Source organism: Zea mays, chromosome 10, assembly GCF_902167145.1.
Source record: "Zea mays cultivar B73 chromosome 10, Zm-B73-REFERENCE-NAM-5.0, whole genome shotgun sequence".
Classification (NCBI taxonomy): domain Eukaryota; kingdom Viridiplantae; phylum Streptophyta; class Magnoliopsida; order Poales; family Poaceae; genus Zea; species Zea mays.
This window is the reverse complement of record NC_050105.1, coordinates 24,212,776-24,356,954: the sequence shown is the minus strand read 5'-3', so window position 1 is coordinate 24,356,954 and position 144,179 is coordinate 24,212,776. Positions and strand designations below refer to the sequence as shown.

The window sequence follows — 144,179 nt, the reverse complement described above, 5'->3', positions numbered from 1 at the left end:
GCGCCACGACGTTCGTTTGTGCCAGCGCAGCACGTACATCGACGCCATAGCCTATGGCGGCGAGCTATGTTACCTCGGCGCCATAGGCTACGGCGCCGAGCAAACGGTCCAAAAATGTCATTAAAATTTTCTAGGGTCTAAACGTGATTTTTTGTTCGAGAAAGAACCAAAATGCAAAAAATTCGGCACCACGGGGCCGTGCTGTCTGCCAGGGCTCACGCTGTTGTGGTGCGCTCGCTGGTATGTGGGCCCACACTGGCAGGGCTAGCTTTCTCCTCCGCGCGCGGTGACCGCGACCGTTGTAATCGTCGCCGAGATTCCTGGCCCTAGAAGAGCTCAACAACCCTCCCCATGCGACTATAAAATGGAAGGGGTTCTCTCGGTTGCGCTCGCCGTGCCCAAGCCACCGAAACCTTCGCCGCCGGGAGAGACAGTGAGAGAAAGTCGCCGCCACCGATGAAGATCAGTCCCGGTCACCATTGAGCCTTGGGGTGTGGTCCCGGAGGACCGAAATCGTCCGCATATTAAGCGTGTTGGCGCAGCTTGTGTGGGGGTGGGCAGTGGTGCAGGAATTTGTCCTCGGAGTTATACCTTTGTCATGGTTGCGCCTGGCACCATGGTCGGGCCTTGCCAATGTCTAAGGGCTGATTTGGTGACCCGGGATCCCGAGAGGATTGAATCACATGCATGTTGTGCCCTTGATCTCGAGTCACGAGAAATCTAAAGACTAATTTGGTGTAGTACCTGGGATCTCGAGTCACATGCATGTTGTGCCCTTGATCACTCTTCTTTATCTAATAATATTCTCTGTTAATCACTGTGAGATGCTCAGGATAATTTGATGGGACCTAATAGGTTTCCCTAGTTCTGTTTACTCCACCCCTTGCAAACAAATGAACTATTGGGTAGACTTGCTATTGCTCTACCTGATTTTGGGATTAATGTTACATTTAAATTATGATCATGTTCCAATTATATTGTTGTTTTAATTATTGTTCATGACAAGATTATTGTGTTAATTGGAACATGGAGCTTGGTTGACTAATTAGAGGGTGGAATGGGATGCCCTTGGTTGACTAATTAGAAAAGCTAGTGGAGGACTATCTTATCCGAAAGGGGCAAGGGCGGTAGTGGAGCTGTGGTATAGGGAGGTTCTTGGGTCGATCATGCTACGATGGCTTTTTGAATGAGGGATTCCTATATTGCCCTTCTCAGAAACCATAGCGGGTTTTCTGAAGCTAGTGGAACTTTGTAAAGGCCTCGTAATGCTACCCTGCCTTGTCTCCTCGGTAGAGATGAATGGGAAGTCGTGATCCCTTGGCAAATGGGTAACACGACTTGTGGGTAAAGGGTGCAACATCTGCAGAGTGTAAAACTGGTATATCGGTCATGCTCATGGTCAAGAGCGACTCAGGACTCTCGCATGATTATTTGAGGCACTAATTGAACTCAATTGAAAATGTTGCCAACTATAAAGTTGCATAACTTTTCAAGATCTACAACTTCTATTTTGATAGTTTCTACATCCGAGGCCGTTTACAAAATTTAAAAACTTCATACGAATTTTTCTATGATAAGATGATTTCACTTCAAAAATTGTCAATTACAAAGTTTCATTACATTTCAAGGCCTACAATTTTTATTTTGGTGGTTTTTTCATCCGAAATAGTTTGAAAATTTCGAATTTTAAAATTCAAACATAGTTTTGCATGACAAGATGATTTCAAACCAAAACATTGTCAACTACATAGTTTCATAACTTTTTAAGACCTACAAGTTTCATGTTGGTGGTTTTTCCATTCGAGGTCGTTTTTAAAATATAAATTTAAATTTTTAAAATTCAGAGGTAGTTTTCGTTGACAAGAGGACTTCAAATGAAAAGGTTGTCAACTACAAAATTCTATAACTTATCAAGATCTACAAAGTTTTTTTTGGTTGCTTGATCATTTGTTCATCTCACATGATTGTTCTAACATTATTCACAAATCTTGTACATCTCTCTTGTAGTTTCATAAACTAAGAGAGAGATATAGGTTTTATGAACAAATTTACTTTTATTTTATCATATGAAGAAATGATCAAAATATAAATTGTACATCTTGGTGAGTTATACAAATTTGTAGTTGAAAACTTTTCATTTGAATTAATTTAGTGCTTCAAAATGTGATTTTTAAATTATCTTTGCCTAGTGTTGAAAAAAGGCACTCGACAAAGAAGTTCTTTGCCTAGTGTCCAAAAAATACTCGGCAAAGAGAAACTCTTTGTCGAGTGTCAAAAATAAAACACTCTTTGCCGAGTGTTTTTTTACTGTGGGTTTTTTTGCTTGGCACTCAGCAAAGAGCTTTTTTACCAAGTGGCTGAAACAAAACACTCGACAAATTATTTAGCACTCGGCAAAGAGCCAAATTCCAGTCGTGAAACTCATATTGTTTTTTGGTGCATCAAAGAAGATGGAAGGGGCAAATCAGCAGGGGAAATAAGACATAGGAGTGGTACTACTAAGATGTACGCACACATCAAAATTAGCCGAGGAGCATTTATAGTTGTAGACTCAATAGATGGGGACATCAAATATTAGCGCAACAATTCATAGATCGATATAAATTTAGAAAGAATCCAATAAAAATTCGTTGTAGCTTTGAAGATAGGAGTGGCCAAATGATAGAAAATTGAGACAGTCGACGGCAGCTGAAGCTCGTGCCTAAAATGGTGCACCACATATATACACGATGACGAAGAGGGAAAGGAGGGAGAGTAAGGAGTACCAATCAGGAGAGGAAGAAAGACAAACTGCTCCACCAGGGAGCCAATAAGCTACTAATTAACAGTTGACCAATGGTTGCCATACATGCGATGACTGCCAACTGGAAATGGACGGAAAAAGGTCATTGTGACATCCTATCGAGCCTGGTTTGACATTGAGAAGCACCTTCACTTAACAAATATTCATCATATGTGCCACCATGCATCTTCATTTGTTCAAGCACATTGACAATAAACGTGACATGGAGAAGCCTTCACCCACCATCAAGGATCAAGGTTTCCACAATTGTGGAGACATAGGAAACAACTAAAAACACTATAAGTTAAGCTGTGCTTTGAAATATATCAATATTGCACACACATGAGTGTTATAGCTAGAGAGGGAGAAAAATATAGATACCTATGGAAAAAATATGATCCCTCTATCCAACATTGGTAAGTGTATTTAAGCAAGGAGAAGCCATAAATTTTGATATGTAATAGTCAAATTATGTCAACTTTATGCCATGAACTTGTATGAACATATTTGTATTCGAAGTTCTTAAGAGATGTTATTTATTGATTGTTTTGAGCAATCGACAACATAAGTTCCATTTGAAATTAATAATCGTAGTATACTTCTGTATATTTTTAAGTGTAAAAATTACATTTAACAATTCCTAGACACATGGACAATGCAATAATTGTTGTTAAGTTATGCACAACTGGATATAGATTATAGATTCTAAATAGGTATTTGTGTTAGAAAATGAACAAGAGATGGAAAATAGAGTTATGTTTTTTATTAAATGTACATATTAAACATGATTCTGGTAATAGTATTTATGTTTCCAATACTCTACCCATACATGAGCACAAGTTTTTCTCGATACATAGGATAGATACGCATCATTTCATTAAAAGGAGGAGAAAGATACCGCCGCCTAGCCAAAGGCTTAGGCACCCACACCCCGACACACACACCGCAAGGTTGGATTTACATTAGCGTCGTTTAAGTCAAAATAGCACACCCAAGAACGAGTTGATGAACTAGTAACTACAATCATTAACACGAATCATAGAAAGAAAATACTTAAATTATCATATATTTGGTGGAAGAAGACATTCATGTTGTAATAAATTATGGAAATGACTATACTATTCATGGTGTAAAGGGGGACATTAATGCTACAATATAGATTATCAAATCTCGCACATTTTTAATTGTGATATTGAACAATGGAAATAATTACACAATTCAATCGAGTCATAAATAAATTAGAGCTTTCGTGCTATAAATGGTCTACCATCATGGAACACATACATGGTGAATATAAGTCACTTGTAAAACCGTAGTGGATAGAAATAGAAAAGAGGAGAATGAGGAAGTATGTGCTTATGCATGTGCGTGCGAACAGACCACATACAATATTGTTTCTTCCATTAGGACTGGGAGGTCTCGAGAATCAAAGGGGACACAATGTGGCAAGTAAGAAGCTCTAAGGTGTATGCTTGAACTGCTAGGATTCGTGTAGCTACCTTAGAGATAGAACCACATGTAGCCAGACATATGAAAGATGTACCATGTGTGGTCACCGACACTAAAACCTATGCAACAGTGTGTCACCTGGCTTTCATGCGACACCGCTATGATGATCTACACGTGACATCTTCAATCCAACGCGCATTCTTGGCCCAATAACCGATCGAGCACTTAGGAATTGTTCCCCAAGACGGCTGTGACCTGCAACAATGGCATTCCACTGATCATGAAGCCACACTTCATTTTTTAACAAGTGCTCTATTGTCTAGATGGTGCAATGAGTTGGTAGGTGTTGCACTCGTGTCGGTTATTTTACTTTTGTCTCGAGTTTCTTGAATTATGTTGATGCTCAAATGTTGTGTGATAACTTTTTTATTTATCAAAATATGGCACAGGAAAAATAAATTTGAGAAAGAAAACAATTTGCTTCTATCTCAACTTCACTCTTAAAGGATTAAAAATGTCCGCATGTTTAGTACTTCAGGTATATGTTGCCATAGAGGTTGCATTTGCAAAGAAAAAAAAGATAAAACCCAAATATAGCAAAAACTCAATGAATTATTCTAAAGGCTTTATGACATAGTGCGCTCGAAAATTTAATAAGATATTCCTTTATAAACAAAGGTCAATTTATAGATATCAATTGATAGCAATGATTGATCATAGATACTAGGACGATCTAGATGCTCCACCATGGCGCATACACAACACATGAAATACATGATGGGTGTCTCATGTCTTAGGCCCTATTCAAAACCTCTAGAACTAATCGTTAGCCAGCTAAAAGTTATTAAATGAATTAGTGGGCTAACTATTAGTTGGGGTGTTCAAACCTAAAGCTAATAGATTATTCTGATAAGCTAAAATCCTTACTAATCTTTTTCTTTATTTTTAGTCATGTTTCTCGCTAGTACGCTACTATTGTTGGTATGAATATTTAGATAATAAGTTACAAATACAAATTTAAAATATTATAAATATCATAGAAATGTTGACTTCTTCGAACTGGGGAAAAAATCGAGTGAACAGGCAAAAAAGGCCAAAGGCAATTTGGTAATCAACCACATATGTGCTAGTTTTAGCTGCGTTGGGGATGCTAACAACTAATGATTATTTGTGGGTATAGCTAACAATTAGCTTGGCCATTAGCTGACCTATCCTAAACCTTTTAGCTCTTTTTAATTGTTAACTATTAGTTTTAGAGGTTTGAAACATGGCCTTAGTTGGAAACATGATAGCAGTACAATATTCAGTCGTATTAACATGAACAACAAAATTGAAGGGTCAAGGTTTCCACAACTGCGGAGACATAAGAAGCAACTAAAAAACCACTATAATTTAAGGTAAGATTTGAAATATGAATGTTGCATGCACATGAGTGTTCTAGAGAGGGACAAAATTATAGGTACCTACAGACAAAAATATGATCCCTCTATCCAACAATGATAAGTGCATTTAAGCAAGGAAAAGTCATAAATTCAACACAAAAGTCAAATTATGTCAACTTTATGCCATAAACTTGTATGAACACATTTGTATTCAAAGTTCTTGAGAGATGATATTTATTGATTGTTTTCAGCAATTGACAACATATATTGCCTTAGAAATTAATAATTGTAGTATCCTTTTGTATAACTTTAAGTGTTAAAAGTACATTTACAATTCATGGACACATGGACAATGTAATTGTCATTAAATTCAGCACAACGGGATATAGATTATAAAGTCTAAATAGGTAGTTGTGATATTTAATTAAATGTACATATTAAACATGAACTTCTGGTACTAGTATTTATGTTTCCAATATTCTACCCATACATAAGCATAAGTTAATGGACTAGTAACTAATAATCAATAACATGAATCAGGGCGTGTACAACCTTGAGCCCTTGATCGGTTTTCCATGTATAGGGGACAGTTAAGAGACCACCCCTAGATCATAAATACAATTAAGAGATAATATATATAGAAAGATATGAAGAAATGAGCTCTTCGCGATGAGCCTATCTCTTGATATTTTTTTTCACTTACCCCCTAAAGACCCCTCAATAATTAATAGGGATGTACATGTCCAAATACTTAAATTATCATATATTTGGTGAAAGCAGACATTCATATTGCAATAAATTATGTAAATAACTATACTGTTCATGTTGTAAAGGGAGACATTAATGTTGTAATAGATTATCTCACACATTTTTCAAATGTGTTATTTAACAATGGAAATAATTACACGATTCAGTTGCGAGTCACAAATAAAATTAGAGCCTTCGTGCTATAAAATGGTCTACCACCATGACACATGGTACTGTGGCTGAAAGAAAAAGAAAATAGAGGGAGAGGGAGGAAGTTTGTACCTATGTGTGTGCGCGCACGCGAATAGACTGCAGAGAGTGTTGTTTCTTTCATTAGGGCTAGGAGGTCTCAAGAATCAAAGGGGCCACAATATGTCAAGCAAAATCTATAATGTGTATGGTTGAACTGGTAGGATTTGTGTAGCAATCTCATTGACATAACCACATGTAGCCAGTCATATGAAAGTTGTACTAGGTGTGGCGATAGAAAGAAAATCCTATGCGACACGTGGCACCTGGCTTCCATGCGACACTGGTTGATGATCTATGTGTTGTATCTTCAACCTAACACACATTCTCAGTCTAACAACCATCAAACCACTCAGGAATTGCTCCCCTTGAGAAGGTCATCACCTACAACAACAGTTTTCCACTGATCATCGAGCCAATAATGTCGCATCAAAGATATAGTGTGGCATGGTTGCACATTTTATTGCTATATAGTAGATTTCTTAGATCCCAAATTTGTTGACATTAAAATTTTTGGATCTGAAATCGATCCATTGATCAAATAGAAGCAGTTCTATGGAATTTGTAAAGTTGCTTTATGATAAATCTACATGAATTCAGAAACATTTAACTTGAAAAAAGTGGATCTAAAATTATTTTTTCTAAATACAAAGCTACCGAAACTCTCATAAAATATGTGTGTAATAATCTGATCGTCTTTGGCTACAATTAGTGTTATCCTCGATAACTCTAGAGACATAAAGCAGGGCAGATGTAGGATCAAGGCTGCCGAGGTCTAATAGTCATCTGGGTGTATAGCAGTACAGGTACGATAGTACAATATCTCTTTCAGCTCCACTGATACGGCAATTGAGAAGTTGGAAGCACTTGTTACAAAATTAACATGGCTTAAGATTAATTTAATAATGCATCATAAAACGTAAAAACTAGATCTACTGGAAGATAGTATCCATGACGTTAGAACAGAACAAGTCTGAACTAACTCAACAAGATTAACGCATAGAAGAAGAATCGACGACGGATCTAACCATAAGACCGTTGTCGATTCTTCTTCTATGTGTTGATCTTGTTGAGTTAGTTCAGATATGTTCTGTTCTAACGTTATGGATATTATCTGCCAGTAGATCTGGTTCTTATGTTTTATGCTATATTATCAAATTAATCTTAGGCCCTATTAATTTTGTAACAATCCAAAAACCTGATAGAATTAGCATGGCTAGACCTTCGGATGCACTGAAACTTGAGCAATTTGTCGGTGGTGAAAACTTTAAGAGATGGCAGACTAGGGTTAAGTTCTGCCTCATATCATTGAGGATCTGGTGTGTGATTTCCCTAGTACTTACTCTCACTGAGGAGCAGGACCGTAACTTTGCGTCAGATAACTCTACCTATGTTGGTTGTATCTTGACACTGTTGTCAGATCAACTATATGACATACACATGCACCATGAAGTGGCTTGTGATTTTGGGAGGTCCTAGACCGAAAATATAAATAATCAGATGTTGGACGTGAAAATTATGTTAATGAGCAATACCATAAATACAGGATGGTCGATGATCGTTCAGTCATGGAACAGGCTCATGACAACCAGCTTCTGGTGGGGAACTTGCACACTTTGACTATGTCTTGCTCTTGCCTAACGAGTTCGTGGTTGGTGGCTTCATTGCCAAACTACCTCCTACTTGGAGGAGTTTTGCCACGGCTCTCAAACAAAGAAGAGGCAATGACTATTGAAAGTCTAATTGCCACTCTTGATGTTGAGGAGAAGGCATGATCCAAGGATGTGCCTCGTTCTGGTCCAATGGATAGTGGCACCTCTAATGCCAACATGATTGAAGGGAAATCTGGTGGAAAAAACAAAAACAAGATGAACTAGAAACCAAAGGCCAAGCAAGACACTGATTTTAAGAAGAAAAAGCTTGCAGACCTGACTTGCTTTTTGTGTGGTGAATCTGGTCACATAGCCAGAAAATGCCGCAATAGGAAGGCAAGAAAGGTGATGGTCAGAAAACTGCAAATGTGGTTATTTTTATGCTAGGAATTTGGGGTATGTTCCTCAAATTCTCTTAGCATGTCAATCCACCGATTGGTGGTAAGACACTAGAGCCAATGTACATGTTTGTTCTGATCTAAATTTATTTTCTTCTTATTACGCTACTGACATTAGCGCCATCTTGATGGCAATGGGTCAAGGACTGTTGTAAATGGAATAGGAAAAGTCGATCTGAAGTTGACCTCTAGAAAGACTCTTTCAAATTGAAGAATGTGCAGCACGTTCCTGAAATAAATAGCAACCTTATTAGTGGTTCTCTTTTATGTCATGATGGCTTTAAGTTAGTGTCTGAGTCAAACAAATTTATTATTTTAAAATTTGGTTTGTTTATTGGCAAAGGTTATGACAATAGTGGTTTGTTCTGCCTTTCAGTGGTTGATAATTGTAATAATGTGGCAAACTCAGTTTCATATTCTGAATTGAATGAAGGAGATGCTGTTGTTTGGCACTCTCGACTTTGTCATATTAATTTTGATCGTATTATCCAATTGTTTAAGTTTAATTTGATTCCTAAAATTCTTGATGTTAGGAGATCAAAGTGTCATGCTTATGTGCAAGCTAAGCAACCACGTAATCCTTTTAAGAGTGTGGAAGAGAAGAGTCTTGCACCTTTAGATCTCATTCACTTAGATTTGTGTTAAATGAATGGAATTTTGACGAGAGCAGCAAAGAAATATTTCATTAAATTTATTGATGATGCTACTAGATATTGTCAGCTCTATCTTATTAAAACGAAAGATGATGCACTTAATTGTTTTAAGATCTATAAGGCAGAGGTAGAAAACCAACTAGAAAAGAAAATTAAACAGATTAAGTCCGATACAGGGGAGTATCTTTCTAATGAATTTGGTGAATATTGTGTGGAACATGGAATCATCCATGCTACAGCAATTCCCTACTCGCCTCAATCAAATAGGGTGGCTGAATAGAAAAACTGAACTTTGACAGACTTGATTAATACCATGTTGAATAGTTCTGGTTTACCTAAGTCATGGTGGGGCGATGCTATTTTAGTCAGATGCATTGTTCTAAACCGAGTTCCATCAGCTAAGGGTGATAAAATACCTTATGAAGGACAGAAAGGTAGAGAGCCCACTCTTTGATTTCTGTGTGCACGGGGCTGTTTAGCCAAAGTTAATGTACCAGCATGCAAGAAACCAAAACTGGGACAAAAACTGTTAAGTGTGTCTTTCTTGGATATGCGCACAATAGTGCAGCATATATATTTTTGGTGATTAAATTTGATTTTCTAGATGTGCATGTTAACAACGTGACTCAATCTCGTGATGCCACATTTTTTTGAAGACATTTCCTATAAAGGATAGAGTTGCAACACGTAGCGAGGCATCTATTAGTTATACTCCTGAACCTATTCCACTTTCTTTACCTCCTGCTTACACTAAACAACACATTGAGGATAACAGTATGGTAGGTCCTCGTAGGAGCAAGAGACAAAGGACTGAAAGTCCTTTAGTGATGACTTTATTGTTTATCTTGTGGATGATACACAAAAACCCTTGCAGAGGCATATGCATCACCAAATGCAGAGTGCTGGAAGGAGGCAGTCCATAATGAAATGGAGTCCATTCTAACAAATGGTACTTTGGAAATATGTTATTTGCTAGTTGGGTGTAAAGTTGTGGGATGTAAATGTATATTTAAGAAAAAAACTGAAACTAGATGGTAATGTGGATAAATACAAGGCTAAACTTGTGGCTAAGGGATTTACCTAAAAGAAAGGTGAGTATTGTTTTGATACCTATTAACCGGTTGCCAGGTTGATCACAAGTCATGTGCTAATTGCACTTGTTGTGAGTCATGATCTATTTATCCATCAAATGGATGTAAAGACAGTTTTCCTTAATGGTGAGCTTGATGAGGAGATCTATATGAAGCAGACAGGGGATTTGTGACACTTGGACAGGAGAACATGGTGTGTAGGTTAAGAAAATCCTTGTATGGCCTTAAGCAGGTGCCAAAGGGCGTAAAAGCAATGGCATGGGAGGTTTGATAAAACTTTGACATCAGCAGGCTTTGTGGTAAATAAAGCTGGCACTTGTGTGTACTAACAGTTTGTTGGTGGTAAGGGAGTGATATTGTGCTTGTATGTGGATGACATTCTGATTTCTGGGACTAGTATTGATGTGAAATCATTTTTATCTCAAAATTTTGATATGAAGGATTTGGGAGAGGCAGGTGTTATATTAAACATAAAAATGGTTAAGGGTGAGAATAGGATTATTCTAAAAAATCTCATTATGTGAAGAACTGTAACACCCTGAATTTGGGGTATAAAATTTCTTTTCTAATATCGACCAAATTCAGGTGTTACTCTCTCTTTTCTTTGCTTTCCTTCTCCTTTTCCTAAAAAATGGAGAATTATTTTTGTTTTATATCGGCATAATCCTCGTAAAATAAAACCCTAAGGGGGTCCTTGATTGTTGCATAGCATGTCGAGGCATGTTTTTCCTTTGTGATGGTGCATTTATTCAAAATTTAGGAAACATGTTTGAATTTAAATTCAAAACTAAAACGTGTTTTCAAAAAGAACAAAGGAAAGAGAGAAAACAAAATAAATAAATAAAAAGGAAATAAAGAGGCCCAGCCCCCTCCCTTTCCCCTGGCGGACCACCCAGCTCCCCCCCTTGCACGGCCTACGCGCGCGGCCCAGCAGCGCCCCCCCCCCCCCCCCCCCCCCCGCGGCCCACCTCCCCCAGCGTCGGCGCCCCTTCCCCAAACCCTAGAGCGCGGGCACGCCCCAGCCGTCGCCGCTTGTGTGCGGGTCCCACGTGTCATCCCTCCCAGGGAACCATCTCTCCCGCCCAAGCCTCCCACGTCTTCCCCAACCGCCCCTGCACAGCCCCTCTCTCTCTCTCCCTCTCCAACTCTCTCCTTCTCTTTCTCTGGCCGCCGTTCTGTGCTCACCCCCTGGCCGTCATGCCTTCTTTCTTCCCCCCCCCCCCACGCAGTGTGCGGCGTCGCGACGGCTCGTGGTGCGCGGTGGCCGGCGGGGCGGGCGCACTGCCCTCCACGCCGGCGCGAGCGTGTGGCCTTGGTGCGGCCCGCCAGCGTGCAGCTTCGGCGCGGGCGCGCGGCCCCGGCGCGGGCTCTACGGCCCGTGGCGCGGCTCGCGGCCATGGCGTGGCCAGCCTGCCAGACGCGGCGGCTCGCGGTCAGCCTGCCGGGCCTCTGCCCGGCGCGGAAGCTCACCGGCCTGACAGCGCGGTGGTGCGCGGTCATCCATCCCTGACCGGCTGGCGCGGAGCATGGCCCTGACATGGCACGGCTGGTGCAGAGCGTGGCCCTGACATGGCGCGATCCCCGGCACAGCGCCCAGGGAACGGTCGACTCGGCCCGCGGCGTGGCTTTCCGAGCCCTGCACGGTCTCGCAGCTGGCCAGTGTGGCACGCGCAATCCAGCACGGCTCGGCCATGGCGGCTAGTGCGTCCTCGGCACCCCAGCGCAAGTCCGACCGCCGGTGGGAGCAGCCACCAGGCTTGGCCGGCTGAGGCCTCGGTTCGGTGCGGTGCAGTTGTGGGAAATGGAGACGATTGTGACCACATGAGACCTCATTGTTTTGAACTATGAACTAGTACGTATTCAACATGTGTGCATCGCAAATACATTTGATCATGTTCTGATTGTGGTAACTTTGTAATCATGTCAATTACACGTTAATAATAGTATTTTGTTGCATCATAGGATTTAGCTATTTAATTGATTATTTGTTTGTCCAATGATTAATAAAATAACATTCTAATTTAGGTATAGCTCTAACTTATTCTCGTATAAATAACCGTTAATGTGATTATGTTGATGCAAATGTTGTAATTAACACTTTCTTAATAGAGATGTGGGAGGTTAGCGATTCTAGCTTATCGTCGCGTTGTTTTCGCATGTTGTCGCATGTTGTTTCACATGTTGTCGCGCGCGTCGTCGAGTGTCGTCTGTGCGTGTTGTTCGCACGCGTTGTCGCACGCCGTTCGCGTGTGTCGCATGTCTTGCCGTGCGTCGTTCACGCGTATCGCGCATTGTCGCGTGCGTTATTAACTTATTTTCGCTTATGACCACTCACATTAATTAATCACATGTGTAGTTGTTAACTATTAGAATATCAAATTAATTGAAACTAAGCAGTGGCGTTAATTTATACTTTATAAATGTCATGACTATTACTTGCGTAACGTAAACGTTATAACTTCTCGACCGTAGCTCCGACTGTTGCATTCATTTTTCCTCACGTGATCGTAGAAGCGAGCTATATTCCGTATTACATACTTTTATCATGTTTTCCTTGGCATGGTGTAATGTTCTTATGCAAGTATATGTTTGCTTGTGCCTGTTTGTATTCGTTGCGTGTCGCGAATAGATTGCGGTCTGTTCCTGAGCTTCGAGGAATCAACGATCAAGATTTGGTGAACCACTGGTCCCGAGATCAAGCTCTTTGAGTTCTACAGGACTGAAGATCCTGAGCATCTGTTTGGTGAAGGCAAGTGTCCCTTGACACACTTATGTCCTCTACATTCCTTAATTTACTTTCCGCATTTACACAGTTTATACCTAAGGATTGACTAGCTTTTGTTATCCATGTCCTTGCTTACCTATTTGGGTTGGATTATTATGGTTTAGCTTCATGCTAGTGCTTCACATTAATCAATGAACATGATGATATTTATCAATGATATGATGTTTCCCTTCTTTATTTTGATGATATACTTTTGGCATTTAAGGGGACTCAAGCGGTTTCTCGAGTGCCTCTCCGTAAGGACCTGTTCGTTGGATGACCGCCCGAAAAAACAGTGCAACCATGAGGGTGGAATGGGACGCCCTTAGCTGAATAATTAGAGGAACCAGGGTGTAGTTCGCTTCGTCGTCGTGCCGTTAATGTGGCTCGGTGTATGCGGCTCCCTCTGCCAAGGTTGGTTCGCCCCTTGGGGAGGAGTGTGGTGCATTTAGGAAACCTAATGGGCGGCTACAGCCCCAGGGAATCTTTGTAAAGGCTATGTAGTGATACCGTACTGGGTCACCTTGGTAGTGATCAATGGAGAGTCATGATCTCCGAGCAGAAAGGGAATCACGACTTGTGGGTAAAGTGCACAACCTCTGCAGAGTGTTATGAAACTGATATATCAGTCGTGCTCGCGGTTATGAGCGGCCAAGGGAGCTCCATTGATTAGAGATACTTGATCAAAGATGTTTGGATTACAGGTGGTGATGAGAATGATAATTTTGGTATTGACTATGGTGATGGTAAGTGGTATTCTTTCCATTTGGAAAGGATACTTTTGGGTTAACAACTTGGATTAATACTAAAATCTGGCTCTCTTTACTAGTAATAATAATCTGACCAACTAAAAGCAAATGCTTGACTTACCCCCACATAAAGCTAGTCCACTACAACCAAATAGGACATTTGCTGAGTATGTTGATGTGTACTCACCCTTGTTCTACACACCAAACCCCCCTTCCCCAGGTTGTCCGTGTTGCAACCACAGCTCAGGAGAAGATGAAGCCGTGGAGGAAGACTTCTAGGAGTTCCAAGATTACGACGAGTTTTAGGCGTGGGTTAGCGGCAACCCTAAGTCGGTTGCCTGTGAAGGCCGCGTGTATCTACATTTCGTTTTCGCACTTTGATTATTGTTAAAGACTATGTGGATGTCTCAGACACATGATGTAATTGACTATTATCACCCTTTTATGTTATTATTTGAGCACTGTGTGATGATGTCCAGTTATGTAACAGCTGTGTACGTGAATTGCTGATCCTGGCACGTACATGGTTCGCATTCGGTTCACCTTCAAAACCGGGTGTGACAAGAACATTCTAAATCGCTTTGGGTTTTCTGATTCCAAAGCTTCTCCAACACCTTTTGATCTTAGTCTAAAGCTTCGCAAGAACAGAGGACAAGGAATTGATCAGTTGAGATACTCACAAATTATTGGTTCACTCATGTACCTTGTTGGTGCAATCAGACCTGATATCTAGTTTGCTGTGAGCAAATTGAGCATATTCATTTCTAATTCAGGAAGCGATCACTAGTGCACACTAGAACATGTAATGAGATATTTGAGATGTACTTCTACTTATGGACTTCACTATACTGGGTACCCTGTTGTACTTGAAGGGTATAGTAATTCCAACTGGATCTCAGATGCAGCTGAGATCAAGACCACAAGTGGATATATATTCACTATTAGTGGGGCTGCAATTTCTTGGAGGTGTCCTGTGGCGGAACTGCCCGAATTATTCCAACTTAAGTGCCTAAGCCCCGCCTTAGAGGCTAGACCACACTTAAATGGGAATAACCCGTCAATCCCTCGGATCTAGTCCGACACGGCCATTGACAGGATCAAGTACCACAATCTCACTCGAAGGTGAGTCACAGAGCAAATACAATAAAGCATAAAACCATACATGTCAGAGTATTAAATTATTACATCACCGTCATCATCATCGGAGTTTTTGCAAAAGTAACCATCATTGTTCGAAGTGCAGCGGAATAAAACTAACGGTAATTAAACAGAGAGATGGGGAAGCCTGTCCCATCACTCCTCATGCTCCTCCTCAGCCGAGGCAGGGTCCCACTCGACAGTCCAACTCGGTGGCAAGGTGGACGGCCAAGTTATTCCAGCAACCATTTCCTCCAGAGAACCTGTAAAAATTATGCCACAAGCAAGGCTGAGTATACTAATACTCAGCTAGACTTACCCGGTGTGAGGAGTCTACTCCTCTACCTCTAGACATGCAGCTCTTTGGCTGTAGGGTTTGGTTGCCAAAAGCACTAGCTGAGTTTCTAAATCAAGTTTTTAACTTTGTCAAAATTAAGTGTGACTCTCTTAAGGCTAAAAGTGTACTATCTACTCATACATAGTAGCAAGCATTATTAGCAATCAACATCTTATATCAACTCATCATATTTCCACTTGTTACTCAATGCAGTACAATGGATCAAGCAGTCTCATTAGCTGCGAGAAGCAGACGATTCGAATCGAGTTTTTATCCTTGCAAGGTAAACCTAAACACACGACATGCAGGGGCACTCCGTCCCCACACACATCAACCGTCCCCATCGATTCCCCGTCAGCAGATCAGGGCTCACCGCCTTGGCGTACAATGCCTCACTGACCCCGACTGGCCGTCGTGCAGTGACCGCACTTGTACCCACCATAACCGGAATGGGAGACCTCGTCTCAGGTCGCGTGAGGGGATATGTCCACTGCCCGGTTCACTCAGGTACTAGGCTTACCGATTTACCATATTTCTCGGCATGTGCTTAGTACGTTCAAACGCTTGACACAGGTATCCGCACGTTAATCCTTATTCCATTTTCCCATCTCGTAAACAACCAATCCCCATGGATTGTTGTCCACCAACTAGTATCATGACAGTGTGAAAGTGGGTACAATCAATTTCCTGATCTCGCGCTAGTGCTAGAAAAATCACTCGTCTTCTACCGAGATCCTAATTAAATAAAGCAACTACTCGACCTGTCATACTAGTATTCATCTCAAAAGGATTCCTGAGATCATGCAACTAGGGTTTCAAACAATTCCTACACCTAAGTGCACAATCAATCCTACAATCATTAAGTGAAGTAAAATAGCATAAATAACAGGTTATGCATAGAACCGGGGCTTGCCTTCCAAAGCAGTGGCAGGCAGGTCCTCTGGTGCAGGCTCGGGTGCTGGATCTGGGGCTACCTCCTGAGCAGCACCTTGCTCCGGCACGAGGATGTACTCTCCGTCAGCAAGGTTACAGTCTATCGAAATGCAATGAACATGTATGTCATGATTATGCAAGATTTAATAACATTAAGCTAAAAGAAACTAAGTCAAGAAATAACTTAGGGTTTCCTGGTTATGTGGGGCTTCTAGTGGTATATATATATACATAGACTTATTACCTTTTAGGCTTAGGTTTTTCTTTTAGGATAACATAGTGGATTTGTATTGTCTTTATAGATTTCAGTGGACAAATTTATAAAGGTTTTAGGATGACATTAATTTACATTATTCATTTTCCTTTCTTTAATTTCCATTTAGGGTTTCTAGTGTAGGTTTGAACTACGACAGTGTTTTAATAATTTCCAAAAATTCTGTAAAAATTACAGTGGGCTGTCATTTGCTATTCTAGCTTGTTTTAAGAATTTGAGGCTTAAAGTACAAAGGCTAGGCTTTAAACAAAAATAACAATAGTTATGTAAAATGGGCCACTTTACACTACATCTCTTAGTTAATGGTAGGTTCTGTCCTAAAGGTTATTTTTGATGGCATCTACCAATAATAATAGGCTTCTGTGTTAAAAATCACAGAAAACTAAGGGGTGGTTATTTAGTTATGATTTTCTTAAGCTTAATGTCAAAAAGGCACTTTCTACTACATTATTATTTGAAAAATGTCAAACAGCAGATTTCATATTTTTCCTAAGTTCTCCTTAATAAAACCTTAGTTATCCCAAGGGTGGGGGTGTTTTTACCTAGGGGTTATTTTTGTAGAGTTTTTCTAAGTTATCCTTATTTTATTAAAATAAAAGGTATCCTACTTATTTTATGCTAAACCAGGGTATGATATATTTTTCCAGTGAATTACATTAAATAAGTATCCTAACAAAAATAGAGGTGCTCTCTGGTTCTTTGTTTAAATTACATTTTCTATTTTTCTTACCCTTAAGCATATTATAAAATAAGGGGTAAAAACTAACTTAATGGAGTGGACAGAGAGGTTTAACATTTTTATTTGGGTTAGTAGGTAGATACAAACTTCTCAAAATTTTTCTAACCCCAGTCAAATAGTGCAACTAATTTTTGCCCTATTTTTAAGCTTTTGGTCAAAACTATAATTAAATCAGAGCTTTAAAGTTTTCTATAGTACATAGGGGGTTTTATATTTTTATTAAGTAGGTTACATTATTTAGAGTCTGACAAAACTGGTTTGACCAAATTTGGATGAGTTAAACAGAAGCTATGGATTTTCAAAGTTTCTGTTCAAATTAAAAACAGATTTCATAAAGGTTTTCTGGAAAAACAGTTTACACCGAGGTCCCTGGGTTTAAGCTAAATCAACCTTCGCAAACCTACCCTCGCGCCACTATTCCTCTGTGTCTCTGACATTTCACAAAACCCCCTGACCTTCTCTCCCTCTCACCCGCAGTCCTTCCCCTTATGCAAACAGTAACCGCGGGAAAGAAAAGGGCGGCGCGGCTTACCGGCGGCGAGGGAGGTCCGGCGGAGGGTGGGGTTGGCTCGGGGATGCTCTGGCGGTCACGTCGAGGTACGGCTTGACGTCGGGGATGGCCGGAATCGCCCGGTCCACGCGCGCAGGCGGGTGTCCTCGTCGGCGGCGAGTATACCGGCCAAACCACGGCGAACTGGTTCAATCCGAGGGCACGGTGAGCTTCACGGGGTAACGTAGCGACCGTGTGCACAAGGAATCGAAGGATGGTGGAGTGGTTTACCCGGTCCACGTACTCCAGCGGGGTTGAGAGCTCCGGCGAGCGTGGACTGGCCTCTCCGGCGAAGCAAACTCCGATTCCTCGCTCGGGGAGCCTCACGGAGGTGTGCACAGTCTTCTCCGAGGGCTGGACGGGGTTGGGAATGGCTCTAATGGCCGGTCTACGGTGACAGGGGGATTGGGCGGCCGCGGACTCGCTGCGCACGGGCAAACGGCGACGAGCTAAACTCCGGTGAGGTTTGGGGGTGCGCGGAAGAGTGTAGTCGAAGCCTGGGAGGGTTTTATAGGCGCGGGCGCGGGCCACGGCGCTGGTTTGGCTCAGGCGCGGCGCTGGGCATGTGGGGGCGCGCGTGAGCGTGTTCTGGCGCGGGCAGAAAGCGTCGAACACGTGGAGGTGTGTTTCTTCCATTGTTCAAACGTCTCCAGAGATCGCAAACGTGCGAATCTTGCCATGAATCTAGCGCTGACCTCCTCCTGGCACCTAGGGCTATCTCACATGTGTGAGTTCCAAAGGAGGATACGCCCTAGATCAGGAGATAGACGGGCGCCAAATCTGGCTTGTCTCACTGCCCACATTGCGACAAAACTGATGTCAAGAGCTGTCAAATGTCCGAGTCTCGGCTTCCACTTTTTCCAGGGGGTGCCTTAAGTGGTATACCACATTTTTGGTATAGAACCCAAGTGGTTTTGGCGCCATCTTCAAAGTGAACACGGTTGAACTTTAACTTAGGTAGAATTTGACTTAGAGAGAAATAGAGAGCTCTAGCTCTCTCTCCACTTGGAGATTTGATTTAGGGTTTCTCCAGGGGTCTTTTTGCAATAATTCTCTCCCCTAATTGCTGGTTATAAAGTTGCTTAGGGTTTGGGTAAAAGTTACACATGCTTTGCACACTTGTTCACTCTCCTTCCCTTCTTACCTAGGGTTTTGGAAGATAGGGTTTAAGAGAGGTCTAGGGTTCTTCTCCCCTCTTATCCAAGGTAGTAAGTGAGCAAGGATTTAGAGTAATGCTTCTTAGGTCATTGGCAACTTGATTAGCACTTGATCTCCAAGTTCTTATGTGTTGCCCTAAGCCTTTACCCCCTGTGATCACAGCTTCTAGTGCCAAGGTGGGCTCTAGCCAAGGTAACACCTGGGGTGTTACAGCCCTCCCCCCTTAAAGGAATCTCGTCCCGATATTTTTGGTACAGCCCCTTGGAGGGTGCTTGAAGGTGTGCTGGTGCTACTCTTCCTTTACGCCCAAGTTTCACTTACTAACTGCTCTTCGAATGTCATCCTCTTTGCAACTTCAGAAGGAAGCCCTTCTTAAGTTAAATCCACAACTTAGACTATCCTTGTTATCTAAGTTTTTCTTATAATTGAATTCAAAGGGCAGATGGGGGTGGGGTTTTGGGGTTACATACCGACTCCTTTGGGCAGAAAGTCGGGGAAGCGAGAGCGTAGAAAATCCTCAGTCTCCCATGTAGCTTCTTCTGCTGAATGGTGACTCCACTGAACCTTGTACATTTTGACCGACCTTGCCCGAGTTGATCTCTCCTTTTGATCTAATACCTTGACGGGGTACTCTTGGTAGGACAAGTCTGGTTCTATCTCAATGTCTGGTTCCGGTAGCACTTCAGTGGGTAGGCGAACACATTTCGCAGCTGAGATACATGGAACACATTGTGAACTGCTGACATGTGGGGTGGCAATTCCAATTGGTAAGCTACGGGTCCACAACTTGCCTTGATCTCATAGGGTCCAATGTAGCGAGGAGCTAACTTGCCCTTGATCCCGAATCTCTGGACACCCTTGGTGGGTGATACCTTAAGATAGACATGATCTCCCACCTCAAACTGTAGAGGCTTCCGCCTCTTATCATGATAGCTCCTTTGCCTGGCCTGAGCAGCTTCTAAGTTCTTGGTAATAACTCTGACTTTTGCCTCTGCCTCGAGTACTAAGTCTGGCCCAAAAATTTCCCTTTCTCCTGCTTGAGACCAATTTAGTGGGGTCCTACACCTTCTCCCATATAAGGCTTCAAAAGGTGCCATCTTCAGACTGGACTGATAGTTGTTATTGTAAGAAAACTATGCCAAAGACAGACACTTGTCCCAATCCTTCCCGTAGTGTAGTGCACATGCTCGCAACATGTCTTCCAGAATCTGATTCACCCTTTCGGTCTGGCCATCTGTTTGGGGATGGTATGCTGAGCTTCGGATTACTTGGGTTCCAAGTGATTCTTGCAGCTTCTCCCAAAAGCGTGCCACGAACAGTGCTCCTCTGTCAGATATAATGGTCTTTGGAATACCATGCAATCTTACTATCTGATCAACATAAATTTCAGCGTACTTCTCTGTCTTGTGGGTGGTGTGCACTGGCAAGAAATGAGCAGTCTTGGTCAATCTGTCCACGATAACCCAAATAGAATCATGGTGCCTGGAGGTATTGGGTAATCCCACTATGAAGTCCATGCAAATATCCTCCCATTTCCAAGATGGTATGGGAAGGGGTTGCAAGGGGCCTGCTGCCTTCAAATGACTAGCTTTAACTCTCTGACAGGTATCGCACTCGGATATGTACTTGGCAATTTCCCTCTTCATTCTGGTCCACCAATATAAAGATCTGAGGTCATGGTACATTTTGTTACTACCAGGGTGCATGGAGAATTTGGAAAGGTGAGCTTCATCCAGTATCTTCTTTCTGAGCTCAGGGTCCTTGGGAACAACCAATCTATCTTCAAACCATAGAATTCCCTTGTTGTCCTGACGGAAACACTTGTATTTCTTTGCCTTTTGCTTGACCATTTCCTTAATTATTTGAACACCCTTATCCTCAATCTGTGCCCTGACTATCTGTTCTTGCAATGTGGGTTCCACCGAGATATAACTTAATTCGCCGGAAGGAACAACTTCCAGGTTCAGCTTGCACAACTCATCGCACGGGGTGGTGACCCTCGCATCCATGCTCATACAATTGCACTGGGCCTTTCTGCTCAAGGCATCTGCCACAACATTGGCCTTACCTGGGTGGTAATGCACCTCCAAATCATAGTCCTTGATTAACTCCAACCATCTCCTTTGCCTCATGTTCAGATCTGCCTGAGTGAAGATGTATTTGAGACTCTTGTGATCAGTGTAGATGTTACAGTGAGCTCCCATCAAGTAGTGTCTCCATATCTTTAGAGCATGAACTACAGCTGCCAATTCTAGATCATGTGTAGGGTAGTTCTTCTCATGGGGCCTGAGTGCTCGGGAAGCATAAGCAATCACTCTGCTCTCTTGCATCAAGACACACCCCAATCCTGTACCAGAAGCATCACAATAAACTTCAAATGGCTTGGTGTTATCTGGTTGAGCCAGCACTGGGGCTGTTGTCAAATGCCATCTCAAAGTGTGAAAGGCATTTTCACACTTTTGGCTCCACTCAAATTTGACTCCCTTCTTCAACAGTTCAGTCATTGGTTTGGCAATTCTGGAGAAATCTGGAATAAATCGTCGATAATACCTTGCCAATCCCAGAAAACTCCGAATCTGCTTCACTGTAGTTGGGGGTTTCCAATCCATCACCTCCTGCACCTTCTCAGGATCAACGGATATCCCATCCTGGGAAATTGTGTGACCCAAGAATTTAATCTCCTTCAGCCAGAACTCACATTTAGACATCTTAGCATAAAGATGATGATCGCGCAGCCGCTGAAGCACGATGTGCAGGTGCTCAGTATGTTCATCTTCATTCTTGGAATAGACCAGAATATCATCAATGAAAACGACCACGAACTTATCCAACTCTGGCATAAACACTGAGTTCATCAGGTACATAAAATAAGCCGGGGCATTGGTCAGCCCAAAAGACATCACCAAAAACTCATACAACCCATATCTGGTAGAGAAAGCCGTCTTGGGAATGTCACTGGCACGGATCTTGATCTGATGGTAACCTGAGCGAAGATCTATCTTGGAGAACACTTTGGCTCCTACCAACTGATCAAACAGAACATCAATACGGGGCAGTGGGTATTTGTTCTTGATAGTCACCGCATTGAGAGGGAGGTAGTCAACACACATTCTCAAACTCTCATCCTTTTTCTTCACAAATAAAGCTGGACATCCCCATGGTGAAGTACTTGGGCGAATAAACCCCTTATCCAACAGTTCTTGCAATTGCTTCTTCAATTCTGCCAATTCCGCGGGAGGCATCCTATATGGTCTCTTGGAGATAGGAGCAGTCCCGGGTTGCAACTCAATTGCGAATTCAATGTCTCGGTCAGGTGGCATCCCTGGCAATTCCTCCGGAAAAACATCTGGGTAGTCACGGACCACTGGGATCTTTTCCACTAGGGATTCTAACATAACAAAGGCACAAGATCGGGTACAACCCTGGTCAGGCAAAAATAGTGTGGTCTCACCACAAGTTGGTGAGTGCACCTCAATGGCTCTAGCTGCAATATCCATCACAGCCTGATTTCTGGTCAACTAGTCAGTTCCCAATATAATATCCACACTCTCCAAACCCAAAATGAGGAGGTTGGTTTTAATTATCAGACTACCAAACTTTATAGGCACATTCTTGTTAATTTGATAAGTGGCAACCCTGCCTCCTGGGGTTGAAATTGTGATACCTCCATTGGTGTGGTGAAAAGGCAATTGGCACTTGGCACTAAATTTTGTACTGATAAAACTATGCGATGCACCAGAATCAAATAGAATAATAGCAGGATAATTCAAAACTGTAAAGATACCAGTCATGACGGGTGCTCCCTCTGGAATATCAGCCATGGTGGTGAAGTTCAGCCTGCCCTGCCTCACTTGCACCTTCTGTCTCTTGCCTTGGTTCTGATTGACATTCTGCCCCTGCCTCTGCTGGTTCCTGGGGCAATTCTTGGCATAATGCCCAGTGTTGCCACATGTGAAGCACCTGTTGTCATTTGCCTGGCGGTACTGCTGCTGCTGCTGATTGCTCCTCTGAGCTAGAAATTGGGTGCGGTTGGGTGCCTGCTGCTGCTGCTGCTGAGGTCGGATCACCCATCTCCCTTGCTGTTGTTGGGGTCCCCTGTTCTGAGTGTCGGACACAATCCTGAAGCGCTGTGGCTGAGATGAGGGTCCTGCCACATGGGTCTTCCTCTTCTTCTCTGCCTGCCTAGCTGTAATGCAGTCCTCTTGGGAGATAGCCATGTTGACCAACTCATTGTAGTTGTTGGCCCTGACGGTGTTGAGACGATCACGGAGCTTAGTGCTGAGCCCCCTCCTGAACCTGTCTCTCTTCTTCTCATCTGTATCTGCATGGTATCCCGCATACTGGCACAAGTCATTAAAAGCCTGGGCATACTGCAACACTGTCCTGTTGCCCTGAGTGAGTGCCGAAAACTCATTGAGCTTCCGGTCCATAATCCCGGCTGGTATATGGTGTCCTCTGAAAGCTGCCTTGAACTCCCTCCACTCCACCTCTCGGTCCTCTGGCTGCATAGCAAGAAAATGATCCCACCAAGTCCTTGCGGGTCCGCGAAGCTGCTGGGTGGCGAACCTGACTTTGGTGACCTCTGAGCAAGCTCCATGGAGCAGTGGGAATTTGGATTCCACCACTCGCAACCATACATCTGCATCAAGTGGGTCCTCTGCCCTTGTGAACAATGGAGGCTGGGTGCTGAGGAACTCCTGATAGGTAGCCGCCGCGGGGTGACGCTGATGGTCTCCACCACCATAGTGCTGAGGTGGTGGCTGACGCTGAGCCAGCTGTCTCAAGATCTCATTCTGCTGAGCCATGAGCTCCTGCAGAGTGGGAGGCGGTGGCGGTGGAGGAACGTGCTCATTCTGGCCACGACGCTGCCTCCCGGCCATCTGAAAAACCACATACATGCTTAACACCACATCTCCAAGTTCAAGATTTTATCGCGGAGAAAAAGTTAAAACAACACGATAGACTCCGGCTTCAACAAAAGGATTTTAAAAGGCACAAATTCTTCCTTCCAAATTTAAACTGGTGACAGCATCCATCAAACAAGCTTTCAAGAGAGTTTAGCATGATTACATCAATTGTCCCAAAATGACTCAACTCTATCTAGCCTAGTACCCCAAGGGTGCAAAAGCTAAGCTAGCTGTGAGGAGTCCGACTATCCAACTTCTAAGCCTATCCTGAACACCTAGTGAGCGAACGAAGCAACACTCGACTCGGGGGAAGGTGGTCTTCCCGAGCCAACAGTGTCCACACTGGAGGCAGGCTCATCTCCTCCCTCAATGTCGACATCCTCGTTGGCCTCCTGGTCCTGGATCTCCTGGTGATGCATGTCCATGTGCTCGTTAGCCTCAGCAAGCTGCTGCTGAGTGTTAATGAGCTGATCCTCTAGAACCTCGATGGTGTTCTCCCTGGTGCCCACTAGCTCCTCCAACTCCTGAATATCAGTGGATAGCTGCTCCACCTGCAAGTCCTTCTCCACCATTTCTTGAGACAAATCGACCACGAGTTCCTCTCTGTTATCCAACGTAATCTTTGTTGCCTCCAGCAGTGCCATCAGATGGGACATCGCCTCACCGCGCATCACCTGCAGACGGTACAGAGCATTCATGCACCGTACGGTCAAGTGTGCGGTCTGTCCTGGGTAGATGGCCTAGATATCCTTGGCATGCTCCACCCGATCCTTCCACATTGGGTCGTCCTCCCTCTCAGCGGGGAACAAGCCAATGGGGTGGGTAGCCAGCTCCAATGGATGGAATCCGCAGAAAGTAGTCAATCCATGCAGAGCGATCGCCTCGATCGTGTCCTCTGCTCGGTATCCGAAAGACTCGGAGTCCAAGGAGCGCCAGCCTGGCTGCAGGGGATGAGGCTCCAAGGTCATCCTCACTCTACAGCGAGGCACCCGGTGCTTCTCGAACTGCTGCACCGCGTACTGAGGGGGTGTCGTGTACCCGGCCCCCTGAAGTACCTCCCACAAAATGCGGGGAAAGCCCTCTCGTGCAAGTCCGTTAGTGTGGGTCAGTGCATTTCCGTCATCGGAGGATCCGTGGGAAGTCATCTGTGTACGGTTAAGCGTAAGTAAAAGAAAAAGAATTATAAAAAGAACAAGGAAAAATAAAACTCAGCCCTTCTCTAGTTAAATGAAAAGGCACTGGGGACCTAGTTGGTTGTTATCTTGTTTTTAAGTCCTTTACTCAATTATCCATTTGCTTAATTATGAATGCATGCATGCTCGTCCTGAACGGCCTCACAACAAGATAAAAGGGAATAGGGAAGAACTCCCATCCTGTAAATGTGGCCTGTAGGGCCTAGTTACTTAGCCACCTAGCTACCCTTCTATCATCCTAAGGCTTCACGTCCTAGGTCTATCCTGCTCGCCCTATCTATCCAACATTGTTTCTATCAAGTTTTACTTTGGAAAAGGATGGTATTCATGTTTTATTGATTCCTCTGTGGTGGTACAAGCTCCGATACCAGCTGTGGCGGAACTGCCCGAATTATTCCAACTTAAGTGCCTAAGCCCCGCCTTAGAGGCTAGACCACACTTAAATGGGAATAACCCGTCAATCCCTCGGATCTAGTCCGACACGGCCACTGACAGGATCAAGTACCACAATCTCACTCGAAGGTGAGTCACAGAGCAAATACAATAAAGCATAAAACCATACATGTCAGAGTATTAAATTATTACATCACCATCATCATCATCGGAGTTTTTGCAAAAGTAACCATCATTGTTCGAAGTGCAGCGGAATAAAACTAACGGTAATTAAACAGAGAGATGGGGAAGCCTGTCCCATCACTCCTCATGCTCCTCCTCAGCCGAGGCAGGGTCCCACTCGACAGTCCAACTCGGTGGCAAGGTGGACGGCCAAGTTATTCCAGCAACCATTTCCTCCAGAGAACCTGTAAAAATTATGCCACAAGCAAGGCTGAGTATACTAATACTCAGCTAGACTTACCCGGTGTGAGGAGTCTACTCCTCTACCTCTAGACATGCAGCTGTTTGGCTGTAGGGTTTGGTTGCCAAAAGCACTAGCTGAGTTTCTAAATCAAGTTTTTAACTTTGTCAAAATTAAGTGTGACTCTCTTAAGGCTAAAAGTGTACTATCTACTCATACATAGTAGCAAGCATTATTAGCAATCAACATCTTATATCAACTCATCATATTTCCACTTGTTACTCAATGCAGTACAATGGATCAAGCAGTCTCATTAGCTGCGAGAAGCAGACGATTCGAATCGAGTTTTTATCCTTGCAAGGTAAACCTAAACACACGACATGCAGGGGCACTCCGTCCCCACACACATCAACCGTCCCCATCGATTCCCCGTCAGCAGATCAGGGCTCACCGCCTTGGCGTACAATGCCTCACTGACCCCGACTGGCCGTCGTGCAGTGACCGCACTTGTACCCACCATAACCGGAATGGGAGACCTCGTCTCAGGTCGCGTGAGGGGATATGTCCACTGCCCGGTTCACTCAGGTACTAGGCTTACCGATTTACCATATTTCTCGGCATGTGCTTAGTACGTTCAAACGCTTGACACAGGTATCCGCACGTTAATCCTTATTCCATTTTCCCATCTCGTAAACAACCAATCCCCATGGATTGTTGTCCACCAACTAGTATCATGATAGTGTGAAAGTGGGTACAATCAATTTCTTGATCTTGCGCGAGTGCTAGAAAAATCACTCGTCTTCTACCGAGATCCTAATTAAATAAAGCAACTACTCGACCTGTCATACTAGTATTCATCTCAAAAGGATTCCTGAGATCATGCAACTAGGGTTTCAAACAATTCCTACACCTAAGTGCACAATCAATCCTACAATCATTAAGTGAAGTAAAATAGCATAAATAACAGGTTATGCATAGAACCGGGGCTTGCCTTCCAAAGCAGTGGCAGGCAGGTCCTCTGGTGCAGGCTCGGGTGCTGGATCTGGGGCTACCTCCTGAGCAGCTCCTTGCTCCGGCACGAGGATGTACTCTCCGTCAGCAAGGTTACAGTCTATCGAAATGCAATGAACATGTATGTCATGATTATGCAAGATTTAATAACATTAAGCTAAAAGAAACTAAGTCAAGAAATAACTTAGGGTTTCCTGGTTATGTGGGGCTTCTAGTGGTATATATATATACATAGACTTATTACCTTTTAGGCTTAGGTTTTTCTTTTAGGATAACATAGTGGATTTGTATTGTCTTTATAGATTTCAGTGGACAAATTTATAAAGGTTTTAGGATGACATTAATTTACATTATTCATTTTCCTTTCTTTAATTTCCATTTAGGGTTTCTAGTGTAGGTTTGAACTACGACAGTGTTTTAATAATTTCCAAAAATTTTGTAAAAATTACAGTGGGCTGTCATTTGCTATTCTAGCTTGTTTTAAGAATTTGAGGCTTAAAGTACAAAGGCTAGGCTTTAAACAAAAATAACAATAGTTATGTAAAATGGGCCACTTTACACTACATCTCTTAGTTAATGGTAGGTTCTGTCCTAAAGGTTATTTTTGATGGCATCTACCAATAATAATAGGCTTCTGTGTTAAAAATCACAGAAAACTAAGTGGTGGTTATTTAGTTATGATTTTCTTAAGCTTAATGTCAAAAAGGCACTTTCTACTACATTATTATTTGAAAAATGTCAAACAACAGATTTCATATTTTTCCTAAGTTCTCCTTAATAAAACATTAGTTATCCCAAGGGTGGGGGTGTTTTTACCTTGGGGTTATTTTTGTAGAGTTTTTCTAAGTTATCCTTATTTTATTAAAATAAAAGGTATCCTACTTATTTTATGCTAAACCAGGGTATGATATATTTTTCCAGTGAACTACATTAAATAAGTATCCTAACAAAAATAGAGGTGCTCTCTGGTTCTTTGTTTAAATTACATTTTCTATTTTTCTTACCCATAAGCATATTATAAAATAAGGGGTAAAAACTAACTTAATGGAGTGGACAGAGAGGTTTAACATTTTTATTTGGGTTAGTAGGTAGATACAAACTTCTCAAAATTTTTCTAACCCCAGTCAAATAGTGCAACTAATTTTTGCCCTATTTTTAAGCTTTTGGTCAAAACTATAATTAAATTAGAGCTTTAAAGTTTTCTATAGTACATAGGGGGTTTTATATTTTTCTTAAGTAGGTTACATTATTTAGAGTCTGACAAAACTAGTTTGACCAAATTTGGATGAGTTAAACAGAAGCTATGGATTTTCAAAGTTTCTGTTCAAATTAAAAACAGATTTCATAAAGGTTTTCTGGAAAAACAGTTTACACCGAGGTCCCTGGGTTTAAGCTAAATCAACCTTCACAAACCTACCCTCGCACCACTATTCCCCTGTGTCTCTGACATTTCACAAAACCCCCTGACCTTCTCTCCCTCTCACCCGCAGTCCTTCCCCTTATGCAAACAGTAACCGCAGGAAAGAAAAGGGTGGCGCGGCTTACCGGCGGCGAGGGAGGTCCGGCGGAGGGTGGGGTTGGCTCGGGGAGGCTCTGGCGGTCACGTCGAGGTACAGCTTGACGTCGGGGATGGCCGGAATCGCCCGGTCCACGCGCGCAGGCGGGTGTCCTCGTCGGCGGCGAGTATACCGGCCAAACCACGGCGAACTGGTTCAATCCGAGGGCACGGTGAGCTTCACGGGGTAACGTAGCGACCGTGTGCACAAGGAATCGAAGGATGGTGGAGTGGTTTACCCGGTCCACGTACTCCGGCGGGGTTGAGAGCTCCGGCGAGCGTGGACTGGCCTCTCCTGCGAAGCAAACTCCGATTCCTCGCTCGGGGAGCCTCACGGAGGTGTGCACAGTCTTCTCCGAGGGATGGGCGGGGTTGGGAATGGCTCTAATGGCCGGTCTACGGTGACAGGGGGATTGGGCGGCCGCGGACTCTCTGCGCACGGGCAAACGACGACGAGCTAAACTCCGGTGAGGTTTGGGGGTGCGTGGAAGAGTGTAGTCGAAGCCTGGGAGGGTTTTATAGGCGCGGGCGCGGGCCACGACGCTGGTTTGGCTCAGGCGCGGCGCTGGGCATGCGGGGGCGCGCGTGAGCGTGCTCTGGCGCGAGCAGAAAGCGTCGAACACGTGGAGGTGTGTTTCTTCCATTGTTCAAACGTCTCCAGAGATCGCAAACGTGCGAATCTTGCCATGAATCCAGCGCAGACCTCCTCCTGGCCCCTAGGGCTATCTCACATGTGTGAGTTCCAAAGGAGGATACGCCCTAGATCAGGAGATAGACGGGCGCCAAATCTGGCTTGTCTCACTGCCCACATTGCGACAAAACTGATGTCAAGAGCTGTCAAATGTCTGAGTCTCGGCTTCCACTTTTTCCAGGGGGTGCCTTAAGTGATATACCACATTTTTGGTATAGAACCCAAGTGGTTTTGGCGCCATCTTCAAAGTGAACACGGTTGAACTTTAACTTAGGGTTAGAATTTGACTTAGAGAGAAATAGAGAGCTCTAGCTCTCTCTCCACTTGGAGATTTGATTTAGGGTTTCTCCAGGGGTCTTTTTGCAATAATTCTCTCCCCTAATTGCTGGTTATAAAGTTGCTTAGGGTTTGGGTAAAAGTTACACATGCTTTGCACACTTGTTCACTCTCCTTCCCTTCTTACCTAGGGTTTTGGAAGATAGGGTTTAAGAGAGGTCTAGGGTTCTTCTCCCCTCTTATCCAAGGTAGTAAGTGAGCAAGGATTTAGAGTAATGCTTCTTAGGTCATTGGCAACTTGATTAGCACTTGATCTCCAAGTTCTTATGTGTTGCCCTAAGCCTTTACCCCCTGTGATCACAGCTTCTAGTGCCAAGGTGGGCTCTAGCCAAGGTAACACCTGGGGTGTTACATGTCCTAAGTAGACTATCTTAACAAAGTTTATTATGGAGGTGAAACTTGTAGCACTTGAGTCAGCCACTATTGAGGCAGAGTGGCTAAAAGAGCTCTTGATGGACTTGCCAATGGTTGATAAACCGGTACCAGCCATTCTTTTGCACTATGATAATCAAAGTGTGATCACCATTGTAGGCAATGCAAAGAAAAATACAAAGTTCTCAAGACATGTGAAATGATGAATCAAATCAGTAAGACGTTTGAGAAATACTGGAGAGATTGTCGTAGAGTACATTAATACTGCTCGAAACTTGGTGGAGCCTTTTACAAAGGGATTAGCACGTGCTTTGATTGATGAGGCATCAAGGGAAATGGGATTAAAGCCCACGTGATGTTATCATATAGTGGCAACCCAATCTATTTGATCGTAGATCCCGTGGATTAGTAATTGGGAGGAACAAAATATTTTTGTATAACAAGGGAGTACATCATTTTACTTGTTTATCGATAGAAGATGCATACTCTTGGTACTTCAAGGGAGGTTGACTTTTTTCTTAATGTATTCTGAGGCCTGTAAAGGCAAAGTACTGTCCTAAAGGGTACACTTTACACCTATGTGAGTTTGACTGTGAGGTCATGGTCTATGAGATGTGGGTAATCTCAAAAGTACACTAAAAGACACGAGAGCATGACTATAACGCTCCAATCAGAGGCATGGCTTTAGGCAGCCTAGTATCAGTGATGCCTATAAGTGAAACCTACTTACACTAGACTAGCAATTCAAGGCTTTGTCCATTACAATGTCGTAAGGAAGTGAATCCTGTAATGCAAGGTGTAGCACAACCCATAACAGGTCTGCACTATAAATCTGGTATATGAAAGTGCATAAATTGAGTCTATTGGAGACCTTGGCTTTGGTGAGGATTGTTGGAATTTGGTCCACTTGAGGGTGGCCCAATTCAAATAAGGAAGCCAAGGTGGTGTGAGGGATGGCATGAGGGCTTTAGTCTCATATTGCTTATCTAGGTAGGAGATAACCAATTTATAAGTGAGAGTGTTCACTACTCTTCACAAGAGACAAATAAAGGGCTATGGAGGCTGCCACGCGTGCTCGCTCGCTCATGTTTTGAGTTTTTTCGCGTTATTTTTCACGGGACTTGTGACTTGCGACGATGCGCGATCGCGTCATGACATGCTCTAAAGGGCAGTTCATTTTTTGCCTTTTGTTTATTTGGTTATCAAGTACCACAATTAGACTACCACGTCAACCGAGAGTAATGGACGTGCCCTACGTGAACTCCATACGGTTGCACGTATAGAGATTCTAGGGGGTGGTTACTGGAATTTAGCAGATCGAATCTGAGAGGTTGGGGCGACCCCTCTATATATATGTGACGCACGTCCACGAGGGAGTTATGTGCACACATCTCATCCTTGCCTTTCCAACTCTTTGCACGGCCACTTCTCTGCCCTACCATCCCTTTGTCTGTCGTGCAGGAGATCAAGGGAGAGATGTCTCCGAACCAACACCTACAGTTTGACGACATGCATGGGTGCCAGCGAATCAGGTTTCTGGAAAGTGTTTCGCTCACTACCACTCGGATTCCTCACCAACACTAATGGAAATCACTGTAAGTAAATCTACATTTTCATTTTATTGCAATGACGGTCTTGTGGTTAGATCCGTTGTCGATTCTTCTTCTATACGTTAATGTTGTTGAGTTAGTTTAGATGTATTTTATTCTAACATCATGGATATTATCTGTTAGTAGATCTATTTTTTTGAACGAACGACACAAGATAGTGCACATTACTATTAAAATAGAAGATCATGAACAAAGGTTCCAAGGGTGCTTCCTAAAAAGGGGAAACAAAACTAGCCTATAGATTTACAACTTTGGATCCCATGTGTACTGGTTTACGAGGTCGTATAATCTCCCTCAGTTTAGCGGCGCCAGTGGTTCCCCAAAGCGCCGCCTCCTCTTTGCTTGTCGATAGAAGCGCTGACACGCTTCTCTCCCTTCGCTGGAAAATATGAGAGTTTCTTTCTTTCCAAATTTCCCAAACCGTGAGAAGGAGCATGGAGCATACTCCCTTTCTAGGTGTCCCGGGTAGGTTTCCAATTGTGAACCACCAGTCTTTGACTATCTATGAGGTAGACCAGGATGTCAGCTGCAGCTGCTCGAGAGATAGCCAACTTGCAATGGCCCCTAGATGCTTCTCGAAACTCGGCATTCAGCAATGAAGTAGTGCGCGGTCTCAGGCATACACCTACATAGGGGACACCAGGGGTTGTGCGGCCACCCACGAATTTGCAATCTATCCGATGTCCATACCCGATTTCGAATGATTAGCCAGGCAAAGAGCTTGCACTTCAAAGGTGCCTAGGGTTCCCAGATAAGTGTCTTGAAGTTAATGTCAGTATGTCCTATTAATTGTGCTTTGTATGCTGTTGACGTTGAGTAGGAACCTGCATGAGTGAGGACCCATGTTATCTCATCCTCTTTATTTTGAACGATGCATAGATATTGAACGATTGTCTAAAGCTCGACGAACTGGCTCAAGTGGTCGATTGACGAGATGGCCTACAGGTTGATACTCTCACCCATCCATGATGAGCTATTGCTTCCTTGATTTTCAAATTGTGTTTGCCCGATGCCACAAATACTTTGGGTGCTATGTCTCTTCGACGTCGGCCATGTGCCCAGGTATTATGCCCAAAAGAAGTTTTTGCTCCATCATTGATCATTATTCTTGTTGTTGTCGCAAAGAGAAGTCGGTCAGTCTTGGTATAGGGGAGGTTTAAGCCCATCCCACGGAGCGTCTGGTTTAGCCCATTCTAGCCACAACCAACGTAATCACAACGCTCTAGCAAATCTTTCTGAATCAAGCATTCCTAGGCTATCGAGGTTTATTGGACGTGTCACCATTGGCCAGTTGACTTCGCATTTCCCTCCATTAGGTTTTCTCCTCCTGCCCAAAGGAACCTCTTCCTGATCTTATCAAGGTATTGTAGCACACACTTAGGGGCGTTGAGGACGGAAAGTGTGTGCGTCAGCTGAGAGAAAAGCACCGCCTTTGTAAGGATAAGTCTTCTAGCGTGGGTGATGTTGTGCCCTTTCTAGCTGCCATCCTGTTTTGCACCTTGTCCAACAGATACTGGAAATCAATCTTTCTCAATCGAGAAACTGTCAGTGGGATGTTGAGGTATCTGGCTGGGGAAAAAGCTCTAGCCATGGGCTCTACATGGTTTCATTGAGTTTCATATGATCACATCTTATTGTAACAAAGGACCATTTTGGCAAATTTGTTTGTAAAACGGATGCATGTCCAAATCCCTGTGAAATGAATGTCAGGGAGTCTAACTTGCCTTTGATTGGTTTGATGAAAATGACAATGTCATCTATGTACATTGAGCGCGACGTTGCGATCCGCTACTGGAGATTGGTGACAGAAATCCAACTTGAGTTGCTAGGTTGAGCATTTTATGCAGAGGCTCCATTGCTAGGACAAAAGGCAGGGGCGATAGCGGGTCGCCCTACCTCAGCCCCTGCCATGGTAGAACAATTGCCCTGAGATCCCATTGAGAAGCACCTGGGATGAGGATGTAGCTAGCATTGAACTGATCTAGTTTCTCCACCGGGATGGGAAACCAAACTGAGTGAGAAGGGTTAAAAGGTAGTCTGATCTGACAGAGTCGAAAGCTTTGGAGATATCAAGCTTGATGAGCAATATTGGAGATCTATTTTGATGGAATTTCCTTGACATGCCACGAATGTACAAGAAGTTATCATGGATACTTCTACCCTTGATGAAGGCGCTTTGACACTTAGAAATAATCTTCTCCATCATCAGTGCCAGCCTAAGCAAAAGAAGCTTCATAAACAGCTTCGCGACACTATGAATTAGGCTAATTGGTATGAAGTCCTCGATTTTTTCTACTCCTTCCTTTTTTGGCAGCAAGATGATATTAGCCTCATTTAAAATGTCAAAATTTTGAAACCTCTACACATGAAGAGTGTGCATGACCGCCATCAGGTCATGTTTGATGATGGGTGTAACACCCAAAATCACATTTTGGTGATTTAAATAATTCTCCAAAAAGATTTAAGATAAAATGTCTTCTGATAATGAATTCCTTTCTTTACAAAATATTTATTTCCCTAAAGTGAATAAATAGTAACATTTAAAATTTTGGTAGTTCAAAAGTTAGAGTTAAACTTTGAAAATATAATTGAAAATAAAAAACAGAAAAGAAAACATGGTGAAAGAAAAGCCCTTTCAGCTACCTACTAAAATGAAACATTCCTCTCATAAACCATAGAATTGGAAATACTAAAAATATATGTGGATTAAAGTAATTCTTGATAAGAGATTAAATAAAAACCTTTTCCTAAACTAAATAAGCATTAATCAATGAAATTTTAATAAACCCTTATAATTGGATTATGCATTCAAAATCATGATTCCTTTGGAATAAACAATGTATGAGTGGCATATTGAAGCATTTGCTTAAAATAAGATAAACTAATATATACATATAATTCATGCTCTTGGAGTGTTCATTTGAAATCTAGATTCAAAATTCAAGTTTGAAAAAAAATTAAAATTAGGAGACAATGTAGAAATTGGAGTATAGAATAAGAAAAAGGAAAAGAAAAAGGGAAATCGGCTTCTTGGGACAAACTGTTCACCGCTAGCGATCTCCACTGCATCCCGCGGCCCAACTTCGTGCAGCCCAAGCACCCGCACCGCTTCCACCAGGCCATCTCCGCAGCCCAACTCCCTCCTAGAGTATGCGCTTGGCCACTGCCAGGTGGGGCTGCTAAGTCATTGTCTCCAACGCATGCCCTCGTCTCCACGTCGGATTGCCAGGATTGCCTTCTTCGGAATTATTGGCTGATTTGGTTGCAACCGAAGCGGAGTTTGTTGAGATGTGATCAAAGCATGTGTAACAAACTCAACCGAAATCCTCTCGGATCCAACTGGTCAGGCTTTGCCTCTCGGGTATAAGATGGAGCCGCATCCTTCCCCTATATGCATATGTACCGAAGAAAGCTATCGCAGTAGGGAGACAGAGAGATCTGGTCGCCGCCAGTATCCTCGGACGCATGATCATCTAGGAGTGTGTTTGGTTGCGGTACAGTTAGGAAAGGAACGTTCCCTAGCATCTTCTATCATCCCTCCAACTTTGAGAGACAACTGAGGACAACATTAGGATAGTCATGTCCCAACCCTTAATCTTAAACATTGTCTCATCCCGTCCTGTCATGTCATTGCAACCAAACGCACCCTAGAACTCTAGTGGTGGATGGGGATCATCTCCGCAGCATCGCAAACATTAGGGGCGGTTGGAGGAACAGGAGAGCCGAGAACTCCCTCGCCAGGTCGTGACCACCACCGTAGTGCCGCAGAGTGGTGTGGACAGCAACTTCCACACCTTGAACTCTGGTAAGGCACCTCAGCCTAGATCTCTTTGATCATCGCGTCGCGTAGCTAGGTTTTGGTGGAGTTCGGGCGCTGGATGAGGGATCGCCTTGCCTCAACAATGGCGCCGCCGTGATAAATGATGGGCGATGACCGGCATGGTCGAGGTGGAGACGATGGGCACTGGGTAGTTGATTGCGTTTTATGCGGAGTAGATTAGATCGGATGGGAGCTTGATTTGTGACCGAACGATCGTAATCGGGCGGCTTTGGGAGGATCTCTGGTATTTAAAATCTCCGCCGTTCAAATCTGATCTAAGGACCTAGGGTGTGTATTGTTTTGATGTTAGTGGGACCTAATCAGGACCGTGCATGGTGGATCAGATGACTGAGCCGCGTCCATACCCCCTTCGCTGATGAATGTTTTTCGTAAAGACCACATGGACTTCTTGCAAATCAACCTGTCATCCTACTTTTACATTAGCACCCACGAAATTTACTTTTGGAATTGCAAACAGGTCCTTCGATTTTTCAAAAGAGTCCCTAGTGATTGATTTAGATATGTAGATCACATTAAAAATACCCTAAACTTCTTTAGCCCATAACTTTCTCATTATAACTTTGATTTGATCAATTCAAATTGCGTTAACTTTGTATTGAAATTGCCTACACATTAAACAACATTGTTTCACCATGATTTCAGAGATAATTAAATGTTAGTTTAACTTGGGCTCATTAGATTAACTTTTCTAATTAAAATATAATGTATGGTTTTTCATGCATGCCTATACTATAGTATTTCTAAATAAGTTATAATGTTGATTAAAGAATAAATTAATTGTTTATTTAGAATATCCTTCTCACATGATTTATATTAATGAAAATAACATAGATTTAATTATTTAATCACATAGATCTTTAGAAAACTATAACTTTTCAATCGTAGCTCCGAATTTAGTGGTTCTCCAACCCACAGTCTTGTAGTAGCGTGTAGAATATTCCTACGCAGTTTGTTCTCATGTTTGGTGTAAAGTTATTTTTATGTACTCCTTGTCTATTTGTATGTATTGCTTCGAGTAGCAGCGGGGTAACGAGAAACCCGAAGACCAACTTGAAGTACCTGGAATCTTAAGTATAAGGCAAGTTGTGCCCTTGATCACTCTTCTTTACCTAATAATGTTCATGTTAATCAATGTGACATGCTCAGGTTAAGTTGATGGGACCTAATAGGTTGCCCTAGTTCTGTTTACCTCACACCTTTCAAACAAATGAATTATTGGGTAGTTTGGCTATGCTCTACCTAGTTTTGGGATTAATGCTATATATGAATCATGATCATGCTTTATCATTACTGTTGGATTACTTATTGTTCTTGACAAGATTATTGTGTTAACTAGAACATGAGAACCACCTGGGAAAATAGTGCTACCACAAGGGTGGAATGGGACGCCCTTAGCTAAGTAATTAGGAAAGCTAGGGAGAGATTACCTTACCCAAAAGGGGCAAGCGGGGAGCGCGTCGCTGCAGAGTATAGGGATGTCTGTAAAGCTTTTCGGGTGAGGGATTCTTGTGCTACCTTCTTCCTGACACCATAGCGGGTTTTCTCGAACTAGTGGAACTTTGTAAAGGCCTCGCAGTGGATCTCTAGACATACACCTTGGAAGTGTCTAAGGGTCTAGCTAACCCTGGCTTTACAGGAAATGTGTCATGTGGGTAAAGATGTGCAACCTCTACATAGTGTAAAACTGATATATCAGTCGTCCTCATGGTCATAGTTAAAGACTTAGAAGATAAAATAAAGGAATTTGAAGATTCTCTAAAAGAAAAGGACATCTTGCTGCAAACAGCCGAAGGTTCCCTTGCAGAAGTACAATATCAAAATGCCAAATTAAGCGAGGAGCTGGACGAAGCTCGAAAAATTTTGGATGAAAGCTCACGACGCTTTAACCGCGAAACAAAGGAGCTCGAAGCGAAGGTCAAAGCCGAAACCGAAAGAAATTCAAACTTACATGAAGCTTTTGAGAACCTTCAGAACAAGTGTGCTGACTTGGCCACCCGGTGTGCTAATCGGTTGAAGGGGATATTCAAATCGGTTGGAGCTGCTTCTGAAGAGATTAACCCTTCAGCCGAAGACATCTCCGGGGCCTTTGATTATATTGAAAATGAAGTTGAAGCTCTTGATGAAGTTATCACCGGGCACGGGAATTTCGTGCCTTGGTAGCTTCTCGTGGCACAACTGCTACATTTATGAAGGCTGGATGCACTCACGCTAAGGAGGTTAACAAGCCAACTTTCAATCTTTCAACGTCAGATATAGTTGATATCCCAGCCGAAGCCTGAAGCATAGGAAACAGATTTATTACCCAAATTTGGCTAAGGGCGGGTGTGAGCTGGCTGGCGATGAAGCTAGGAAACTGCTCAATTCAGTATGAAACTTTTACTTGTCTTTTTACCTTGGTTTTCCTTTATTAAATTTCCGATTACCTTATACCTTCATCTATCCGCAGGATGGTGGCGCTGAAGCTTGTTCCGAAGGGCTGAAGACTCTTATAACTTCTTTTTGTAACTATCTGTAGAAAATTTAGGATCTCTTGCAAAAGATTGTAAATGAACAAATATTGTACTTATTTGTGAATACCTTGTAATATAATTTCACCTTTTCGCTCCTGTATTAACTGCTTTGTTGTGGACGAAACCATCGCTTGCAATCTTTTTGAGCCCAAGGTGAAAAACACCTTCCCTTCTTTTCGTTCACATCGAAGCATTTTTTCATTAGGGATGAAATACCTTCCCTTCTTTTCTCTGATACGAAGGATCTTTGTACTCAACGAAGCATTTTGTCACTGGGGATAGACATCTTCTATCTTTCCTGTTAATGTCTGTGCTTTATGTCATGATGATGATCATACGAATGTCTAGTGAATGTTTGTATGAATGCAAAAAATGATGTGATGAAATGTGCAAATGTATGCCAAAAACACATTGAGACTCTGCATCCCCTTAGGAACAACTTTGGAGTCTCTTCACCTTTTACTTAGGTGGTATTTCAGCTCTGTATCCGCTTAGGAACAACTTTGGAGCTAAGCTCTGCATCCCCTTAGGAACGACTTTGGAGCTTCTTCACCTTTTACTTAGGTGGTATCTTGGCTCTGCATCCCTTAGGAACGACTTTTGACACTACACGACGGTTCACTTACAGCGACCTACGGTTGGTTGCTAAAACGGCCTTCAGCGACCTACGGTTGGTCGCTAAAAACTTTTAGCGACCCATAAGGATGGTCGCTGTAAGTGCCGTCGCTAAAGGCTTTAGCGACCGACATCTTTTTAGCGACCGACCGTCCGTTGCTAATATTGTATATTTAGCGACCAACCGTGGGTTGTTGTACTGTAGATTTAGCAACCAATCATGAGTCGTTATACTATACATTTAGCAACCAACAGAAAGTTGCCCCTAGTTATAGTCGTTAATAATGATAATATACCATTAATTAGCATTCAACAACTGTTATATATACAAAAGCATCACAAATCACCAATTTTTATACACATAATCACATAGATATACAAATTTAATTAGTATCGCACAATGATAGATCCACATCACATAAACCATCAACAAGCACCACAACAAAATCATTCACAAAACCTACACATGTTATTATATTTTGCACATATTTACAAACACTTTACAAAATCATTCACAAAAGTACCAACGCTTCAAGTGAGTCACAAAAGCCTTCACAAAAGCACTCCAACTTCTTGTATCCTCTTGTTTTAAGGCACAAGCTTGTAGGGGTTGTGATGTTGGCACTTACTTGATGTCTACAGTAAAAATGAAGTGTTAAATATAGATCACAATGAATGCAGATATCTCTAATTTTATGACTCACTTCTCTCTTCAAAACTTGTTCATATGGCAGTGGTTGCCCCAGATCTTGATCATATGGCAGTGGTTGCCCCAGCTATAAAGTTCTGTAGCTGTTCAAATCTTGTTCATGCCCATAATGAGTTCTCATGGCGCCCTGATCACCACACTCCTCTATATGCATGTTTAACCTGTCGACCAATACATCTCCATAGATCACTTCACACAAAACATGACTGAAATGAAATACTAAGCATGATTTGAGTAAAAGGTGTTAGGTAGATGCCTCGATCATATACGTTTGTGACAAACCAACAATTAGTCAATTACAAAGCAACTATTCACTAGTTACGCTACTCAGAAGCCAAGATTCCACGTTAAGAAAGGAAACATAAACTTACAGATTTCTTTATCTCGGCCATCTTGATTGATTGGATTGTTTTTAATCCTTGAAATCGCATCCTGCTCCCGCTGCCTTATTAGGAGTAGAGGATCAGAGTGGAGTTTTCTCCATGTATCATTTGCAGATTGGGGTTTATCCTCAAATAAAGCTCCCGGTGTAGCTGCCTAAAAATGTGTGGAGGAAAAAAGAAGAAATGTAACTATTAGATCATGTTCTGACCATGATAACATTATAACGATATCATAAACAGGGTAGAATATAACTCAAGGTAAAAAATCAAGTTTAAGCAAGAAACAAAGTTAAAATTTGAAACCAGCAGCTGGGAGTACAACCACCTGACAGCAATAATCAAGCATGGCGCAGCTGGGAGTACGCGGCGCACCAGCAGCTGGAGTACGCGGCCGTGGCGCAGCTGGAGTACGCGGCGCACGTACATGGCGCAGCTGGGAGCGGCGGCCGTCACCGGAGAAGCCGAGCAGGGCGCGACGTAGAACTAGAGCAGAGTGGGGACGCGGCCAAGGAAGTGACGGCCGAGCGCCATGGGTGAGCAGAGAGGATTCAGCGAGCTGGAGCAGGGCGTCGGGGCTCGGCCTGGGCGCGTCGGGGGAGGCCTGGGCGCGTCGGTCCGCCTGCGCGCGTCGGGGGAGGCCGGGCGGCTCGGCCGCCGCTGCTTGGTCGGGACAGGAGCGAGGCGAGGGAAGGGAGGAGAGAGGTGAGGGGAGAGAGAAGAGGGAAGGGAGAGATAGAGGCGGCGGCGGCTGTGGCTGGGAAAGAAGCAGGGAGCGCGCTATGGTTAGGTATGGGCCTCTAGTGGGCCTTAGGGTTAGGGAGGGTTTTCTTTTTTTATTTTAAAATGTATTTTTAAATTACTCAAAAATTTATAAAAAATTTACTAAATAAATAATAAACATTTGAATACATTATTACGAATGCAAATAAATAATAAACATTTGAATAAAAATTTATTACCCTATTTATCATAATAACTAAATTCATTATTTTTAGTTGATGGCTTTTATAGCGTTACAACAACTCAGATATTGCATCATCTTCTTAGGATGCTCGCTAAACTCATCATCATTGTTACCATGATTCATAAAAGAGGACGAAGCTTCTCCATGTAAGGTCCATGTTGTGTACCCTTTTAGAAAATCATCACATATCAAGTGTTCTCGCACATAAACAAACCATGAAATAAACATGCAAGCAATATTAAAAAGAAATAAATCACCATGCAATTTAGCGATCAATGTTTATTTGTTTTAATTAATTTTTAGTCACTAACATCTAGGTATGTTCAGGCTATAAGATTTGATAGTGATCATTCCTCTATAGCGACCCACCGCTAGTCCCCGACAACATCTATAGCGACCAACCATAAGTTGTTAAATTTCTAGACTTTTAGCGACCAACCGACCGTTGCTATAAAAGGATTTAGCGACTAACCGTCGGTCCCTAACCTTTAGCAACCAACAGTTGGTAACTAATAAGGGTCGCTAAAGATCAACCGTCGTGTAGTGTGAGCTTTGGAACTTACTCTGCGCTCCCTTAGGAACGACTTGTAGCTTCTTCACCTCTTAGGTGACATTTTAGCTCTGCATCCCCTTAGGGATGACTTTTGAGCTTCTCCCTGTTCTTTTTGCACTCGATGGTGCGGATCCTGATGTTACATTTTACATATGGGTGAATTTGGCCCTTGTATTACATAGGCATAAACAAAGAATGAAAATTACAACCTATGGGCCCGTTAAAAACCTTTCTCCCCACTTGAAAGGAAAAGGGTGCCATAGGGGAAAAAAGAAAATTACATTATTTACACATAATATCTTCGAAGCTCATCTGCGTTCCAAGATCTTGGAATGTCATTGCCGTCCATGTCTTTCAACCTGTAAGAGCCAGGTCTTGACGAAGATACAACCAGAAAGGGACCTTCCCACTTAAGCTGAAGCCTCCCCACTGTATCAGGGTTGGCCACCCTTCGAAGCACCAAATGACCTGGCTTTATTTTTTTCAATCTTACTTTTCTATCACGCCATTTGACTGTTTCGGACTAGTATTTATTAATGTGCTCTATGGCTTGAAGTCTGGTCCCTTCTATGGTATCCTTTATTACATGGCAGTCACCTTCGTCCTCTGTTGAAGCTAAAGTTCTTATTGAACCTGTTCTTGCTTCCTCCGGTGTAATCGCTTTGTCACCGAACAGAAGCTTGAACGGAGTAAATCCTGTCGACCTTGATATAGTAGTGTTGTGGTTCGAGACCACTTTTATTAATTCATCTGGTCACTTTCCCTTGGGCTGATTGAAGATTGACTTCATTATTCCTGTTATTATAATTCCATTTTCCCTTTCTACCAATCCATTTGACTTCAGATGCCTCACTGATGCGAAGTGTATTTTTGTGCCAATTTGGCTACAAAAGGTTTTGAAAGTTTCGACATCGAACTGAGTTCCATTATCAACGGTGATAGCCTTCAGCATGCCAAAGCGACAAACGATGTTTTGCTAGAAGAATTTCTGTACTGTGGTCGAAGTTATTGTAGCCAAAGGCTTTGCTTCAATCCACTTAGAAAAATATTCCACCGCCACCACAACATATTTCAAGTTTCCTTATGCCGGTGGGAGTGGTTCTAACAGATCCAATCCCCATCTTTGCAGTGGCCAAGTTGGATGTATTAGTTGGGTCAAAGACGAAGGTTGCTTCTGGTCTCTAGCGCATCTTTGGCAATTTTCACATTTTTGTACTAATTCTGCTGTATCCGAAGCTGCCTTCGGCCAGTAGAAACCTTGTCTGAAAACCTTCCCCAGCAGGGGCATAGACCCAATGTGGGCCCCACATAGTCCTACATGTATCTCCTTCATTAATTCTTGCCCTTCGGTTCTGGACAAATACTTGAGCAACGGAAAACATATGGTCTTGTCCTTGCTTCCATTCTTTTATTATAAACTTCATCATCCAAAAAACAGTTGCCCTGGAGGAAAGATACAATCTTAGTCCTCCAATCTTCACTATGTATCGATGAAATTGTGAGCACCGCTCTTTCCATGAGCTCAACTAAAGGTGCTTTTATTGTTTCAAAAATACTTCCGAAGGTACCGGGAGCCCCTGTGCCGCCGATTTGGCTAATAAGTCTGCATGCTCATTTTCTCCCCTTGGGATGTTCTTTACAGAGAAACCTTCAAAAGAGGCTTCCAACCTTCGGACTGCATCTAGATATTTTTCAAGCTTTGGGTCTCTTACCTTGCTGCTTTTGTCCACATGACCCGATATAACTTGTGAATCAGTCTTGAGAATTGCCCTTCTTATACCCATTGCCTTAAGTTTCCGAAGCCCCAAGAGTAGGGCATCGTACTCTGCAATATTATTTGTGCAGCTGAAGTCCAATCTTACTGCATACCAGGTTCTGACTTTGGATGGTGCAACTAGAACGACAGCTGCCCCTGCATCGAACCGTCCAAGTTTCGGCATCATTTATTCTTTCTTCAACCTGAGCCCCTGGCGTCCAATCAGCAATGAAGTCTGCTAACGCCTGGGATTGAATCGAAGACCTATGTACATATTCAATGGTGAATTCATTGAGTTATGCGGCCCATTTTCTAACCCTTCCTCTAGCTTCTCTGTTCCTCATTATGTCCTTCATGGGTTGTGATGAAGGCACTATTATGTGATATGCTTGGAAGTAATGTCGAAGCTTCCTGGATGCCATCAATACAGCATACAATACCTTCTCCAATTCTGTGTAATTATTTTTTGATGGGCTAAGTACTTCGGAGACGAAGTATACTGGTGCTTGCTTTTTTATTGGCCATCTTGTTTCTCTTGTACAAGTGCCGCACTAACCGCAGCATGGGAAGCAACCACATATAGAAGTAATGGGGTCCCTGATGAAGGTGGGGTTAGAGTTGTTAGATCTATCAAGTACTGCTTCAGCTCCTCGAAGGCTTTCTGCTAGGCTGGACCCTATTAGAAGACTTCGGCTGATTTCAATATTTCAAAGAAAGACAGGTTCCTCTCTGCTGATCTTGAAATGAATCTATTCAGTGATGCCAGCCTTACTGCTAACCTTTGAGCCCCCTTTTTGAATTTGGCGGCTCCATCCGAAGGATAGCTTCGATTTTTGTTGGGTTAGCTTCAATACCCTTTGGCGATACCAGGCAGCCAAGAAACTTGCCCTTCTTCACTCCGAAGACACATTTTTCTGGATTTAACTTAAGACCAGCTTATCTAAAATTGACAAATGTCTCATGCAAATCAGCAACATGGTTCTCTTGTTTTGTGCTCTTTACTATGATATCATCGACATATGTTAGCACATTTCTACCAATTTGGGAGTGAAGAACTTTGGTAGTCATTCTGCTGAAACATCCTCCAGCATTCTTGAGCTCCTCACGCATCCGGAGATAACAATAGGTGCCACTAGGAGTTATGAAGCTTGTCTTTGACTCATCGTCCTTTTTCATCTAGATTTGATGATAACTTGAGTAGCAATCCAATAAGCTCATGAGTTTCGAAGTAGCTGCTACATCCACTAGGGAATCTATTCTTGGCAATGGGAATTCATCCTTCGGACATGCCTTGTTGAGATCTGTAAAGTCAATACACATTCTCAATTTTCCGTTAGCTTTGTTTACCATGACAGTGTTGGCCAGCCACTCTAGGTATGATACTTCTCTAATAACGTCGACACTTAGAAGTCTTTTCACTTCATTTCATGCACCTTCGGCTTTATCATCGGACATTTTCCGAAGCCTCTACTTTCTTGGTCTGAAGGACGGGTCCACATTGAGTGAGTGCTCAATAATGTCTCTATTGACGCCACATAGATCATTAGCTGTCCAAGCAAAAACATCTTTGTTGTTAAACAAAAATCTTATCAAGGTCTTCTCTTGTTCATCAGATAGTTGAGATCCCAACAACACTTTCTGCTCAGCTATATCTTCACACAAAAGCATATGCTTTGGTTGATCTGCCGAAGCAGCCTTTTCTCTTTTATGCTTATACTGCTGATAAGCTTCGGCTTCATCTATATTATGGATATCCTTCGAATCCTTCCAACTTCCTTTGGCTCTCCTGGCAGCTTCTTGACTCCCATGTACAACAATGGGCCCTTGCTTCGAAGGTATCTTCATGCAGAGGTATGTTGGGTGGAGTATTGCTTCGAAGGCATTGAGCGTCCATCGACCAATGATTGCATTGTATGGATATTCCATATCAACAATATCAAAGACAACCTGCTCTATCCTTGAGTTGTTGACGTAACCGAAGGTGATCGACACTGTTATCTTACCAAGTGCCACGATCTGCCTTTCTCCGAAACCACAAAGAGGGTGTGTTGCGTCATGTATCTTGTCATCTGGCTCTTGCATTTGCCTGAAATCCTTCGCAAAGATGATAGCCGCTGCACTGCCTGTGTCCACTAAGACATTATGGACCAAAAATCCCTCGATGACACAAGATATGACCATTGCATCATTGTGAGGATAATCTTTAAGCTGAAGGTCTTCCTGAGAGAAGGTGATTGGAATATGAGACCACTTAGACTTGATGAAGGATCCTTGCACTCCAACATGTTGTACCCTTCTCTGTTTCTTGTTGGCTGGTTTAGAACTTGAGCTACCTGTGATTGGGAGCGCCAGCTTTGTAGCCAAAGATGCCATAGCTTGGTTGCTTTGCGAAGCCATCGTCGCAGTTGTGGAAGTGAGTTCACCGGTGGTGGGCGCTAATGTTGGTCACTTGTTCTCAAATGCTATAGATCAAGAACAAGGCAACACAATTGTTAATGGTTAAAGACCTTCGTGCTTCGAAACATTATCTCCTCTTGGATATAATGATCTTCAGACAAAGGTCATGAAGGACATACCTCCATCACTTTAGACAAAGGTCATGAAGGATTTATGGGCTTCTCCCGAGTACCCTATTCCTAGATACCCGACACATATATTAATTAATACATACATATGTATGTATATATATAAATATAAATAGACATGTATATTAACTAATGTGTATATATATATATCAATTTGTAAATATATAAAATAAAAATTCCCACGATACTTAAAAAAACTCGATTAGGGAGGGAAATACCGCTCTACTGGTATTATATTAAGAAGAGATCGAAACATGGTCTCGACCGAGAAAATTCCCGAACCCTGTTCGCCAACACTAGCATGGCATCATTGCCCACTTTGCAATGTAACCCTGGAGTGGGTGAGGCACAGCGAGGGGATTTTTTTAACTAAGCCTGAAATTCGTCTCCGAGGGGGATCGAAACTGAGACCTGGAGGTGCTACTAGGAAATCTTAACTATTACACTAATTCGTCCCACGATACTTTAGTACTAGTTCTCTTTTTAAGTAAGGATTCAAACCAAGAATGGATACTAAAGAGGGACCTTTTAGTACTGGTTCGAGCCAAGAATCGATACTAAAGGCCCACTTTAGCACTAGACCAATCAAATGAGACTAAAGATTGACGACTTTAGTCACGATTGTCCAATACCAATCCGGTTCCGTAGTCAGTTGCCACCTGGTGTTGATGACGCTTTCTAGTAGTGAGAGTCATGTTGTAAATTGAATGTTTGCTGATGCAAGATAATCAATTACTTCTGAAACAACTTGTCTCTCGGAGCAGTTAAAGCATAGAGTTTGAATATAAATATTCTAGACCGATGACTTATATATAGATTACAGGCGCAACGCATATGCTTGAAAAGAGCTCGTTTTGTATTTACATGTAAAGAAGTCGCACACATGATACAAGTTGCTCAAATTAAGAAGCATGAACAGGGAAAACTTTAGGCATGCCAGGCATGAGGAATAAGAGGATAATAACAGGAGGACATGCTTCCTCTGCATGATTTCCATCTTTTGTCACAGAAAAGTGGCAACCCTTTCTTGATCTGAGGGAAGAAAATCTGTCCTCGATATCTTGTGAAACCATACTTAATAGTAATGAAACGAAAACTGTTATGGCATAGAATAAAAATCCTACCAGAGTAGTAGTAACAATGTTTTGTATTTTTGACAAAAGTATGACAAATATTAGATTGCAACATATATTGTAGAATCAAGAAATTGCAGGAGGTAGTACATACTAATCTAAGAAATGAATATGCTAATACTAGTGTCCCCGGTAGGTAATGGTTCATACAGTTTTATGGTGCAATTCATTATCTTTCAGAGCCATGTGCTAAACAGAACCTTCAGTGATGCTAGAGATCCAGTTCAATTACATCTAGAACTACTTGTCCCTAAGGAAAGTAAATGTTCAAAGGACAGAAACCAGAAAATGATTGAAGTATAAAGTTCATGGCCGGTGACTTACATATATATAGTGTCGGCCTTTTGGACCCGCGAGGACCCTCAACCGACTAGTGAATTTGACGCTGCGTGTCCCTGCCCTGATGGATTGATGCAAGATGAAACACGAGAGGGGGGATGAGGCTTATATTATCTTGCAACGGGGTGCTCGTAGTAGGGATTACAAGCTTCGCGGGAGAGGGTTTGGCCTTGAAGTGAGCCGTCTGAGTTAGCCTCTTTCGCGTCCCTTGGGAAGGCCTTGGGCATCCCCTTTTATAGATACAAGGGGATGGTTCAGGTGTACATATGGGGGTGTAGCTATGTGCTAATGTGGCTGGCGGAGAAGTGCTTGAGCCCTGTAGAAGCGTAGCTAGCGGTGCGGCCTTGGGCGAGGCGGAGCTCCCTGTTGCGCCCGAGGCTAAACTCGGGAGAGGCCATGACTTACTGTTGTTAGTCTTACCCTGGTGGTTGGCACAGTAGTCGGAATGGGGTGAATAGTGTTGTTTTCCTGTCAGAACGATCAGTAAAGGGGCGAAGTGACTGCGGTCATTTTGACCTTGCCAACTGAGGCGCGCTTGTCAGGATAAGGTGTCAGGTGATCCCCGCATTAAATGCGCATGTGATACGGTCGGTGGTAAGGCGATTTGGCCGAGGTTGCTATACGGCAAAATTTGCCCGAGCTTGGCCTCGGGCGAGCCGGGGGTGCGCCCACTGCCTGAGTAGGCCCTCGGGCGAGGCGTGAATCCGTCCGGGACTACTGTTCTTGCCCGAGGCCGGGCTCGGGCGAGACGAGATCACGTCCCTTGGTAGATGAGGCTTTAACTTTGAGCTGTGCTTACCAGTCTTTACGGTCTGTTTTGAAGATGTTTTCCAGCCATGTTTAGGAGTATTGGGGGTACCCCTAATTACGGTACCCGACAGTAGCCCCCGAGCCTCAAAGGGAGTGTAGGCACTCGCTTGGAGGTTCTGCTGGATTTTTTGCAAGGGGACTAGCCTTTCTTGGTTATATTTTGTTCCGATGGGTGCGCGCGAGCGCACCCGTCGGGTGTAGCCCCTGAGGCCTCGGAGGAGTGGTTTGACTCCTCTGATGTCTTAATTCTTCTTGTGATTCCTCGGTCGGCCTTGTTGTTCCCTCATGCGGCCTGGCCGCAACCCGGGTGCATGGTCAGGCTCCGAGTTTTTAAGCTGGTTTGTCGACGTGGTCAACAATTTGGCCGTAGCCTGGTGCGAGAGCAGCCTCCGAGCCTCTGCACGGAGCGAGAGGACGATCGAGGACCGTCTCGGCTTTTTATTGTACGCCCCTTCGTCGCCTTTCCGCAAGGAGGAGGGGGGAACGCGCCATGTTACCCTCGGTGGGCGCTGAGCATGGTGTTTCCAGTGAGTTGCTATTGGGTAATCTGAGCGGACGCCCGAGCCCTGTTTGATAAGGGTCGGCTAGTGGCCCAGAGGCGCGCTCCAAAAGTACCTGCAGGTGATTCGCTGGACCCAGACCCATTTGATAGGGTCCGAGGGCTCGGTGCCTCCCTTCGGTGGGATTCCATTACAAACCGTTCCCGCTGGTCTCAGAAATGTCTTAGGGTACCTCGGGAGTGTAGCCCGAGCCTTGGCCATGTAACGGACGTACCCAGGGTCATCCCTGACTCTGCATGTTCTGGGGCGGCTGTCGAATCCCTACGAGGGGCCAGCCTTCGAACCCCTAATCAGTAAAGGGCTCAGAGCCCGAGTGCTCTGGGCGGTTGCCGAACCCCGTAGGGCGCAACCTTCGAACCCCTGATCAGTAGGAGGGCTCGGGGCCCGTTTCTTTTGCTGCGAAGGGCTCCTTCGAAATGTCCCCTTTCCCGATCCCTGCGGAGAGAGAGAAAGAGAGAGGAAAGGAAGAAAGGAGATATTTCGAAACAGTGTGGCACACCTTTTTTGAGGCGGTCATCATGACGGAGGCGAAACGACGCCCGCCCGCCTGCCAGAGGAGACGTGTGTTCTGCCAGGGAGTTAATGCGACGGGACGGGCGACTCGCGGGGTATCTGTTGCGCGTGCGTGAGTCGTTCGAGGGACGGAAAAACCGCTTTGCCTTCGAGTTTGAAATTCACGAAGGGTTTAGGTGAAGTTTTGGGTGGATTTCGCCCGGGCCTTTATATACTCGGAAGAGGGGCTGACAGTTGTTTCTTACCCTGCCATTTGCGCTTGCCTTCTGCCTTTGTTTTCGTAACCTACGGGAGTAGACAGAGAAGAGAAAACCGCGCACCTCGTCCCCTCTGCTCCCACCGCTCCCGTTCGGCGATGGCTGATAAGGCGACCGTCATTCCGCCGCGCGACCCGTGGCCTTTCTCCACCGTCACTGTGGAGGATTTGCAGGCCCTTGTTACCGAGGGTTTGCTCCGTCCTCTCTCTGGCGGGCCGCAGCCTGAGTGGTTGGCCCCCGGGAGCGAGGTCGACCCGACTCCGCCGATGGGGTACGTGGTCAGTTTCACCCCCTTCCATGAGCGGGGGTTTGGGATGACGGCGAGCCACTTCATGCGGGCGCTCCCGCACTACTACGGGGTGGAGCTGCATAACTTCAACCCCAACTCCATCGAGCAGGCGGCTATTTTCGTGGCGGTTTGTGAGGGGTTTCTAGGGATTGACCCCCACTGGGACCTGTGGACCCATCTCTTCTCCGTGGAGTTCTTCGCCGCGTCGACGGACGTGAAGAAGGTCCGTATGGCGGTGCGGGCTAGCGGCTGCACCCTCCAGCTGAGGTCGGGGCGAGCACAACAGTACATCCATGCCTCCCTTGTGTCTTCGAACAAGGGGTGGCAGAACCGGTGGTTTTATCTTCGGAACGACGATGGGATGCTTCCACCATTTTCTCAACGAGTGGTGACCGCCGCCGGTGATAACTGGTGCTGGGGGGCCACACGCGAGAACCAGGAGAAGCTCGAGCCCATTCTCCATGCCCTGCAGAAGTTACAAGCCGAGGGCCTTACCGCCGTGGGGGTCATTGCCGCTATCCACCGCCGGAGGGTGCTCCCATTGGCAGAGCTGCGGTTGCGGCTTTCGGAGATGAAGCCGGGGGTTGATTTGGAGGGTTCACGGATGTCCTCGACCTCCCTCTCCGCCGACGACCTCCTCAGACGGGTAGCGGGCACGGTAGGGAGGCTGGACGCTGGAGTCCTTAGACAGCCCCCGATGCGTCCCGACCATGGGTATGTATCCCTGGTAAGTGTCCGACCCTCCTTCTGTTTTGCGCTGTGTTTCTTACGTCTTTAGTTCTTAGTGTTGGGATTTTCGTTTGTCCCTAGGGGTTGAGGAATTTTAAACTCTCCTGGCCACCGGTCCCGAAGGACGTGGCGGCCGGACCGCTCGTAGGCTCGCCGCGGAGAAGGACAAGGAGAAGAAGGACGCGGAAAAGGCCCGAGCTCGCGAGAGGATGCGAGCTCAGGAAGCTTTGGAGAAGCGTCGTCAGAGGCAAGCAAGGGATGGGCTCCCGTTGGAGCCGTCGCCAAACATGCCTGACGACGACGACGATGATGATGATGATGATGAAGACGATGACATGGCGGCCAGACTTGGCCTCAGACCGGATCCGAGGCTGGGCCAGAGGTCGTTAAGCCAGCTTCCAGGTGGGCTGGCGTCACCAACGTTTGGGGCCAGGACACCGGGGTCCCGGTCCGAGGAGTGGAGGCGGGCCGAGGGGGCACTTGACCCCTTGGCCGAAATAATTGGGGTGACTCCGGGAGGTCAGGCCGAACCGCATGCCCCCCAAGAGCAGGTGCCTGTGCCGGCCATACGGGAAGTTGGTCCCCCGGCTGTCGTGACGTCGCCTGGGCAGGCCGCCCCCTCGGTGCCTCGGGCGTCCGAGGTGGAAGCGGCGTCGAAGCCAGCTGTAGGGACAACCCTCAGCAGCGCCTGCAGAGACTGGGGCCTGAGGGGTCTCCCCGCAGGCATGATTGGCCTTGCCCCGGAGCGGGTAAGTATCCGAGGGTACCCCTATTTCAGTTATTTCGTTGTGTGTCTTGAATTTGTCCCTTCTCCCTTTCAGCAAGCGAAGGCAGGGCTCGGCTGGTCTGGCCCCCACAAAGGCCCTTAAGACGGGGCCGGCCTCTGCAGCCGGAGTTGCGGCGTGCCACGTTGGTTGGTTGGCCTCCACGCAAGGCGCCCTCCGGCGGGGCGCCCAGGCGGCATAGGCTGTCATGGGGCAAGCCTCCCAGGTCAAGTCTCCTGTTGGAGCGGCCATCATACCGGGGAGGTCGTTGACGCGGTCGCGGCCCCAAGTCCGCCTGTCTTGTTGTCGGCGTCGGCATCGATTCCTGCTGGGGCCGTCGCTGATTCGCCCGTGGAGCCACCCGTCACCACCGATGTTGAGATGGCTCAGGCGCCTCCGCCCTTGGTCATCCCCGATCTCCCCATTTTCGACCATGAGGAGGAGGCGGCCGTTGTTGCCGAGGTCGGTGAGCGGAGGCTTGTCACCTTAGCCGAGGAGAGGCCCGATACGTCGACTGCGGTGGCACCCGATGCATCTACTGCAGGGGGCCCGACGCCTCGGTCGCGGGGCACGCAGAACCGTGGCCCGTCTTGGGGAGCAGCGGCCTTATCCCCATGCAGCTCAACCCCAATGAGTGGTGTGGGCAGCCGCTCCTGTTCTGGAGCCGCGACACCTCGGAGCCCATCCTTTTCCTTAACGAAGAGCTGGAGGAGCAGTTCCGAGATAATTTTCGTGAATATACTGAGGCGACGATGAGGTCGCTTCGGACGACCATGGAAATCCTTTCTAGGGACGTTCCCAGGGTCTTCCATGTAAGGATTTAGACGTACGCCTCGCGTGATCAGGGCATTCTTTGTGATATCCTATTTTCTCCCTCAGGAGCTCGCGAACATGAGCACCGCTAAGTCGTTGTTCATCCGTCACGAGAGCGACGTTTGAGAGTCGCTGCGGTCACGGTGGGCCGCGCTTACCGAGGCCAATGAGCACCTCACCCAACAGAGCGCCGAGGTGGCGGACCTTCGGCTGCTCTGTGATGAGCTAAAGTCGGAGGCAGCGGCGGCGCGGACAAAGGCGGCGTAGGCACGAACGGAGGCTTCGTCGGCACGGGGGCAGGTGGCTTCCCAGGCTAAGGAGATGCAGCAGCGGCAGCTGGAGCTCGGCCAGGTCACTAGCGAGCGGGACCAATTCCAAAGCCAAGCTGTCGAGGCCGTGAGCCGGGCTGAGGCCCTTAGGGGACAGCTGGCTGAGGTTACGGAGCAGCTAGCCGAGGCGACCGCTCGGGCCGGGACCCTTGCGGAGGGCCTAGCCATGGCCGTTGGGTCTGCCTGGTCCGCCCAAGCCATGGCCTCACAGCAGCGTGCACGGGCCGAAGGTATGTTTTGCCTGCTTTGTGATTTTGTTTTAGCTTAATTCTTCTCCTCGTGTCCGAAGAATATTGTCCGGCTGTCTTCAGGGTTTGAGACGGCTCTTAACGAGTCCATCAAGAACTGCAAGGCGCTTGCCCAGGCGGTCGAGTAGAAGGAGGTCGATCTCATGGCCATGTCCGAGGCCATCTCAGCTTTTTGCCGGACCTTCGGCCTCGACGACGTCCCCTCGGGCAGCTCCCCCAGAGTCGCCTGCGGGCCTTGGGCGGCCACGTGAGCAGCAGACTCCACGGGGCGCTGCACCACGGCGTTAGGTGGGCCTTCGCCGTCCTTGCTTCCCACTACGACGTGGATTTGGAGCGGGTCAGCGAGGGCTACTGCTTACTCGACGAAGAGGAGGCCGCCCTATCCGAGGTCCAAAGGCTTGATGCGGCTACCGAGGGCCCAGGCACGGTGCTGGCTTCCTTTTTCGAGGTGGAGATCCTTCCGCCTCTGTCGCCATCCGACGCCGGGCCAGATTCTGCCGCGGGCAGGAACGACACCGAGGGTGCTGCTCCTCCCCCTGCCGACACCTGAGCCTGTAGGGAACAGTTTATTTTAAGTATGTGTATGTTTCTTGCGGCCGATGAGGCCTAAACATTTTTAGTGTCAGAGTATAAAGCTGCGTTTTCTTTCCTCTTGTTTTGAGCGTTAGGACTTGTTCGGTAGCAGAATCACTTATCCGAGCGCGAGTTACCTTTCGCGAAAGGTGATGAGTAAGGTATCCGTATCCCGGAGGCGTAGGAGTCCCTTGGCTCGGTCGGCCTTGCCGTTCAAGGTCTCTCTCGCTCGTTTTTAGGATTCTGTTATCGATATAGTCGAAAGGCACGAAAGTCATTTTGATAGAAAACTTTTCCGAGGAAAATTTTGACGCAGAGGGGGTTCCCCCCTTCTAGCCCCCGAGGGAGGTTCGGTTTTTCCTGAGGCAAGGCCGATCCTCCCTTGACGGTTAGAATTTTTATTTATACATGTAAAGGGATCGAGATACATGAACGACTTGAAACACTTTAAGGGTAAAAGCGACGTAGTTGTTCGATGTTCCAAGCGTTGCTGTAGACCTCGCCTTGATCATTGGTCAGCTTGTATGTCCTGGGCTTCAAAAGTTTGGCGATGATGAACGACCCTTCCCAGGGAGGAGTAAGCTTGTGGCGCCCTCGGGCGTCTTGTCGTAGCCAAAGCACCAAATCTCCCACTTGGAAGCCTCGGGGCCGAATCCTTCGGGCGTGGTAGCGTCGCAGAGACTGCTGATACCGCGCCAAGTGTAGTAAGGCTACGTCCCGAGCCTCTTCCAGCTGGTCCAGTGAATCTTCTTGGCTGGTCTGGTTGTTTTGGTCGTCGTATGCCTTTGTCCTCGGGGAACCGTATTATAAGTCCGTGGGTAGGATGGCCTCGGCACCATAGACTAGGAAAAACGGCGAGAAACTCGTGGCCCGACTCGGCGTCATCCTCAGACTCCAAACCACCGAGGGTAGCTCTTTTATCCACAGCTTGCCAAAATTGTTGAGGTCGTTGTAGATCCTCGGTTTTAGTCCCTACAAAATCATGCCATTGGCGCGCTCCACCTGCACATTTGTCATTGGGTGAGCTACGGCGGCCCAGTCCACACAGATGTGGTGGCCTTCGCAGAAGTCTAGGAACTTTTTCCCAGTGAATTGCGTGCCATTGTCGGTGATGATGGAGTTTGGGATCCCAAAGCGGTGGATGATATTTGTAAAGAACGCCACCGCCTGCTCGGACCCGATGCTGGTTAGGGGTCGGACTTCGATCCATTTGGAGAATTTGTCGATGGCGACCAATAGGTGCGTGAAGCCTCTGGGTGCCTTCTACAAGGGACCGACGAGGTCCAGACCCCATACGCCAAACGGCCAAGTGATAGGTATTATCTGTAGGGCCTGAGCGGACAGGTGCGTCCGTCTCGCGTAGAATTGACACCCTCGGCAAAAGCGTACAATCCTAGTGGCGTCGGCCACTGCGGTTGGCCAGTAGAAACCTTGTCGGAAAGCATTTCCTATGAGGGCTCGAGGTGCTACATGGTGATCGCAAGCCCCCGAGTGTATTTCTTGTAACAGCTCTTGTCCTTGGGTGATGGATACGCATCGTTGGAGAATGCCTGAGGGGCTACGGTGGTACAACTCTTTTTCATCACCCAGTAAAACGAATGACTTGGCGCGCCGAGCCAGTCGCCGAGCTTCGGCCTTGTCGAGGGGCAGCTCTCCTCGGAGGAGATATTCCAGGTACGGGGTCTGCCAGTTTAGGTTTGGCATGACCCCATTCTGCTCTATCTCGACGCGCAGGGCCTCACCCTCGTCAGCCGAGGGTACCTCAGGCTGGGCCGAGGTCCCCTCGGGTTCGAGTCCGTCGTTGAGTTTGACGGATGGTTGATATATGTCCTTGGAGAAGACATTCGGGGGAACCGTCATCCGTCCCGAGGCTATTTTAGCCAGCTCATCCATAGTCTCGTTGTACCGTCGAGCAACATGGTTGAGTTCTAGCCAATAGAACTTAACTTGCAAGTGCCGAACTTTGTCGCAGTAGGCCTCCATTTTTCGATCGCGGCAGTGAGAGTTCTTCATGACTTGGTCCTTAACGAGCTGCGAGTCGCCACGAGCATCGAGGCACCAAACCCCTAGCTCGACGGCGATGCGCAACCCATTAACCAAGGCCTCGTATTCGGCCAAGTTTTTTGACGCCGGAAAATGGAGGCGTATCACGTAGCACACATGTTTCCCGAGGGGCGAGATGAAGAGCAAGCCAGCACCTGCTCTAGTTTTCATAAGCGACCCATCGAAGTACATGGTCCAAAGTTCGGCCTGGATTGGAGCTGTCGACAATTGGGTGTCGACCCATTCAGCCAGGAAATCTGCCAAGACTTGGGATTTTATGGCCTTCCGAGGAGCGAATGAAAGTGTTTCCCCCATGAGTTCCACTGCCCATTTTGCTATCCTACCCGAGGCCTCTCGGCACTGGATGATCTCTCCTAGGGGGGAAGGATGACACCACCATCACCGGATGAGACTCGAAGTAGTGTCGCAGCTTTCGCCGTGTTAGAATCACCGCATATAGTAGCTTCTAGATTTGCGGGTAGCGGATTTTGGTCTCGGATAGCACCTCGCTGATGAAGTAGACTGGCCTCTGGATGAGCAGTGCATGCCCCTCTTCTTGTCTCTCGACTACGACCGCAGCGCTGACCACCTGAGTGGTTGCGGCTACGTAAATCAAGAGGTTCTCTCCCGCAGCTGGGGGCACCAAGATGGGCGCATTAGTAAGAAGTGCCTTTAAGTTTCCAAGGGCTTCTTCAGCCTCGGGAGTCCAAGTGAAGCGCTCGGCCTTCCTTAAGAGGCGGTACAAGGGCAATCCTTTCTCGCCAAGGCGCGAGATGAAGCGGCTCAGAGCTGCAAGGCATCCCATGACCCTTTGTATTCCTTTTAATCTTTGATGGGTCCCATGTTGGTGATGGCCGCGATTTTCTCCAGGTTGGCCTCGATGCCTCATTCAGAGACGATGAACCCTAGGAGCATGCCTCGGGGGACTCCGAAGACACACTTCTCGGGATTGAGTTTTACGCTCTTCGCTTTTAGGCACCTGAATGTCACCTCAAGGTCAGAGAGGAGGTCAGAGGCTTTTCTTGTTTTGACAACGATGTCATCGACGTAAGCATCGACCGTCCTGCCGATGTGTTCTCCGAACACATGGTTCATGCACCTTTGGTATGTTGAACCTGCATTCCTCAAGCCAAATGGCATAGTAGTATAACAATACATGCCAAAAGGTGTGATAAAAGAAGTCGCGAGCTGGTCGGATTCTTTCATCTTGATTTCGTGATAGCCTGAATAGGCATCGAGGAAAGACAGGGTTTCGCACCCAGCGGTGGAGTCCACAATTTGATCGATGCGGGACAGAGGGTAGGGAACCTTTGGACATGCTTTATTTAACCCAGTGTAGTCTACACACATCCTCCATTTCCCACCTTTTTCCTTTACAAGTACAGGGTTAGCTAACCATTCTGGATGGAATACTTCTTTGATGAACCCTGCAGCCATTAGCTTGTGGACCTCCTCGCCTATGGCTCTGTGCTTTTCTTCATAAAAACGGCACAGGTGCTGTTTCACGGGTCGGGCACCGGCTCGGATGTCTAGTGAGTGCTCGGTGACATCCCTCGGTATGCCTGACATGTCCGAGGGACTCCACGCAAAAATTTCGGCGTTTGCGCGGAGAAAGTCGACGAGCACTGCTTCCTATTTGGGGTTGAGCTTGGAGCCGATCCTGACTTTCTTGCTGGCGTCGTTGCTGGGGTCAAGAGAGACAGACTTAACCGCCTCGGCTGGTTCGAAGTTGCCGGCGTGCCGCTTTGCGTCGGGCGCCTCTTTGGAGAGGCAATCCAGGTCGGCGATGAGGGCTTCGGACTCGGCGAGGGCTTCGGCGTACTCCACGCATTCCATGTCGCACTCGTAAGCGTGGCGGTATGTGGATCCAACGGTGATGGTTCCCTTGGGGCCTGGCATCTTGAGCTTGAGGTACGTGTAGTTGGGGACGGCCATGAACTTGGCGTAGCACGGTCTTCCCAACACCGCGTGATAGGTCCCTCGGAACCCGACTACCTCGAAAGTGAGGGTTTCCTTTCGGAAGTTGGAGGGAGTTCTGAAGCAGACGGGCAAATCAAGTTGCCCAAGGGGCAGGACACGCTTGCTGGGGACAATCCCGTGAAAAGGTGTTGTACCGGCCCGGATCGTGGACAGATCGACCCCCAAGAGCCCTATGGTCTCGGCGTAGATGATGTTGAGGCTGCTGCCTCCGTCCATGAGGACCTTGGAGAGCCTAGCGTTGCCGATGACAGGGTCGACGACAAGCGGGTACCTTCTTGGGCTCGGTATGCAGTCGGGGTGGTCGCCTTGGTCAGAGGTAATGGGTTTGTTGGACCAGTCTAGGTAGACTGGCGTTGCTACCTTTGCCGAGCAGACCTCCCGGCGTTCTTGCTTGCGGTGTCGAGCCGAGGCATTCGCTACTTGCCCACTGTAGATCATGAAGCAGTTGTGGACCTCCGGGAACTCCTCTTCCTTGTCGCCCCCCTTCTTGTTGTCGCCTTGGTCCTTGCCACCTTCTGCCGAGGGCCCGGCCTTATTGAAGTAATGCCGGAGCATGTCGCACTCTTCAAGGGTGTGCTTGATGGGACCCCTGTGATAGGGGCACGACTCCTTGAGCATCTTGTCGAATACGTTGGCCCCTCCGGGAGGTTTCCGAGGATTCCTGTGCTCGGCAGCAGCGACGAGATCCGCGTCAATGGCGTTGCGTTTTGCTCGCGCCTTCTTCCTGGTCCTCTTCTTCGTGCCACGCTGGACGGACGCCTCGGGGACATCTTCCTTCTGTCTTCCTTGAGGCTGCTTGTCCTTCCGAAAGATGGCTTCGACCGCCTCCTGACCAGAGGCGAACTTGGTGGCTATGTCCATCAATTTGCTCGCCTTGGTGGGAGTCTTGCATCCCAGTTTGCTTACCAGGTCCCAGCAAGTGGTGTCGGCGAGGAATGCTCCGATGACGTCCGAGTCCGTGATGTTTGGTAACTCGGTGCACTGCTTTGAAAACCGCCGGATGTACTCTCGCAGGGATTCCCCTGGCTGCTGGCGGCAGCTCCGGGGTTCCCACGAGTTCCCAGGGCGCACATACGTACCTTGGAAATTCCCAGCGAAGGCCTTGACTAGGTCATCCCAGTCGAAGATCTGCGCAGGAGGCATATGCTCCAGCCAGGCCCGGGCAGTGTCAGAGGAAAAGGGGGAGGTTGCGGATGATGAGGTTGTCGTCGTCCGTCCCTCCCAACTGGCACGCCAGCCTGTAATCCGCGAGCCACAACTCCGGCCTCGTCTACCATGAGTACTTGGTAATGGTAGTCGGGGCTCGGAACCGGGCCAGGAACGGCGCCCGTCGTATGGCCCGGCTGAAGACCCGTGGGCCTAGTGGTTCGGGCGAGGGGCTCCGATCCTCCTCATTGTCGTAGCGTCCTCCGCGTCTAGGGTGGTAGCCTCGGCGCACCCTTTCCTCGTGGCGAGCTCGACGGTCGCGGCGGTGTTGCTCATTGCCGAAGCGATCCAGGGCTGCTAGTGTCCTGTCTCCTGTGTGCTCGGTGTGGACTGAGGCCTCGCGCATGCGTCGGGAGGACGCTGCGTGATGCTCCGAGGGGCCTCCTCGCCTTCGGGAGGCAGAGCTCTCCGCTCGTTGGACAACGACATTTTCTAGGAGGTCCTTGAATTCGCCCTGGATACACCGCCCCTCGGTGGTGGATGGCTCCGACATTGTTCGAAGTAACATAGCCGCTGCAGCTAGGTTCTGGCCGGCCCCGTTGAAGGCCGGGGGCAGCCCTGCCCTGGCGTCGTCAATTATACGTCGCTGGACGTCCCGGGCCCGATGTCGCGCTCCTCCGACGAGTGCTCGACCTGCCCACTCCTGCTCGATGTTTTGTCGGAGCTGCACAAGTCGCCCCGTTTCTTCGTCGAGCTTGGCCTGCATCTCGCGGAGTTGCTCGAGTTGTGTGCCCTGACCCCCCGCAGGGACCCAGACCATAGCTAGCTCCCACGGGATCTCAACGCGAGACGCAGGCACAGGAGCGTCGTTGTTGCCTGACATGCCGAGGTGGTTGTCTTCGTCGTGATTCCCCTCATCGATGTGGAAACATTCGCGAGTTGGGTCATAACCCTCGTCGTCAAGGCTGTGGCCATCGTCGGAGTAGCCGGAGAGGTAGTGGTCACATGCGGATATGAAGTCTCGCATGTCACTGGGATCACAGAGTCCGGAGAAATCCCAACTGAAGTCGGGGTCGTCCTCTTCCATGGAACCTGTGGGTCCGGAGGTTGAGATGGCCGTCAATAGGTCCCAAGTTGACCACATATGGTACCCCGGAAGGTCAGGATATGCCCTTGCGAAAGCGCTCGCCGAAGTGGGGTCGCTTGGTGGATCGAAGCTGAATCTAAAAAGAACAGGATGGAAAACTGATGGTACCTCCTAGTTGATGGATGGTGGTGAAGTTGCATCGGAGATGGAACGTGTCGCTATCTCAGGTGCGAGACTAATGCCCGACAAGTCCCTCGCAAGGGTGCTGGCGTCATCAGTCCGCCTGGGGTTGGCACGTTGCTGGGAAGCGACACCCGTCGTTGTCCCAGGTGCGAGGATAACACCCGACATGTCTCCAGCAGGGGTGCCGGCGTCGTCGGCTCGCTCTGGTCCGACAGCCGACGAGGTGCCGCCTCTTGCCCGACCATGGTTGCTCCGTCTCCTCCTCCTCTGGCGAGGAGGGTGGCAGGGCAAGCCCGGGTGTTCCTCTTCCGCCACGGGGAGATGTCGTCGCCGAGTTCGCCTCCGCCGGGCGAGCCGACGACCGTCATTGTTGTCGTGCTGCGGGGGGAGGAGTACCATGTCGTAGCTACCGTCGGGGGACATGAACTCGAGACTCCCAAAGCGGAGCACCGTCCTAGGCCGAAGAGGTTGCTGAAGATTGTCCATCTGGAACTCAACGGGAAAGTATTGCCAACACGCAGCTGGGCCCCTACCTGGCGCGCCAACTCTCGGCGTTTTGGACCCGCGAGGACCCTCAATCGACTAGTGAATTTGACACTGCGTGTCCCTGCCCAGATGGATTGATGCAAGATGAAACACGAGAGGGGAGATGAGGCTTATATTATCTTGCACCGGGGTGCTCGTAGTAGGGGTTACAAGCTTCTCGGGAGAGGGTTTGGCCTTGAAGTGAGCCGTCTGTGTTAGCCTCTTTCGCGTCCCTTGGGAAGGCCCTGGGCATCCCCTTTTATAGATACAAGGGGATGGTCCAGGTGTACATATGGGGGTGTAGCTATGTGCTAACGTGGCCTGCGGAGAAGTGCTTGAGCCTTGTAGAAGTGTAGCTGGCGGTGCGGCCCTGGGTCCTGCTGACGTTTCTTTGCCTTCATAGAGAGCTGAGAACAATCGACGTGATGGACGCATGCAGGGAACCATCATTACCTGTTGCCGGAGTAATCGAGATGTGATACCAGTCTTGTTCCTTTGTAGCCTGAGGCGGCTAGCTAGGGGTAGGGTAATGATGTATCCCCTGTAGCGTAGTCGGTCTGAGGCCGAGGTCGGGCGAGGCGGTGACTTCTTCCGAGGCCGAGGCTGAGGTCGGGCGAGGCGGGGACCTTCTCCCGATGCCGAGGCTGAGGCCGAGGCCTGGGGTCGGGCGAGGCGGTGACCTTCTCCCGAGGCCGAGGCTGAGGCCGAGGCCTGGGGTCGGGCGAGGCGGAGCTCCCTGTTGTGCCCGAGGCTAAACTCGGGAGAGGCCATGACTTACTGTTGTTAGTCTTACCCTGGTGGTTGGCACAGTAGTCGGAATGGGGTGAATAGTGTTGTTTTCCTGTCAGAACGATCAGTAAAGGGGCGAAGTGACTGCGGTCATTTTGACCTTGCCAACTGAGGCGCGCGTGTCAGGATAAGGTGTCAGGTGATCACCGCATTAAATGCGCATGTGATACGGTCGGTGGTAAGGCGATTTGGCCGAGGTTGCTATACGGCAAAATTTGCCCGAGCTTGGCCTCGGGCGAGCCGGGGGTGCGCCCACTGCCTGAGTAGGCCCTCGGGCGAGGCGTGAATCCGTCCGGGACTACTGTTCTTGCCCGAGGCCGGGCTCGGGCGAGACGAGATCACGTCCCTTGGTAGATGAGGCTTTAACTTTGAGCTGTGCTTACCAGTCTTTACGGTCTGTTTTGAAGATGTTTTCCAGCCATGCTTATTAGTATTGGGGGTACCTCTAATTACGGTACCCGACATATAGCTACGGCATATATGCTTGAAAATACGACAAGTTTTCCTCTCTTTGTATAGTTCTTCGGTTGTTTCATTGTTTCTTATTTTAATAAAAGCTTACAGTGAGGGCCTCCTCTGCTGTATTTAGGGTAAGAAAAATTCAATTCTAGTCCCTGTTTGTTTGAGCATCTAGTTTTGGCTTATGGTCCAAATCCAAAAGCTGAAACTAACGAGAAACAAATATTTGATTTATGTCAGATGCCAAAAACAAGGTTATGAGTTGCCTTTTGCTCATTCTATTGGATATTGGATATATTAGACAAGATGTTGTTTGGTTCACATATTGGTAATGTAATTGATAATCGATAACGTTAAATCATGTTTGTTTAAGTCCAACCGTAATCGATACCACACTACAAATGAATACCGCCTTATTCAAATTTGTTACCGTCGGTATTCGAGTGTGAATCATTACCATTATCATTTACATTACATTTCTTTAACCAAACACCACCTTTATGCATTGAAATGTTAATCCACATAGGCAGCTTTTCTGCCAGTTTTCAAAAGGTGGCCTTTGCAGCATCCCGGCAAAAACTAGCTTTGGAAAAGCAAAATCTCAACCAAACAACCTAGATTCTGAGTTGTGACATAAAGCTATAGCCAAATTTCTACTCGTTGTATCTTGCTCTAGTAAAGGCTAGCACATTAGTGGAAAACCCAGAATATAACTATGCAAGCAAAATCTATTACTCTCATAAACTAGCTTCTGGCTTAGGAATGTGTAGTTTGAAAAGTATGACATCCATTAATTTGTCTATTTCCATCAGAAACCCTTGTATCATTGGGGAGTGGCACGAATACGAATCACCAGAAGCATTTAGCGGTTGCATTGCCGATTCCTATTTTTTTAATAGTAGTACTATAGGGAGAGCCTGCAGTAGCCGATTCCTATTTTCAATATTTACTAGTACAGATAAGTTCTATAGTGACGGTCGTAAACCTATTTACAGTGGCGCTTTTCGTAACCGCCAGTACTAGGGGCCAGTAAAATCATCATTTTTATAGGCGGATAACTGAGAACCGCCAATCACTGGCGGTCGGCGTAATAAAACCGTCAGTGAAAATCGTTTCCAGAAAACATAAAACGGATTTTAAAAATAGCAAAAAAAAATTTTATTACGGAGGCCTCACGGTCCACCCACACCCACATGTCTGTCTCCGTCAAAGTGAAAGGTCGCGGAATTTTGTGTACTACGTGGTTCCTAGAAATCGAACTCCTGACCTCACCCTCATGCGTACACTCCTCTATCACTCCGGCTATGACATGCTTTGTGTCTAGTTTGTAGTTTTGTTGCCCACATATTAAAACCAACTAAATGTAAATTGCTTTTTTGAGACCGTAAACGAATTCAAATAAAACAGCTGTCAACTACAAAGTTGAATAATTTTTGAAGTTCTAAAACTTTCATTTTGACACTTTTTTCATCCGAGGTCGTTTGCAAAATTTGAATTTTAAATTTGACAAATTTAGATACAATTTTTGAGAGCCGAAATGATTTTAAATAAAAAAGTTGTCAACTACAAAGTTTTATAACTTTTAGAGATCTACAACTTTTATTTTGATGGTTTTATCATACAAGGTCGTTTGAAAAACTCGAAAAATTAAGGATAAAAATGATTTTCTAGTGGCGGTTCCTTAAGAAAACCGCCACTAAAAATCATGGATTTCTACAGACGGTTTTCATAAGGAACCGCCTCTAAAAATACGATTTCTAGTGGCGGTTTTCTTAATAAACCGCCACTAAAAATAGCACAGGCGGTGGATAACCGAATCCGCCTATAAAAATATATCGCACCGCAGGCTTTGAGCCTTTTTCTACTAGTGATTGTGCCTATGTCCAATGAGAAGTGATCGATTTCTTATATAGAGATAGTAAGCTATCAGAGTTTCAAACTTGTTTTCCTATGGTTGTGCTAAAGAAAAAGTAGCAGGGTTTCGCTACAAACTCCTCATTGTCCACAAACTCTTATGGAAATGGTAGTTGACGTTAATTTAATAAGAGGAATGTTATTATTTGGCACATAAAACAAAAACTCTACCAGAGAATTAATTAGCGATTAGATGTAGGGCCTATGTATTGCTGACACAAATATGAACTTGCCGCATTTATTGGAGAACCAAACAATGCAGTAGACATTACTAAACTGAACAAATATGAATCGGTCAATAAGTAGGTACGTAGCAGTTGACGAATGAACTGAATGTTTGCTGATATAGGAGAACAAGTTTCAACTGCTACCTGTAAAACCACTTGTCTCTCAGGCCAGTTAAAGCTTAGAATATAAAGTTCTAGTCCAATGAATTTGTATAGACAGCATGCACGAAAATATTTTATGTTCACTTGCAATTGCAAAGCTAGCTGTTGCGTGCATGATAATATAAGATTGACCTCCTCAAATCAAATTCAGCACCAATGTTCAGCGAGACAGTCTTTAGGCATGGCAGGCATGAGGAATACCAGGCTACGGTGGGCACGAGTTGTGTCTCGGCATGAAGAAGATTTGGTCTATGAAGATCAACAAAAATGTCTATGCTGTTGGCACCGATCTAGACGCCAAACACTGTAACGGACCGTCTGGTGGTGTTGTCTGCGGAGGCGTGGACGGTCCACGGCACAGGGCCGGACGGTCCGCGATCTGGCGCAGGAGCGTCTCTTCCTCTGCGTACGTGTGGACGGTCCGCGTCTGGGGCTTGGGCGGTCCGTGATGACGCATATGGTCTTCTCCTTCGCAGCAGACCTAGATCTCGCCTCTCGGGAGGGACCCCGTCAGGGAGGAGAAATGTTAGGGTGTGTCTTGAAATTGGCAGGCCACCCAAGACGCCTCTAGTCGACCTAGAGCTGAAGAGAGGTGAAGATTTGAGGTAGAGGGAGGCTAAACTAGGGTTAAACTAGAGCTACTTCTAATGCATAAGGTAAAAACGATAAGTAGATTTGATTTGATCGATTGTGGGGGTTCAATCGATCGTAGCCCTTCAGGGGAGGTCTGGACCCGTTACAAGTCGGTTCACGATTTAATCCCGCAGGTTTAGCTAACAAATCCCGCAAGAAACTTAGAACCCTGACTGATTCTGCACACGCGAGGACAGCCCGCCTGCCCAAAAGTGGGCTCAATATATGCCCCCACCTTTTGGTGAAGATTGACGAACCAAAATTATATGTATTAACAACAATCTTCAGAAAACACTAGATCTCACAAGTCATCTTGTTAAGAACTAACAACAATAGGGTGATCATTCAATAGAGCCCAATGCATAAAGGCCGTTTCCGATTGCATCTTTCTCGGCCATGACTATTTAATCAATAGATCAAAAGGTATAGAATGGAGGTGTCCCCCAGCCTGAATAGATAAAGGGACTATGCATGTACCATGGGTTTATTGTCGTACCATTCCATATTTGAACAGGACAATACATCGACGATGAGTAGGCGGGTGGAAAACATCCTGGTATCACAGGATGAATAGGCGATGCTTGTTACATCGCCTTTTGGGCCATTTTATTCGGTCGTTTTGTTTTAGCGGGTGATCGGGGTTTCTTTGTTGGCCGATCACATAGAACGACCTTCTTGCTAGCATAATTGGAGAGCAATATATCAAAAGTAGGACCGGCTTTGACCAGTTGACCATGTGTGCTTTGCCCTTGCATCTCTTTTCTTGCTTTGTGTGGAGGCTGACGCCTCTAGCCATGAGCAGACTATCTGGCTGAGTCAGTTGGATAGTCCGCATGAGCACCAGACCATCCGCGCGTAGGTGCAGGACAGTCCGCGATGCTCGAGTTAGGGAGTTTTGCGCGGTTGCTCGATTGAGCCTGCCCCCCGGTGCCTCCGGACTTGTTAGTCTTTCTGTTCGAAGCTTTCCGAGCAATCTCTTCTTGTGATATTTTCGACATGCGAGGATCGCCAATGACGATATTTTTGCCTTTGCCTTTATCGACCACTTCGAGCCGAACCAAGACCTTTTTGCTTGTGGGTTCTATTGTATTGATAGAAAATGGTTGTGTGTCCACTTGCATCTCCTGAAAAGCCAACCGACCCTCATTTATGGCCGATTGTATCCATCGACGAAAAACATTACAATCATTGATGGCATGGGGAAAATAATTATGCCACTCAAAATAAGCACGTATCTTTAATTTATCCATAGGAGGAATATTATGAGTTAATTTAATGTTGACATTTTTAGTAGCTCGTCAAATATTCTATCGCATTTGGCAACATTAAAGATAAATTTAATCTTTTTTTGTTGATTCTTTTGAACCGGCTGTAAAGAAGAACATACAGAAGATTTGGCCTTTGATGGCCAAACAAACTAAGCGGTATATATACATGTGGATTTATCATCTTACCTATCACGCTCTACTAGATGTATACTACGAGCGACCGATTTTGATGTCTCTTTAAATCGGCTTTCACAGGCCAAAGCACGCTGATTTAGCCGAGCTATTGAAAAGAACTGGACGCTATCTAATTTATCTCTTAAGTAGGATAGCAACCCATTAAAAGCCAACCCTGCTAGCTTTTTATCTGCGACATGGATCTGAAAGCATCGATTTCTAGTGTCCCGTAACCTCCGGGTATAATCATTAATCGATTCTTCGCGTCTCTGTCGGACTGAAGCTAAATCAGCTAACCCTAATTCATATTCCCTAGAAAATAAATGTTCATAAAATTTACTCTTTAAATCATTCCAAGAATTAATGGAATTCGGAGGCAGGCGGCGTACCATGCAAAAGAGGTACCAGTAAGGGATAAAAAAATAAACAAACACGAAAAACTTCCCCATCGGCCAATTCACCTAGGTGTGCTAGGAACTGGCCTATATGTTTGTGTATGCTTCTACCATTTTCACAAGAAAACTTAGAAAACTCTGGTATCCTTGCCCAGTGTCAAAACGGTGATCATATGGCTTTTGATATGACTGCCCCACTCTGGCTACAGTAACTCCGAGCCTATCTCAAAATAGTTCAACTATCTCTTCCCTAATTTTCTCCACTGCGCCCGGTGGCAAACCACCGGACCCTGGGCTGTGGGGCGCATTCAGTCGGGTATTGCTACACCGGCGTTCTTGCCGTGACCGATCGATAATGTTGATCGGTCTGTGATCGTATGGTACACGGTGGTTCAAATATGTAGGGGACGGAACGTACTGCTGTTGTGGTGTGTAATAATTTAGTGCACAGTGTGCAACAGTAGGTTCTGTGTATGCGTATCCGGTCTGTCCGGTGGTAAATCCGAACTACCCAATTGTGTTTGCTATTATTGGTGGTCCTGGTGCGGCCCCGGACTGTCCGACAGGGAAAATCGGATGGTCCGCGTAAGGGCCGAACTGTCCGGGCACAAGCTCGGACGGTCCGGCCGTGTCCAGGGGAGCCGATCTGCCAAGCAAGGACGACAGTGGTGGTATTTGCCCTGGATATGAGTTCATCGGCATACCATATAATGGTTGGGGATGTAAATCCTCATTTGTTTCCAATGTATTAGACATAGATATCCTATTAATAGTTTCATATGATGGTGTAACACCCTTAATTTGGGGTGTAAAATTTCTTTCTAACTATCTACCAAATTCAGGTGTTACTCTTGTCTCTCTCTCTAGTCTCTCTCTCTCTCTCTTTCTTTTAGCTACAATTAAGTTAAATAGGAGATGGATAAATTATTTATTTTGTCAAAGCAATATGAGTCATGAAATGTTGCATCATGCTGAGCTTAAAATATTCTTTGAATTGTTACACATGTTTGAATTAGTTTGAATTTGAAACTTGATTTGAATTTGAATTGAAAACCCTAGGGAAAATAAAATAGAAAAGCCATTAGAAATTCCAGAGAAAAAGAAAAAGCCAATTCAGCCCAACCAGCCCATCTGGCCCAGCCCCACGCGCTCGCCCGCTATCCCTGACAGACGGACCCCGCCTATCGACGCCAGCCCGCGCCCGCGCTCTCTTCCTTCTTTCTTTCTCTCTCGCTCGCTGCCCGGTGGGGCCGGCCTGTCGGTGTCGATTCATCCGCGCTCGTGGCCGCTCTCGCTCGATGCTCGATGGGACCTCCCTGTCAGCAGTTGACCGCTCGTTTGCTGTGCACCCTCGCTGGTCCACCGACCCCGCCTATCAGCCACTCCCCTCGTCCCTAACCTCCTGCCCTCGCACCCCGCCATGGGCGCGCCCAAGTAGCACGTTTCCTGGTCACCTCCGAATGCACCCGACCTCCTTTTAGAGCCCACGCCCACTCACTCACCCCCCTCGCTTAGTTGCACCCGCAGCCGAACACTATCGCCCCCTCTCTCGCTCTGCGCGCGCCCATGGAGTTCCTCCACTGCTCGTCGTGGTCTCACTCCTGTTCTACGGTCGTCATCGAGCCCTCGCTGCGCTAGTTGCCTCGGTGAGTTCCACCTCGTCGTCAGCAGCCCGGGACATCCTTCGGTTCACCCCAACCCCTCTGGTTCGCCCGGTCCGCGCTCACCGGAGTCCTCCCCGTGCAGCCGGAGCCCCGCCACCGTCGACCCAAGGCGTCCCTGCGTCCCCGCTGTTGCCCCGGTGCTCCAGGGTTTCCTCTCGAGGTGAGCAACCTCCCTGCGCCTCTATTTCTCTGTTTATTGCGCGGGTCTTCGCTCGATTGCTCGTCGGAGTAGGTTCGCGCCGCCGGTGGGCCACCCCACCATGTTCTGTGCCCTATGGTGCCCCCGCGCCAGCGTTGTGCCCACGGTTTAGTTCGCCATGTCACCATGAACGCGCCCGAGTCTTTCCCTAAGCCCCTAGAGCCCCGTCGTGGCTGTCCCCCTTATCTCCTGTGAGACCTCGGACGTCCCACCCGAGATCTGGCGGTTTGGATCTAATCAGAACAAATCTAATGTCAACCGTTCGATGCAAATCTAGCCATTCAAACCCGCTCCCCTCACCTACGCTCTGTCGCTGGGCCCGACCAGTCAGCCCTATTTCGGGTCGCTAACACCCCGAGCCCACCTGTCAGCGCTCACCACGCATCCGCGTGCCCGCTCGTCCGCGGGGTCTGATCTCAACTGTTGATTTAAGATCTAACGGCTCAGCAGGCCCGATACCCCTTCGCGTGGTAAAATTGCTAAAGAACCCCTCGGTTTTCCGAGAATCAACCCGCCGTCCTTAGGTTTTGCGTGCAGGCCCCTGAACTCTTATAAACAGACCCCTGGCCTTTTAAATAATCACAGAATTGGACCTAGTTTTATATTTCAAACTTCAAAACTTGTTTATTTCATATCTTTTTCATATGAACTCCAAATTTAGTGGTTAAAATTGCAAAATGTTCATAGGAATATTCTCTGTTGAAATAAATTATGTTCATCCATAGTATGTGTACTTTAATTTCATGTCTAAGCTATAGGTTAGTATATGTAATAATTAATTTATGAAATAAGAAAATAAAAAGGAAAACCCTAATGATACTTAGGTGTTTAATTTGTGAGATTCATATTATGTCATGTATGAAGTTATCCATGTTGTAATTTTGTGTCTCACTAAAATTAGTAGAACTAAACTATGTAATCCATAATGTTTAGGGAATCACTAATCCTCAAGTGTACTAATCCCTAGCATTTAGGTTTATCTTTTGTGGTATGATGTCTTGTCAAACTAGTGTATACCTGATTGCAAATGTTTGGTGTGCTGTTCATTTGTCTCTTTCCAAATGTATTGAATGTATGATCGCTTTATTTAGACAACGAGCAGCCCGTGGTTCTTGAGTGTGTTGCCGAAGATCTTCCTGACTAGCAACCTGGTGAAGGAAAGTGTCCACTGACCTATTATGTCCTACATACTTATAATTCACTGACCCACATTACATTATTGAAACCTAAGGATTGACTAGTCTGTATTTACCTTATCCTTGTTTACCATTTGGGTTGTTATGGTTAGCTCCATGCTATTGCTTTACTTTAATCAATGAACATGATGTGAATACTTATGATAAGATGATGTTATACCGATGATGATCTTGTGATACTTTAGGGGACTCAGCCTGTTTCCTGAGTACCTCTCCGTAAGGACCTATTTGGGAGTGACAACCCGAGATAACAGTGCAACCATGAAGGTGGAATGGGATGCCCTTAGCTGATTAATTAGAGGAACCTGAGGTGTAGTTGGCTTCACTGTAGGGCCGTCAATGGGGTTCAGGCACAGTACTTGCTCTGCCGAGGCTGGTTGGAGAGGTTCTTTGATTTGGTTTTGTTAGTCACCCTTCATTTGGGGAGAGGTACTGTGTTTATCAAACCGAAGAAACCTAACGGGCAGCTATGACCTCTGGGAAATCTTTATAAAGGCTACATAGTGAAACAATGCTAGGTCACCTTGGTAGTGATCAATGGAGAGTCATGATCTCCGGGCAGAATGGGAATCACGGCTTGCGGGTAAAATGTGCGACCTCTGCAGAGTGTTAGAAACTGGTATATCAGCCATGCTCACGGTTAAGAGCGGTCTTGGAATCCTCTTTGATTACAAGAACTTTGAATACTTTTATGAGGATGATTAATGATGATGGTTATAATTATGATCTCTGGTATTTCCTCTTGGAGGGAGTGCACCTGGGTAATAACTAGGTTTATTACTAAAATTTGGCTATACTAATAATAATAAATAATTGACCAAATAAAAGCAACTGCTTAACCTTAACTCCACATGCAGCTAGTCCACTTTAGCCAAACGAGACATTTGCTGAGTACGTTGATATGTACTCACCCTTGCTTTAAAAACCACACCACCCCAGGTTGTCCCCACTGTACTCAGTGCTCAGGAGGAGATGCTGGCAACATGGAGGACTTTGATGAGTTTCAGTACTATGACGAGTTCTAATTATCTTAGTGGCAAACCCCCAGTCAACTACCTGTGAAGGCCTTATCTTCTAGTTTCGTATTCCGCACTTTGATTATGTTAGTGACTATGTTCTGGACTCTATGGATGTCTTGGACATCTTGATGTAATAAAAGTACATTTCTGCTATTTACTTTGAGCAATGTGTGATGATGTCCAATTATGTAATCGATGTGCATGTAAGTTTCTGATCATGGCATGTACATGGTTCGCATTCGGTTTGCCTTCCAAAACCGAGTATGATAGATGGAAAACTGGGAGCAACAGATTTCTCCAACGCACATCTTAATTTTCTAATTGAATCTTCTAACCCTCCAATCTGTTGTTTCATTTGATCTTGTTGGTGATCTACATAATGTTTAATAGATTGGATATCGTCGGGATTACTTATGTTGGGAACTTGAAGCGAAGATAGAAGAGATGCAATGTCGGTCTCTCCATGTTTGAAAAACTTTTGTTGGCAATCCACCGTGTATTGCGACAAGAATTTCTCCTTTGCTTGATGCATGTAGTCTACGTATTGTTGTTGCCCCTCGGCCGTCAGACTTTCAATAGCTGGCTTCAGGATTTGTCCGGGGAGATATCAGTGTGATTTTTAGAACCAGCCATTTGAGGGCCTAATTTTTAGTAGATTTAGACACCTTTCCCCAGCGGAGTCGCCAAAAAGTGTGTTGGTGCCAATCTGGGCACCAAACACTGGAACGGGCCGCCTAGTGGTGCTCTCTGCAGAGGCGCGGACGGTCCGTAGCAATGGGGCCGGATGGTCCACGACCTGGCGCAGGAGCGACTCCTCTGCGTACACCCGGACGATCCGCGATGGCCTAGATCTCGCCTCCTGGGAGGGACCTCGTTGGGGAGGAGAGATCCTTGGGTGTGTCTTGGCATCGACAGACCACCCAAGACGTCTCTAGTCGACGTAGAGCCGAAGAGAGGTGAAGATTTGAGGTAGAGGGAGGCTAAACTAGGGCTAAACTAGAGCTACTCCTAATGCATAAGGTAAAAACGATAAGTAGATTTGATTTGATCGATTGTGGGGGTTCAATCAGTCGTAGTCTTCATCTATATAAACGAGGATGTCTGAACCCATTAAAAGTTGGTTTTCGAGTTAATTAACTAACAAATCCCGCAAGAAACTTGTAACCCTAACTGATTCTACGCACGTGCGAACCGTCCGCGCCACTATCGCAACCGTCTGGACCGTGGACCCTCTGGCATACAGGGCCGGACCGTCCGCCTGCCCAAAAGTGGACTCAACACATGCTATTGCATCCCCTTTGGTTTTCCATCTTTGTGTACGTACCCATGATGAAAGACGGATTCGCAGTGCAAAGATATACAAGCCTGTGATGGATCTGTCGGAGAAGAGAAAACGTTGGGCAGTGGTCAGTTTTCTTGCTTGTCAAATGCAGAAAACCGACGGGCGGGTGAACTGCCTCCTCAACTACTGGCTGTCCGGTAGGCATAACGATTGCCAATAAATCTCAGTATGGCGACCATGCATCTAGTTCAAGAAAGTGTAAGGGCTAGTTTAGCAACCTTATTTTCTAAGAGATTTTTATTTTACCAAGAAAAATTAATTCATTTTTCTTGAGAAAATTGGGTTGCAAAACTAGCTCTAAATAATTTTCCCATCTCCTAGACTTTAGTAACTAAAATTTAGTTACTTTTAGTTTCTAAACCGCCAAACAAGACGACTAAATAGGCCTTTCCTAAGTTTTAGTTCTTTAGTCAAGAAAGAAGGGGCTGATTAAAAGTGACTTTTACAGGATTTGTATAGAGTGGAAACAAACGAGAACTGAACCACCTGCATTAATTAGGTGGAGCTTTAGTACTTGAAGCAAAAAGGGTATTATAGTGATTAAAGTTTAGAAGGATGAATCATGGAACCAGACAGAGTCTAAATAAAAAAGTGGGTTTAGCTACAAGCCCATTATTTGTGCTAAGTCTTGTGGAATAGTAGTTAAGTGTTGTTTGGTTCACATATTTGTAACGTAAACGATAACCGATAATGTGAAACCATATTTGTTTAAGTTCAATCGTAATCAGATACCACACTAAAAACTGATATCATACTATTCAAACTTGTTACCACTAGTAATCGATTGTTAATCATTATCATTGTCATTTACGTTACATCTCGTCAACCAAACAACACCTTAATGGTAATGGAAAAAAGCGAAATGTTGTGACACAGAACAAAATTCCTGACACAGAACTAATGTTCACTTGTTGCATATATATTGAGGAACCAAGCAACACACGAGACACTACTCAACTGAAATATATATATATATATATATATATATATATATATATATATATGAATCTGTTGATACGAGTGTCACTGGTTGGCAATAGTTTTGCATACATTAGGAATGGAAAGCATGAGGAATACAAGCATTATTACTGTCTTTCTTCTTGTAGTAACAAAGATTTTTATCACTAGGTCATGCTTGTTTTCGGTTTTACTTTTTGCTTGTAGTTCAAAGCCAAACTTTGAACACTATATATGGTTCAGATGAGAAGTAACATGCTCCATTGGTCATGTGACTCATGTCCGGAACAAGAGCCAAACTTTAGGCATGGTAGGCTCGAGGAATACAAGGCTACCCATGAAAAAGTAGCTAACTCGGTATGCTTCATATCTCGTAAAAAAATGAGGCAAACCTTCCTAGATCCATGTAGAAGACATAGTGATATACACCATGGGGTTGATGCTCATGGCACGATCACCATCCTAACAACACAAGCATGGATCATGAGGACGGACCTCGACATTGATACGAAAGTAGGGAAGGAGTACGGGATGTACATCGACTAATTATCTGTAATGTGCAAGTTGGTCCACTATTCTTTTGCTTGTGCTATATGATTTAAATGTGCATTTCATGGTTACATGAGCGTAAAATATCAGGATATCCAATTGGGGGGTGAATGATCGTGGAAGTTTGAAAATAATTATATTGCCTCCTCCTAATTGCAAAACTAATTTAATTCACTTTTCTAATCTGGACAGAACTATGTTTAGGTACTAAAAATGATACTAATCAAAATCCAAAACTCTGACCGACTTGAAATTTAAACAGAATAAACTATGCCAAATATGCATCTAACCCAACTAGAATCACACTAATCGGAGTTTCGGATCTAGAGATATTAATGAAACAAGAATGATGGGACAAAGTATGATGAAAATTAATCAAGCCATAGAACATGATTAAGCAAGAACCATAAAATATTAATTATCCAATCACTAACTTGATACCTTAGCAATGATCTGGACGATTCATTTCAAGAGTAACAACTAAAATTAATAAATTAGTCTAGAACTAGTCATGCAACTAATGAACAAAGACAAAAATGAGATTACCACACTAACCTTGCATAAACTTCAACTTAATCATCAAGATTGTGTGTATAAAGTGCTCACCGAAAGCATCAGAAAGTTTCTATTCTAAATCCTAAAAAGCTCTAGATTAATCAACAATTTTAGATACAATCTATTGCTCAAAGTGCTATCTAATTCGCTGTAACTAAATGGAAAAACATCACTACCATTTAAGAGAAAGTCCTAAATAGGCCGCACCAGTGCAGCCCACCAAGGCCTACGCCTGAGCTAGCTTGGCTTGGGCCGTTGCGCCTTAGGCCAGTTGCGCCAACCACCTAATGGGCCGCACACGCCATTTGGCCACTAAGACACTACTCTGCCTCGGGGAGGTGACTTCACCGCCAAGGCCTCGCCCTGGTGGGCTAGTAGAGCCCACAACCGAGCCTCCCACACTACGCCTATGGGGTGACTAGGCTTCTCATTCTAATTTTGTTTTGTTTTTCTTCTCTTCACTTTTGTTTTAACTTTTAAACATTTCAAGCATGTCTTCAATGCACGCAATTGTCATATGCATTGATGTATGATCTAACACGTCCTGCTCATCATTTTTGACCAATAATTCCTTAGTCCCTTCCTAAAGTTAGTCACGACATCTGTCGTCACTGGCCACGTTTGGTCTCCACAAGCACCTACACATCAACAATCTATGCAACTATGTACAAGAACAAGTCCGCGACAAAATTCAATCCAAACAACACCACTCTCATGAATATGTTGTATTAATATCAAACCGCGTATTTGCACATCCACAAACATGCACATCATCCTATATTATGTTAATGGCTTTGCAAAACCAATTTCAATCTAAATCAATATTTCATCACACATGATTTCACTATCTCCCTGTGATTAAAGCACTGACAACACCGCACAAACATTGAACATTGGGATTCACTTTCAAAAAAAAATTGATTACAATTCAAAAGAAAAGTGAAAAGATCATCAACAAAAGATCCAAACCAAAATCTCCCCTTACAAAGATAAATGTGCAGGGTTGTATAATGTGTGTATCAAAAAGTCTCCCCTTTGACAATAAATTCATTAAGAATACAAAAAGATGCATTTTCTTCCTTTTTACATATTTTTTAACAATGAGCATCATAATTAATCCACATATGTAACAAATACCCATAGATGGCATATAAAATAAAGTCACGCTTCCACATCCATTCACACAACACTAGTGCGGTTCTTACGACACTCTAAGTATAGTCACACTTCCACTAGTGTGTTCTTATGACACCCTAATTATGGGATTGGCATGTGCTACTGATTAGCGTGTGAACCATCTAGATTGGACCCACCATAACAAGGACATAGATTATCGAAAAGCACTGAACCTTAGGGATAAATCATTGTGTTTATTCACGTCAGATCAAACAAAGGTTTATACAGGTTCGCTCCGCTAGAATGCGTAACACCCTACTTCATGTTGAGGCTGTGTATTGGAATTTCACAGGTGTACACGGGTTACAGGTGAACTAATGATGGTGGAGGATGAGTTCTCATGTTGATCTAGTAGCGCATGATAGCTACAATAAGGCTAATGAGCTATGAAGTGGTGCTGGGATGTGACAGGATGAGATGTTTTTTGTAGGGGTACCCCATCTGCCTTATATAGATGACCAGAGTGTTATTCCTTTACAAGTTGTGATCATTATCTACCTAAATCCTCCTTTATCGCAGCATGCATTCCTACTTATCCGGAGTTCTGTCGCTTCCTTAGCCAAGTTAACGTCGAGTGTTTATCCCTCCAGGTGTCTGCAACCTCTTCGCGCGAGATATCAATGTTTTGGTCTGAGCATAACCTGGACGTCCGATCTTCGTCTTCCTGGGTCGAGCTCATCCGACCTGGTTGTGGCCCAAGGGAATGTCTCGCTAGACAAGCCATTGGGAGGCCCATCAGGTGTTTCTGTGTTCGTGATGACCTAGGTTATATCCATCCCCACGAAGCCTTCGAGCCTCCAGCCAACTTTTGAGAGTAATTGGCTCGAGACTCTAAGGAAGAATCATGTTATTTGACTTTGTATCTGTTGGTTGCACCACAGGTGCACCCAATGGGTGTAGCCCCCGAGCTTTAAATTGATTCGAGCATCAATCAACTCAAAGGTCTTTACGGTCTTGCTTTTGAAAGGTTCTAGATTGTTGTATTGAACTTGATTCATCGGGCTGAAATCTGGACGACTAAAATCCAACCGACTGAAGTCATGCCGATTGAAGCTTGACTGACTGGAACCTAGCTGATGGAGGCCCGACTGGATTGCGCTCGGCCAAGGTTTTATTGAAACAACTGATTAGACTCAATCAATAGAGGTCCAATTGACTCCACCTTGACCGATCTTGAATTTGTCGTTTTGCAGCCTTTTGTGGATATCTCACGGATCAGGTGGTTTCAGAAAAGTCCAAAAAATCCGACCTGTACACCTAATGGGTGTGTATGTTGTCTTGTCTCAAAATAGTAACCTAGTGTGAAAGGGCATGATAATGTGCATGAGCGGTTGGTTTTACTCCTCTTTGGTGTCGTGTTACGCCAAGGGGTGTCAATGGCCTGTAGTTTCTTGGAAATTTACACGGCTCTTAAAGGCTTTGTGACCTTTTGTTATACGAACGAGAACCAAAAGGTCACCCCCTGGCTTCTTTAAATAGATCGTTCGCATTTGACTGTCTTATTCACTCACTCCTGTCTCATTTCCTATTTCCACTTCACCCACTCGGAAAACATCAATGGCGAGAAGCAAGAGCGACAAGGGCAAGCACAAGAAGAAAGGTCGGGGCGACAAGCGGAAGCACCCTCCAACTCCTGCGTCAGAGGACTTTGGCGAATCGGAGTACTTGGAGGAGCGATTTTCTTCCGAGGGCAATGAGTCCCCACCTACGGTGCCCCCTTGCCACCGTCTGATGGTTCGGACGACTCGATGGGGCTCACTGCAGCGGAGAGGGCGTACATACAGGTCGTCGAGCGATCGGGGATCGAGGGCTCGGAGTAGGAGGATTCCAAGGTGGAGGGCTCCGAGAAGGATGACTCCGAGGAGGAGGACAAAGGTAGAGCGGACGAGGGTAGCTACGAAAGCGGTGACGAGGGAGACAAGGATGACAGCAGTAAGGGCGATAGCGGTAAGTGTAAGGAAAATGGACCCCGGACCATTTGGCTAATTGAGTTTTGGTGTTTGATGAACAACACAATCCGTGAACTAATAAGTTTCCTAGTGTTTGTGTTTGTAGTTCACAGGATGCGAAGAGAATTGGACCAAGGCAATGAGGATGCAACACCTCAAAAGAAGACATAAAAAGATGCACAGGAGTCCAATACTCAAGAACAAAGAAGCCCGAAGAAATCAGCAAAGAAATCCTAGAAAAGGGCTGTCAGCCAGCGCCTGGTGGCGCACCGGACACTGGTGTCCGGTGTGCACCGGACTGTCCGGTGAGGCACCGGACAGTCTGCGCAGAGAGGCCACAGACAGGCGCTCTCTAGCTGTAGCACCGGACTGTCCGGTGTGCACCGGACTGTCCGGTGTGCCAACGGGCAGAAAGGCAACGGTCGGATCCAACGGTCGACTGCTACAGGCGCCAACGGTCGGCTGACGTGGCGTGCACCGGACATCTACTGTTCAGTGTCCGGTGGTGCACCGGACTGTCCGGTGCACCCGACGACAGAAAGCTGCTGCTTTCTGTCCAACGGCTAGTTGGGGGTGTGGAGGCTATAAATACCACCCCAACCGGCCATTCTCAAGTGTGAGAGCCCAAGCAACATACCAAGGCATATATTGCACATTTCCAAGAGCTCAAACACCCAAGTGCTTAATAGAATCACTCGGTGATTAGCGTAGGTGCTTTGCGAAGTGCTTAGGTTAGTTAGACCGCTTTAGCGCTTGCTCTAGGTGAATCCTAGTTAGTTGAGTGAGTTTAGATAAACCTCACAACCCCTCGGCTCTTGCGTGAGTCGTTGTATTTGTACCGAGTGGGGCGAGAGTCTTGCGAGACCGTGACAACCGCGTTTGTGTCACGGCCGCCACCGTGTACCGGAGGGAACGAGGCCCGCGGCGTTTCGGCCGGAAGCTCGATAGTGAAGACGGCGGGGAGCGTCCGAGAGGAGCCGGAAGCGGAGCACCACTTGCGCGTGGAGAAGGCCCGCGGCTCTCTACGGAGTTACTCGACCGAGGTGCTTGGCCCTCGCGTGGGCTTCCCTTTGCGTAGGGGCACCAACGAGGATTAGTCGGGACCTTGCGCGGTTCCGGATACCTCGGTAAAAATACCGGCGTCGTCCACGAGAGTTTGCATCTCTACTTAGCTCTTTACCTTCCGCATTTACTTTAAGCATTTAAGTTTCAATCTTGTATTCATACTTATTTAGTGTAGATTGAAACTTAGCATTTGCGGTAGAGATAGCAACACTTAGACAAAACCTAGTTTGCATTCTAGTTTGACTAATTGCATAGGTTTTGCTCTAGGGATTTATTTGTGGCCTAGTTTAGTTAAAGTTTTAGAAGTCCTAATTCACCCCCCCCTCTTAGGCGTCACCCGTTTCCTACAAGTGGTATCAGAGCCTGGTTTGGCTCATTTGAAACGCTTTAGCTTCACCGCTAAAAGAGCCGACGCTTTGTAGAGGAAGGGATGGATACCCATAGGCCACCACACTTCGACGGCACTAACTTTCCCTATTATAGTGCTAGAATGGCTTGTTACCTAGAGGCCGTTGATCTAGGTGTTTGGAGAGTCACTCGTGACGGGATGAAACCCCTCAAGAATCCCGAGAAACCCACCACGAGTGAGGAAAAAGAAATTCATTTAAATGCTAGAGCCAAAAATTGCTTGTATGAATCTCTTAGCATGGATATTTTTAATCAAGTATTTACCTTGAAAACTGCTAATGAGATTTGGCTAAAATTGCATGAGCTCCATGACGGCACATCAAATGTCCGTGAGCAAAAACATTGCCTAGTCTTAAATGAGTATAATTCTTTTGCCATGAAAAATGATGAGCTTGTTAGAGACATGTATTCTCGTTTGAATCTAATCATCAATGAGCTCAACTCTATTGGCATTAATAAGCTAGGTGATGCGGACATTGTGAGGAAGATTATCTCCCTGCTACCTCAACGAAGATATGGGAGCATCATCACTATCCTTCACAACATGGAGGACTTGGGTAACATGACCCCGACCATTGTGATTGGAAAAATCGCGGCCTTTGAGATGTCGCGAAAAATGTGTCGGGGAGAGGAGCCAACTTCCTCAAGGCCATATGCTTTTGCATGTGATGAAAGGAAGGGCAAAAAGAAGGCTCCCACTCCAAGTTCCTCAAGTGAAGAAGAGGAAGAAGAAGAAAGTGATGATGATGAAGATAATCAACCATGCTCATCATCCTCTGAGGACGAAGAAACAATCCGACGCGTCGGAAAGGTAATGGGGATGATCCGCAAGATTAATCTAATGGGTGTGCCCTTGCAGGTCGAAGATCTTCTCTTTAACATTGATAGGAAAAAGCAAAGGAAGAGAGGATGCTTCGCATGTGGGGAGAAGGGCCACTTCAGGGACAACTGTCCAACTATGGCCGAACCCAAAAAGGAGAGGAGCAAAGGCAAGGCGCTAACAAGTGTTAGAACTTGGGATGATTCTTCAAGTGAAGATGAACCTCCAAGGACGCACAGTCACCGATCCTCATCACGGTCATCACGGTCATCACACAAATGCCTTATGGCAAGAGGTAACAAAAGCATTCCATCCTCTAGTGATGAAAGTAGTAGTGATGATGAAGGCGAGGGAAAGGCCTCTCTAGATGAGCTTGCGGAAGCCGTAGAATTTTTCCAGGATGTTTGCACTAAGCAAAAAGCTCAACTTAAAACCTTGAAAAGTAAGTTGATTAGCTCCCAAAATGATTACAAAGGTTTGCTAGAAAAATTTGAAACTTTTGCAAACTCAAATAGTGAGCTGTCAACTAAAATTGAGCTATTAGAGTCTAGTGCTCCATCCATTGCTACTGATGATGGCCTTATTAAAAGGAATGAAAAACTCAAGGCTAAGTTAGCTAGCTCACAAGACACTATTGAAAATTTGCTAGAGAAAATGGAAATTCTTAGCATACACAATAATGAGCTAACTACTAAGCTAGAAAACATTGGTAGCACCCCAGGAGCATCTTTTGTTGAAATTCCTGAAATTATTAAAAAGGATGCTTCTACTTCTTGCCTTGATTTAATTGATGATTCTAACCCCTGCAACCAAGTTCTTGTTGAGAATATTGTTGTAGAAACATGTCTGGATGAGGTTGCAAAGGAAAATGAGCAATTAAGGCAAGAAGTGGCTCGCCTTGGCAAGGCTTTGTATGATAAGAAAGGCAAAGCCAAACAAATCCGACCTCCACAGGATAACACCACTGCGGGAGTGAACAAGCCTATGGAGGGAGAAACTGTGATTTGTAGGTTGTGCCACAAGGAAGGCCACAAGTCTTTCCAATGCAAGGCGATGACCGGGGATAAACAAAGGCAAAAGCTCAAGCAAAAGCCATCAAGCAAAATCTCCAACACCTACATCAAAAAGGTGAACAAAAAGGATACTACACCATATTTGATCAAGAAGAAAAAGAACGGAAAGGTGATAGCAATCAAGGCCAACAAGCAAGCCAACAAAGGAAAGGGGGCCAAACGCATCTGGGTGCCAAAGGAGATAATTTCAACCATGAAAAGCACCAAGAAGGTTTGGATCCCGAAAGGGAAGTGAGTGGACCGAAGGTCCTCGGGAAATTTGGAGACTTGGCGAGTTTGGGATGTATATCATGGGATACATCATAATGGATCAAGTTTATTGCCAAGTAGGTTAGTGAAAACTTTGGACCCAAATTTCCCACCCATAACTAAGGTAACTAGTTTTATTGTATTCTTCGTTTTTAGATATGCGTATCTATTTATCTTTATCTAGTTTACCTTTCTTGCCTAGTATTACATTTGTTATGTACTTGTGTTCAAAATCATGCATACTAGGTAAAACATATGGTAGGATTGCTTGTTTTTAATTCAAATACTTAGGCAAACCTACATGGCTTAAGATGTTTATTTAAGCACGGCACATAGCTTTTATATCACTCCATAGTAAATGATGCATCAATTAAAAATTTTGATTTCTACAAGTTGTATCATTTAACTTATATGTGTCGAAGTTTGGATTATGGATAATTTGCCCCTCTTGATATCAAATCATAGTGCATGTCTCCTACAAGTATTCAAAACTTGTATGCACACCTTTAGGGGGAGGTTGCTCTATAATCTAATACCTTGAGACTAACATCTTTTCAAGTCTATTTCATGTGATAGTCTCATTGTAAGGAAAATGAAGTCCCCGGAGAAAGACAACAATCTTCCACTGCAAAATCTCCAAGAACTCTCATGTCTCTCAAGCTCGCCATTGATCTTCAATTGGTATCTTTTGAGACTACATTCAGTATCGTTTACATGTCTTCTCCAATATTTGATTAGACTATATTTCATATCATATGCTTCCATGTTGCAAAAATGCATAAGTAGTTAACTCATACTCTGTTACCTATGCATAAGGGAAGCTAGTCTTTTCAAATCATGTCTTGCACCTCTAATTTTTCACATGCTTTTTTCCTAAGTAGAGGATCTCTGTCAGGGGGAGTATTTCTTCATCTCTAAAGGGGGAGAAAAACTCTTTCTAAAGGAGAATACTCATTTAGGGGGAGTAATCTTTTGAGAAACTCCCACAGGTGGTATCATTCATGGCTTAATTTAATATCCTTCTAGTGATATCATTTGATACAATTCTTGTTGAGGGCAAGCTTTTATTTACTTCCTACATGCTTTTAATGTCTTCCTTTTCGGTGGTTGATGCCAAAGGGGGAGAAGTTTAGGGACCAAAGCAATGAAAACTATATCAAACACCAAACACCACCAATTTAAAATTTTATATCTCCAAATGGCTTTTCAAGTGGTTTTGGTTATTTGGTCCAAAAATAGGAAGTAAGTGAATTATGGAGTTAGGGGGAGGCTTAAGTCCATAATATCACATTGTGGGACAATCATTCATCTTAGCAAGTAAAATGCACATTTTCATTCAAATACTTGTATTATTTGCTTGCTTTGGTTGTGTTGTCATCAATCACCAAAAAGGGGGAGATTGTAAGGAAAATGGACCCCGGACCATTTGGCTAATTGAGTTTTGGTGTTTGATGAACAACACAATCCGTGAACTAATAAGTTTCCTAGTGTTTGTGTTTGTAGTTCACAGGATGCGAAGAGAATTGGACCAAGGCAATGAGGATGCAACACCTCAAAAGAAGACATAAAAAGATGCACAGGAGTCCAATACTCAAGAACAAAGAAGCCCGAAGAAATCAGCAAAGAAATCCTAGAAAAGGGCTGTCAGCCAGCGCCTGGTGGCGCACCGGACACTGGTGTCCGGTGTGCACCGGACTGTCCGGTGAGGCACCGGACAGTCTGCGCAGAGAGGCCACAGACAGGCGCTCTCTGGCTGTAGCACCGGACTGTCCGGTGTGCACCGGACTGTCCGGTGTGCCAACGGGCAGAAAGGCAACGGTCGGATCCAACGGTCGACTGCTACAGGCGCCAACGGTCGGCTGACGTGGCGTGCACCGGACATCTACTGTTCAGTGTCCGGTGGTGCACCGGACTGTCCGGTGCACCCGACGACAGAAAGCTGCTGCTTTCTGTCCAACGGCTAGTTGGGGGTGTGGAGGCTATAAATACCACCCCAACCGGCCATTCTCAAGTGTGAGAGCCCAAGCAACATACCAAGGCATATATTGCACATTTCCAAGAGCTCAAACACCCAAGTGCTTAATAGAATCACTCGGTGATTAGCGTAGGTGCTTTGCGAAGTGCTTAGGTTAGTTAGACCGCTTTAGCGCTTGCTCTAGGTGAATCCTAGTTAGTTGAGTGAGTTTAGATAAACCTCACAACCCCTCGGCTCTTGCGTGAGTCGTTGTATTTGTACCGAGTGGGGCGAGAGTCTTGCGAGACCGTGACAACCGCGTTTGTGTCACGGCCGCCACCGTGTACCGGAGGGAACGAGGCCTGCGGCGTTTCGGCCGGAAGCTCGATAGTGAAGACGGCGGGGAGCGTCCGAGAGGAGCCGGAAGCGGAGCACCACTTGCGCGTGGAGAAGGCCCGCGGCTCTCTACGGAGTTACTCGACCGAGGTGCTTGGCCCTCGCGTGGGCTTCCCTTTGCGTAGGGGCACCAACGAGGATTAGTCGGGACCTTGCGCGGTTCCGGATACCTCGGTAAAAATACCGGCGTCGTCCACGAGAGTTTGCATCTCTACTTAGCTCTTTACCTTCCGCATTTACTTTAAGCATTTAAGTTTCAATCTTGTATTCATACTTATTTAGTGTAGATTGAAACTTAGCATTTGCGGTAGAGATAGCAACACTTAGACAAAACCTAGTTTGCATTCTAGTTTGACTAATTGCATAGGTTTTGCTCTAGGGATTTATTTGTGGCCTAGTTTAGTTAAAGTTTTAGAAGTCCTAATTCACCCCCCCCCTCTTAGGCGTCACCCGTTTCCTACAGTAAGGACAACAGCAGCGGCGACGAGGGCAGCAACGCCGATAGCAAGGCGTCACCGGCTTAGATATTAGTATAGTGTAATGTGGTAGTATGATGTAGTGGTAGTGAGTAGGAGTAGTAGTACAAGGGGTATTCTGTAGGTTCGGTTCATAATGAATAAGATCTTCTTCTGTAATAGTACTTCTGCTTATATGAATAAAGGTTGCTGGTATTATCCACCATGAGTACTGAGTTTATTTCGATCTCATCCTGTATTTGAAGTTTGATTGTTGGTATTGAGTTCCTTGTTCTAATCAATTTCTTGTGCCTCGACTAAGTTCTCCTGACTGATCCTGCATAGAAACGTGCTTTCTGTCTGATTTAGTTCATTCGTCTGAACCCGTCCAACTTAACTCCTCTGACTTAGCATTTACTCCCTTCGATTTGAAAATCTATTTCCCTCGCACTAAAGCTTATGACAGGTCTACAGTGGACACGTATATACATGCCCAGCTGTCTGACGGTTTCTGGCAAGCAAACCCTAGCTTTGTTTTTTCACCACAACTCTTCTCTCTGAAATTTCCGCACCTCGGCGAGCCCGCGCTCGATTCCACACCTTCGTGAGGTCTTATGGTGCCCAAGAAGAAGAAACAGGGGGGCATTGCACCCATCATTCCCCCTATCGATCCCAACAACCAGCTTCCTTTCTGCGTAATTACGCTTCTGTTGTTTCTAGATCTGACTTACTCCATCTAGTTGAAATTGGCTATCTTCCATCGAAGGAATTGTGTTCCTTTCCGATTTGCCAAGGGATTACCGTGCCCATGGATGATACCCATGAATCCATGGTTTTTGTCCCTTTCTTAATTTAAGGCCTAGGTTTGCTCGTTTCTTCCTTTTTTCGTGCCCTCCTAGATTTCTACTCCTTCAATCTGACTCATCTAAACCCTAATTCTATTCTTCAAATTGCTATCTTCGTGCATCTTTGCGAAGCCTATCTTGGGATTAGCCCACACTTTGGACTGTGGAAGTATGTCTACCATTGCAAGCCAGGGACGACAAGTGGACAACATCAAGTAGTTGGTGGGACCAGCCTTGAACTTCGTCGGGGTAGGAAGGTTGACTACCTAGATATCCCTCTGATGAACAACATCAAGGGATGGCGCTTTGAGGGGTTCAATATGGAGAATCACAACAATTCCTTGTCTGCTCATGCTAGAAGGTAATCGGATGTGCTCATGCCAAGTTGGATAGAGGCCCCAACCGACTCTGAAGTTGCCGAGGAGAAAATCTTGTTAGTTGAGATTGCTGGTTTAAAAGATAGGGGTCTTACCGCTGAAGCTGTGGTGATCGACATTGTTTTCCAGAATATTTAGCTTCTAGAGGACAGGGTTCACTCTGCATATGTGCATACCGGGGTCAGGTGTCCTTCCTAGGTGTCAGACAAACGAATTTCAGAGGAAGACATCTCGAGTCGGGTTGAGATGATGCTCAGGGGTGCCATTATGAATGTTGGCGCACCTCAATCTTACTCTGCTTGGAATCTTCCTCCACTGGTAAGTTCTGACCACTTGATTTTAACGCTTGCCGAGTTATTATGTGATTTGTGTTGAATGTGCTATTTCATTGTTGTAGAGTCCTTTTTCTGAGTTTGTGTTGAACCCTCCCATCAGTGAAGAGGGTAGCAATTCTAGCCATAGAGTACGGTGTTCCTTGGACGAGATAGAGGCCATAGTTGTTGCGTAACGAGATCTGTCTGAGGAGGATAAGCAGGCTTATATCATGATACGATCGCCTGCCACTGACTTCGAGATCGAGCAGGCCCCTGCCAGAGGGCGTGCAGGCTGTGCACCGGAACAGGGCCCCTAAATATTTAGGGCCTCCAAACGTGTAAATTTACAGTACATTTATATAATAATCTATTTTTATACTATATGAAAGCACAAGTTGTTTTGGTTCCACGTTGTCTCCACATTTAAATTGAAAAAAATGTTAACATTATGTCGGATCACTTTGCTAATTAGGGGTGTCTGAATGCACTAGAACTAATAATTAGCTATTAAAATTAGCTAAATACATCCAAACAGTATAGTCAATAGTTCAGCTATTAACCTCTTTTAGTACATTAACTAATAGTTAGCTAGCTATGTGTTAGCTAGCTAATTTCACTAGCAATTTTCAGTTAATTAACTATTAGCTTTAATGCATTCAAACATCTTTAATTCTTTATTAATCTGTCTATACATATGCTTCTATTTTATGACGTGACGCATGAGTTTAGCTGCAGGTTTACGATGTTTTGTTCACCGATAGCTAACGTCCTCGATAAAGATGTCTTATTTTAAAATGGCCTAGGATTTTGTCGGCACGGTCCTGAGATCGAGGTTGTTCTCGGCATGATGGCTAGAGAATCTCTTGAGTCAGCGCGACTTGAATCAAGGTGTGGAGCTCCCAAGCAATCGAGCGCTAGCGGGAAGAGGGCTGATAATCTCGTGGGTCCATGGTGCAAGCGGTCCTGTCAGTCAGATGCCCAAGCCGAGTCCACAGAGGTTAAGAAGAAGAGGAAACTTCAGCGTTCGTCGGACCCGCAGCTAGTGACTGTGCATTGCCAAGCCAAACGCTGATGATGATGTGGTTGTGGTGGATGCTGGTTTGGAGGATGATGTGGAAGGTGGAAGTGTGGTGAAAACGACCAGGTACGTAGTGGAGGAGGTGGAGGAACATGAGGAGGAGGAGGAAGAGGTGCTTCCTTTGGTTCACCGCGAACGGTGCTCCAAGGCTCAGATTGATACTTCGAGTCTTGTTGCCCCAACGAGGATGGTGGACATCCGAGGTCTGTCTATGTAGGTTGTCGATGGCATACTTGAAGAGGCCATTCATGAGGAGCTGCTGCTTGAACTGCCTAAAATCGAAGTTATCGACGTCCGCATAGCTCGCTCGGATGAAGCACCTTCTGCTGGTTTGCTGGCCGAGGGTGTTCCAGCCCCCAGGGTTAAGCCTGAGGTAAGCCTATCAGTCTCCTACGGGGCTTCTGCGTCAGTCAGCCTTGCCGCCGATCCAGTCCTGGCCATGGAGGACACTTTAGCCCCTGAGGATGCTCTAGCCCCCAAGGGTGTTTCAGCCCCTGAGGGTGTCGCGGTTGGTTCTGTTGTTTCAATGGAGGCTCATGTTGGGTCATCAATGCCTCGGATTGATAATTTTGTGGCAACGAGTTCTGACCTGCCCATCGGGCCTGGTCCAGCCGACCCAACCACTTTGGAGGTCAGTGGTTCCAGTGCTGGAATCCCAATGGCTATCGCACTTGGTCTGGGAGATTCAGAACCTTTAGCTTTTGTCCCTGCTTCCCTTGTGGCTTCTATGGGTGTTGCTGCTTTCTGGGGATGTCTTGGCTGTACCAGCTTTGGGTCTTCTGGTTTTCCTAGCGAACTTGTAGGCAGGGGCGGAGGACCCAGTATGGCCCAGTATGGCTTGGGCAATACCTTGGGCCGGCCCACTAAGAGATTAGGGTTTAGCTAAGACAGTCGTTCCGCCCGTTCGGCCGTCCCCGCGTCGACGCGTCCCGCACAGCTGCACAGGCGCACACCTCACTCTCGCTCGGCCGCTCCTGCCGGCGCGCCTGCTCCGCTATTACTGCTCGTGGTCGCTTGTCCCACGCGCCCGGCGGCCGGCTGCTTGTCCCGCGCGCCCGGCGGCCGGTTGTAGGAATGCAAGACGGTCTCGTACGAGTGGACAGACAAGTGCCGGAGCTGCCAGTGGACGGGATTGGTCAGCTACTTCAGGAATAAAGGCAAGGAGACCATTTGCAAGTGTGTGTCATGCGCCGGGATTGGTAAGATGAGATTTCTCCAACTTAATTTCCTTGCATGGTACAATATCGATGTTTTAAAGAGTAAAGCACCTAGAGAGAACGAGAACAAAGGTACCCAGAACTTTTTACTGGTAAATCTATCATGCTTTCGCACAACATGTGGTGCAGTGGTTAATCCTTAGCGTATGAGACATCAAGTTGCTTGTTTGATTTCCATGTGCACAATATTTTTTCTTTTTTCCCTACTAGCTAGCCATACCTTAATTTTCTTTTGTCCTCCGCCACTGCTTGTAGGTACATGTTTATGGAACTCACATTACCTTGCATGTTCCCAATCGGTGTTCTATCTTCTGACTTTTGTCTCTGTAGGGCGTCTTGAATCAAGTAGTTGTCCAGCTGAAGGCGCAAGCAGCTCAGGTGCTTGAGCAGATATCTTCTTTGTCATAGTGGGATCCTATTGCTCTTCAAAGGCAGGTAGATGATCTGAGGGCTGTTAATACTGGTAAGTTATTGATGTCGTTCCTTGCTAACTTTTGTCGTTCTGATTTATATATTTAATGAATATAAGTTGTTTCTTCATCTATAAATCGGTGGTGCTCTGATCGGAAAGGCGCGCCCGAAAGCAAGCAGAGCTTGACCAAGTCACTGGGTTCCTTGATGGTGCCCGTGCCTTGAACTCTTCCCTGCAATCGAAGTTAGACAAGGAGAAGAAAACCCACAAGGTAACTCGCCAAGAGCTTCATGTTGCATATTCCATGTTGTCGACCTATTGTCAAGAATTCTCCCATCCGCAGGTAATGAGGTTTAAGGAGCAAACCTAGTGAAATGAGGTTTCTTGAGATAATATGTTGTTTGCAATAAATGATTGTTACCATGTATGCTTAGAAAGGAGCAAACCTAGTGTTAAAGAGTACCATATAACTGGGAAAAGCTAAAACTTGGTTTTAGACTCAGCTAGTGCTTTTGGCAAACATAACCCCTCAGCCAAACAACTTCATGGTCTTGTGGCATCATTTTTTACAGGTTCACTGCAAGACTTGGTTGATGGTGTGACTTGGCCTGCCACCCTACCATCGGATTGGACAGTCGAGTGGGATGCCGCCTCGGCAGGAGAGGACCAGGAGGAGTAGTGGGCCAGGTCTTTCCCTATTCCTCGTTATCGGCGTTATTTATGATCCATTGCAATATTAAAAACACAGTTATCTTTAATCAAAACCCGTTTTATGTAATAACTTAAGTACTTTAACTTGTGGTTCCATGTTTATGGCACTCTCTGTGAGTCTCACCATTGAGTGAGCTAATGGTACTCGATCCTTGGTAAGTGGCTTTATTGGACTAGATTTGAGGGACTAACGGGTTATTCCGATTTAATTGTGTTGCTGCCTCCAAGGCGTGACCTGGGCACTTAAGTTGGATAATCTAGACAGTTCCACCACACCTGCATGATACATTGTAAACTTGGAAAGTAGAACAATTGTTGCTTGACTTGGAGACGCTTCTCCTTTTTGTAAATGTATTTGACAATTTAGTTTTAATATGTGTTTTTGGAGTTGCGTTGTTGTATTGTGATGAGTTGTGCGGGGGAACTTAGTGGGCGTCCCTACATTTTTGTTTTGTTCTTCTTGATGGGGTTTTGCTCGGACCCCTTTTGTGTGTGTTTGTATGCATGTATGTGATGCCGACTTAAACCACTTCTCGATTCAAGTCTATGACTTCCTTAGTAGGGCATGGTGTGTACTCTTTGTTTGTAAGAGTGAGCATGTTACACCGTCTTAAGTCAATCTTTAACTTAAGTTGATTGCTCCATTAGAAGAGTATAATATGCACCCTTGGTTTGTAAGTGTGAGCATGTAACGCTGACCTAAGCTGATCCCTGACTTAAGTCGACTACTCTGTTAGCAGGGTAAAGTATTGTCACACCCGGATTTTAGGGGTCCAAAACCCGGGCGCGAACATAAACACCAGGTGTGCTGGGACCAAGTCTCACACATATGATACATAGTGGCACAGGATCGAATGTCACATCTTTACTATATAACAAGAGTTCTATACAAAAATAATTAAATATTTACATCATATGAGGAAACGATCCAGCAACCCAAAGTTGACTAGGAGACGACGGCCTAGACCTCTCACGAACACATCGCAGCATCCTCCATGCGCCTCATCCTGTGGTACCTGTTCTTGACCTGTGGGGGGGTGTGAGACAGCAAGAGTGAGCTCACATACGTTCATCGCTCAACAAGTTGTGGAGAATAATGTGCATGAACTCGCCAAAGGTGGGAGCTCACGTGAAGTGTAAGGCTTACCAAAGAGGATGGTTAGAGCTGAGCATTGCTTTTAGAGTTGGTCAAAATTTTATTAGCAATTACAAAGTATAAGTAAATACCAACCCAATTAAGTAGTAGAGCAAAAGTAACAACATCACTTGCGATGCAATGCATATGACAAATTGAATTTAGTTCCATAAGTTAATCATCAGAGAGTCCTGAGCTGCTCATGACCGTGAGCTTGGCTAGTATACCAGTTTTACACTCTGCAGAGGTGGTACCCTTTACCCACAAGTCATGTTACCCATCTGCCAAGGGATCGCGACTTCCCATACACCTCTACCGAGGAGGCGAGGCAGGGTAACACTACGAGGCCTTTACAAAGTTCCACTAGCTTCAGAAAACCCGCTACAGTTTATAGGAAGCTCCAATGCAGGGTTCTTGCCTGACCGCCATCGCAGCAAAATCAACCAAGGACCTCCCTACACTGACCACTCCCCTACTGCCCTTGCCCCTTTCGGGTAAGGTAGTCCTCCACTAGCTTTCCTAATTAATCAGCCAAGGGCGTCCATAAACCCTTGTGGTGGCACGTGTTTCTCAAGTTAAGCTCTATGTTCCAATTAACATTAATGATCTTGACATGAACAGTAAATAACAACAGATAACAAAAGTATAATCATGAATAATGTGTATCTCAATGCCCAAAACCACATATAGCACTAGCAAGTACTACCCAAAAAGTTTAGTGGTAAACAAGGCATAAAGATAGACAAACTAGGGTAACCTATTAGGTCCCATCAAAATTAACCTATGCAGATCATTATGATTAATTAGAACATGAGTGGGTAAAAGAAGTGATCAAGGGCACAACTTGCCTGGCACTTGAGTTTCCAGTTACCAGGGTGATTCTTCGGATCCTCGCGCTAGTCGTAGCAATACAATCAAACATGGTATATACAAAATTAACATTACACCAAACATAATACAAACTGAATAATAATAATCTACACATTAAAATAAAATCCTAGGAATAGGAATCATAATTTTTGGAGTTATAGATCTTAAGATATGAATTTCCAAAGGTTTTATGTGCTTAAAATAGGATTTAGTGAGAGATTATTTTTAATATTGTTTTCATGAAAATACAGAGACTCTAAGTGCTAGAGAATAAAATTACAAAATTTTAGAAAGTGAAATGGACTAATTTAGACCAAGTATGGATTTTCTATGAATTTGTCAAGTTTCTTCAATAAATTTGATACTAAAATTCGTTTTCTAACTGATTTTATGAATATAATTCCCTATCTGGACCTCGCACCAATTCCTAGAGAGTCCAGGGTCTATGATGCAAATACTTCTAAGACTCAGAACTACCTCTGCATGGATGGCGGGTTAGTTTTCATAAAACAGAGGGTCTTATGTGTAAAACTGTCGCGGCTGAAGGGGTACTGACGTTTCCCCACCGTCGGATTAGAAACCAGCGGATCCGATTAGACCTACGACTCACACGACATTGCGCGCGACATCGGCCGTCCGATCGCATCCAACGGTCCAGTGTTATTTCACGCGCGATCTAATCCATGCCCTTCAACCCGGATCGGACGGCACGGATCCTGTCTTCTACCCCGCGGTGACCCAGCCTGGCGGTGCTGAACAGAGCCATGACGGCGCGCCCATCGGAGCCCGCAAAACCAGGACCCAGGAGTTGTATTTCATGTAAGAACGAGTGCTACACCAACTACGGAACAAGGCGAGGTAATTAGGGTAAACCTTACCGGTGTTGGAGTGCCCAGACGAGCTGGCCACGCTGCTATGCTGGTCGGCGGCGATCCGTGAACGGCGGTGAAAAATTAACGTCACTCCGATGGCTCCCGTGCGCCACCGCCTTCTCGATTCGACCGCGCGGGATTGCGCAAAGCCCCTCCGTCGCACCCGAGGGCCCGAAATCGTGGACGCGACGACGGTGTACACGAAACCGGCCGGCGGCGAACCGTGAGCGACGGAGAGAAATTCCCCGCGATTCCGACCAAATTCCTGAGCGAGAGGGGTTTGCCTAGGTCCCTCACGACCCGAAGCTTCCCCGGAATCCTTACGCGAGTACTGAACGGCGGTGGCGGCCGCAGACGACGTCGGCGGCGCCCTAGACCTCCACTCCTCTCCCTACGACAAACGGCGATGGCAGGCAATGGCTGGGTATGGGGATGCGAGCTTGACGAGGAGCGGAGAAACGGTCGCAGGAGCTGCCATTTTATAGCGCCAGGGGGCAAAAGAAATCTACTCCGAGCACCAGCAACCAACCCCGGAATCCCCGGCGGCGATCCGAGCTTACCGGAGTCGCGCGCACACACGGGAAGGACGCCTGGAGGGTTGGGTCCACAATCCAGAGACAACGAGCCGATGAGCAGACTGTCCAGCGGGTCCAGTTGTCGGCGACGGACAGTGCGTGCGCGGTTGTGTTCAGCTGACCTGACGGACCCACCAGTCGGCGCGAGGGTGTAGGTGGGCTGCACTGAGGGAAATGGTAGATGGGCTGGATTCAGAGTTGGTGGCCCAGTGCAAGTGTTTTCCCTTTTTCTTTTTATATCCTATTTTGTCTTTCCTTTTAAATGTCCAAATTCATAAATTTTCAATCCCATTCAAATTCAAACTCCTTGGTAGATCTGTTTTCTCATTAAATATTCATCTTAAACATAGAACATGGGTGAATTTATCTATTTTTTTTAATATTGATTTCATGTTAACTAGTGTTTCCTTTCTTAAATTCTGAAATTCAAACTTGGGCACTAAAATATATTTATTCACCTTATTTTCATGTTGTCATAAAAATGCACACACAATAAAGACTTCGGCATGATGCACAATTTAGTGGCATGTCTTTTATTAATTATTTGTTTTTTTAATATGGTGTTCACATGAAATGATAAACATAGATAGCACATAGATACAAAGTAGTATAATTTCCCTCTTTAGACTTTTCTTACAAAGTGGGTATTACAAATCCTACCCCCCTTAAAAATAATCTCGTCCACGAGATTTGTAAGGAAAGGAATACAAAACGATTGGCTTGTAATTCAACTTTTAGTCTATAATTGTTTCAAATATCCAGAGTATTTTATAGTCAATAGTGGGTGATTAGGAGAGCATGGGTATGTATATGTATGTCCACTTTATTATGTAGGATAGAAGATGTCTTTAGAGCATAGATAGGTTATGAAAGGGTAGGGCTAGGAAAGACTCTATCCAAGATTGTGGATCTTGATTACTTTTGATGATCTAGCTTGAATCTTATCCTTCCTTGATTTGATGAGCTCGATCATCTTCGATCTTCGTTCTTGAAGTCTTTATCCGAATTAGGGACATGTAGTAAGGATAACTTGTAGGTAAGGACAGATGGTTAACAGGCTGGTGGCATAAGATAAGTGTATTATGGCAACATCTAGGGTGGGAAGGATGGTTACCATGAATATGCTGGTAAGTTATTTGTTCATGGGTTGTTTGGTGTGATGTACTAATTTATGTTAAAACATGGCCAGCAGGGTCTAATCTATTTCACTAGTATTAACTAGTCCGTTAAGTAACTCACTTTAGATTGGACCATATTAGATTAGATGGGATCTAGATTAGATTGGTTTGACTAGATTAGACTAGATAATATCTAATTACTTTGGATTAGATCATGGTTGTTATTCTAGAGTGGGATAAATATGCTAATTAGGGCATGATGAATCCATAAAGATAAGGTAGAATCTTTCGAGATAAGATGGATCTATGGGTGTAGAATACGAATATTTTAAGCTGAGATGAATATTGTTAGGCTAGATACTTTAATGAGGGATAATCTAGTTTATCTAGTTAGTTTTATAAGCATTATATATATGTAGATGTAATTGTGGACATTACTCCACAACCCATCACACTCAATCAAAGATCCAAATCAGACAAGTATCATAAGAACAAACACTCAAGCGTATAGATACTTATAAAAAATGGTTTTGTTTTTGTTCCTAAGAGTAGGTCTCCTATTCCTAAAAGTCACTTTAGGTACAGGATTTCAAAGTGTGAAATCCACATTTGTCTTTAGAAGGAAAAGGTAAGAATAATCAGAGTAAAGCGGAAATGGATGAGAAAAGATTAAGAAAAGTTTAGAAAGAATTAGAGTAGCAAAGGTAAGTAGATAATGGTTGTCCAGTTCTATCTAGGTTTCGTCCTACAGTCATCATTCCTCTGATACCACTTCTGTCACACCCGGATTTTAGGGGTCCAAAACCCGGGCGCGAACATAAACACCAGGTGTGCTGGGACCAAGTCTCACACATATGATGCATAGTGGCACAGGATCGAATGTCACATCTTTACTATATAACAGGAGTTCTGTACAAAAATAATTAAATATTTACATCATATGAGGAAACGATCCAGCAACCCAAAGTTGACTGGGAGACGACGGCCTAGACCTCTCACGAACACATCGCAACATCCTCCATGCGCCTCATCCTGTGGTACCTGTTCTTGACCTGTGGGGGGGTGTGAGACAGCAAGAGTGAGCTCACATACGTTCATCGCTCAACAAGTTGTGGAGAATAATGTGCATGAACTCGCCAAAGGTGGGAGCTCACGTGAAGTGTAAGGCTTACCAAAGAGGAAGAGCTGAGCATTGCTTTTAGAGTTGGTCAAAATTTTATTAGCAATTACTAAGTATAAGTAAATACCAACCCAATTAAGTAGTAGAGCAAAAGTAACAACATCACCTGCGATGCAATGCATATGACAAATTGAATTTAGTTCCATAAGTTAATCATCAGAGAGTCCTGAGCTGCTCATGACCGTGAGCTCGGCTAGTATACCAGTTTTACACTCTACAGAGGTGGTACCCTTTACCGACAAGTCATGTTACCCATCTGCCAAGGGATCGCGACTTCCCATACACCTCTACCGAGGAGGCGAGGCAGGGTAACACTACGAGGCCTTTACAAAGTTCCACTAGCTTCAGAAAACCCGCTACAGTTTATAGGAAGCTCCAATGCAGGGTTCTTGCCTGACCGCCATCGCAGCAAAATCAACCAAGGACCTCCCTACACTGACCACTCCCCTACTTCCCTTGCCCCTTTCGGGTAAGGTAGTCCTCCACTAGCTTTCCTAATTAATCAGCCAAGGGCGTCCATAAACCCTTGTGGTGGCACGTGTTTCTCAAGTTAAGCTCTATGTTCCAATTAACATTAATGATCTTGACATGAACAGTAAATAACAACAGATAACAAAAGTATAATCATGAATAATGTGTATCTCAATGCCCAAAACCACATATAGCACTAGCAAGTACTACCCAAAAAGTTTAGTGGTAAACAAGGCATAAAGATAGACAAACTAGGGTAACCTATTAGGTCCCATCAAAATTAACCTATGCAGATCATTATGATTAATTAGAACATGAGTGGGTAAAAGAAGTGATCAAGGGCACAACTTGCCTGGCACTTGAGTTTCCAGTTACCAGGGTGATTCTTCGGATCCTCGCGCTAGTCGTAGCAATACAATCAAACATGGTATAGACAAAATTAACATTACACCAAACATAATACAAACTGAATAATAATAATCTACACATTAAAATAAAATCCTAGGAATAGGAATCATAATTTTTGGAGTTATAGATCTTAAGATATGAATTTCCAAAGGTTTTATGTGCTTAAAATAGGATTTAGTGAGAGATTATTTTTAATACTGTTTTCATGAAAATACAGAGACTCTAAGTGCTAGAGAATAAAATTACAAAATTTTAGAAAGTGAAATGGACTAATTTGGACCAAGTATGGATTTTCTATGAATTTGTCAAGTTTCTTCAATAAATTTGATACTAAAATTCGTTTTCTAACTGATTTTATGAATATAATTCCCTATCTGGACCTCGCACCAATTCCTAGAGAGTCCAGGGTCTATGATGCAAATACTTCTAAGACTCAGAACTACCTCTGCATGGACGACGGGTTAGTTTTCCTAAAACAGAGGGTCTTATGTGTAAAACTGTCGCGGCCGAAGGGGTACTGACGTTTCCCCACCGTCGGATTAGAAACCAGCGGATCCGATTAGACCTACGACTCACACGACACTGCGCGCGACATCGGCCGTCCGATCGCATCCAATGGTCCAGTGTTATTTCACGCGCGATCTAATCCATGCCCTTCAACCCAGATTGGACGGCACGGATCATGTCTTCTACCCCGCGGTGACCCAGCATGGCGGTGCTGAACAGAGCCACGTCGGCGCGCCCATCGGAGCCCGCAAAACCAGGACCCCGGAGTTGTATTTCATGTAAGAATGAGTGCTACACCAACTACGGAACCAGGCGAGGTAATTAGGGTAAACCTTACCGGTGTTGGAGTGCCCAGACGAGCTGGCCACGACGCTATGCTGGTCGGCGGCGATCCGTGAACGGCGGTAAAAAATTAACGTCACTCTGATGGCTCCCGTGCGCCACCGCCTTCTCGATTCGACCGTGCGGGATTGCACAAAGCCCCTCCGTCGCACCCGAGGGCCCGAAATCGTGGACGCGACGGCGGTGTACACGAAACCGGCCGGCGGCGAACCGTGAGCGACGGAGAGAAATTCCCCGCGATTCCGACCAAATTCCTGAGCGAGAGGGGTTTGTCCAGGTCCCTCACGACACGAAGCTTCCCCGGAATCCTTACGCGAGTACTGAACGGCGGTGACGGCCGCAGACGACGTCGGCGGCGCCCTAGACCTCCACTCCTCTCCCTACGGCAAACGGCGGTGGCAGGCAATGGCTGGGTATGGGGATGCGAGCTTGACGAGGCGCGGAGAAACGGTCGTAGGAGCTGCCATTTTATAGCGCCAGGGGGCAAAAGAAATCTACTCCGAGCGCCAGCAACTAACCCCGGAATCCCCGGCGGCGATCCAAGCTTACCGGAGTCGCGCGCACACACGGGAAGGACGCCTGGAGGGTTGGGTCCACAATCCAGAGACAACGAGCCGATGAGCAGACTGTCCAGCGGGTCCAGTTGTCGGCGACGGACAGTGTGTGCGCGGTTGTGTTCAGCTGACCTGACGGACCCACCAGTCGGCGCGAGGGTGTAGGTGGGCTGCACTGAGGGAAATGGTAGATGGGCTGGATTCAGAGTTGGCGGCCCAGTGCAAGCGTTTTCCCTTTTTCTTTTTATATCCTATTTTGTCTTTCCTTTTAAATGTCCAAATTCATAAATTTTCAATCCCATTCAAATTCAAACTCCTTGGTAGATCTGTTTTCTCATTAAATATTCATCTTAAACATAGCACATGGGTGAATTTATCTATTTTTTTTAATATTGATTTCATGTTAACTAGTGTTTCCTTTCTTAAATTCTGAAATTCAAACTTGGGCACTAAAATATTTTTATTCACCTTATTTTCATGTTGTCATAAAAATGCACACACAATAAAGACTTCGGCATGATGCACAATTTAGTGGCATGTCTTTTATTAATTATTTGTTTTTTTAATATGGTGTTCACATGAAATGATAAACATAGATAGCACATAGATACAAAGTAGTATAATTTCCCTTTTTAGACTTTTCTTACAAAGTGGGTATTACAAGTATGCACCCTTTGTTTGTAAGTGTGAGCATGTAACACCAAATTAAGTCGATCTCCGACTTAAGTCGATTGCTCCGTTAACGAGTGTAGTATGCATCCTTTGTTTGTAAGCGTGAGCATGTAACACCAACTTAAGACGATCTCTGACTTAAGTCAATTGCTCCGTTTGTAGTATGCGAAAGTATAATTGTACGTGGGCAAAGAGTAGAAACTTTATGGGTCGTACTCTTCTCGCCACCTCATCTCACTTTCAGGTCGTAGATCACGCGAAGCATTGATGTTGCTCCGCGCATCTCGCCGACCGTTGATGACATAGCGCATGGCCGATGCCGGATGGGCGGGGGAAGAAGATGATTCGCCGCCTGGGTGAGGATCTGTCGGTAGCCTTCTGCGTTCGAGGTACGTGGCAAGCCGTTGGCGATCTGAGCTAGGACCCTAATAACTTCACTCGGCATGTTCAGGGCTTGAGCAAAGTCGGGCGACAGATTCCAGGGAAGGAGTGGGTTCTTGTGTTGGAGTCTGGCATCATGCTCTGCTCGTTCCTGCTCGTGCTCCTAGGCGTGGCGACGATCACGACGTCGGGAATTGCGGTGCTCGCAGAGCGCCCTGTCGTCATGAGTTGCTCATGCTTCAGATGCGTCCCGGGATATGGACTAAGTAGGATCACGTTCCCTGGCCTCATGGTGATGTCGAATCTTATGGCACCTGCTTCGACGTCAGCGTGCCTCACGCTGTGGGGCTCCTCCCCCAGTACAGTGGTCTCATCGTTGAAGATGGGCGCATCCTCTACTCTTCCCTGCATAAAGAGGACATTTAGGAAGAAAGAGCTTAGGGCTGCGTCTCGCGCTTTAGCCGTCTCCCATGTGGGCGGAGCGGCTGGAATAGTCGCCGGTCTTGTTCCCGTGGCCACACCAGTGCCGGGGCTATCCACTCCTTTTCACCAAGTGATCCGGGTCCACACCCAGGTGGATGACGTGGACAGAGGGGTCCAGCACGATAGGGGTGCAACCTTAATCGGTCGAGCTATAGGTGCTGTTATGGCCCTGGGCCTGCCCGACACGGGCGCAATCCTGCGCGGGGCGGAAGTTGGTTGAGGTTTCCGCACCTTGGAGTACGTCGGCGTAGTTCTTGGTGGAGTCAGGCGAGACGAACCCGCCCCAACAATTGGTGCCACCAAAGAAGATGTTTTCTTGGATGGATCCGTGATGCAGTGCATGACACCTTCTTGATCTACAATGCAGGAGAGGGATCCAAAGTGGAACACCTCCCCAACATTGAAGATGATTGGGGTGTTGAAGAAGTTAGTCATGGATTCGTCGTGGATCAACGTCGCACCCCTACGTGGCACGACAGTTTTTGGTGTTTACAACCCGACTGCGCACCACGAGGTTCCCCACGTGATGCTTTTGAGCAGGATGACATTGTTGACTACAACTCGATGGTACGTGCAGGAGCACATCGGATCACACGAATATTTATATAGGTTCGGGCCACTATAATGTGTAACACCCTGCTTCCTGTTGAGGTTGTATATTAGAATTTCACTAGTGTGCACGAGTTACAGGTGAATTGAGGATGGTGGAGGATGAGTTCTCCTGCCAATCTAGTAGCACGTGATTTCTATAATAAGGTCAATGAGCTATGAGGTGGTTCTAGGATGTGATGGGATGAGATGTTTTTACCCCCTCGGCCTTATATAGATGACTAGAGGTTTATCCCTTTACAAGTTGTGATTACTATCTACCTAAATCATCTTTTATCGTGGCATGCATTCCTGCTTTTCTAGAGTTTTGTCGCTTCCTTAGCCGAGTTAACGCCGAGTGTTTAGCCCTTTAGGTGTGCGCAACCTCTTCGCGTGAGATATCAGTGTTTCGGTTTGTGCATAACACGAACATCTGATCATTGCCTAGCACATGTTGGGATGAAGAACCTTCATAAGCCTCTTAGGGGCAATCATATTTTGGGACTAACAAATGTTTGTTTTGAGAAAGACAGATCTTGTGCAGCTTGCCAATTAGGGAAGCAAGTTGGAGGAGGGCATCACCCAAAGAATATGATGACCATATCAAGAGCACTGGAGCTACCACACGTGGATCTCCTTGGCCTCTTTGCTTATCTTAGCATAGGGGAAAGTAAGTATGGTCTTGTTATAGTTGATGATTATTCTCAAATTACTTGTGTATTCTTTATGCATGATAAAAGCCACCCAAGAGATGTTATAGTGGTTCTTAAAAACCATCGTGCCCTCCCCCTCACTCGCGCCGCCGCTGTCGGCTCGTCCCCCATAAAAACCATCGTCCCCTCCCTCGCGTCGCTGCCAGTCCCTCCCCCTCTCTAGGACCATAGTGTTAGCATATGCAATAAACTAGTGGAGGAGTTAATCGCTCATTGTGATGTATAGGTGGGCTAGTTTTGCCACTTGAGTAGGTTAATGGAGGGGTTAATCGATGGATTGATAGAGGTGTAATGGACAGATAGCTAATTGATAGAGATGTGATGGACATGTAACATATGAAGTAATGAGTGTACGATTCGGTGACTACTCCATATTTTAATCTTCCTCCATCTTCTGTTATTATATCTAGCTCTTAGGTTGTGCTTAGTAGAGTGTGTATACAACCATGTAAAATACTATTTTGCACTATAGACTGCACTATTTGCAGAGTGGAGTTTGAAATAGGGAGTGTGATAGGAGGTAGGATAGGGAATCTATTGAATGGTGGAATACAACAACATAAAGTTATATCTCACTTCTTGGTTGAGTTGCGTCCGAATACCCCCACCCCAAACATCTGCGTGTAAGGAGTGTTTGCATAGTAGGCCTCTAGAATCGCCATTTGTCACACATGCTCGGATGTGTGCACGATCTAGTTTTTAGGGAGCATCTTCACAACTACTCGCTATTCGTCGTCTTCTTGCTGGTATTGCCTCAGACGGTCATTTTCCTCTTCACCATGGTGTATGCTCGAGGGACAGTACTACGAACACCTATTTGTATCGATTATGGTCAGCTATTTCCAGCAACACACGATGTCGACTCGTGAGTGGAGCCAACAGTGTCTTAAGCATGAATCTCTCTAATGAGTATAATTTACTATATTAATTTATTAAATTCAGTATAATTTCAGTTGTGATCACTATGGTTTCTGTGTATGTATTAGGTACTATTATGAGTAGTAGTATTACATACATGCCATCGCAAATTTGCTAGATTATTTTTACATTAAATTAAATATAAAGTATAATTTTGGTTGTTGTCACTATGGTTTCCTGTATATGTATCAGCTACTATTATGAGTAGTAGTATTACATACATGCCATCGCAAATTCGCTAAATTATTTATAGATTAAACTAAATATAAAGCACCTAAATTTCTAATAGTGCATTCTAAGGTTGTCTTCAGCGGAGCGTGTATATGGATGCACAAAGTATTGTTTTGACTGGACTGTACTATTCGCTGAGTGATTTGGAATAGGAAGTAGGATAGGAGGTGAGATAGAGAGTCTGCTAGAGATAGCATAAGACTTGGCTATAAAATGACTCTGTACAATGTAACATTGCACAAACATAAGAAGTATATATGTGGTTGTGATGATTTTCAGCCGAAAGAAAGACGACAACAAACAAATATATATAGTGGTTAGAGATAAGAGGCAAAAGGAATCATGCATATCCTACATTGTAAAGGCGTTGATGTGTCGGCAACATTCCGATTAGGATTCGAGTCGTCCATGTGCTCTATGTTGCATATCTTGCTACTAATTTGTGCATCCTAGTGTCAGGTCATCACTGCAGCATGTCTGTGCTCTACTTTTGTGATGGTATGTTGTAGTTCACCATGGAAATACCATAAGTGTGGAAATGTCAATCAGTGTTGCAATGAACCTGTTTTCAATAGTCGGTTGCCATATCAGTGTTGATCACACACCATGCTATCGTGCTGCATCTCCTATATTACTATTCACCCTGCTATCGATAGCCACATATTTACACGTTGTTTGGTTGGCTCGCTCATTTATTAGTGTGTGATCAGAGCACACACTACTAGCTCTACTTGCGGCGTTTGTTTATTGTTTGTTTTAGGACCATGCAATCTGATAGAACCTCATTTATTGATTGTTTATTGTTTGCTACCTCATTTATTGTTTGCTAGCTCTACTTGCGTTTGTCGCTTGAACCTAGTGGTATACTATACCAATGTTGGGTGGTGGTCTGAACTAGCAGTAACAGGTGCCTTCACTATCAGGTTAAAAAATCCCTAATACTTTCTAGATCCTAGGCTTTGTGAACCCATATTGCAATTCAATCATTGCCGGCTCTAGCACGATCCGTAAGGGCCCGTTTGTTTCCCTTCATTTTGAGGAATTGAATTTAACTAATGCAATAAACTATTTTTTTAGAATGTGACATTCCACAACTTTCCAAAGTGTATATATAAGTCTATCTCAAATTCATGGGGGCGAGAGATGGAAATTAATTCTATAGATTTACATGTTACTTTTCTAGTGTACAATTTGTAGCACACTCTTCTACTTGTTTCTCTATAACATAAATGTAGTGTATAACTATCTATCTATATGATTTAGGATAACATACAAATACATTACATAAATAAATATATTAACTCAATTATTTTTCTCTAAATTATAATTATTAGAATAGTATTCAGTTCCAACGAAACAAACAGGGCCTAATGGTATTTTATCCTGGCGTGTACAATCTACATTTGCAATAGCTCTTCGTATCTCCTTCTAACAAAGCCATGTCCCCAATGTTTTTTGATGCATTCAACTTAACAAGACAAGCTACTCTATGATGGGAGCAATAGCTTAAAGCCATTCGTGAGTAAGCCAAAGCAACTACGAAATAGTGCTAATGAAACTGAAGTGAGTCAAGTGCAAGTTTGACATCTTGACAAGCCTAGTTTGACATTGAGATGCACCTCCACTTAACAAACATTCACATTTGTCACCATACTTCTTGATTTGTTCAATCACATTGACAACAAGCATGACATGCCGAAGCCTTCACCCACCATCAAGGATCAAGGTTTCCACAATTGCGGATACATAGGAAACAAATAACACTACAATAGCTACAGTCAAAGGCTGCCGAAAATAGGGCCTTTGACGAAAATATATGAATCTTGCATACACATGAGTATTATAGAGATGGAAAACCACTATAAGTTAAGCCAAAAATGTTGTATAGTGCTGTTGTGTAAAACCTGGACGCCGAAAATAATCGAGGCCGCCGAAAATGTTGTACAGTGTTGTTGTGTAAAACCACTATAAGTTAAGCCAAGATTTGAAATATATGAATCTTGCATACAAATGAGTATTATAGAGATGGAAAAAATATAGATACTTACGGAGAAAAGTATGATCACTCTAAGTGTAATTAAGCAAGCAGAAGTCATAATTTAATTTTTATACACAATAGTCCAAGTATGTCAACTTTATGCCATAAACTTGTATGAATATATTTGTATTCAAAGTTCTTACATATTATTTATTGATTGTTTTGAGCAATTGACAGCATAAATTGCATTATAAATTAATAATTGTAGTATATTTCTGTATAACTTTAAATGTTAAAAGTACATTTAACAATTCCTGGACACATGGACAATGCAATTGTTGTTAAGTTCAGCACAATGGGATATAGATTTAAAGTTTAAAGAGGTATTGTTGTCAAACAATGAACAAGAGACAACAAATAGAGTTATGATATTTTATTAAATGTACGTATATCAACATGAATTTCTGGTAATAGTATTTATGCTTCCAAAATTCTAGCCCATACGAAAGCACACATTAATGGACTAGTAAATATAATCAATAACATGAACCATAGAAAGCAAATACATAAACTGTCATATATTTAGTGAAACCAAACATTCATGTTGCAATAAATTATGGAAATAACTACACAATTCATGTTGTAAAAGGGACACATTAATGTTGTAATAGATTATCACTCACATTTTTCAAGTGTGCTATTGAACAATAGAAATAATTACATGATTCAATTGCGAGTCACAAATAAATTAGAGCCTCCATGCTATAAAATGGTCTACCACTGGCACTTGATATATGGTAAATATGGTCACTTATAGAACCATAGTAGGGGGGAATAGAAAAGAAAGGGTGAGAGAGAGGAAGTATGGGCCACTGTGTGTATGCAAATAGACCAAATAAAGTATTGTTTCTTTCATTAGGGTTGGGAGGTCTCAAGAAACAAAGGGGCCACAATGTGGCAAGCAAAAGTTTTAAGGTGTATGCTTGGACTGGTAGGATTCATGTAGGAACATCATTGATAGAACCATCTGTAGCTAATCATGATAGGTACCGAAAGAAAATCCTATGCAACGATGTGGCACCCGTCTTCCACGCGAAAGTGGTATGACGATCTACGCGTGGCATTTTCAACCCAATGCGCATTCTTGGCCCAACAACTAGTCGAGCGCTCAGGAATTTTTTCCCCCCGGGACAGCTATGATCTGGAACAATGGTATTCCACTGATCATCTAGCTAGTAATGTCCTGCATCAAAGATGTAGTTGCACATCATCTAGGTAGTGTCAGTAGTTGGCAGGACTTTTAATCGTGATGATTATTTTACTTTTGTCTCTAGTTTTCTGAATTATGTCGATGCCCAAATGTTGTGTCATAACTTTGTAATCAGTCAACAACATGATGTGGGAAAAATAAATTTGAAAAAGAAAAGAAATTATCTCTATCTCAACTTCATAGGATAAAAATGTTCGCTTGTTTAGTACTTGAGGCATATGGTGACATAGAGGCTGCAATTGCCAAGGGAAAAGATAAAGCTCAAATATAGCAGAAACTCAATGAATCATTTTCAAGGTTTTGTAATGTAATGTGTTTGAAAATTTAATAAAATATTAAGGTCAATTTACATATATCAATGGATAGCAATGATGGATCATAGATACTAGGACGATCTCGAGTGCTCCGTCATGCGCGTGTACACAACACGCAAAATACGCGATGGGTTTATCATGTCTTGGTAGGAGACATGATAACAGTGCAATATTCAATTGCTTTGTCTAATAAATAAAAGCAGCAAAGACCCTTGGTTCATATTGAGGGAAAGTCAAGCATAACAACATTTCAGAACACATGGTGGACAAATGAAGAAATAAAGGATGATACTATGGAAGTTGACAGAACTATGACTGAGAAGCCTCGAATTGCAACTTACACCGATGAGAAAGCACCATGAGAGTATGCCAAACCCTGCAGCTGGCACAAAAATGCGTTTTAAGTTAAACATGTAGGCAAAAGTAGTTCTTGCAATCTACCTTTCCCTAGTAATTATAATTCAGACGACACATACTTGGGTGTTGGTTTTGGTTAGAACATTCCTAGAAGTATCTTATCATTTTTTATTGTAACTAAAGTTACTAATAATGGTTCAACTCATGCAGTATGGGTTTGTTTTAGATAATTTAGATCATGAACTACAATGCATAGTGGTTCAGTAGGCATAAAAGATATATACGGAAAATAATGCTCTAACACTATATTGTTTAAGAGAGCCATTAATTCATGAGAAATGTTGAGTTGTTATAAAGTTATATCATGAATGGAAGCCTTCCTCTCGGATAAAAATTGGTTGCCCGCAAATCAGCTTTTATGCATAGTCAAAATTAGTGGAACTGCAAGCCATAAAGTTTGATACATAATAGTCAAATTATGTCAAATTTATGCATAAACTTGTATGAACATATTTGTATTCGAAGTTCTTGAGAGATGTTATTTATTGATTGTTTTGAGCAATTGACAATATAAATCGTATTATAAATTAATAATTGTAGTATACTTTTTAAATTTTAAGTGTTAAAAGTATATTGAACAATTCCTGGATACATGGACAATGTAATTGTTGTTAAGTTTAGCACAACTGAATATAGAATATAAAATCTAAATCGCTATTTTTGTTATAAAATGAACAAGAGAAGGAATACAAAGTTATGATATTTAATTAAATGTACATATTCAACATGAACTTCTAGTAACAATATTTTTGTTTCCAATATTCTAGCACATACGTAAACACAAGTTAATGGACCCGTAAATATATCAATAGCATGAATCATAGAAAGCAAATACTTAAATTGTCATATATTTGGTTAAAGGAGACATTCATGATGCGATAAATTATGGAAATAATACACTATCCATGCTGTAAAAGGGACACATTAATGTTGTAATAGATTATCTCACATAATTTTTCAAGTGTGTTATTTATCAATGGGAATAATTACACGATTCTATTGTGAGTCACAAATAAATTAGAGCCTTCATGCTATAAAATGGTCTACCATCGTGACACATTGTACGTGGTAAATATGAGTCAGTTGTAAAATTGTGGCGGATAGAAAGAGAAAAGAGAGGGAAAAGAGGATGTGTTTGCCTATGTGTGTGTGCGTGCGAACCACATGAAGTATTGTTTCTTTCATTAGGCCTGGAAGGTCTCGAGAATTAAAGGTGCCACCATGTGGCAAGCAAAAGCTCTAAGGTGTATGCTTAGATTGGTAGGATTTATGTAGCAATCTCATTGATAGAATCATGTACCAGTTGTGGTGACTAAAATAAAATCCTATGTGACGATGTGGCACCCGGTTTCCATGCAACACTTGATTGTCTACGCGTGGCATCTTCAACCCAACGTACATTCTCAGCCTAACAACCAGCCGAGCACTCAGGAAATGCTCTTCCGAGACAGTCGTGACTGGTAACAATGGCATTCCACTAATCATTGAGCTACTGTCACATCAAAGACGTAGTGCGGCATGGTTGCACATCATTTTTTCTTTAGCAAGTGATCTATTGTGCAACTGGTACCGGCGGTTGGCAGGTGTTGTACTCGCGTTGATTCTTTTGTTTTTGTCTCAAGTTTCCAGAATTATGTTGATGTCCAAATGTTGTGCAATAAATTTTTAATCCATCAAAATATATGGCATAGGAAAAATAAATTTGAAAAAGCAAAGAAATTGACTCTATCTTAGGTTCACTCTTAAAGCATTAAAAATGTTTGCATGTTTAGTACTTTAGCATATGAGGCCATAGAGGCTGCATTTGCAAAGAGAGAAAACTCAAATACAGCAAAAACTTAATGAATTATTTTAAAGGTTTTGTGACATAGTGCACTTGAAAATTTAATAAGATATTCCTTTATAAACTAAGGTCGATTTATACATATCAATTGATAGCACCACGTAGACAACTCGCGAAAAAACGTTGGGTGTCTCATGTCTTAGGTCTTGTTCCAAACCTATATAGTTAATTGTTAGCGAGCTAATAAGTTATTAGCTGAATCAGTAGGCTAACTATTAGCTGGGGTGTTCCAAATCTGAAGCTAACAGATTTTTCTAATAAGCTAAATGTCCTTATTATTTAGGTTTGTTTTCTTTATTTTTAAGTCATATTTCTCGCCTGTTCGCTACTTTTGGTATGAATATTTAGGAAATGAAAATTTACAAACATAATTTTCAAATATTATAAATAACATAGAAATTTCGACTTCTTGCTACACGAGAAAAAATGAGTGGACAGGTAGAAGGGTAAGGGTCAATTTGTTCATCAACCACCTATTAGCTGGTTTTAGCTAGGTTGGGGTCTCTAGCAACTAATGGTTATTTGGGGATATAGCTATCAATTAGCTGGTCCATTACCTGATCTGTTCTAAACCTCTCCAGTAATTTTAGTTGCTAACTGTTAGTTTTAGAGGTTTGGAACATGATCTTAGTTAGCGAAGACCTTAGTAATCATAGTAGTACTATGTATTCAATTGCTTCATTTGATAAATTTAGCCAGCGAAGACCTCTGTTCATACTGAGGGATACTCAAGCAAAACTACATTTTTAGAACACATGGTGGATAAATGAAGAAATAAAGGGTGGAACTATGGAAGTTGAAAGAACTATGACTAAGCCTCGTATTGCAACTTACACCTAATGGGAAAGCACCATGAGGGTATGCCAAACCCTGCAACTGGCACAAAAACTTGCTTTTTTAGATAAACACACAGGAAAAAATAGTTCTTGCAATCTACCTTTCGCAAGTAATTGTAATCTAGACAACACATACTTGACGTTTGTTTCAGTTGTAACATTCCCTGAAGTAACTAATCAATGGTTCAACTCATGTAATATGGGTTTCGTCCTAGAGAATTTAGATCATGAACTACAATGCATAGTAGTTTAGTTAGCATAAAAGATACCTACATAAACATATGGTGTAACACTATATTGTTTTAGAGCACAAGAGATTTATGAGAAATGCTGAGTTGTTATAAAGTTTCATCATCGATGGAAGCCTTCCTCTGGGGTAAAAGTTGGTTGCCAGTAAATCAACTTTTATGCATAGCCAAATTACTAGAACTGCAAGTATAAGAATCCCAAACATGTACGACAATATTTTATGCAACCAACATGTGACATATGTGAATGGACATACTTGAATCATGTTTTAGGTACTATGATTATTTTGTAATTAATTTCATAAGATGTTAAATTCATAAGCATGACTCTGATTCTCAACTTAACATGTAGTGGTCACCTCTTCCTCTTCAGATCAGATAGAATTAACTATATAACATGAAAAACAAAATTGTAGGATCAAGGTTTCCACAACTACGGGGACATAGGAAGCAACTAAAACCACTATAAGTTAAGCTAAGATTTGAAATATATGAATGTTGCATACACATGAATGTTATAGAGAGGGAGAAAATTATAGATATCTACAGAGAAAAATATGATCCCTCTATCCAACAATGGTAAGTGTATATTAAGCAAGGAAAAGTCACAAATTTCGATACATAATAGTCAAATTATGTCAACTTTATGCCGTAAACTTGTATGGACATATTTTTATTCAAAGTTCTTTAGAGATGCTATTTATTCATTGTTTTGAGCAATTGACAACATAAATTGCATTAGAAATTAATAGTGTTGTATGCTTTTCTATAACTTTAAGTGTTAAAAGTACATTTACAATTCCTGGACACATGGACAATGTAAATGATGTTAAGTTTAGCACAACTAGATATAGATTATAGAGTCTAAATAGGTATTTGTGTTAGAAAATGAACAAGAGAAGGCAGACAAAGTTATGGTATTTAATTAAATGTACATATTATTTTAAACATGAACTTCTGATAATAGTACTTATGTTTCCAATATTGTACCCATACATAAGCACAAATTAATGGACTAGTAACTATAATCAATAACATGAATCATAGAAAGCAAATACTTAAGTTATCACATATTTGGTGAAAGCAAACATTCATGCTGCAATAAACTATGGAAATAACTACACTATCATGATGTAAAAGGAGAAATTAATATTGTACTAAATTACCTCACACATTTTTTCATGTGTGTTATTTAACAATAGAAATACTTACACGGTTCAATTGTGAGTCATAAATAAATTAGAGCCTTTGTGCTATAAAATGGTCTACCACCATGACACATGATATGTGGTAAATATAATATGAGTCACCTGTAAAACTGTGGCAGATAGAAATAGAAAAGAGAGGGGAGGAGGAAGTGTGTGCATATGTGTGTGCGCGCGCAAACAGACCACCACAAAGAGTATTGTTTCTTTCATTAGGACTAGGAGGTCTCGAGAATCGAAGGGGCCACAATGTATCAAGCAAAAGTTATAAGGTGTATGCTTGGGCTAGTACGGTTGGTGTAGCAACCTCATTGATACAACCATATGTTGCTAGTTATATGAAAGGTGTACCAGGGGAGGTGATCGAAAGAAAATCCTATGTGACAGTGTGGCACCCGGCTTCCATGCGACTTCGATTTAAGGATCTACATGTGTCATCTGCAACCCAACACACATTCTCAGCCTATAACTAGCTGAGCACTCAGGAATTGCTCTCCTGAATTGACGGTGACTTGTAACAATGGCATTCCACTAACGATTGCACATCATTTTTTTCTTTAGCAAGTGCTCTATTGTCCAGCTGGTTGGCTTCCGAAAAAGTAACTTTAAAATTTCTCAAAAACATACGACACAGAAAAATAAATTTGAAAAAAATATCTCTATTTCAACTTCACTCTAAAAGGATTAAATATGTATATGTTTAGTACTTCTGGCATATGATTGCAAAGAGGTTGCTTTTGCTAAGGAAAAAGAAAAAACTCAAATATAGCAAAAACTCAATAAATCATTTTAAAGGTTTGGTGATGTAATGTGTTTGAATAATTAAAAAACATTTCTTTATAAACAAATTTTGATTTATATATATATATATATATATATATATATCAATTTATAGCAATGATAATCCATAGATACTAGGACGATCTAGGTGCTTCATCGTGGGCACGTACTCAACACGTGGAATACACGATGGGTGTCTCATGTCTTAATTGGAGACATGATAGCAGTACAATATTTAGTTGCTTCATCTGATAAATTAAGCCATCGAAGACCACTGGTTCATATTGAGGGAAAGTCAAGCATAACAACATTTCAGAATGTGGTGGATAAATGAAGAAATAAATGATAGAATTATAGATGTCCAAATGGACGGTCCGTGCCGGCCCGGTCCGAGCATGGAAAGGTCCGACACGGATTGGGACCGTACAGGCCCGGCTCGGATTAGCTAGCGGGCCAAGCCATGCCGACCCACGGGCACCGAGCGAGGGCTAGGCACGGCCTGCTAGATTAATAATTCTGCTGGGCCGGCCCATGGCCCGACGGGACTAACGGGCCCATAATAGCATATGACGTTTAAATAATAAAAATATCCTAAAAATATAGATATTTGAGGGTTAAAACCATATTTGTTAGCCCTAACATTTATTTACACCCACATAACCAACAAAACACATGTTTCTTGTGTTTTCTCTACTATACATTAAGCACCACTAGTTTCAATGGTCGTCCACGTCATTTTTTTTACAAATAACCCCTCACATCTATTTCAAATTAACCCGTTGCACGCCTATAGATGCCCAAACGGTGGCCCGGCACGGGCTAGACGCCCGCGGGCCACATCTCTGGCCTAGGCACGTCATGCCGGTCTACTGAATGTGTCGGGCCGGCTCGTTAGCCTGTCGACCCATTTGATTAAATCAGCGTAAAATGTTAAAACGGTGCAGAAGGTGGGGTTTGAACCCATGCCCTGATGAAAGAAGGGCGGGAGACACTGGTGAAACTATCTAACCAGTAGAACATCATGCTTAGATGTTTTTAATATTGAATATAAATTATATATATGTATATAGGTTTTTTTGTAAAATAAAAAAATATAATAGTGTCAGGCCGGACCAACACTATGGGCCGAGGCCACAGCCCAAGCACGACACAGCGTTCTTGGTTCTTGCAAGCATTAGGTCATTTCTGAGCACACATTGGCGCAATGAACTCCATGGTGTTTGAGGTTGCTGAATTGGATGGAGCAACAATGATTTGTCACACTAACAGTAAAATGAAAGGTTATTTGTTGGTTTTATATGGAGCGCATCCAATTTTTATTGCTGCCTGACTTTAGCAATCACACCATATTCTGATCTATTTTTTTATAAGTTTGAGTTCATGTGACTTATTTTAGAAACTTGAGCTCACAAACTTTCTCTTATTTGGTCTCTATATGGTGGAATTATGTCATTCTATAATCTCTGTTCGTTCAGTCAGTCGTTGTGAACTCTCTTCTAATCGCTCACTTCATTGGTCGTATTGTATCAAGACATATTGGATGCAGTAAACAATAACATCATTTAGCCAAATAAAAATAATTATACGGAGAGTGGAGACAATCAATAAAAAATCTTGAAATATTTTTGTGGATAGTTTACGTGGGTATTGTTGTAAGCCGTTGCAACGCACGGGCAACTGACTAGTATACTCTATATTCAAGTATAGTATATGTATTTTTATGAAAAATAGAAAAAAATAGAACCGAACCGTGCCGGGCCTAGCATGTCGTGCCACACCTTCGACCCAGGCACAGCTCAGGCCCGGTTCACTACGTGTCGTGCAGGGTTCGGGCCGGGTCAAACTCGTGCCAGGTTTCAGACCGCCCAACAAGCCTGGCCCGTCTGGACATGTATAGATGGAACAATGAAAGTTGACAGAATTGTGACTAAGAAGCCTTGGATTGCAAATTACACCTGAGGAGAAAGCACCATCAGAGTATACCAAACCCTGTAGCCGGCACGAAAAAAATGCTTTTTAAAGTAAAACATGTAGGGAAAAAGTAGTTCTTGCAATTTACCTTTCCCTAGTAATTGTAATTCAGAAGACACATACTTGGACGTTGGTTTCCGTTGTAACACTCCCTAAAGTAACTGACCAAATGGTTCAACTCATGTTGTATCTGTTTTGTTTTAGAAAATTTAGATCATGAACTGCAATGCATAGTAGTTCAGTAGTTCAGTAGGCATAAAAGATACCGGAATCAGCTACTTTGCCGTGTGTCTCAGACACACGGCAAAGGCTATTTTACACTCGGCAAAGGCTTTGCCGAGTGTAACACTCGACAAAGAACGCTCGACGAACTGTACATCGGCAGCGGTCTCTTTGCCGAGTACTTTTTGTCGGGCACTCGGCAAAGAATTTGTCGAGTGTCGTTGACACTCGGCAAAGAAAAGTCACCGTCACGGCGCCAAGTGACGGTGACGGATCCTTTGCCGAGTGCCTTCTCTGGCACTCGGCAAAGAGGCAATTTTGCCGAGTGCCTGCTACCATGGCCCTCGGCAAAGACGGGTCCAGTGGGCCCCACCGCCAGTCCCTGTGCCGAGAGCTCTCGTAGGCACTCGGCAAAGGAGGACTCTTTGCCGAGTGTCTAGTGGACCGGCACTCGGCAAAGAGTCCTCCAGTGGGCCCCTTTGCCAGTCCCTTTGCCGAGTGCCTTGGCAACAACACTCGGCAAAGATGGCTTTGCCGGTTCCCAGGTTTCCTTCTTTGCCAAGTGCCATGGTCAGCACTCGGCAAAGATGGCTTTACTGGTTCCCAGGTTTCCTTCTTTGCCGAGTGCCATGGTCATAGCACTCGGCAAAGCGACCCTTTGCCGAGTGTTACACTCGGCAAAGTGACCAGGATGTCCCTTTTTTATTTGTTTTTGCTGTTCTATCCAAACAAACAAAAGATATATATCATTCACATCACATTATATATCAATCGCATCACAGAATGAACACATTTATCATCAACACCATATATATCACAAAGTCTCACTAAAGTCTCACAAATATAAGTCAGGATCATCACAAAACAGATATAAGTCTGGATCATCACTAACATCACCAAGTATCTCACAAGACAAAGTCTAACTAACATCACCAACACTCACAAAGGTAAGTCTGGATCATCACAAAACAGATCATCAACGAGGTGGGCATCTGGACTGGTTCGGCGAAGGGTTGGACGAAGCATGAGGGTTGTTCGACGCCGCCGATTGACCCTGCACAGAGAAGAGATTGTATGTGTGAGAACATATGAATATATATCATGCAGTACTAAAATTTTGATACTCACAGGAGTAGTGAACTCTGTAGGGTCAGCTGCAGGGAACAACGGAGGTGGTGGAGCATGACCCTGTGCGGCGCCAAGGCTCTGCATGTACGCGAACATCTCCGCCATCCTCTTCTCCAGCTCCTCACGTTGCCTCCTCTCATCATCTAGCTGAGTCTGTAATATTTCGCCCTAATGTTACGATAATGCAAAGAGAAGATATATAATAATCAATGAACGATGAATAGATAAGGAATAACCTAGAGTTGCTGGATACGATGTTGTGAGCTGTCCTGCCAAGGTCGTATGGCTGGGCTCGCGCTCGTGCTCCTTGCTCGCACCTGAGAGAGAGTGGGAGTGGAGGACGAGTCGATTGCCCCGTCGGCAATCCAGTACCGCCCATGCCTCTTGCCTCCTCCGACCCTCATGAGGACATCTCCGTTGATGTCCTCGGTCCTCGGATCGTAATCTGGCCCATGGACCTCCTTGGCCATGGGGGTGTACTCACTGAGGCGGCTGTGGATGGCGGGGTTGGTGTACGCCTCGGGCCCGTCATCTGGGTTGTAGGTGACGTTGGACGTCGCCTTCCCCTTGTGGGCCATAGCATATGCCGAGAACGTGGAGCAAGGCGCGCCACCATGTGCCGCCGACTGCGAGAAAACCAACGAGATGGTTAGAAATCATGTCTAATCGAAAGTTATATACCTAAATAAAAAAGAGCGTGTACCCATGCTTCCGCGTATTTGCCCAGGCTGCGGCTGCCTTGATGGTGGGAGGGACCTTGCATCAGCAAACGCCGTTCCCGGCTAGCGTTGTGCGCCTCATCCCACTCAGCCGAGCACCACCTCTGCACCATCTGCTCCCAGCACTCAGGATGCGCGGCGCACCAATGAGGAATCATCTAAAAAAATATAAGTACACCGCATATCAGAAGATAAAAATAAGCATATTTAGTACCAATAATAAAGTTTTGTATGTACCTGCAAGTACTGGTCCGGAGTCAACGACATGGTTCGGGCGTCCTTCTTGTTCACATTCTCCCCAAGGACGGAGCCATGGTAAGTGACGATGGCCTGGATGCGCGCCTCGTAGTGCATGTCCACGACGAGCTTCTTACAGCACGTAGTAGACACCACATCCGCCCTGGCCTCGTATCCAGCATCGCATCTGAAGAAATCCTACATACAAAGACGATGTATCCATACATTATTTCAAGAATATGCAACAAATGCGACTTATTAAACAATATAGTGCGAGGAAGACTTACCCACAGCTCTTGCTTCACTCGCTCCGCCTTGTTGTTGAATTGTCTGTCGTCTCGATCTACTGCATCGGGGGCGACGGCGTAGTGGTCAAAAGTGTATGCTGGGCTCGTCACTCCGGCGTACTCGACAAGTCCATGGAAGTGTTCCCTGCATAGAAGGCCGAGGATGCCATTGGGGTTGCGGCCGTGACCCCCTGCAGTCTCCAAAACCATCCAAGACATGTCCAAGTGATTAAGATGAAGTATTAGTTTCTATTATTAATTTGAACATATAATATGAAAAAGCAGCAACAACATCTAAAGTTACCTACCTCTCTCCATCGGGGCGTATCAGCGGACGTCTGTCACGAAGTATGGGTCGCTTAGGGAGACTCGCGGGACCTCGCAGGTAGATACTCCTCGAACCTGAGGAGCCAGAACCTGAGACGTCCTGCTGAGCCGCATCGTCGTCGTCCTGCTGTGCTGCATCGTCGTCGTCCTGCTGTGCCGCATCTACAGCGGCTTGCTGCTCCACCTGCTGCTGTACGGCGTCGTCCTCCTGCGCCTCCTCCTCCGTCCTACGGGTGCTCCTCCTCCCCCTCCCCCTCCCCCTCCTCGTCCTCGTCCCACCGCCCACCATCTTTGTCCAACAACCTGCAATTAAGAGTAAACAATTAAGCATAGATAAAAAAATATGTATTTAGAAACATATGCAAAATAAATGAAATATAACATTACATCGATTAAAAATAATCTTCATATGTGTCCGGGTTAGCCGGATCATAAGTGTCATCATCACTATCAACCATTTCATAGTCAACACCATCTGAAGGCGCAATTTCGTCATTGGCATTGCCTTCAAGTATTTCTAAGTCATTCTCATTTTGCACCTCATCATCCTCGTCATCAACAACCATTTCAATATCTACTTCCATTCCGATCGCTTCGGTTAAGTCTATCTCAAATCGCCCTTCGAGCCCATCTTCTTGGAAGAACTCTCCGTCATATGTGTCCGGGTCTAAGTTGTAATCTTCATCGTTTGGAACAGGTAATTTAGCGTGCGGTGATACCTTATACACAACATCCCAACCCTTAAGATGTTGTTTCGTTTGGCACGCATATGGAAGATAATACACTTGTGTGGCCTGTTGGGCCACAATATAGACATCGTCTCCTGGTAAGGTGGAATCCTGTCGAATTTCGACTAGTCCAAGATTAGAATGTGTCTGTCTCGTAACTTCAGGGTCAAACCAATGACATTTGAATATCACTGGAGTAAGAGGTTTGGAACCATAAAAATTGAGTTCATATATTTCTTCAATTCTTCCATAATACTCGACCTCGTCAAGCCCGGGCGTAAAGACTCCAGAACACGTGGTTTTTCGATTGGGCCGACTTTGGTCGTAGCTTGTTGTGCGAAAACGGTATCCATTGACGTCATACCCAGAAAATTTCCTAACCCTATAGGCAAAGCCATTGGCTACTTGTCTCAACTCGGCACTCATAGACGGCTCTCTTTGGCCCTGCAAGTTCAAACACGCTAGATTGTTATATTATTCGCACGTAAGAGCAACTTCAAATGACAAACTAAGCACGTACCTTACGTTTAAACCAGGAAATGGAATCGGGCAATCCATTTCCCGTACCCTTTCCAAGAAGGGTATCATATTCCTGTGGAGTTGGGTCCCTTGATCGACGCCAGAATTCATGAAGAAATTACTCCATGTATGGCGTCACCTCTTCAAGGTTGGTCAATACATATAGCATGATATGCCGCCACTCTTCATGTGTCAGGGTCTTGGTGGTCGAACCACTTGCGCTTCCATGTTGCCCTCGAAAAATGCTGAGGTTCGATTCATTGTCGCCATAATTATAACGAGGGGGTGGATTATGCACGCTCGGCAGTTTGTCACCATAGTAAGTTGTTGTGAAGTTTGACACCTCCTCCAGTATGTATGCCTCTGCAATGAAAGCCTCGATTTTGCATTTATTTCTACATTTCTTTCGGATAGTCTTTAGACATCTCTCGATTGGATAACACCAACATCCCTGCACGGGCCCCCCCCCCCCATTCGTGCCTCATACGGGAGATGAAGAATCAAATGCTGCATCGGATTGAAGAAGCCGGGTGGAAAGATCTTCTCCAGCTTACACAGTAACACGGGTGTCATCCTTTCCAAGTCTGCAATCATGGTCCGAGCTAACTCTTTTGCACAAAGCTGGCGGAAGAAATAGCTCAACTCTGCAAGTGCTAGCCAGACATGCTCAGGGACATAGCCTCGAACCATCGCCGGAAGAATTCGTTCAATCCATATGTGGAAGTCATGACTCTTCAGCCCTAAGACTCGCAGAGTAGATAAGTTCACCCCCCTACTAAGGTTAGCTGCATACCCATCAGGGAACATTAACATCTTGATCCACTGTAGTACTTCCTTCCTCTGGGCCCTGCTCAGGACGAAATCGGCCTTAGGCCTTCTCCATGTCTTACCACCACTAGGCGGCTTCATCTCTTGGTTTGGTCTATCACATAACTCTGCCAGATCCACTCTTGCCTTTACGTTATCCTTTGACTTATCAGGAATCTCCATAATTGTTGCCCAAAGTGCCTCAGCGACATTCTTTTCAGTGTGCATCACGTCAATGTTGTGTGGAAGGAGCAGGTCATCATAATAGGGGAGCCGAGTCAAGCCCGACTTATGTGTCCACATATGTTGCTCACCATATCCCACAAAACCACCTTCTGGGTTGGCCACGAGACCATCTATCTGTTCGCGAACTTCGGCACCAGTCATCATTGCAGGTGGGCGGTCTGTCACCATGACACCTTTCGTAAAGTTCTTGATGTCTAGTCGGAATGCATGGTCAGGAGGGAGAAATTGTCGATGTTTATCGAATGACGAATATTTGCCACCCTTCTTCAACCAAATGAACCTAAGAGCTTCCTTGCAAACTGGGCATGGGAACTTACCGTGAACACACCAGGTGCAAAATAGCCCATACGCCGGAAAGTCATGCATGGAGTACTGGTACCAAACATGCATTTTGAAGTTTGTCTTCGTAGCTCGGTCGTACGTCCATACCCCTTCCTCCCAAGCACAGACCAATTCATCAATCAAAGGCTCCATGTACACGCCCATTTTATTCCCCGGGTGTCCAGGAATTATCAACGACACGAATATGTTCTGTCTTTGAAAGCATACGCTGGGGGGGAGATTGATGGGGATAACGAACACGGGCCAACATGTGTATGGGGCAGCGGTCATTCCATAGGGATTGAACCCATCTGTGGCCAGCGCAACACGAACATTACGAGCCTCTTTGGCTTTCTCATGGTGAATGACATCAAAGTGGGTCCATGCTTCACCATCGGATGTGTGAACCATCTTGTCAGGATTGTATCGTTTGCCTTTTTTGTGCCATGTCATCTGTTTCGCGGATTCCTTTGTCATGTATAGACGCTGGATCCTCGGTATGAATGGAAGGTGGCATAGGATTGTCACGAGGATGTCGAGCTGCCTCTTCTGTCCATCACCAGAGTCTACCTCCATGAACCTAGACGATTTACACTTTGGACAGTACTTTGCCTCAATGTGTTCTTTCCTAAATAGGACGCAGCCCTTCGGACAAGCATGTATCTGCTCATACGTCATCTTGAGTGCACGAAGGAGTTTCTGTGCCTCGTACATGCTCTTTGGCAGAACGTGATCCTCCGGAAGCAGGCTGCCAATAACTGTCAACAAACCATCGAAGGCGTCTCGATCTCATGCTATACTGCGACTTGAACGCCATTATACGCCCAATGGCATCCAGTTGAGAAACCTTTGTCTTGCCGTGAAGGGGTTTCTGTGCCGCGTCAAACATGTCGTAGAATGCCTTTGCGGTCGCCTCTGGCTCGTCCTCCGTACGTCCTTCGGCGAACTGTGCCTCGTGATAGTCGTTCAACATGTCTGCTACCCCAGCATCAGCATCGTAATCCTCGACGCGTTGTCTCACCACCTCCTCTCTCGTGTGATGCGCTTCACCATGGAAGATCCACCGAGTATAGTCCGGCGTAAATCCATTCTTCCAAATATGTTCTACCATGGCCTTCTTTGGTTTTCTTTTCCGGTTGTCACATTTGCTGCACGGACAAGGGACTAGGCTAGCTCCTTTAGCAGCTTCGCCATATGCCCGTTCCACGAAAGCATCGGTCTTCCTAATCCATTCTGGGGTGACATCATTACGTCGAACGCGGCCCGTGTACATCCATTCACGGTCCTCCATCCTCTAACATATATATAACCGAGTATAGTTTAATATAGACATGTAATGCATGTACACTACGTTCCTACCTTCTAATAGGTGAGGATAGGTCCTAATCCCACCCGTGGTTGCGTAGATGGAGTTAGTTTCCATGCTCTACTCCGATCCGAGATAGAATTTCGGCAGCACCTCCCCGCTGTTCTCCGGATACACGTCCTGGCAGGGAGAGTGTACTGTTCGGAGAACAACAGGGAGGTGACGCCGAAACTCTTTCTCGGACCGGAGTATAGCATGGAAACTAACACCATCTACGCAACCGCGGGCTGTCCAAAAAACGTGGACAATTCGAAACTGATACATTTGTAGATATGCAAAGATCTGCATATCTACACCGTATCTCTTTCGAACGGGAGAAGCCTAACTGGGTTACGTGATCTACGACCATGATGCGGAAATAGAGGTTATACCTAGGGTGGCGGTGGAGTCAGGCTAGTGGCGCTGTGGCTGGTCGGTGCAGTGGCGACTCGACGCGGTGCAGGCAGACCCGCAACGGCTAGGAAGACCTCTGCAAAAAAATAAACAAGCCTGTCAATACAAAATTTCGGCAGCACCTCCCCTGCACGGGGAGGTTTCCAAAACCTGCAAATAAAATTGACAACACAATGGCTGACATCCACACATATATCAACGGCACGATGGCCGACAATCACATTTAATCGACATCCATATCCACCATCACCAACTAATATTAATTTCTACAACTAATTAACAGAAGAACCATATCCGTATCCATATCCACACATTTATGTTTACTGTTTATTTGTAGTGGAAACTAGAAGAACCATATCCATATCCATATCCATATCCATATACACAATTAATCCATTCTTCAATTACGTACCGGAGGCGAGGATGGCGGAGGCGCGGCCGGAGGCGCGGACGGCGGCGAGCGGGCGGACGGCGGCGCGTGGGCGGGCGGCGGTGAGGCGGCGCGTGGGCACGGCGGCGGTTTAGGGCGGCGGCGGCGAACTGCGCTTAGACAGAGAGAGTGAGGAGAGAAAGAAGAAGAAAGGAGCCGGGCGTGAAGTATATTTTTCCTTCTTTGCCGAGTGCCCGCGATCTGGCACTCGGCAAAGATTTTTTTTTATTTTTAAAATAAGCTTTGCCGAGTGCCAGATCGGCGACACTCGGCAAAGGATCCTTTGCCGAGTGTCGGCCAGGGGACACTCGGCAAAGATTAGTTCACACTTCTTTGCCGAGTGCCTACCTGGGTGGCACTCGGCAAAGCATATTTTGCCGAGTGTCACCATCTGACACTCGGCAAAGTACATTTGTATTTTTTTGGTTTTGGCCACCAAACTTTTTGTGGTTTGTTTCTACACTATGTAGACCTACATGTACCATTTGGGGACAATTATAACTGTGTTTGCAATATCTAGTAGATTTAGTTCGTTTATTTGAATTTCTTCGCAAAATTCAGATTTGAACTGTAGGTCACTCGAAACTTAGAAAACCGTGCATGCAAAAATGATATTCATGTTACTTACCATAAGTTACGACCGATTCTAGGAGCGTACCGGAAACTTCGAGCAACATGCTCACTAAACATGGTCGTGAACTTGCCATCCACATGTTTAAAAATTGTATAAAACACAAACAAATTCAGAAAATCATGAAACTTGTCCACGTGTCATGATATCATATGTACAGGCTGTGATAAAAATTGTAGACTGTTTGGAGAAAGTTGTGAGACACAATGTGTAGAAACCTAAGAGAACTACACATGAAATCATAGAGTTTCTATGTAGTTCTCTTAGGTTTCTACACATTGTGTCTCACAACTTTCTCCAAACATTCTACAATTTTTATCACAGCCTGTACATATGATATCATAACACGTGGACAAGTTTCATGATTTTCTGAATTTGTTTGTGTTTTATACAATTTTTAAACATGTGGATGGCAAGTTCACGACCATGTTTGGTGAGCATGTTGCTCGAAGTTTCCGGTACGCTCCTGTAATCGGTCGTAACTTATGGTAAGTAACATGAATATCATTTTTGCATGCACGGTTTTCCAAGTTTCGAGTGACCTACAGTTCAAATCTGAATTTTGCGAAGAAATTCAAATAAACGAACTAAATCTACTAACGATTGAAAACTCTGTTATAATTGTCCACAAATGATACATGTAGGTCTACATAGTGTACGAACATACCACAAAAAGTTTGGGAGACAAAATCAAAAAAATACAAATATACTTTGCCGAGTGTCTAGAGAAGACACTCGGCAAAGAGTCTTTGTCGAGCGCCCAATATGTGGCACTCGGCAAAGAAGCCTCTTTGCCGAGTGCCAGTAGTTGGCTCTCGGCAAAGATTGACGGCCGTCAGCTTTGGGACGGCCGCTGACGGTCCTTTGCCGAGAGCCCCCTTTGCCGAGTGTTTGACACTCGGCAAACTTGTCTTTGCCGAGAGCCCCCTGTGCCGAGTGTTCAGCACTCGGTAAAGGGGCTCTTTGCCGAGAGCCTAACTTTACCGAGTGCGGCACTCGGCAAAGCCTTCTTTGCCGAGTGCCCGACAAAAGGCACTCGACAAAGAATACAACACTCGGCAAAGCCTGCGATTCCGGTAGTGGCATATGGAAACATATGGCATAACACTATATTGTTTTAGAGCATAAGTGATTCACCAGAAATGCTGAGTTGTTATAAAGTTTCATCATCAATGTAAGCCTTCATCTAGGATAAAAAATGGTTGCCAGCAAATCAGCTTTTATGCATAGCCAATTTACTGGAACTACAAGTCTAAGAATCCCAAAAGCATGTACAACAATACTTTAAGCAACCAACATTTGGCATATGTGAATGGACAAGACATGAATCGTATTTTTAGGCACTATGATTATTTTGTAATGAACTTTACAAGATGCTAAATACATATGCACAATGATTCTCAACTTAGCCTGTAGTGTGGTCATCTCTTCCTCTTGAGATCAGGTAGTAGAATTAACTGCATTAACCAGCTGAACAACAAAATTATAATATCGGGCCCGAGCACTACGCGTAGACAAAGCAAGAAATACGTGAACCACCACCCATTTTTGTGACCGAGCTGAACTAATTAATGCAGAGTCTCAAAAAGGAAGTAACAATGAAAATAGAGATTGTATAAGAGGTAGCCTTGATAGAAAAATTTGTTGTAGCTTTGCAGATAGGTGTGGCCAAATGATAGAAAATTGAGACAGTCGACGGCGGTTGAAGCTCGTTCCTAAAATGGTGCACCACATACACGATGAACAGGGAAAGGAGGGAGACTAAGGGCTAGTTTGGGAGCCACAAAACCGGAGGGGATTGAATGGGCTAAATTTCACTTCTTATTCAATTTTAAATAAGAAAGGAAATCTAGCCCCTCCAGTTTCTCGCTCCCAAACTAATCCTAAGGAGTACCAATCAGGAGACGAAGAAAGACAAATTGCTCTACCAGGGAGCCAATAAGCTACTAATTAAAAGCTGACCAATGGTTGCCATACCTGCGACAACTGCCAACTGGAAATGGACGGAAAAAGGTCACTGTGACATCCTGTCCAGCCTGGTTTGACATTGAGAAGCACCTTCACTTAACAAATATTCATCATATGTGCCACCATGCATCTTGATTTGTTCAAGCACATTGACAACAAGCGCCACCATAAAGGACTATAAGTTAAGCTATGATTTGAAATATATCAATGTTGCACACAAGCATGAGTGTTATAGCTAGAGAGGGAGAAAAATATATATACCTATGGAAAAAATGATCCCTCTATCCAACATTGGTAAGTGTATTTAAGCAAGGAGAAGCCATAAATTTTGATATGCAATAGTCAAATTATGTCAACTTTATGCCAAGAACTTGTATGAACCTATTTGTCTTCGAAGTTCTTAAGAGATGTTATTTATTGATTGTTTTGAGCAATTGACAACATAAGTTGCATTTGAAATTAATAATCGTAGTATACTTCTGTATATTTTTAAGTGTAAAAATTACATTTAACAATTCCTAGACACATGGACAATGCAATAATTGTTATTAAGTTATGCACAACTGGATATAGATTATAGACTCTAAATAGGTATTTGTGTAAGAAAATGAACAAGAGATGACAAACAGAGTTATGATTTTTTTATTAAATGTACATATTAAACATGATTCTAGTAATAGTATTTATGTTTCCAATACTCTACCCATACATAAGCACAAGTTTTTCTCGAATACGCAGGAGAGATACACATAATTTCATTAAAAGGAGGAGAAAGATGCAGCCGCCTAGCCAATGGCTTAGGCACCCACACCCCGACACACACCGCAAGGTTGGATTTACATTAGCGTCATTTAAGAAAAACAGCACGACCTAAGAACGAGTTAATGGACTAGTAACTACAATCATTAACACGAATCATAGAAATAAAATACTTAAATTATCATATATTTGCTGGAGGGGACATTCATGTTGGAATAAATTATGGAAATGACTATAATATTCATGTTGTAAAGGGATACATTAATGCTACAATACATTATCAAATTTCACACATTTTTAAGTGTGATATTGAACAATGGAAATAATTACACAATTCAATTGAGTCACAAATAAATTAGAGCTTTCGTGCTATAAAATGGTCTACCATCGTGGAATGCGATGCATGGTAAATATAAGTCACTTGTAAAACCATAGCGGATAGAAATAGAAAAGAGAAGGAGAAGGAGGAAGTATGTGCTTATGCATGTGCGTGCGAACAGACCACATAGAGTATTGTTTCTTTCATTAGGACTTGGAGGTCTCGAGAATCAAAGGAGACACAATGTGGCAAGCAGAAGCTCTAAGGTGTATGCTTGGACTGCTAGGATTCGTGTAGCTACCTTAGAGATAGAAGTTGACAGAATTGTGACTAAGAAGCCTTGGATTGCAAATTACACCTGAGGAGAAAGCACCATCAGAGCATGCCAAACCTTGTAGCTGGCACGAAAAATGCTTTTTAAAGTAAAACACATAGGGAAAAAGTAGTTCTTGCAATTTACCTTTCCCTAGTAATTGTAATTCAGAAAACACATACTTGGGCGTTGGTTTCCATTGTAACACTCCCTAAAGTAACTGACCAAATGGTTCAACTCATGTTGTATCTGTTTTGTTTTAGAAAATTTAGATCATGAACTGCAATGCATAGTAGTTCAGTAGGCATAAAAGATACATACGGAAACATATGGCGTAACACTATATTGTTATAGAGCATAAGTGATTCACCAGAAATGCTGAGTTGTTATAAAGTTTCATCATCAATGGCAGCCTTCCTCTAGGATAAAAATTGGTTGCCAGCAAATCAGCTTTTATGCATAGCCAACTTACTTGAACTATAATTCTAAGAATCCCAAAAGCATGTACAACAATATTTTAAGCAACCAACATTTGGCATATGTGAATGGACAAGACATGAATCGTATTTTTAGGCACTATGATTATTTTGTAATGAATTTTACAAGATGCTAAATACATATGCACTATATGATTCCCAACATAGCATGTAGTGTGGTCACCTCTTCCTCTTGAGATCAGGTAGAATTAACTGCATTAACGAGCTGAACAACAAAATAATTGATAAAGCAAGAAATACGTGAACCACCGTCCTTTTTTGTGACCGAGCTGAACTAACAATGAAAATAGATAATGTATAAGAGGTAGCCTTGATAGAACCACATCACCTGATCCTTCACACTGAGATAGCCAGATAATATAATTGATAAATATAGTCCTATGTAAAAATTGGCACCATGGCATATATGCATCCTTGACAAACAATTGGTACGATTAAGCAAGAGGGTTGAAACTATAAATATCATCTGCTCATATATGGACATGAACTCAATGGACATCCTCTATGTCTGTAACACCCCAAATCATAATTTTGACGTAGGAAAAGGTCTTCAAAGATTTTAAGTTAAGAGACCTTTAAATAATGATTTTCTTACCTCTAAAGTCATTTCTCCTAAATTAAATACGATTATAATAATAGATTAAATAAAAGACAATAAATTATCATTGGTTGGATGATATAAATGGGTCATATGAAAGGATTGTGTAAAACTATTTCTTAGTATATATAATTTATAGTAGAAATTATAATCCCTTAAAAAGGAAATAATGTGTGTGCGTGTCATATTTTAGGCCTTTTCTTAAATGAAGAGAAGGAAATAATTAAAAAATAATAATTTTTGCATTCATCCCGGAGTTTTACTTTTGATTGTGCATTAAGATTCGAAGCAAAGATTTGATTTTGATTAGAATATAATTCATAATTTGGAGATTCAAATAGAAAAAAGAAATAAAAAAAGAAAAAGGAAAGCGACGGCGCTACTTGGGCCAAAACCCTTCCAGTCCGCCCAATCCAGCGCGCCGGGTGGTGTCCGCGCCGACCTGTGGGCCCAGGCCGTCATCCAGACTTTGCCGTCACCGACACCGTGGGGCCGCGCTGTCTGCCAGGGCTCGCGCTATTGTGGTGTGCTCGCTGGTATGTGGGCCCACACTGTTAGGGCCAGCTTTCTCGTTCTCCGCGCGCGGTGACCGCGACCGTCGTAATCGTCGTCGAGATTCCTGGCCCTAGAAGAGCTCAACAACCCTCCCCATGCGGCTATAAAACGGAAGGGGTTCTCTCGGTTGCGCTCGCCGTGCCCAATCCACCGAAACCCTCGCCGCCGGGATAGACAGTAAGAGAAAGTCGCCGCCACCGATGAAGATCAGTCCCGGTCACCATTGAGCCTCGGGGTGTGGTCCCGGAGGACCGGAATCGTCTGCAGATTAAGCGTGTTGGTGCAGCTCGTGTGGGGGTGGGCAGTGGTGTAGGAATTTGTCCTCGGAGTTATACCTCTGTCATGGTTGCGCCTGGCACCGTGGTCGGGCCTTGCCGATGTCTAAAGCGCCCGTGAGAATTTCTTCTCTGAATTCGCCCCAATGTCCTGTTGAATCTTTTATGGGCTTGGCCCATTTATTGAATAAACTCTATGGTGTGTAATGGTGAAGAATACCAATAGTACCACATTGGAAGTCCAAGGGTCTTTTGCCTTGACTTATATGGTGGGATTTATTCCACTTAACTTGAGAAGTCAAGAAATGGACAAGGGCGTGCCACACGCGCGCGCGCGCCGCCGCCGCCGCCGGCCGACTCACTAACCGCGTACGTATTTTTAGCACTCACTAACCGCGTACGTCTACCGAGTGACCCTGTCTCTTCGTCAGCCAGCCGAGTGACCCTTCTCCTTCAGCTGCCGACTCATGGCGTGACTCGGCGAGAGCTGGCCGACTCATGGCATAACTCGGCTAGAGCTGGCCGACTCTTGGCGTGACTCGGCGACCTTTCTCCTTCAGCTTCCCTCTGCGAGAGGTTAAATAGAGGAGCACCCCTGTCACTCGGTACACGCGAGAACACTTTCAGAATCACAGTCCAGCCGCCGAGTGAGGGTATTTCCATCTCGTGACTCTGCGCGCACAGAGAAGCGAGAGGACAGGTGCCTCCGAAGCCGGTGTCGTTCGAGACCTTGCACGGGGGATCGGCAATTAGGTTTTTGGGGAGCGTCTACGCGACTGCCCAAAACATCTCCAACATGACAAAAGAAGCTGGTCAAGGATCTGGATCATCAGAGCACATCGGAGGGTATGATCGTTTTATTTACTTACTGTTTTGTGTTCTGGATATTATATATGTTTCATATATTCTTCTATGCTGCTTCATATGTAGGAATGATTTTATCTTATCTGTTATGTCTTATTATAATATCATAGATCTGTCTGTTTTAATTTTACAGTCATGCTATTTATGTTTCTATCTGTTTATTTTCATTTGTTCAGTCAGTATACATGTTTATCGTATTTATATGATTTATATAATTCACATGCTCTATGTTCTCTTGATTCATATTGGTATGGATCAATTTAAGATCACGATTTATATGGTTAATTATTTATTATATGTCATCATCATAATGTTAATTTATGGAATTAAAATAATACGGAAAATGCCTATAATTCTAACAATCCAAAAACCTAATGTTAGGCATTTTTCTGTCAGAGGTTTTGCTGCTGTGCTAAAGCCTGATCCTTTTGATGGTAAAAACTTCTTGATATGGAAAGCTAAGATGGAATTGTGGCTAACTACAATGTCTTGTTTTCATGCCGCTGAGGGCAAGCCTGCCAACTTACCTCCTGAGGATGAGGCTAAGTTTAAGGCTGAAGACAACATCTTTCGAGGTGCAGTGATTAGCGCACTTGACACAAAATTCCAGAAAAGCTATATCATCCTTCCCACGGGGAAAGAGCTGTGGGATGCTCTTGTTGGAAAGTTTGGAGTTACTGACGCTGGTAGAGAGCTGTATCTCATGGAGCAGCTGTATGACTACAAGATGGTTGAGAACCGATCTGTAGTGGAACAGGCTCATGAGTTTCAGGCACTAGCTAAGGAACTCGAACTTTTTTCTTGTCCTTTGCCTGACAAGTTTGTGGCTGGCGGTATAATCGCCAAGTTACCACCTTCTTGGAAGGACTTTGCTACCTCTCTTAAACATAAGAGACAAGAGTTCAATGTGGAAGAGCTCATTGGTACTCTTGATGTTGAGGAAAGGGCTAGAACTAAGGACAATGGAAAAGGTGTGGAGACCTCTACTGCTAATGTGGTGCAGAAGAGAAACTTCCGCAAGTTTAACAAGAAGAAAAACCAGAACAAACCAGAGAACGCGAATAAACCTGTTCAACCAGCACAGTTTAAAAAGAAGAACAACAATAACAAGGGAAAGGGAGGATGCTTTGTCTGTGGCAGTGATCAACATTGGGCAAGAGAGTGCCCTGATCGCAAGTTCACTCAAGACAAGAAATCAGCTAATGTTGTAACCACTGAAACTGAAGGTGGAACATATGGGTATGGTAATTCTTTACCATTTGTTCTTTCAGTCTGTAATTCACCTGAGTGGTGGATGGACAGTGGTGCAAACATTCATGTGTGTGCTAATGCCTCTATGTTCACTTCCTATCAGGTCAGGAGGTCTGGCGCCTTGTTGATGGGAAATGGGTCGCGTGCTCATATTCTTGGTGTTGGTACGGTCATTCTGAAGTTTACTTCGGGAAAGACGGTGCCATTGAAGAGCGTGCAGCATGTGCCCTCTATCAAGAAGAATCTCGTTAGCGCTTCTATGCTATGTCGAGATGGATACAAAGTTGTTCTTGAGTCTAATAAATGTGTTGTGTCGAAACATGGTACTTTTGTTGGTAAAGGATATGACTGCGGAGGCTTGTTCCGCTTATCACTGCATGATGTGTGTAATAAACTGGTGAATTCTGTTCATTTTTCTGATGAGTCAGATTTATGGCATTCACGTTTTTGTCATGCAAGCTTTGGCTGTCTTATGCGGTTAGCAAATATAAATTTAATTCCTAAATTTAACTTGGTCAAAAAGTCTAAGTGCCATGTGTGTGTTGAATCAAAACAACCCCGCAAGCCTCACAAGGCTGCTGAGGCGAGGAGTTTGGCACCTCTAGAACTTGTTCATTCTGATCTGTGCGAGATGAATGGAATTTTGACCAAAGGTGGTAAAAGATACTTTCTCACTTTTATAGATGACTCCACTAGATTTTGTTATGTGTATCTCTTAAAAACAAAAGATGAAGCGTTCAATTATTTTAAGGCCTATAAAGCTAAAGTTGAGAACCAACTTGAGAGGAAAATAAAACGTTTAAGGTCCGACCGAGGTGGAGAATATTTCTCTAATGTGTTCGATGAGTTCTGTGTGGAACATGGTATTATTCATGAGAGGACACCGCCATTCTCACCACAATCCAATGGGATTGCTGAAAGGAAAAACCGCACTCTAACAGATTTGGTGAATGCCATGTTGAGTACAGCGGGATTATCCAAGGCATGGTGGGGTGAGGCGATTTTGACAGCATGTCATGTCCTGAATAGAGTTTCAACAAAGAACAAAGAGATCACTCCATTTAAGGAATGGGAAAAGAGAAGAGTAAATCTCTCGTATTTGCGCACTTGGGGTTGCTTGGCTAAAGTGAATGTGCCAATCAACAAAAAGCGTAAACTTGGGCCTAAAACTGTTGACTGTATATTCCTTGGGTACTCTTTTCACAGCACTGGGTATAGGTTCTTAATTATAAAATCTGATGTGCCTGATATGTATGTTGATACTATCATGGAATCAAGAGACGCAACATTTTTTGAGAATGAGTTTCCCATGAAGAATACACCTAGTGATACAAGTCATGAGACTATAATTCCCCATGAGCACGAACTGTCGATTCCTATAGATCATGCTGAGGATTCTCACGTACACATACCTAAGGAGGATGACACTATAGTCACTCGAAAGAGCAAGAGACAGAGGGTTGCAAAATCCTTTGGTAATGACTTTATAGTGTACCTTGTGGAAGACACACCAACTACCATTAGTGAGGCATATTCCTCTCCTGATGCTGACTTATGGAAGGAAGCAGTAAGGAGTGAGATGGAATCTATTATGTCTAATGGAACTTGGGAGGTCGTTGACCGTCCTTATGGTTGTCAACCTATAGGTTGCAAATGGATCTTCAAGAAAAAGCTTAGGCCTGATGGTACAATTGAGAGGTACAAGGCAAGGCTTGTGGCCAAAGGATATACCCAAAAGGAGGGTGAAGATTTCTTTGATACCTACTCACCAGTGGCTCGATTGACTACAATTCGCACATTAATAGCCGTGGCAGCCTCTTATGGTCTTATCATTCATCAGATGGATGTTAAGACAGCTTTCCTAAATGGAGAGTTGGATGAGGAGATCTATATGGATCAGCCAGAAGGGTTTATTGCGGAAGGTCAAGAGAACAAGGTGTGTAGGTTGATAAAATCATTGTATGGCCTAAAACAAGCACCTAAGCAATGGCATGAAAAATTTGATAATACTCTTACAGCAGCTGGCTTTGTTGTAAATGAATCTGACACGTGTGTATACTATCGGTATGGTGGGGGTGAGTCTGTTATGCTGTGCCTTTATGTTGATGACATTTTGATCTTTGGATCAAATCTCAATGTGATTGAGGAAGTTAAAAATCTTCTATCGAGCAATTTCGAGATGAAAGATTTGGGAGAGGTTGATGTCATTCTAAACATCAAGCTTGTTAGAGAAGCTGATGGTGGGGTAACTTTGTTACAATCCCATTATGTGGAAAAGGTATTGAGTCGCTTTGGTTTTAGTGACTGTGATCCTGCTCCAACACCTTATGACCCCAGTGTGCTATTAAGAAAGAATCGGAGAATAGCAAGGGATCAATTGACATACTCCCAGATCATTGGCTCGCTCATGTACCTTGCAAGTGCAACAAGGCCAGACATCTCTTATGCTGTGAGTAAGCTAAGTCGGTTTGTGTCGAAACCAGGAGATGATCACTGGCGTGCTCTTGAGAGAGTGTTGCGGTATTTGAAAGGTACTATGACATACGGTATTCATTATACCGGAAACCCAAAAGTGATGGAAGGCTATTGTGATGCCAACTGGATTTCTGATGCTGATGAGCTTTATGCCACAAGCGGATATGTGTTTCTGTTTGGAGGTGGCGCTGTTTCCTGGAAGTCTTGCAAGCAGACTATCTTAACGAAGTCTACAATGGAAGCAGAACTCGCAGCATTAGACACTGCTGGGGCTGAGGCCGAGTGCTTCGTGATTTCCTATTGGACTTACCGGTAGTTGAAAAACCGATACCGGCTATTTCCATGAACTGTGACAACCAAACGGTGATTACAAAGGTTAACAGTTCTAGGAATAACATGAAGTCTACAAGGCATGCTAAGAGGAGATTGAAATCTGTCAGAAAATTGAAAAACTCCGGAGTTATAACTGTGGATTATGTCCACACATCAAATAATCTGGCAGATCAATTCACTAAGGGTCTATCACGCAATGTGATAGAAAGTGCATCGAGGTAAATGGGTATGAGACCCATGTGAGATCTACTCTAGTGGTAACCTGCTCTATGTGATCGGAGATCCCGTGAAGTAGAGTGGAGAAACAAGCTAGGAGAAGATTGTGAGGAAAGATCCCTTCTTTAATTCATTTCTGATGCACATCTTTCCTATCTGTAAGGCAGGATGGTTTTTACCTTAATGTATTCCAAGAGTCTTATAAAGGTGAGATGTTGTCCTACAGAACATCTTCTGAGGAATACACCTATATGAGTCAGACTGCTGGTCACAGTCTATGGGACTTGGGTAATCCCTAAATACTCATGAAAGGCACTGAAGTGTGACTTATATGCTTCTAAAAAGCGGGAATACCCTTTTGCAGCCTAGTATCAGCAAATGATTTGAGTGAATCTTATTTCGCACAAAACTGTCAATTCAAGGCATAGTCCATTGTTCAGTTGTGAATGAGTGAAACTCTTATTCTAGATGGATGTTCAACTTAACAGTCTCCATCGAAACACTGGTATATCAAAGGATAGTGATTCTGATACTTCATCATTACAAACCATAGAGTTTGGTGGGGATTGTTGAATCTTTTATGGGCTTGGCCCATTTATTGAATAAACTCTATGGTGTGTAATGGTGAAGAATACCAATAGTACCACATTGGAAGTCCAAGGGTCTTTTGCCTTGACTTATATGGTGGGATTTATTCCACTTAACTTGAGAAGTCAAAAAATGGACAAGGGCGTGCCACACGCGCGCGCGCGCGCCGCCGCCGCCGCCGACCGGGCCGGACCGGGCGTGGCGTGGCGTGGCGAGGCAGGCAGGCAGGCAGGCAGGCAAGCAAGCGGGCGTGGTGTGGTTGTGTTAATTTTTAGCACTCACTAACCGCGTACGTCAGCCGAGTGACCCTGTCTCTTCGTCAGCCAGCCGAGTGACCCTTCTCCTTCAGCTGCCGACTCATGGCGTGACTCGGCGAGAGCTGGCCGACTCATGGCATAACTCGGCTAGAGCTGGCCGACTCTTGGCGTGACTCGGCGACCTTTCTCCTTCAGCTTCCCTCTGCGAGAGGTTAAATAGAGGAGCACCCCTGTCACTCGGTACACGCGAGAACACTTTCATAATCACAGTCCAGCCGCCGAGTGAGGGTATTTCCATCTCGTGACTCTGCGCGCACAGAGAAGCGAGAGGACAGGTGCCTCCGAAGCCGGTGCCATTCGAGACCTTGCACGGGGGATCGACAATTAGGTTTTTGGGGAGCGTCTACGCGACTGCCCAAAACATCTCCAACATGACAAAAGAAGCTGGTCAAGGATCTGGATCATCAGAGCGCATCGGAGGGTATGATCGTTTTATTTACTTACTGTTTTGTGTTCTGGATATTATATATGTTTCATATATTCTTCTATGCTGCTTCATATGTAGGAATGATTTTATCTTATCTGTTATGTCTTATCATAATATGATAGATCTGTCTGTTTTAATTTTACAGTCATGCTATTTATGTTTCTATCTGTTTATTTTCATTTGTTCAGTCAGTATACATGTTTATCGTATTTATATGATTTATATAATTCACATGCTCTATGTTCTCTTGATTCATATTGGTATGGATCAATTTAAGATCACGATTTATATGGTTAATTATTTATTATATGTCATCACCATAATGTTAATTTATGGAATTAAAATAATACGGAAAATGCCTATAATTCTAACATGTCCTCTAGGTATTCGAGTCATTCGAGTTCGTTTCCACTCACTGGGCAGAGTTGTTGCCGGTCAGGTCTCTCCGGTGACGGCTTCGCCGTGGGGGCGCGGCACCGCCGTAGCCGGCCGCTGGGAGGGGAAGAAGGCATGTAGGTCGTTGATCCGTCGTGGAATGGCCACGATTAGATCTGGGGCGTACCCCTTCGTGGTTTTGATCCATGTTGTTGGTCTGTCATCAGAGGGTTGACATATGTGGGAGGCTTGGTCGCGTGAGGATTGTGGATCCTTGATCCAGCGGCGGACATAGTATACCGATTCTCTTTAATGAATGATCTAATCCTAACCACCGGTGCGCAATCGGACGACCGAGGCGCAATGATACCCCCCTTCGCGAGCAAAGTTTCAAACGAACCCCTCTGTTTTATTCAAATGAACCCGCAGTCCGTAGCTATAGCAAGACTATTGCCAAGAAATCCCAAAATTTATAGAAATGACCCTGACCTTTCTGGTTTTCTATCCGCAGACCAGAGGAACTCGTATTTTTATCAAATTAAGTCTGAAATTGATTTTTAGGATAGAAGTAATTCCAGGACTTGTAAAATTCGTAACATGTCTGTTTTAATTCCGTTTTACCCCGTTCAAATTGTGTTAGCTTCATAAAAATATTATCTACACGATAGAAACATTAGTTGTACCATATTTCATACTTTTATAATTAGAGTTTTATTTAACTCATGTTTAGATTGATTAATCTTGCTAAGCTGTTCAGAATTATAAACTGACTAAAATATGATCTCTAATCAAGTTATGCTTAGATTAAAGTTAAGATAATTATTTATTTAGAATATCTTTTCACATGATTTATAAAAAATGAACAAAATATAGTTTGATCACATAGACCTTTCAAAACCATATCTTATTAACTATAACTCTAATTTTTGTGGTTCTCGAACCTACGATCTCGTAGCAGCGCGTAGAATATTATTACACAGTTGTTTTCTCATGTTTTGTGTACTGTTGTTTTTATGTACTCCTTGTCTATTTGTATATATTGCTACGAGTAGCAGTGAGGTCACGAAAAATCTAAAGATTAATTTGGTGAAGTACCTGGGATCTCGAGTCACAGGCATGTTGTGCCCTTGATCACTTTTCTTTACCTAATAATATTCTCTGTTAATCACTGTGGCATGCTCAGGATAATTTGATGGGACCTAATAGGTTTCCCTAGTTCTGTTTACTCCACCCCTTGCAAACAAATGAACTATTGGGTAGACTTGCTATTGCTCTACCTAGTTTTGAGATTAATGTTACATTTAAATTATGATCATGTTCCAATTATGCTGTTGTTTTAATTATTGTTCATGACAAGATCATTGTGTTAATTGGAACATGGAGCTTGGTTGACTAATTAGAGGGTGGAATGGGATGCCCTTGGTTGACTAATTAGAAAAGCTAGTGGAGGACTATCTTATCCGAAAGGGGCAAGGGCGATAGTGGAGCTGTGGTATAGGGAGGTTCTCGGGTCGATCATGCTGCGATGACTTTTTGAACGAGGGATTCTTATATTGCCCTTATCAGAAACGGTAGCGGGTTTTCTGAAGCTAGTGGAACTTTGTAAAGGCCTCGTAGTGCTACCATGCCTCGTCTCCTCGGTAGAGATGAATTGGAAGTCGCGATCCCTTGGCAAATGGGTAGCACGACTTGTGGGTAAAGGGTGCAACATCTGCAGAGTGTAAAACTGGTATATCAGTCGTGCACACGGTCAAGAGTGACACAGGACTCTCGCATGATTATTTGAGGCACTAATTGAATTCAATTGAAAATGTTGCCAACTATAAAGTTGCATAACTTTTCAAGATCTACAACTTCTATTTTGATAGTTCTACATTCGAGGCCGTTTACAAAATTTGAAAACTTCATACGAATTTTTCTATGATAAGATGATTTCACTTCAAAAATTGTCAATTACAAAGTTTCATTACATTTCAAGACCTACAATTTTTATTTTGGTGGTTTTTTCATCCGAAATAGTTTGAAAATTTCAAATTTTAAAATTCAAACATAGTTTTGCATGACAAGATGATTTCAAACCAAAACATTGTCAACTACATAGTTTCATAACTTTTTAAGACCTACAACTTTCATGTTGGTGGTTTTTCCATTCGAGATCGTTTTCAAAATATAAATTTAAATTTTAAAAATTCAGACGTAGTTTTCGTTGACAAGATGACTTCAAATGAAAAGGTTGTCAACTACAAAATTCTATAACTTATCAAGATCTACAAAGGTTTTTTTTGTTGCTTGATCATTTGTTCATCTCACATGATTGTTATAACATTATTCACAAATCTTGTACATCTCTCTTGTAGTTTCATCAACTACGAGAGAGATATAGGTTTTATAAACAAATTTACTTTTATTTTGTCATATGAAGAAATGATCAAAATATAAATTGTACATCTTGGTGAGTTATACAAATTTGTAGTTGAAAACTTTTTCATTTGAATTAATTCATTGCTTCAAAATGTGATTTTTAAATTATCTTTGCCTAGTGTTGAAAAAAGGCACTCGACAAAGAAGCTCTTTACCTAGTGTCCAAAAAATACTCAGCAAAGAGAAACTCTTTACTAAGTGTCAAAAATAAAACACTCTTTACCGAGTGTTTTTTACTAAGGGTTTTTTTGCTTGGCACTCAGCAAAGTGTTTTTTTACCGAGTGGCCGAAACAAAACACTCGACAAATTATTTAGCACTCGGCAATGAGCCGAATTCCAGTCGTGACACTCATATTGTTTTTTGGTGCATCAAAGAAGATTGAAGGGGCAAATCACATAGGAGTGGTACTACTAAGATGTACGCACACATCAGAATTAGCCGAGGAGCATTTATAGTTGTAGACTCAATAGATGGGGACATCAAATATTAGCGCAACAATTGATAGATCGATATAAATTTAGAAAGAATCCAATAAAAAATGGTTGTAGCTTTGCAGATAGGTGTGGCCAAATGATAGAAAATTGAGACAGTCGAGGGCAGCTGAAGCTCGTGCCTAAAATGGTGCACCACATATATACACGATGACGAAGAGGGAAAGGAGGGAGAGTAAGGAGTACCAATCAGGAGAGGAAGAAAGACAAATTGCTCCACCAGGGAGCCAATAAGCTACTAATTAACAGCTGACCAATGGTTGCCATACATGCGACGACTACTAACTGGAAATGGACGGAAAAAGGTCACTGTGACATCCTGTCGAGCCTGGTTTGACACTGAGAAGCACCTTCACTTAACAAATATTCATTATATGTGCCACCATGCATCTTGATTTGTTCAAGCACATTGACAACAAGCGTGACATTTAGAGGCCTTCACCCACCATCAAGGATCAAGGTTTCCACAATTGTGGAGACATAGGAACAAATAAAAGCACTATAAGTTGAGCTATGATTTGAAATATATCAGTATTGCACACACATGAGTGTTATAGCTAGAAATGGAGAAAAATATAGATACCTATGGAAAAAATATGATCCCTATATCCAACATTGGTAAGTGTATTTAAGCAAGGAGAAGTCATAAATTTTGATATGCAATAGTCAAATTATGTAAACTTTATGCCATAAACTTGTATGAACATATTTGTATTCAAAGTTCTTAAGAGATGTTATTTATTGATTGTTTTGAGCAATTGACAACATAAGTTGCATTTGAAATTAATAATCGTAGTATACTTCTGTATATTTTTAAGTGTAAAAATTAAATTTAACAATTCCTAGACACATGGACAATGCAATAATTGTTGTTAAGTTATGCACAACTGGATATATATTATAGATTCTAAATAGGTATTTGTGTTAGAAAATGAACAAGAGATAGCAAACAGAGTTATGTTTTTTATTAAATGTACATATTAAACATGATTCTGATAATAGTATTTATGTTTCCAATACTCTACCCATACATGAGCACAAGTTTTTCTCGAATACGCAAGATAGATACACATCATTTCATTAAAACGAGGAGAAAGATACAGTAGCCTAGCCAAAGGCTTAGGCACCCACACCCCGACACACACACCGCAAGGTTGGATTTACATTAGCATCGTTTAAGAAAAACAACACGACCCAAGAACAAGTTAATGGACTAGTAACTACAATCATTAACATGAATCATAGATTTGGTGGAAGAAGACATTGATGTTGTAATAAATTATGGAAATGACTATACTATTCATGGTGTAAAGGGGGACATTAATGCTACAATATAGATTATCAAATCTCACACATTTTTAATTGTGATATTGAACAATGGAAATAATTACACAATTCCATCGAGTCACAAATAAATTAGAGCTTTCGTGCTATAAAATGGTCTACCATCATGGAACACATACATGGTAACTATAAGTCACTTGTAAAACCGTAGCGGATAGAAATAGAAAAGAGGAGAAGGAGGAAGTATGTGCTTATGCATGTGTGTGCGAACAGACCACATACAATATTGTTTCTTTCATTAGGACTGGGAGGTCTCGAGAATCAAAGGGAGCACAATGTGGCAAGCAAAAGTTGTACGGTGTATGCTTGAACTACTAGGATTCGTGTAGCTACCTTAGAGATAGAACCACATGTAGCCAGTCATATGAAAGATGTACCATGTGTGGTCACCGACACAAAATCCTATGCAACGGTGTGTCACCTTGCTTTCATGCGACCCCGCTATGATGATCTACACGTGACATCTTCAACCCAACGCGCATTCTTGGCCCAACAACCGATCGAGCACTTAGGAATTGTTCCCCAAGTCGGCCGTGACCTGCAACAATGACATTCCACTGATCATGAAGCCACACATCATTTTTTTTCTTTAACAAGTGCTCTATTGTCCAGATGGTGCAATGAGTTGGCAGGTGTTGCACTCATGTCGGTTATTTTACTTTTGTCTTGAGTTTCTTGAATTATGTTGATGCTCAAATGTTGTGTGATAACTTTTTTATTTATCAAAATATGGCACAGGAAAAATAAATTTGAGAAAGAAAACAAATTGCTTCTATCTCAACTTCACTCTTATAGGATTAAAAATGTCTACATGTTTAGTACTTCAGGTATATGTTGCCATAGAGGTTGCATTTGCAAAGAAAAAAAGATAAAACACAAATATAGCAAAAACTCAATGAATTATTCTAAAGGCTTTATGACATAGTGCGCTCGGAAATTTAATAAGATATTCCTTTATAAACAAAGGTCAATTTATAGATATCAATTGATAGCAATGCTTGATCATAGATACTAGGACGATCTAGGTGCTCCACCATGGCGCATACACAACACATGAAATACATGATGGGTGTCTCATGTCTTAGGCCCTATTCAAAACCTCTAGAACTAATCGTTAGCCAGCTAATAAGTTATTAAATGAATTAGTGGGCTAACTATTAGTTGCGGTGTTCAAACCTAAAGCTAATAGATTATTCGGATAAGCTAAAATCCTTACGAATCTTTTTCTTTATTTTTAGTCATGTTTCTCGCTAGTACGCTACTACTGTTGGTATGAATATTTAGATAATAAGTTACAAACACAAATTTAAAATATTATAAATATCATAGAAATGTTGACTTCTTCGAACTGGGGAAACATCGAGCGAACAGGCAAAAAAGGCCAAAGGCAATTTGGTAATCAACCACATATGTGCTAGTTTTAGCTGCGTTGGCCATTAGCTGATAACTAATGATTATTTGTGGGTATAGCTAACAATTAGCTTGGCCATTAGCTGACCTATTCTAAACCTTTCAGCTCTTTTTAATTATTAACTATTAGTTTTAGAGGTTTGGAACATGGCCTTAGTTGGAAACATGATAGCAGTATAATATTCAGTCGCATTAACCTGAACAACAAAATTGTAGGGTCAAGGTGAACAACAAAATTGTAGGGTCAAGGTTTCCACAACTGCGGAGACATAAGAAGCAACTAAAAACCACTGTAATTTAAGGTAAGATTTGAAATATAAATGTTGCATGCACATGAGTGTTATAGAGAGGGACAAAATTATAGGTACCTACGGACAAAAATATGACCCCTCTATCCAACAATGATAAGTGCATTTAAGAAAGGACAATTCATAAATTCAACACAATAGTCAAATTATGTCAACTTTATGCCATAAACTTGTATGAACACATTTGTATTCAAAGTTCTTGAGAGATGATATTTATTGATTGTTTTCAGCAATTGACAACATATATTGCGTTAGAAATTAATAATTGTAGTATCCTTTTGTATAACTTTAAGTGTTCAAAAATACATTTACAATTCATGGACACATGTACAATGTAATTGTCATTAAATTCAGCACAACGGGATATAGATTATAAAGTCTAAATAGGTAGTTGTGATATTTAATTAAATGTACATATTAAACATGAACTTCTGGTCCTAGTATTTATGTTTCCAATATTCTACCCATACATAAGCATAAGTTAATGGACTAGTAACTAATAATCAATAAAATGAACCATGGCGTGTACAACCTTGAGCCCTTGATCGGTTTTCCATGTATAAGGGACAGTTAAGAGACCGCCCCTAGATCATAAATACAATTAAGAAATAATATGTATAGAAAGTTATGAAGAAATGAGCTCTTCGTGATGAGCCTGTCTCTTGATATTTTTTTCACTTACCCCCTAAAGACCCCTCAATAATTAATAGGGATGTACATGTCCAAATACTTAAATTATCATATATTTGGTGAAAGCAGACATTCATGTTGCAATAAATTGTGTAAATAACTATAGTGTTCATGTTGTAAAGGGAGACATTAATGTTGTAATAGATTATCTCACACATTTTTCAAATGTGTTATTTAATAATGGAAATAATTACACGATTCAATTGCGAGTCACAAATAAAATTAGAGCCTTCGTGCTATAAAATGGTCTACCACCATGACACATGGTACTGTGGCTGAAAGAAAAAGAAAATAGAGGGAGAGGGAGGAAGTTTGTACCTATGTGTGTGCGCGCACACGAATAGACTGCAGAGAGTGTTGTTTCTTTCATTAGGGCTAGGAGGTCTCAAGAATCAAAGGGGCCACAATATGTCAAGCAAAATCTATAATGTGTATGCTTGAACTGGTAGGATTCGTGTAGCAATCTCATTGTCATAACCACATGTAGCCAATTATATGAAAGGTGTACTAGGTGTGGCGATAGAAAGAAAATCATATGCGACACGTGGCACCTGGCTTCCATGTGACACTGGTTGATGATCTATGTGTTGTATCTTCAACCTAACGCGCATTCTCAGCCTAACAACCATCAGACCACTAATGAATCGCTCCACCTAAGAAGGTCATCACCTACAACAACAGTTTTCCACTGATCATCGAGCCAATAATGTCGCATCAAAGATATAGTGCGGCATGGTTGCACATTTTATTGCTATATAGTAGATTTCTTAGATCCCAAAATTTTTGACATTAAATGTTTTGGATCTGAAATCGATCCATTGATCAAATAGAAGCAGTTCTACGGAATTTGTAAAGTTGCTTTATGATAAATCTACATGAATGCAGAAACATTTAATTTGAAAAAAGTGGATCTAAAATTATTTTTTCTAAATACGAAGCTACCGAAACTCTCATAAAATATGTCTATAATAATCTAATCGTCTTTGGCTACAATTAGTGTTATCCTCGTTAACTCTAGAGACATAAAGCATGGCAGATGTAGGATCAAGGCTGCCGAGGTCCAATAGTCATCTGGGTGTATAGCAGTACATGTACGATAGTACAATATCTCTTTCAGCTCCACTGATACGACAATTGAGAAGTTGGAAGCACTTGTTACAAAATTAACATGGCTTAAGATTAATTTAATAATGCATCATAAAACATAAAAACTTGATCTACTGGAAGATAGTATCCATGACGTTAGAACAGAACAAGCCTGAACTAACTCAACAAGATTAACGCATAGAAGAAGAATCGACAACGGATCTAACCATAAGACCGTTGTCGATTCTTCTTCTATGTGTTGATCTTGTTGAGTTAGTTTAGATATGTTCTGTTTTAACATTATGAATATTATCTGCCAGTAGATCTGGTTTTTATGTTTTATGCTACATTATCAAAATAATCTTAGGCCCTATTAATTTTGTAACAATCCAAAAACCTGATAGAATTAACATGGCTAGACCTTCGGATGCACTGAAACTTGAGCGATTTGCCGGTGGTGAAAACTTTAATAGATGACAGACTAGGGTTAAGTTCTGCCTCATATCATTGAGGATCTGGTGGGTGATTTCCCTAGTTCTTCCTCTCACTGAGGAGCAGGACCGTAACTTTGCGTCAAATAACTCTACCTATGTTGGTTGTATCTTGACACTGTTGTCAGATCAACTATATGACACACACATGCACCATGAAGTGGCTTGTGATTTTGGGAGGTCCTAGACCGAAAATATACAGAATCAGATGTTGGACGTGAACTTTATGTTAATAAGAAATACCATAAATACAGGATGGTCGATGACCGTTCAGTCATGGAACAGGCTCATGAAAACCAGCTTCTGGTGGGGAACTTGCACACTTTGACTATGTCTTGCTCTTGCCTAACAAGTTCGTGGTTGGTGGCTTCATTGCCAAACTACCTCCTGCTTGGAGGAGTTTTGCCACGGCTCTCAAACAAAGAAGAGGCAATGACTATTGAAAGTCTAATTGCCACTCTTGATGTTGTGGAGAAGGCATGATCCAAGGATGTGCCTTGTTCTGGTCCAATGGATAGTGGCACCTCTAATGCCAACATGATTGAAGGGAAATCTGGTGGGAAAAACATAAACAAGATGAACTAGAAACCAAAGGCCAATGCAAGCAGGACACTGGTTTTAAGAAGAAAAAGCTTGCAGACCTGACTTGCTTTTTGTGTGGTGAATCTGGTCACATAGCCAGAAAATGCCGCAATAGGAAGGGCAAGAAAGGTGATGGTCAGAAAACTGCAAATGTGGTTATTTTTTATGCTAGGAATTCGAGGTATGTTCCTTCTTATTACGCTACTGACATTAGCACCATCTTGATGGTAAGACACTAGAGCCAATGTACATGTTTGTTCTGATCTAAATTTATTTTCTTCTTATTACGCTACTGACATTAACGCCATCTTGATGGGCAATGGGTCAAGGACTGTTGTACATGGAATAGGGAAAGTCGATCTGAAGTTGACCTCTAGAAAGACTCTTTCAAATTGAAGAATGTGCAACACGTTCCTGAAATAAATAGGAACCTTTATTAGTGGTTCTCTTTTATGTCATGGTGGCTTTAAGTTAGTGTCTGAGTCAACCAAATTTATTATTTTAAAATTTGGATTTTTATTGGCAAAGGTTATGACAGTGGTGGTTTGTTCCGCCTTTCAGTGGTTGATAATTGTAATAATGTGGCAAACTCAATTTCATATTCTGAATTGAATGAAGGAGATGCTGCTATTTGGCACTCTCGACTTTGTCATATTAATTTTGATCGTATTATCCAATTGTTTAAGTTTAATTTGATTCCTAAAATTTCTGTTGTTAGGAGATCAAAGTGCCATGCTATGTGCAAGCTAAGCAACCACGTAATCCTTTTAAGAGCGTGGAAGAGAAGAGTCTTGCACCTTTAGATCTCATTCACTTAGATTTGTGTGAAATGAATGGAATTTTGACGAGAGCTGCAAAGAAATATTTCATTAAATTTATTGATGATGCTACTAGATATTGTCAGCTCTATCTTATTAAAACGAAAGATGATGCACTTAATTGTTTTAAGATCTATAAGGCAGAGGTAGAAAACCAACTAGAAAAGAAAATTAAATGGATTAAGTCCGATACAGGGGAGTATCTTTCTAATTAATTTGGTGAATATTGTGCTGAACATGGAATCATCCATGGTACAGCAGTTCCCTACTCTCCTCAATCAAATAGGGTGGCTGAACAGAAAAACTGAACTTTGACAGACTTGATTAATACCATGTTGAATAGTTCTAGTTTACCTAAGTCATGGTGGGGCGATGCTATTTTAGTCAGATGCTTTGTTCTAAGTCGAGTTCCATCAGCTAAGGATGATAAATCACCTTATGAAGGATGGAAAGGTAGAGAGCCCGCTCTTTGATTTCTGTGTGCATGGGGCTGCTTAGCCAAAGTTAATGTACCTGCATGCAAGAAACCAAAACTGGGACAAAAACTGTTAAGTGTGTCTTTCTTGGATATGCGCACAATAGTGCAGCATATATATTTTTGGTGATTAAATCTGATTTTCTAGATGTGCATGTTAACAACGTGACTCAATCTCATGATGCCACATTTTTTGAAGACATTTCCTATAAAGGATAGAGTTGCAACACGTAGCGAGGCATCTACTAGTTATACTCCTGAACCTATTCCACTTTCTTTACCTCCTGCTTACACTAAACAACACATTGAGGATAACAGTATGGTAGGTCCTCGTAGGAGCAAGAGACAAAGGACTGAAAATCCTTTAGTGATGACTTTATTGTTTATCTTGTGGATGATACACAAAAACCCTTGCAGAGGCATATGCATCACCAAATGCAGAGTGCTGGAAGGAGGCAGTCCATAATGAAATGGAGTCCATTCTAACAAATGGTACTTTGGAAATATGTTATTTGCTAGTTGGGTGTAAAGTTGTGGGATGTAAATGTATATTTAAGAAAAAACTGAAACTAGATGGTAATGTTGATAAATACAAGGCTAAACTTGTGGCTAAGGGATTTACCTAAAAGAAAGGTGAGTATTATTTTGATACCTATTCACCGTTGCCAGGTTGATCACAAGTTGTGACACCCCAGTGTCACCTAGGGTTTCTCTCAAATGCCAAACCAAGAACCATTATTTTATGTGAACCAAAGTAAGCATGAGCATCAAAATAACTTAAGTAAGAAAGAATTCACCAAGTATATACTTAAAAGTGTCATGATCAAAACAATTGAGTCCTTTAAAAGATAAGATTGTGCAACCCTAATTAAAAACCCTAAGTAAGCCCAATGAACAAAATTTAAGAAAATAAGAAAAAGGGGATGAAAAGTTTAAAATCTTGAGTTGAGCCAATTATAAAATTTAAAGTATGTTTATTGAGCAACAAGAAAGATTGAGAAGGCTTAGCCAAAATAACTTAACTAAATCCCCAAATCAGCCCTTGATCTATGAACCCTTGGAGAAATTCAGATTTCTGAATTTCTGAATTTCAGACCTCTTCTCAAAGATCAACTGTGTTCTCTGTTTTTCAAAACTCAAAGCCAGAAGGTCCAAATATCAAAGTTGTGCCAAATTCCTTTGAACACATTCTGGGAAAGTTTGAACTCAAACCAAATTCATTTGGCATGGTTTTGGCGCAGCTTAACCTCGGGACCAGGCATTCTGACACTGGCACCTTGGTGACGTTACAACTCCCTGTCCCTAGCCTAAAACCGCACGTCGTCCATACACAAAAGACAAAGCTTGGTCTGGTGAACAAATCCCTTGCAGCGATCTTGCCCAAATTCGCGAAGATTTGCTCCCAATCGGCGCTTGAACAGGGGCAGAGGCAACGGGAACACGTGTTCGACCGTGGCTGACACCCCTGGTTCACGCCCGTTCGCGCACCGCGCCTCCCAGTGCACGCCCGCGCGCACTCGCCGGTCCACGACCGCCCGTGCACCGCGCCATGCCTATAAAGCCTTCCCAGGCGCGCCCCACTTCGCCCCGCACTCACCCTCACCGGCCAGCCACTTTCCCTTAGCTCCGGCGAGCTCAATTCTGCCCGCCATTGCCGCCAGAGCTTCGGCCACCGTGGCCAGCCCATTCCAGCCATCCTCTGGGCAAGCCAGTGCTTCGGCTAGCTCCGCCAGTAGCCCGTGAAGCTTGCCAAGCCCTCGGACCCGGCCGGACTTCACCGGAGGCCCGAGATCGACCTCACCGGACTTCGGTCTTCCGCCGTCGCGCGTGGACCGAGCTATCCAGTGAGTCTCCGACCAATTCCTTGCGCTCATAGCTTCTCTGGCATCCCATGGACCTCCCTGACCCATTTGATTGAACTATCTCGCCGTGACCAGGCCGGTCTCCTCGCCGCCGACGAGCATCCCCGCCTGCGCGCGTGGACCGACCGACTCCGGCCATCTCCGACGGCGTTCCGCACACCGTTGTGATCCCCGAGACCTCCCCTTCGTCCTCGACCACTTCACCGGAGCAATCTCGCCGCCGGTAAGCCCCTCCGCCCTTTTCTCCGCCGCGACTACTGTTTAAGGTAGAAGAAGGACCTCGGGTTAGGATTTGTAGAACCCGAGGGGTTTTCTGTAATGTCAGTGACTCTTGTGAATAGTAACCTAAGGACTGATTCGCGAAGAAAACTTAGAAAACCGCCAGGGACCCCAGTGCAAAGTGGATTTCCATTTAATCAATTCTGTTATTCTTTTTTTAAAATGACCAGAGAACTTAGAAAATCCATAACTTGATGAAATCTTAATAAAAAGTTGTCAAACCAATTTTGCTAGCTCCTGAATTTTATGATCTATCATTTAAAAATAGTAAACCCTATGCTTTCTGTTCTAAATTTTAAAGTTTAAAATTAAAAACAGAAACCCACTAAACCTTGTTTAATTAAGGAAAATTAGTTTTTCTTTTGTGCTGAGCTTAAGAAAATTTGTAGATATTTAAACCTCATTTAGACACTGTTTAAAAATAGTAGGAACCCCAGCATTGGAAAATATGGTGTAGTTTTCCATTTAAAGATATTTTACCCAAAACTTAGAGAAAATCAGAAAGGCATTAGAAATTATTGAACAGTGATTAAGATTATTTTTCCTAGTTTACTTATGTAACAGAGAACCTAGGAAAAATACAGATACCATTAATTTGGACCAGTTTTAAATTAAAATGATTTGTTTAGCCTTATATGGACTGAAAATCAATTATTAGAGTTACAAAACTATAACAAAAATGATTAATAAAAATCTAGTGGACTTATAACCACCAGAGCCCCACTACAAAAATACAGAGCACCTCAGCCCAACTTGTTAAGTAAGGAAACTAAATACAAAGTGATAATAAGGCATT

The 144,179-nt window shown here is 43.8% G+C and overlaps 1 long non-coding RNA gene across 1 annotated transcript; it reads right to left on the bottom strand.

The window, feature by feature from the left end:
- Positions 1–38,887: 38,887 nt before the first annotated feature.
- LOC109943042 (uncharacterized) lies at positions 38,888–39,729 on the bottom strand. Its single transcript, XR_002265652.1, has 2 exons — positions 39,186–39,729; positions 38,888–39,117 (listed from the first exon to the last, which is right to left on the bottom strand). It is a non-coding gene; the product is annotated as an uncharacterized lncRNA (long non-coding RNA).
- Between the last annotated feature and the right edge of the window lie 104,450 nt (positions 39,730–144,179).